At 43.9% G+C, this 121,896-nt stretch overlaps 4 protein-coding genes across 5 annotated transcripts in view; 2 read left to right on the top strand and 2 right to left on the bottom strand.

The window, feature by feature from the left end:
- Window positions 1-783: 783 nt before the first annotated feature.
- Window positions 784-7,338, top strand: psd12 (26S proteasome non-ATPase regulatory subunit 12). Of its 2 annotated transcripts, none has more exons than XM_014131115.2 (11): window positions 784-1,050; window positions 1,698-1,757; window positions 1,894-2,022; window positions 2,388-2,495; window positions 2,673-2,777; window positions 3,578-3,727; window positions 4,143-4,274; window positions 4,555-4,667; window positions 5,139-5,313; window positions 5,572-5,649; window positions 6,706-7,334. In XM_014131115.2, the coding sequence occupies exons 1-11, from the start codon at window positions 925-927 to the stop codon at window positions 6,913-6,915; spliced, it is 1,386 nt and encodes a 461-aa protein (XP_013986590.1). In that variant the 5' UTR covers window positions 784-924; the 3' UTR covers window positions 6,916-7,334.
- Window positions 7,339-8,137: 799 nt separating this feature from the next.
- LOC106564877 (probable helicase with zinc finger domain) lies at window positions 8,138-74,324 on the top strand. Its single transcript, XM_045691276.1, is given in 32 exon segments — window positions 8,138-8,234; window positions 14,038-14,217; window positions 14,220-14,279; window positions 14,922-14,958; window positions 18,143-18,267; window positions 19,295-19,351; window positions 19,538-19,586; window positions 19,879-19,954; window positions 20,351-20,549; window positions 21,034-21,141; window positions 21,793-22,099; window positions 23,177-23,444; window positions 26,748-27,084; window positions 29,432-29,562; window positions 33,442-33,621; window positions 34,624-34,725; window positions 35,875-36,053; window positions 40,091-40,209; window positions 45,417-45,562; window positions 46,273-46,420; window positions 47,456-47,639; window positions 48,658-48,886; window positions 52,219-52,492; window positions 57,028-57,079; window positions 57,891-58,078; window positions 59,966-60,188; window positions 60,321-60,403; window positions 61,128-61,629; window positions 65,880-66,099; window positions 66,265-66,859; window positions 69,010-69,319; window positions 69,879-74,324. Coding segments are annotated over 31 exon segments (6,015 nt in total). The 5' UTR covers window positions 8,138-8,234; window positions 14,038-14,055; the 3' UTR covers window positions 70,244-74,324.
- A 1,162-nt stretch (window positions 74,325-75,486) lies between these two features.
- On the bottom strand, window positions 75,487-101,258 carry LOC106564879 (voltage-dependent calcium channel gamma-1 subunit). Its single transcript, XM_014131363.2, has 4 exons — window positions 100,666-101,258; window positions 86,486-86,560; window positions 77,981-78,118; window positions 75,487-77,775 (listed from the first exon to the last, which is right to left on the bottom strand). The coding sequence occupies exons 1-4, from the start codon at window positions 100,898-100,900 to the stop codon at window positions 77,546-77,548; spliced, it is 678 nt and encodes a 225-aa protein (XP_013986838.1). The 5' UTR covers window positions 100,901-101,258; the 3' UTR covers window positions 75,487-77,545.
- A 19,015-nt stretch (window positions 101,259-120,273) lies between these two features.
- Window positions 120,274-121,896, bottom strand: part of LOC106564880 (voltage-dependent calcium channel gamma-4 subunit) — a 22,344-nt gene continuing 20,721 nt past the window's right edge. Inside the window, exon 4 of the mRNA XM_014131364.2 lies at window positions 120,274-121,507. Coding sequence (XP_013986839.1) covers window positions 120,972-121,507 — 536 coding nt within the window. The 3' untranslated portion in view covers window positions 120,274-120,971. The remainder of the gene's footprint in view (window positions 121,508-121,896) is intronic.

Raw genomic sequence — 121,896 nt, 5'->3', positions numbered from 1 at the left:
ATTATTTAGTGTGAATTATTCACAACATTGTGTCAATAGTGTGAAAGTGGGCAGTACTTTTCAGAATCATACCTCAATATGATAGGCTCCCTAAGGCAGGGTTCTCTCTATCCAGTTTGTTTAATAATAATAATAATTCATGACATTTGTAAAGCGCTTTTCATTATACAGAATAATCTCAAAGTGTATAGAGAGTTTTCCCTGGGCAGGCGGGGAAATATTCTCATTCCACCATGGGTGTAAGCCATTTGCAACAAAAACACATTCCTCACTATCTCTTCCTCAATGTTTTTAAAACAGGACTGTCTGTGTCGGAAATGGTACTTTATCACCAACAGTGCACAACTGTCTTGAAACTTTGATGGTTGAGTCAATGAGATGAGATTTGGAAGGATGGCCTTGAGACTACATCATCATCATCATCATCATCATCGTCAATTAGACCATTTCTAACACATTTGGGTTTACATTCACTTTACTTAAAATCCCTCCTTCACAGAGACAGGGGTCTTTTTGTTTGTGGTCCACTATTTTAATGCTTAAAAAAAGATACCAGAATAATCTAGAAAATAATTCTGGAAATTATAACGTTTCACTCTGAGCACAGTTTCCCCCCATCAACAAACTATTAATGGAAAAAAGATTAAACAATATTAGTGAGGGCAGATGAAAAGGTTAAGTTGAGAGAGAGAGACGCTGTGTGAATAACCAAGGCTTGACTGTCAAAACGCCTGACACAAATAACAATTATTTTTTATGGTCCTTCTCTGGGTCCTTCTGGCAGCCTAGGTGGCCTTTGCAGTTCATTGTGATTGGCCGGTTTTCCTTCACTTCCTGTAGTTTTGACACAACAGCAGCGGGCTAGCAGCAGTTAGCACTTAGCAGAAATTTCACTTGTCAATTCGCCGTAGTATTCAATTTAGGATGTCGGAAAACATGTCTGCAGAGGTGGAGCGATCAGAAAGATCAGATGGCAAGCTTGTGAAGATGGAGATTGACTACAGTTCAACTGTAGATACACGTCTACCGGAGTGTGCCAAAATGGCAAAAGTAAGTTGAGCATGAATGAGGCCAGCGCTGGCTGAGTCATGGTGCATCACGAATGTTAGCAAAATGGCTAGCTAACTTGTTCGCAAATAAAGTGTTTTCATAATAGGCAACATTACGACTGTATTATAACAACGTATCACAAATATTGAGTCGGTTTACTTGTAAGGTAAGTTATACATCTTGATTAGTTGTTTAGCTAGGTACGGTAATTGTTTTCGTCAGGTAGCTTCTCTAGCTACCTACAGACTACTAATACAGTAGCTCTTGGTGTTATGTTATGCTAACCAGCTGGTTGGTCGTTTCAGTCGGATTTTTGAATAATTTATCAACCAACTTCTAACGTAGGTACCACAGTTATTGATTTTCTTAGACCCCTTTACTTTAGTTAGAAATATACTAAAGTTACAGCTAGCTAGTGAAGTTTCCGTTTTAATCACGTGTCAAAGCTGACAGAAATGTGTTGTTGACATCTTTGGCGTTCTCAAATCAGAGTCCGATCATCAACGACGTTATGGGTGATACAGTTTTAATTTGTATTTTTGGACATCTGTCTCGTAATTTGATCATGTGTGGTCATTAAATTGATCATTGTAACAATTGTCTGTCATTTGTCCTGACTGTAAGATGTATCTCCTCTGCTCTTTTAGGAAGGTAGGCTGCAGGAGGCCGTTGAAAGCCTCTTGTCGCTGGAGAAGCAAACAAGAACGGTGAGCGTGAATTCATAAATGTATTTCTAATTAAACATCATACCCATTGAGATTAATCTCTATGATCATACTCCTCTGACTAATCACATAGCTATCTTTGTGAATAACATTGTCCTCTTTCTATCCATCCACACAGGCTTCTGACATGGTGTCAACCTCCAGAATCCTGGTGGCTGTTGTGCAGATGTGCTATGAAGCAAAGGACATGGACGCCCTGAATGAAAACATCATGCTGCTCTCTAAAAGGAGGAGTCAGCTCAAAGGGGTGAGACTTGGGGCTCCTTCTTTGAAGGGATACTAAGGGAAGGTAAAAAAAAAAGTGGCCTGGGTGTATTCATCAGTGCACGCAGTTGCAAAACGTCTTGTAACAGAAAACGTTTTGAAACGCATAAAACATTTCTTTTGGACAAATTTATGTAGGTCCCTCCCTGTTTTGTTCTGATTGCTAACGTTTGGTTTATCGTGAATACACCCCAGGTATGCACCAGTAGGTTAAGAAAGGTGCCTTACCATTAAAGCAATGTTTTCTTCATGTCCTTTTATGTGTTCCAAGACCAAAAGTAAAGTGTTGCCTGATGTTATCTCTTTTGATATATAACCTTCTCTTTTGCTTTGTTTCTCTCTTCTCAGGCTGTTGCTAAGATGGTGCAAGAATGTTACAAGTATGTAGATACCGTGACCGACCTGACCATTAAGCTGAGACTCATTGACACACTACGCACAGTGACCGCTGGCAAGGTACGTGGTGTCATGAACTTTCTCTGATTATCCTTACTTGGATCATCCTAAAATGACATTAAGATGATACCACCAATCATGCATATTCAGATGACGTAAAACAAAATATTTTACTTTTGTGGGTCCAAGTCATGTCTCCAATTTAAATGCGCTAACGACTTTGTTTCCCTCACTCAGATCTATGTGGAGATTGAGCGGGCTAGGCTGACCAAAACATTGGCAAACATCAAGGAGCAGCATGGCGAGGTCAAAGAGGCCGCAGCAATCCTCCAAGAGCTGCAGGTAAGGGGCTTTCGCTGATATTCCTTGGCAGTTTTCACAATTTCTTATAGACTAGAGGTAAGAAGTTTAAACCATCCATGTTTATTGAAGCTATTTGACTTACTGGACTGAATCTTCAGACACGAGCAGAACTCAAACTGGCGGCCAAATCTCCTTCACATCAAATAAAAGGACATTAAAAAAATTATCAACTTCATATTCATCTCCAGCACCACCCCAACATCAACATATGTGAATGTGGTGTGTTTCTATGTTTTGTAGTAAAAAAGAGAGAAGAAATGTTTCCAATGATATCTGTGTGCATTGTGTGATATTTTTATAATTTTTTTGACCAATTATGAGTAGGCATTGCCTACTAATTGGTGGATGATGTCATTGGAAACACTTATCTTCCCCTCTCTTTTTACTACAAAACATAGAAACGTGCCATTTTCACATATGTTGATGTTGGGGTGGTGCTGGAGATGAATATGAAGTTGAAAACGGTGAAATTTCCCTTTAATAATTTCAGTGAAAGTTGTCTTAGACACTATAATTAATCTAATATAAAATCTAGTGTCTGTAAAGTGTTGCGCACTCCATCAGTATGTCCTTATTGAAGGCAGAACCACTACAACAGTTGTTCACAAACCATTCTTCCGGTCCAGGCTGTGATGTAGCACAGCTGGGCTGTGTTCAGTAGGCACAAAATGGGAGTGGTATTATGAGAAACGTTTTGCTACGATGTGCCCTAATGAACGTGACCCAGGGCTAGAGTATAACATTCTGCCTCTGACAACATGCACTCTTTCACTCTACAGGTGGAGACATACGGCTCCATGGAGAAGAAAGAGAAGGTGGAGTTCATCCTGGAGCAAATGAGACTGTGCATCGCTGTCAAGGACTACATCCGCACCCAGATCATCAGCAAGAAGATCAACACCAAGTTCTTTACAGAGGATGGCACTGAGGTGAGAGAAGAGAGGAAAGCCAAATCATTTATTCAGGCTGGGTGTTATGATATGGCCTCCCTCCCAAATGGCACCCTATTCTCTATATAGTGCACTACTTTTGACAAGGACCCATAGGGGTCTGTGTAGGGAATAGGGTGCCATTTGAGACGCAACTATGGTTTTGTCTATAGGGGGGAGGTGGAACTACCTAAACGTTCAATGTTCCAATCAAAACGTTCACTTTTGTTTCCTATTTCGGAACAGTTTTCTACAGAAAACAATATTTATTTCCTGCAAAATATTGAAATCAGATTTTATTTTTGTCTGTTTGGAAAAAATGACTGTTTGTTTTGGCTGTCTACGTTGCTCCCGATGAAGAAACATACAAGCTGCAATATTATTAACCATTTCCGTCATTATTTTTCCTGAGGAGTCTAAGCTGAAGTATTACAATCTGATGATCCAAGTAGACCAGCACGAGGGATCCTACTTGTCGATCTGCAAACACTACCGTGCCATCTATGATACCCCCTGCATTCTGGAGGATAGCTCCAAATGGCAACAGGTAGGTACTGGTCTCAGAAGACTGTTTTAGGCATCAGGATGATAGTCTTTTGATATGATTTGATGCTTTTTTAAAGGCACAAGCTGTACATTTTGTGTCTGAGAAAAATATTGCTCTGGCAGCAGGACTTAGTTTGAGAGGGGTCTTAGTGAGTGTACTGCACACTGATTGGTGTAAATGGAACTAAGATTGGGTCTGCCTTCACAGGGGACTAAGACGTTACAGATTGCACCTTTTAAAATGCATAACAATACAACGTTAATGTTCTTTCCTGTTCCAGGCCCTGAAAAGTGTTGTTCTGTACGTGATACTGGCTCCCTACGACAACGAGCAGTCAGACCTGGTGCACAGAATCAACGAAGACAAGAAATTGGAAGAAATACCCAAATACAAGTAAGACATTCAATCACATTATATTCCGCTGCTTTCGTTTCTCTCCTCTCCTCAAATACCAAGAATGCAATCTAGCTTCAATGGTTCATTCCTTACAATCTTCAATGGTATAACACATTATTTCTCATCAGCAATGCCCAAATATTCCTCATCGGAACAATGTAACCTCGAGATGGTTCATTCGTGAAAATCTTAGCATTCAATACTGTTTCACAATATTCCTCATCACCCTAGCACATCATCCAATTCTGTAACACAGTAGTTAACTATATATTCACCAAGGTACCATATAACCTAGCCAATTCCCAGGGGTGAAACCTAGCTAAGCTACCAAAAGCAAATGCTTGATCTTTGTGGTACGGTGAAACCTAGGCTAAACTCTGGTGCCTCAACTTCATATCATTGTGAGGTGGCGCTATTGCTGTGCTATGGTTCATCTCATCCTGGTTTCCCTTTTACCTCTCCCTCAAGGGACCTCCTGAAGCAGTTCACCACCATGGAGCTAATGCGTTGGGCCTCCCTGGTGGAGGATTATGGGAAGGAGCTGAGGGAGGGCTCCCCCGACAGCCCGGCCACCGACGTATTCAACTGCTCAGAGGAGGGCGAGAAGAGGTGGAAGGACCTCAAGAATAGAGTGGTGGAGCACGTAAGTAGTTTATGGAACTGCTTTCGTGGAATATCTATAGATAGAATATCACAATTACTTTAGTGGGATAGTTTGTTTTAGCAAAGGGTCTCTGGTGGGATCACAATGCTGTCTTTCGTTGGAACATGGTTGCTGAATAATTATCTGGAAACGTCCCTTTCTCATCTAGAATACTTTCACGTAATTGGTATTTTTGATTCCAACTATGTTATGTTCCACCTTTGCTTATTTTTTTGTTTTTCTTAATCTCTCCTTTAGAATATAAGAATTATGGCCAAATATTACACAAGGATCACAATGAAGAGGATGGCTGGGCTCTTGGACCTCTCCATCGACGTAAGGACCACCCAATCTACTCTTTACATCTGTTACATTTTTGTCAGGGGATGGAATACTTACTGGTCCTCAACCCTAATGAATGCAGCCTTAAAGGGATGGTTTTCCCTCCAAAATAAGGTTGAAACTTCGGTGCAGCTCCATGTGATATGATGTGTCTCTGTTCACGTCAGGGGAACTGAACAGGAGTTAACGACTTCGGTGAAACTCCACACGATTGTTGCATTTCCGTTTTCGCGTGTTGCACTTGCATTCAATAGCATCTATGAATCACATGATTATGCACAGTGTTGACGTCAAGTTTTGTTAGTCGTATGTACGGGATACACCGTCCAACGAAATGCTTACACAAGGACATGGATGGTTCCTGATGTTGTGGGATTATCTCTGGTGTTTACAGAACAACTGGTGCTGTGAGATTAGGAAGTCAGAACCGGCTGAGACAAAGCAATTATAACAGTAGAGCAAAGGAATGTATGAAAACGTGTATTCTTATTTTAAATATATGTCGTTCTGTCCTTGTGCTGTATTTGTCTACTAATGTTATGTATTATGTCATGTTTTGTCTGGACCCCAGGAAGAGTAGCTGCTGCTTTAGCAGTAGCTAATGGGGAACCTAATCAAATATTAGGGATGTTCGTACCTTAAAGGTCAAATCAAAGGTAGACTTAGAGATATGACGTAATGTACAAAGTAAACAGCATAGTGGGTCAATTTCCGCAATAACTAAGAGCGTTTAAGTGCAAGGCTAAACTTCTCCGCTGTTTTGGCCCAGTTGCTGTAATGGTGTGAAGCGAACCCGTGCACATGCGCAGATACTGTGTGAGTGCGAAGTCTTGCAGCTCGCTCATTGCAATATATGCGGTGCTCCTCGTGGCAACGTAATTTTAGCCGAGTGGTCTACAGTTGAGCTCAATCCATATATTCCTAACTTGATTTTTAAGTGTGAAAAACATATATATTTTTGGAGTTATCTATAGATGTACTATAGTACCCTAAATGAAATATGTGATTAGTTTTTGAAGACACAGGTTCTAGCATCTCTATCTCTTGCAGGAGTCTGAGGAGTTCCTCTCCAACCTGGTGGTGAACAAGACCATCTACGCCAAGGTGGATAGGCTAGCTGGCATCATCAACTTCCAGAGGCCGAAGGACCCCAACGACCTGCTCAACGACTGGTCCCACAAACTGAACTCCCTCATGTCCCTGGTCAACAAAACCACACATCTCATCGCCAAAGAGGAGATGATACACAACCTGCAGTGATGAGGACCGAGTGCATTGTTTTCTTAAATAAAATGTTCTTCTGAATTTATATTGATGAATGAACCACTATTCCAATGTCAACTACCCCAATTTTTGGAATAACAAATACCACCCCACATCCCTTTTGTTTCTTACGGTCAGCGAAGTTTAAGCATTTACAATAAACAAGTCTTACGGCCATATGTTGTTACTATCTCTTGTCCCACTGATGTAATACAAATGACACAGTTTAGTGTGGTCTCCCAATTTTATCTACTACAATTTGGGCATGTACTTTGTTCTAGAACCTAGACCACAGAGGGGCATACACTGTTAATGTTTTCTCTCCTGTTCCAACTCTCTTTTTCATGTAACCGTCATAAGGGATTTAGTGTTAGAGCATTTGCGTGCAACTTGCTGTATTAAAACATTTGCTGTAAGTTCTTGATGTCTTTCTTTTGTGTCTACTTCGCAATGTAAACAAACTATTCTCACCTGGCATAATGGATATTCTTTTGAGTATTGTAACAGACATTTTTATTATTACAGAGTTGTCTATAACTGTTGTCAGATCAAGTTAAGAATACTTATTTAAAAGCTGTGAAATGCAAACCTGACAGATGCAGCTTTTTGTTGTTGGTTTGAAAGGTTCTGGATCCTCTGTAGCCATCTACTGATGACTAAATGTTACAGCACGCAAAGCTGACACTAAATCAAGACTTATTTAGTGAGTTTATGCAAGATGCTGAATGTTTCTACCTTACTGTGTAGTTATATCCACATGAAAATAGAAATACAGCAGTTATTCAAAAGTAAAGGCATTGAGATTGTATGTAGAAATAAAATGTAAATGTAGTAATGTACGATTAAACATTACCTTTCTATTGTTTTAATTATCCAAATCATCTATAAGTCAAAATATCTCTGAAAATTGTCTACATAGTGGACAAAATACACAACAGAATGTTTTGTTTATGCAATACTGTTATATAATTGACAGTGCTCAGCTAGGCGAACACTGGAAGCCGGTTTGTGCAATTATCTAGGGAAATATATGAAAACTGGTGTAATGACTTGCTATAAAGACTGCTATATGACTTGGTTAGAAGTTCACAATCGTCAAACCCCAACCTACACCAAAAAGACCCAAATCCCCTCAACCTTCAGATGAGCTACATCCCAATATCCTTTGCGATGGGCTGATAAGTGGATCCAAGATGGCGTAGAAAGTAAAGCTAGGTAAGTGTAGACTTCCCATTTTCAGTCCTTTCAGTTGTCTTTTTCAGAGGCAAGGACACCGACTTGACTCCCGTCTGTAACACATTCTGAGAGTAATGAAGGTATAACATTCATGCCGAGACCACAATATAATGTCAATTCACTTCTATACGTCTAAAAACCGAGCCAAAATTACAGGCCCGGGCAATATCGCTAACGATAGCGCGCTAGGTGTGAATCCATTCTGCATACGTTTTGGTCAGCTTGCTAGCCAGACAGTTAGCAAACTAGCTTGGTGCAAAACCAAAGCGATGGGCCCTATTTTGGCTGACGTGCAAACTGTGCATTTTCTCACTATGTACTCATGATGAATTCAACGTCAATCATTATGGAACTTTATGTTTATTCTAATGTTGTAAATGTTGTGCCAATGCAATGGTATTGGCTACCATCGCTCAGTGAGTCTTGAGTCTATCACAATTATTGCTAGCCCTCCTAGCTAGCAACATGTTTTGCCAATCTCATTAATTTGTTTTTAAAGTTAGAAGCAATACATTTCCATGGTTCAAATAACTCCGATATTTAATCATGTCGTTGCACACAAATATGTCGCAATCTGAAAGCTGAATGCCTTGATACAAGCTAATGTGAGCCAACTAGCTAGATCGCGCCACACGACTATTTCACCGTGGTCCCACCAAACATGATGCGAACGAACGCGAAGCCAGCCACAGCTAGCGGTGCGTCTACGGTGTTGTTTTAGCTAATTCCTATGATGGACAAGTAACAAGCTAACGTTAGTGGCTTGCCAACAGACATGGTACATCTATTATTAACTGACCCAGAATCTCAAAATAGACTGTTTTATATTTGTATTAGTCTATAGGAGTGCCCTTTTTTGGAGCGATCATGCCGAATAGGGCAATGTGTTTTGATCAAACTTGCCGTTAGGTAAGCATCAGCTAAACCATATATGTAGTAACTAGCTAGCTAACATAGCCTAAATATCCAAGGTGGTAGTAGACTTCCGCTGATGAGACGACTTTTACCTTGTATTAATGTCGCCCCTTCATCTTTGTTTATTTGAAATGAGGCGTTTCATTTTACAGTAAAAGTATCATTCATACCACTTTTGGCCATTCCTTACAAGCCACATGGTTGTCATTTTGCTCTTAAACTCCCATAACATGCTTATGTCATGTCTTGGGTTGTCACAATTTCTTGTATATTGACCAATCCATAATAGTAAACAAGTTAAAGATAATAGACTTAAGATGCCAAACAAAAAGTGTTGGCCCATATTTTGGTAATCATACACTGTATTTGTATTGTGTGTTCCAACGTGCTGTGAGAGATATTTCTACTACAGCAGTTGTAGCATTTCCTAACATGCTTTGAATGCTCTGGTAACCTGCCTCTGAACCTTGGCCTTATCTGAGGTATTCCTTAAAAGATACACAAATTCTGGGGGGTGGTCTTGGTGTGGGTTTAGGCTAGTACTATGGCATGACTAAAACATAGGCTAGGTTACTTAGTTAGGCTAGGTTACTTAGTTAGGCTAGGTTACTTAGTTAGGCTAGGTTACTTAGTTAGGCTAGGTTACTTAGTTAGGCTAGGTTACTTAGTTAGGCTAGGTTACTTAGTTAGGCTAGGTTACTTAGTTAGGCTAGGTTACTTAGTTAGGCTAGGTTACTCAGTTAGGCTAGGTTACTCAGTTAGGCTAGGTTACTCAGTTAGGCTAGGTTACTCAGTTAGGCTAGGTTACTCAGTTAGGCTAGGTTACTCAGTTAGGCTAGGTTACTCAGTTAGGCTAGGTTATACACATCTTGGTCATCGTGAGGGAATTGAAATGTGATTCACTCTGTGGAAACTCTACATAAGACACTGAGTGGGGTGTCTACCCACTTTGCCCAGAGTGGGTGAAAACGTGCTTCATTATGTTACAAAATACATTTTGCCAAGACACATCTGATTCTTCATGTTCTGAATTGTTCAGTTGGTCTTTCTCTAACATATCAATAACCTTTCTAAAAAGTCAGAAAATTCTATATCTATCTTGTCTCGTATGTCCTCCGGATTCAAGAAGAAAGATGACCAGTTCAACGGTGAGCCTGTCAGTTTGCCTTGATTCTCGCACAGCATCCAGCCTAGCTGACGCAATGCAATTCTTTTTTACCACTTTTTTCCACCCCTCTGGCCTCCACTGATTTTTAGTCACCCTAGGATACACGAGGGTTAAAACTCCAATAACATTTGAATGGATTAGAGACCGGAGGTTTGGACCATTTTAATAAAAAAAAATATATTTTACCCATTGGTCAAAATATGCGTTTTTGAGTGGACACCCTACACTGAGAGCTGACTCAGTCAATGATGGTCATTAACAAAGACTAGCCCCACTTCTGCTAAAGTAGAGGTGGTGTGTAATAGGCTACTGTCCTTAGATATAACTGCTGTGGCGTAGTGTGTTGTTTCACTATGAAAGAACCATATCGAACCCTGATAAGGAGAAATAGGGCATTTTGTTATAAGTTGCTCCTTGGGCCCGGAGGCCTTTTCTGTTTTTAGTCAAAGCAGAGGCTCTCAAACAGGGACGACCGCTCACCACAGACACTGCATGTCTGGTTTAATTTTAAGCCTCTCCATGTTCCTCCCAATGTCTGGCATTGCCTAACGTGCATGAAAACCGATTGTTGCCCATCAGCTGGTGGCCCTCTTCTCCCCTCCAGCTATTTGTCATTTCACTCTATTGCGGGAGGGTAGCGTGTGTTTCTGTTAGACACTGTATCCCTTGAATCCTTGGGCGCCATGGCCAGGCTCAGCTCTGTGCTGTGAATAACGCTATAGGACACCATACTCTCTGCAGAGGACAGACACCAACACAAGTTTTAACGGCCGCAAGTGTGTGGTGAACTCAACTGCCCTTATTGCCTGTAGTTGTGCATATAGGCCTATTAGGTTCAGAAATACTCCAGTGTCACCTGTAGACAGCATACAGTAATACCCAATGCCGCAGCTGCACACATTTCTTCTATTGATTAAGTGCCCTTGATGGGTCCGTCCTTTGCTAACCATTCAATTGTGGTTCGAGGCCGCCAATGGATAACTCAAGTGGTGTTGGCCGCGGGGCCTTTTTGTCGCCTATATGTTACTATGAAAAACAAGCTTGTGATATGACTTGCGCTTTTATTATTAAGTCAACAGTATTAAAATGCCTTGGTCAACAACTAAGCCTATATATAGACCTACTGCCACAGAGGAAATACTGCTCGGCCTCTCATCACATTTGTGATGACATCAAAAGAGGATGTGGGTCTTGCTTTAGGGAACCCCACAAAGGGCTTTTTCTCTGACCATATTCCAGGCTGTATCACAACCGTCCGTGATTGGGGGTCCCATAGGGCGGCGCACAATTTTCCCAGCTTCGTCCACGTTACTGTTTGGCTGGGGTAGGCCGTCATTGTAAATTAGAATCTGTTCTTAACTCACTTGCCTAGTTGAATAAAATAAAAAAGATCAGTTGCTTTTTAGCCGAGTACACTAGTTTTCAAATCTCTCCTCATGGACCCCCAGACGGGTCACCATTTTGTTGTAGCCCTGAACCAGTTCACCTGATTGACCTTTTCAAAGGCTTGATGATTAGTTGACAAGTTGAATCAGGTGTGCTAGCTGTGGGATATTTCAAATATTTGACTACTATATTTGAAAACCCTAAACTTTTAATCACTTACAAAATTGTTGCCACTATGACATTATGAGTACATGGCCTAGAATGCTGTAGCATTGTAAATAGTGCACACCACCTGTGCAATGCCGGGTGTACCCTAAACCCGCCACTTTAAAAATCCTAACATCGCTGCGCCTTTCCTGTAGCTTTTTGTCTTGCCAACGTGGTGGTGCGCACCCTAAACCATGTGGCACAGACGAGCCACACTGTACAAGATTCTTCAGTTGGTCGTAAGGATTCTCGGTACCACGCTGTTTTGCGAAAGACAATAATGTGCTTAGGTTGTAAACTTAGCTAGAACGAGCTGTGGCTCAAAGCAGCCTCAAACGTTTTCAGTCAGACATTCACCCTCGCCATACGGAGTTGAACTATATCTAGCCAACATTTTGAATTGAATATCATTGGTTGTGAACTTCAGAACTGTAACGATTTGACACTTTGGTTAAAGGCAAGTTTAAATGCGCACTGGTAGTCATCGCTCCTGCTAGAGAGTCTACACATTCTGGTTGATGCCAAACAACGTCATCTCACTGACTACTTCTCTGGCGACTTCTCATTGGCTATTGCTATTCAGCATTCTTTTATTTAACCATTATTTAACTAGGCAAGTCAGTTAAGAACAAATTCCTATTTACAATGACGGCCTAGGAACAGTGGGTTAACTGCCTTGTTCAGGGGCAGAATGACAGATTTTTACCTTGTCAGCTCGGGGATTCGATCTGGCAACCTTTCGGTTACTGGCCCAACGCTCTAACCACTAGGCTACCTGTCGCCCTAGCGTTGCACATCTCACATTACAAGAGCGTTGCAGATTTTGTCAAACATGTTTGAAAATGTTGGGATGTATGGGACTGCGGGTAGCCCTCAGATTGCATCTCTGACCTGCTCACATTACATTTTCATTTTAGTCATTTAGCAGATGCTCTTATCCAGAGCGACTTACAGTAGTGAATGCATACATTTCATACATTTTTTTTTCTCCGTACTGGTCCCCCGTGGGAATCGAACCCACAACCCTGACGTTGCAAACACCATGCTCTACCAACTGAGCCACACAGGACATTAAACGAGGGTCAGTGACCACCCCAAGAAGCCAGCGACATGGGGATTTTGTCTCTGATCTAAAGATTGTCATACCTTTATACCAATCTTGTGCCATCCCGGGATATTCGGTAATACCGGCACTGAACACACATTTTCAAACCCTCTGAGCCTCTGTAATCCGAAGGTTAGCAATACAAACAAGTACACTGCTAACATTTTATACAGTCTCTGACCTAAGCTATTTGCAAGACAGACATCCCAGCTCATCTTTTATACAAGTAACTAAAAAATGCTACTCAGTTTGCTGCACAAAACAAATATTAGAGGCTCTTGATCCAGAAGGGGATTCTCTGCTGTTACCAAGAGAAGCATGATTTAGGAAGAATCTAACCAGTAAATTAGCAAACCAAATGCAGAACTGCGGAGCATTTAGCACATTTAACTTAATAGTTATAAGATACCTAGCTGGCAAACATTTAGTTGTGAATTCCATACTGTAATTAGATCACCTGGCGCATGCTGCACGACAGATTGACTTACAAGGCTCTGGTGTCTCTCTTTGTGTGTTTGTAAACAAATACCATGTGACTGGGGACTACCTGTAAGCTTCATAATGAAAAATTGTGACGGGTGAAATGAAGAATGCGATCTTTATCTCCTAACTTATTCCACAAGTTGACTGCAGGTATTTACTTAAAAAGTAGCTACAAATATTCAAATGTATAAAAAAAAAAAAAAAAATTCTAAGAAATAGTTTTAACGGTATTGAAAAAACACTACTTGGCTATTTCCAAGTATGATGTACCGCCCAAACCTAGTGTACACCCAGCTTAGGAGCCAGTAGGACTAACTTAGGTTTGTAGTGCCACACATGACTACTTAATTTTAGGGCTATGAACCAACAGTTGGATTCCAAGATATTTCAACTAGTCAAAGCAAGTGTCTACAAATAGACCTACCAGTCCACTACCCCAAGTACCCAATCACAGAAATAGCATTGCCCCCCCATATCTCTCACTCCGGGGTGACGTTTCCACTAGGTACAGATCTAGAATCAGCAATTACCATTAGTGGGGAAAATGCTAAACTGACCCACGATTAGTGTCTAGGTGTGACTTAAATCCCCTTTTTCTCTCTCCTCCCTCTCTCTCCAGACATTCTGTCCCTGAGTCATGGCGGACAGGAGAGCGGAGAAGTCATGTGAAGAAGCCAGCGGATCATTAGCCAGGCGGGAGTACGAGGCGGCAGTGAGCCACTGCACAGATGCGCTGCTGGCCCTCGGCCCCCCCGGCCCCTCCCAGCCCTGGACCCCCCCGCATCCAACCCCCCCAACGACACGGTTACCCCCCTCCGCAGCCGCGCCCTGCTCTACAGGATAGCCGCCCTGCTACAGCTGGTGAGGCGTGAGACTGACCCAGGAGGCACACCTTTCGGCCCACACCCGTTCCCACTCCCTCAGTGGGCATATGGCCCCCTGACCTCTACCCACACAAAAATGGCACTTGTGCACACATCACACACAAGTTAACTGATACAAACGCACTCACGCCAGTTCTCTCACACGGAGAACTAAATTGTGGCCTGTTTTGCACAAGCAGTCATCTAAGTAAGGCAAGAAGAGCCATTAAGAAGTACTCTTTGCTCATATTCCTCCGCATTATGACTTAACCAACATGTTTGATAAGTGTGTTCAAGTCAAGTGTCATAAGCCCATCTTGACCTCGATTTTGTTTTCTGAGAACCAGATAAAACGACCAAGGTCCCGCCTCCTTTCATTTCTCTGCCGCAAACTGCACTGTGCTGTTATCTCCTTCTAGCACTAAAATTATACCCCACTACTTAAGCCTCACGATTATAGAGACTACTTAAGTACTATAATTATATTGCGAGTGACTCCGCTCTGAGTAGCGAAGATATCCATTCTGGGCACTTATCTAAGACTCAGTCAGGACCTCTGTCATATAAAACCCTCCTTCATGAGGACAGTCATTCTGCTGCTTTGACTTTGTCTGTTTACTTGTTTTCTTTCTACCTCCAGAAAAACTATGATCAAGCAGATGAAGACTGCAAACATGGTGAGTTGGTAGAGTACTTATCATAGTGAAGACATAACCCATTGTATTGAAGTCCCATCCCCAGGTTACACAGTCATATACCAACTATAGAGTTGGATAGAGGATGCACTTGCCATAAAACCTGTTTTTGCATGGGCAACGCCATGGCGGGCTTTCACCATTTTAAAACTCGTAGAAGATGATGACATTGACTACTTTAAAATTCGGGCTGGGAATTGCCAGGGACCTTACGAGATGATGTTATCACAATACTTGGGTGCATTTGCATGTATTTTCATTCTCTATATATTGGGATTTGAATACAATGATTTTATTGCGATTCGATGTTCCAAACATATTGCGACGCCTATGTCAGCTGCAGAGAGACGAGAGAGCATGAGAAAACGCGTTTTGATCCGTAAAGGAAATAAAAGTGCTAAAAACAAATTGGCTCCCTATTTAAAAAAAAAAAAAAAAAAAAAAAAAGAACAAGCTATGTAGGAAGAAATCCTGGAGTTTTGGTGCAGGTACAAAATGTTGTATTGAAATATTGTTAAAACAATAGGATATGTTGTCAAATAATAGCCCAATATGTACAGTTGAAGTCGGAAGTTTATATACACCTTAGCCAAATGCATTTAAACTCAGTTTTTCACAATTCCTGACATTTAATCCTAGTAATAATTCCCTGTCTTAGGTCATTTAGGATCACCACTTTATTTTAAGAATGTGAATGTCAGAATAATAGTAGAGAGAATGATTTATTTCAGCTTTTATTTCTTTCATGACATTCCCAGTGGGTCAGAAGTTTACATACACTCAATTAGTATTTGGTAGCATTGCCTTTAAATTGTTTAACTTGGGTCAAGCGTTTCGGGTAGCCTTCCACAAGCTTCCCACAGTAAGTTGGGTGAATTTTGTCCCATTCCTCCTGACAGAGCTGGTGTAACTGAGTCAGGTTTGTAGGCTTCCTTGCTCGCACACGCTTTTTCAGTTCTGCGCACACATTTTCTATAGGATTGAGGTCAGGGCTTTGTGATGGCCACTCCAATATCTTGACTTTGTTGTCCTCAAGCCATTTTGCCACAACTTTGGAAGTATGCTTGGGGTCATTGTCCATTTGGAAGACCCATTTGCGACCAAGCTTTAACTTCCTGACTGATGTCTTGAGATGTTGCTTCAATATATCCACATAGTTTTCCTGCCTCATGATGCCATCTGTTTTGTGAAGTGCACCAGTCCTTCCTGTAGCAAAGCACCCAGACAACATGACGCTTCCACCCCCATGCTTCACGGTTGGGATGGTGTTCTTTGGCTTGCAAGCCTCCCCCTTTTTCCTCCAAACATAACGATGGTCATTACGTCCAAACAGTTCAATTTTTCAGACCAGAGGACATTTCTCCAAAAAGTACCATCTCTGTCCCCATGTGCAGTTGCAAACCGTAGTCAGGCTTTTTTATGGCGGTTTTGGAGCAGTGGCTTCTTCCTTGCTGAGCAGCCTTTCGGGTTATGTCGATTTATAGGACTCGTTTTACTGTGGATATAGATATTTTTGTACCCGTTTCCTCCAGCATCTTCACAAGGTCCTTTGCTGTTGTTCTGGGATTGATTTGCACTTTTCACACTAAAGTACGTTCATCTCTAGGAGACAGAACGCGTCTCCTTCCTGAGCGGTAATGACAGCTGCTTGGTCCCATAGTGTTTATACTTGCGTACTATTGTTTGTACAGATGAACGTGGTACCTTCAGGCGTTTAGAAATTGCTCCCAAGGATGAACCAGACTTGTCGAGGTCTAGAATTGTTTTTCTGAGGTCTTGGCTGATTTAATTTGATTTTCCCATGATGTCAAGCAAAGAGGCACTGAGTTTGAAGGTAGGCCTTGAGTACATCCACAGGTACACCTCCAATTGACTCAAAATATGTAAATTAGCTTATCAGAAGCTTCTAAAGCCATGACATCATTTTCTGGAATTTTCCAAGCTGTTTAAAGGCACAGTCAAGTTAGTGGGTCAGAAGTTTACATACACTATCTGAGAACACTAATTGCCAATAAAAACAAAACGTAAGGTCTGTTGAGTAGTACTGTTATACTTATAGACTTGGATAGAGGGCATCTTTGCCGCAATGGCTCTGGGCAAATGCCATTCAGGGCTATATCCATTTTAAATAGTGTTTCTTTTGTTGTTGATAGTTACAGTTGAATTCGGGAAGTTTACATACACTTAGGTTGGAGTCAGCCACTCCACACATTTCTTGTTAAACTATAGTTTTGGCAAGTCGGTTAGGACATTTACTTCGTGCATGACACAAGTAATTTTTCCAACAATTGTTTACAGACAGATGCCCTCTATCCTACTCTATAAGTATAACAGTCCTATTCAACAGACCTTACATTTTGTTTTTATTGGTAATTAGTGTCATCTCAGATAGTTTCATTGCTATTAAAATCATTCCAGACATGATGATATGCTCAACAAATGTTACGGTTAGAAACGTGCCAGCGTTTTGGGTAAATGTCAGCGCTAAGGTTCAGGCTCAAGTTAGAGAACCTACAAGACAAGTGGCTAGCATAACATTTGCGTTCATAGTCGTGTTTTATTTAATTTAACGTTTATTTATCTAGGCAAGTCAGCTAAGAACAAATTCTTATTTACAATGACGGCCTACCAAAAGGCCTCCTGCGGGGACGGGGGCTGGGATTAAAAATACAAAAATAAATAAAATATAAATATAGGACAAAACGCACATCAAGACAAGACAACACTACGTAAAGAGAGACCTAAGACCACATAGCAAGGCAGCAACACAACATGGTAGCAGCACAAGACATGGTACAAACATTATTGGGCACAGACAACAGCACAAAGGACAAGAAGGTAGAGACAACAATACATCATGCAAAGCAGCCACAATTGTCAGTAAGAGTGTCCATGAGTGGGACTTCTCCATGCCATGCCTGCTTCAGTAGCTAGCTGTCCCCATGTGAAGACAAGCGGTTAGAATACCATTGGCGGTCATAGCCCTGTGTAGGAGGACTTTACCACACCATGCCTGCTTCAGTTCAGCGGTTATGCCCATGTCATGTGACTTGGGTGGAGAGAATGCAGTTTGACGTGATGGGTGTGAGCACACGTTCCATGCAATGTAGTGCGGTGCAATCATGCACAGTAACGTTCCTTGTCGTCCTGTGTGTGTTTATTACAGTTCTGGCCGAGGAGCTGGCCAAGGGAGACGGGTCGTTTCAGGCCAGCCTGCGCTGCATGCTGCTGGACGGCAGCCTGCACGAAGTGGCCGGCCTCCTCTCCAAGTCCCTGTTTGGGGAACCTCTGGTAAGACTGGCTCCCGGCCTTACTCCACTGTTAACTCTGCCTCTCCAACACCTCCACCATCTTTTTCACCCTCCTAGTTCTTCACCTCCTCTGTCTCCCTCTTATTTTGCCCCACTCCCTCTTCTCCTTTTCCACATCCCCCTCTTTCCCCTTCTGCCTTCTTTCTCCTTTTCCTCCTCCTCACCCCTCTTCTCCCTTCACCTCCTTTTTCCTCCTCCCTCCTATAACTGATCCATGGAGACAAACACAGCCATTTAGCTCTGGGAGCAGCTGGAACATTTTAGTTCCTTGGACTTTTCCAGGAAATGTTTTTTTTTTTTTTATGAAACAAGTTCTCTCAGCACAGAGGAGTTGTTCATGTTGACTGTTGAATCGATATGTTTTTAAGGGTTTGTTGCTATGTTATTCTCCAGCATCTTTGCATGAGGGCAAATGTCAGAAAAATAGAAAAATATTAGTGTTGCTTATCTCAATTGACTTAAAAAAAAAAAAAGTTATTGCTAAAATATGATTTACTTTTCAGATGAACTGACGGTTTAAATTTTGTGATTTTATTTTAACAGTGTGATTTCACATGCGTGTAGTTGAATGAGTGGACAGCATTCTGGTGTCGGCAAACAAGTTTTACTATCACACGGAGATTCAACCGTTAATTCAACTCCCAACAACAGATAACATTCAACTGTTAAACGCAAAGCCTGAACACTGGTGTCTTATCTGGCAACCAAAAAGCATAGATATGAAATCAGTTTATTGTTCTCAAGTTGGCTGCAACCAGGGAGAAACAACCATGCTACTGCATAAGGTATAAGAATCATAAGCAGCACTTTTATTTACCCAGCCTGTAAATAGATTTGGTTTTGGGGTAAACAAATGTGTTATTCAGAGAATTTATGGAAGGAAGAATATTTTGCATTGACCAGTGACTGTGCCAAGTCTCTTTAATTGATATAGTCTAAAAGCTTTTTGATATGCTTGCTGATATTGTATGTGTTGTAATGTATTTCCTGTATCTTCTCTTCCTTAGAACGGCATCGTCACAAAGGACTTAACTAGATTAAAAATGCTTCTCTCAGAAATTGAAGTAAGTGTTTTGTGTGAGGTGCTCTTGCCTTATGTTGGAGTTTGGGCTATGAGTATTGATTATATTTAAAAGTGAATGACACTGCAGATGTATCACCTGTTGCAGTCCCCAAGAGGTCAACTAATTGTTTGAGTAGACATGAAATGTTATTGTCTTATGAATACAATACTTTCTCTCCACCCTCAGGCCATTCGTAGCGAGATGGCCACAGAATATACAGACGACAACGAGGAAGGTGAGCAAGTCATCCTCACTCGAAAAAAAAGATTTGGATGCATTTATATATGTCAATGTTTGGATTTAACAACTTGTGCTCAACACAGTCAGGCTCAATGCTCCGATTTGCTTCAGAAAGGAAAACTCATTTAACGCCTAGGCGCAGAATATTGAAAGACGAAGCATTTAAAGTTGGATTTCATTTTCACTTTGACTCAAGTCTCAAAAGCTTGACTCCCAGTCCATATGTAGGTGGTTATTTACTGTGCGAGTGGGATGTTTTGTTGATGTAGTTATGTCTTTGTGGTCAGAAGTACGGGATGGATGGCAGTTTCGCCCCCCGCCTAGAGGAGTTACCAGCAGTGAGGAATACACGCTGTGTAAAAGGTAATGCTGTTGTGCGTTGCTGACTACGTTTTAACAGTGGCATAAGACCATAGTTCATATAATATATTACAAGACTAGTTTAACAAATAATTGGCATGTTGTATGCAATCATTTAGTCACATTTGTACTTTGAGTGGCCTTCAATTAAAGCCATTGTTATAGTCCTAGTATCATGTCCACCTCCTGCAAACATGGGCTTGCTTTACATGCAACTAAACAGTTATTAACACTGTTACCTAGCTAAGTAACTGACACAGGTTTTCAGTGTTGCTTCAGAGGGTGAGGCCCTTTGGCTTCAGGCCCTTGGGGGTTGGTTTCTCGGACACTATTGGAAATGAAAACCATGTAACAAGTTGACGCCACCTGGTTGAATGTCCTGTTGTCCTCCTCCTCCAGGTTCCTGGAGCAGGGCCTGTGTCGCTACGGTGCCCAGTGCACGTCGGCCCACTCCCAGGAGGAGCTGATGGAGTGGCAGAAGCGCTATGCCTCGCGCCTCATCCGCCTCAAGCAGCAGCAGGAGAGCAAGCATTTCACCGAGAACTACATGGAGGCGCTCATCGAGAAGTGGATGAACTCTCTCTCCCCTGAGAAAGTGGTGAGTTAACCCTAGTCTAGTCACTTATCTATGGCCCTGTTAGAATATTGTTAAAATACACCCTCCCTTACTGGAAGTAATCACTGATTTCACTAGTGGACGATAAGCTGAGAAGCTGGTCGTTTTGGGTCTTGTTCAAACACATTAAAACAAGCGCTTCCTTGAAGTAATCACTGATCTAACACACACTGACAGGTGGTCAGATCAGGGATTAGTCCTTCAAGGAAGGGAGGAAGTAAAGATGGTGTATTGGAACAGAGCCCCTGAGTCTGATACAGGTGGTAGATGCAGTGCTGTACTTTCAGCATATATTGATTTTTAGACCCGTTGACCCTTTCATCTGTCTACTTATCTCAAATAAACGGTCCATTATAAATGTACATTCTATTAAGCTGTTATGTCCTCATTTTAGACAGACTTTTTTTATTTTGTTAAACTCTCCTTAACTTGGCATGAATGGTGTTGTGTTCTGTTCCTGCCGTAGCTGAGTGACTATTTGGACGGCGTCAACGTGGAACACAGCTCCAACCTCTCCGTAACGGTCACCACCAAGAAATCAGCTCACTCCTGGACCTTCTCCCTGTTCTGCAAGGTAACAGGTGCTCTGTCTCACTCAATGTCAGCACCCCAAATACCACCCTATTCCTTATCCATGGCACACTATTCCCTATATAGTGCACTACTTTTGACCAGGACCCATAGGGTTTTTGGTCAAAAGCAGTTAACTATATAGGGAATAGAGTGCTGTTTGGGATCCAACCAATGGTTTCAAATCAAAAATATATTTAGAAAAACACCACACAAGTAGATTTTGATTTGAAATCGTCTGGCAGCGTCTGACTGTTATCCATAGGCCGTACACAGCCGTATCATTATAAGCAACTTTGATAAAGACTGCTCCCACACACAGACAGGCTCTACATGTTGATTTTGCCGGCGGTCTGGTCATGTCGACCTTTATCAAGACATTCTCATAACACAGAATAATTGTGCCGAGGTCGTGTGTGGGAGTAGTTTGTATCATTGACTGAAGTAGTATTTTTATTTTTTTTCATTCCCAGCACCACAACAGGAGACCATGTACTTGTGTGTCTGAACGTTCCCTCTCAAAGGCCAACGTTTTCATATACCCATTGATATGACTGACTGACAATGCTTCCAAAAAGCACCCAAATGAGTCGCAAATGATCTGCCTTTTATCTCCGATTGCCCACTCTCACACTTTCTTCCCCCTCCCCCCCAGCCTGTGAGGAAGCTGTACCGCATCGCCCTGCTCTACGACGCCCACCGACCCCACTTCTCCATCACGGGCGTGTCGGTTGGCGATGCCGGCGCCCAGCGGCTGCAGGCGGCGGCCGAGGGCTGCCAGGAGTGGACGGCGGGCGAGGAGGCGCTGGCGGCCGACAACGGCATGGACCACTGCGTCTACACGGTGGTGGTGGGCTTCAGCACCGAGATCTTCGGCACCTTCCGCCAGACCATCGTCTTCGACTTTGGCTCGGAGCCCGTGCTGATGCAGCGCATCATGGTGGACGCCGCCTCCATAGAAGGTTTTCGGTTATGACATACAACCTCAAAGAACATCCCACCCCCCCTCCCTCCCTCAGTCGTCCAAGTTTCTAACATCTAATAGAAAATTAAAACTAAAATTACTTTAAAAGAGCAGTTGGGTTTTATTGATAATGGGTTGCATTTGTGACATTTCTTATAAGGCCTCAAAGTGCTTAGCAATGTAATAGGAGGTTACTGAACTCACCTTATCCACCGCAGTGTTTAGCACCAACCTGAGGGATACGGCAGTCATATACAGTGCCTTCTGAAAGTATTCAGACCCCTTGACCTTTTCCACAGTTTGTTACGTTACAGCCTTGTTCTAAAATTGCTTAAACACATTTTTTACCTCATCAGTCTACACACAATACCCCATAATGACAAAGCAAAAACAGTTAAAAAAAAATTAAGTATTCAGTCCCTTTACTCCAGTACTTTGTTGAAGCACCTTTCGCAGCAATTACAGTCTTGAGTCTTCTTGGGTATGACACTACGGACTTTAGACTTATTTTACTCACTATTTCAGAAGTGCAAATGCAATGTCCAGTGTTCTTCTTATCCTTTGGTTATGTAAAAAAGAATCTGTGTACTGGCCAGTCCTCATAGCTTTAGTAGCAGGCCAATATTTCCCATGATTTGGGCCAGGTGGAATCTGCGTGGGCAGAATTTTCCTAAGCTCCTTTTCCTGAACTGGAAGAGGATTTGAAGTAAAAGTAATACTTGTACGAATCAAAACATTCATAACACTGTTAGCCATTATTATGTTTACAGACAAATGCAGGAAAGCTATTGTTAAGGTTTTATAGGATTGGAATAACAATATCAGGATTATATAGGTCTCTGAATAAGAAAACCTGCAGATTCTGTCTAGCCTTACCCAAAATCCCCTGTGACTTACAGTAGAATGTATATATGGCCCATGCGGGAATCAAACGTACAACCCTGGTCTTACCAACTGAGCCATCAGAACCACTCAAGTGCAGGCCAATATTTCCTTATAACCCTCATGATCAAGTGTCAATATTAATGTTGGAAGGTGTGGTTTTCACAACAAACCCTCCCATCTCCCTCCCCAGACCTGGAGCACCTAATGCAAGCCAGGCAGCAGCTCCTGATGACGGCCAAGCGCTGGGACCCGTCCTGCAAGACCATCGTGGAGTTCAGCCCCAATGAGACGGTGGACCTGGACCGCAGCCTGCTGGCCCGCTACCAGATCCCCCTGTCGGCCGACCAGCTCTTCACCCAGTCGGTGCTGGACAAGACCCTGACCCGGGACAACTACCAGGCCCGCCTGCACGACCTGCTCTACATCGAGGAGATCGCCCAGTACAAAGAAGTCAGCAAGTGAGTGAGAGCCTCTTAGTTGGTTGTTGTAGTTTCCAATCAGTCATATTCTGAAAACCTTCAACCACTGACAATGGGTTGTATTGCTAAAAATAAACTTTTTAAATAGCACTTCCATTGCTAGTGATAATTGTCTTTAATTGAAAGGAGTCTGTACTGATTTTTGAGTCTGTTTTCTCCGAAGGGTTGGTCCTTCAGTGGTCCTTTTGAGGTTTTGTCAGTCACACCTCTTGATACCTGCGAATATACATTTTAGTGTGTAGACAGTACGGAGCGACAGTCTGGATTGAGTTGAGGTCTGTGAGACTGGCCCACCACAAGGTGTCAGAGTCGGTCTTCCACAGTAAAAGGGGTTTTGTGTGTGTGTGTGCGTGTGCACTGCACACGTGGCCAGGCACACAGCTAAAGCCCTTTTTAATAATGCATATCTCCTCGGCATCCCCAGAGATTTCTCCAGAGCAGGAAATTTGTTTTAGAATAGAAGACATTTCTTGTGTATAAACTGCGGCGCCTCCCCAAACCCCCCCTGTAATTCGGCACCTGCTGCTCTCCTCAGTGGAAGGTGAGAAGGAGACCAGGTTATCACAGCAATCCAACCCTGATTTAAGACCGAATCAAAGGCCCCCAAGCCTTCGCTTAGTCAACCGAGTGGAAGTAACCAGGGTTGGCCTTCCACGCCCCCACTCCGTTACTGTTCCCACTCATCACTGTTATTGTCATTTGCCTGGGGCTGTGGAATGATGGATTCCTCTCAATCATCCAATTTAACATTGAGGGCCGGTTTCCCTGGTGTTTCCAGGGAAACCGGAACCGGAAACGATTAAGCTGAATCCTGGACAAGAAGCATGTTCTATGGAGATTCTCCAGTTTAAAGTGCTTTTATGTCCAGGACGGGGCTTAATCTGTGTCTTGGAAGTGTGGCTTCGTGTGGTGGGTGGTTCTTCAAGGTGAATCTGTTCATCAGAATAATCTGATCTAGGACCTGTGAATTTCTTGACTTTTTCCACATTTTCTTACGTTAGTCTTATTCTAAAATTGATTGAATTGTTTTTCCCCCCTCCTCAATCTACACACACTAGCCCTTAATGACAAAGCAAAAACATGTTCAGACATTTTTGCACATTTATTAAAAATACAACTGAAATATCACATTTTACATAAGTATTCAGACCCTTTACTCAGTACTTTGTTGAAGATCCTTTTGCAGAAATTACAGCCATGAGTCTTCCTGCATAAGACGTCACGTATTTGCACTTGACACACCTGTATTTGGGGAGTTTGTTCCATTCTTCTCTGCAGATCCTCTCAAGCTCTGTCAGGTTGGATGGGAAGTGTCGCTGCACAGCTATTTTCAGGTCTCTCCAGAGATGTTCGATCGGGTTCAAGTCCAGGCTCTGGCTGGGCCACTCAAGGACTTTCAGAGACTTGTCCTGGAGCCACTCCTGTGTTATCTTGGCTGTGTGCTTTTAGGGTCGTTGTCCTGTTGGAAGGTAAACCTTTACCCCAGTCTGAGGTCCTGAGCTCTCTGGAGCAAGGATCTCTCTGTACTTTACTCTGTTCATCTTTCCCTCGGTCCCAACTAGTCTCCCAGTCCCTGTTGCTGAAAAACATCCACGTGGCATGATGCTGCCACCATGCTTCACTGTATGGATGGTGCCAGGTTACCTTCGGATGTGACGCTTGGCATTCAGGCCAAAGAGTTGAATCTTGGTTTCATCAGACCGGAGAATCTTCTTTTCTCATGGTCTGAGAGTCCTTTAGGTGCCTTTTTGGTGAACACCAAGCAGGCTGTCATGTGCCTTTTACTGGGGAGAGGCTTCCGCCTGGCCACTCTACCATAAAGGCCTGATTGGTGGAGTGCTGGAGCGATGGTTGTCCATCTGGAGCTCTGTCAGAGTGACGATCGGGTTCTTGGTCACCTCCCTGACCAAGACCCTTCTCCCATGATTGCTCAGTTTGGCCGGTCAGACAGCTCTAGGAAGAGTCTTGGTGGTTCCAAACGTCTTCCATTTAAGAATGATGGAGGCCACTGTGTTCTTGGGGACCTTCAATGGTACCCTTCTCCAGATCTGTGCCTCAACACAATCCTGTCTTGGAGCTTTACAGACAATTCCTTCGACCTCATGGCTTGGTTTTTTGCTCTGACATGTGGGACATTATATGTAGACGGGTGTGTGTGCCTTTTCAAAATCATGTCCAATCAATTGATTTTACCACATTTGGACTCCAAGTTAAAGAAACTTCTCAAGGATGATCAATGTAAACAGGATGCACCTGAGCTCAATTTCGAGTCTCATAACAAAGGGTCTGAATACTTATGTAAATAAGGTATTTAAAAACAAAAGTCTAAACCTGTTTTCTCTTTCATTATGGGTTGTTGTGTGTAGATTGATGAGGGGGGAATATTAAATCCGTTTTAGAATAAGGCCGTAACCTAACAAAGTGGAAAAAGTCAAGGGGTCTGAATACTTTATGAATGAACTGTAATTGATAATACACAATATTAGGCTATATAATACAAATATGAATATTGTATCAATAATACTATAATATAGTCTAACGTCCCTGTCAAATACTCTCCCAGTATTGCTGTCTTGATAAGAGCTATTGATCTCTGAGAAAATAATTTTGGCTGTCCATGAACCACCCATGACTACATGGCCCAACTCGTGCCCTCTTTCTCCTGAAACCAATGATTATTCAACAATCAATCTGCAATGCTCTCCAAGGGCCCGAGCTTACCTAAGGGACACCTAAAGCTGAAACATATGGTCGAAGTCCGTTTTGCCACTCTGCTGAAATAGAAAGTGCTGAATTGGTAGATTTTCATGCCAAACAGAAGATCCTTCTACCCAACACAAACATGTTTCTACTACTAACAGCTGTCTATGTGAATGCCTTCGGACAAAAAGTTTGCCCTGTAAACCACATGGCAAAGTTAGTCCCTCTTTGGATCACAACAACCTCTGTTTGCATTTAAATGAATGTGAAAAGGTCAAATTTCTGGAAGTTAAGAAGTTACATTGATTCAACCTTATTCCAGTTAAACATGGTTCATATTTTCAACACCACGACTCCAGTCCCATTTCATTGCTATCTATCTTTGCTACCGTCCCACCCTCTCAAGTTCCAACTTCAAAGTTTCCTCAGCACTGGATAACAATGCTAATGTCCATTTCTGGCTAACTTCGCTTAGGCCTACGCTCCCCTTTCATCAGTCACATTAGTGTTTTCTAACAATGCTAATGCTCCCATTCCTAACCTCACTTCTGGCTAATGACGCTAACTCTCCTCTCCCACCAGGTTCAACATCAAAGTCAACCTCCAGCTGGTCACCAGCTTCATGCTGACGGGCATCTCGGGTGGCGCCAAGTACGCCCAGAACGGGCAGCTCTTCGCCCGCTTCAAGCTGACGGAGACGCTGTCGGAGGACACGCTGGCGGGCCGCCTTGTCATGACCAAGGTGAACTCTGTCTTGCTGCTGCCCCTGGCCCGCCAGGAGTGGTGCAGCCAGCCCCCGGGGGTCAAAGAGCGGGTCTACGAGGCCTGCATCGAAGAGAAGACCAAGGACTACATCTTCCTGCGGATATGCAAGGACTGCTGCGAGGAGCTGGGCTTGATACCTGACAGGGAACTGCAGGTACGGACCAAATACATTGTTGTAGAACACTGTGTGATTGACTTAGTAACAAGTTGCTACAGAAGAGTTGATTGGTTAGAATATATTTTATTTTTCAACTTAGATTTATAAAATGGCAGCTGGGTAGGTTATTGGCTGAACCGATCTAAAGTCCAGTATGGAGTCAGTGCCCATTTAGCCATGTTGCAATATGGGGAATTTTTCATGTGGTTTGTTCCCTGTTGTTCAATACAACACATAATCACACCCCGGGTGAGGTCTATGCTTTTGAGTCACAAGGACTTCTCCCTCGACATGGCGTCAGCCTCGAAAAACTTGTTCATGTCCCATGTCACCACGGACAGAGGAGATGGCATAGAAACTATTCTGAGTCAGGTGAATGGTTTAAACCTCTTAAAAGGCCCACCACCCCATCCTTTCAATATTTTCAATCTCCCATTCCATTGTGTCCTCTGCCATTTGAGAGTTGAGAAATCATTAATGAAAGCCTCACCTCTCCACCTCTCCAACGTCTGATGCTTTAGTGAAAGCAAACTCTCAGGGTGAAAGGTCCCCGTATCGATTACCACTTCACAAAGGTTAGCGCCGTCGACGGTAAGGCTGGCTCTCCAGGGAAAATTGCACTCTGACAGATCCAGATTACTTTGCCCAGTGGCGGCTGAAGGCTGATCTTTCTCGCCGGTGTGAATGATGGGCTGGCGGGGGAAAGCGAGGCCCGGGCATGAGCGATTATCCAAACAAGCCTGTTGCTGGGGAAATCTGTCCGTCGTGTTTTTGGAACGAGACGTTTGGTTGCCTTTCTATCTCTTCATTTTTGTCATTTATCTTCTTGCCATTTAGAATGTCTCTCTCTCCCCTCAATGTTTTTTTAAATTGGTTTTATTCATAATTTTTTTCTTCTTTTGGTTTCCTTTATCCCTCATTCTCCACACTTTACTGCTGCTTCTGTACCTGTTAGCAGCTCATCTCTGGCTACGTGATTAGGACAGGGCCTGTGGCGATGGGGGAATTAAAGCTAGCTATCTAGCCACCCTGTGGAAACCCATGCTATTATGAATTTAAATGGCAGTTTGTCGGGGAGAACGTGCCCCCTAGCCTCCCTAGTTATCAACGAAGACCCTTGATTGCCGAGCAGACTGGCCGCAGATAAGGAACAAACGTAGGGACCGAATCTAGACAATAAAACGTAATTCATCAATAAAAACAATTTATTTCACTTTGTTTAGCCGTTAGCGACGAGACGACGCTAATGAAAAATCTTCTGGTAGACTGAAAGGCTTTCCCAAAAACCTTCTCAGTTAAGTACAAAGCAGCCTATGCCTACCTGGAAGAATGATATCATGATTATTTGCATTAATCCAGTAGGTATGTGCAAATTCTACCATCACACAAAAACATCCCCAGCCTCTTTCTAGGTGCGCAGTGGAATTAAAGGGTAACTACACTAGGGCCGTATAAAATCCGCGATGCGGAGGACACGGACGGAATCACAGAATCTAGACATTAAAATGGAATTCAACAATATTCAAAGAAAATGATTGAACTTAGTAGGGAATCAACTAAATGTATTGAAAGTTAGTAAATTTGCACAAGTTTTATCATAAGACATGAACAGAATGCATCAGTGACTCGGGATGTAGCCGTTAGCGATGATGCTAATTAAAAGTATTCCGGTAGATGGAAAGCCTTTCCTAAAAACCTCCTCAATTAAATGTTAACTACACAAAGTAGCCTATGCTTACCTAACAAAATTATACCCAGTGGCTATTTATTTTGCAAACTCTACCGTCACATGTGCGCTACAAAAATCTATCTAAGCAACAGCTTCTTCCTAGGTGCACACTGAAATGAAAGGGTAATAAGTACATTAATCTACGTTTCTCAACGTTTTTCCAGACCTCAAAAGTGGTTTCCTGATATGGTTTGATTATTGTTGTGGACTTCAAACATCCAATTTAGTAGTTTTTCTATAAAAAAAGAGTGAAAACCTGAGGGGGGGGGGGGGGAACCCAGTGAAAAATAAGACATTTCATAGGACCTTTTATAAATGGCTGCTCGTCCATGAAAAGGAGCGAGGGAGACAGCTTTAAATTCGTAACAACCATTTTAGCATTGTGTTGATAGGTCATTGAGTAATATGTCACTTGTACAGTTGTTTACAGCCAATTGTTTCCAGCTGAGCCTCTTCTCGAAACTGGCTGTTTATTTAGCCTCAACACTTGGATTGAGTGACCTAAATAAGTGACCACACTGACTGCTTCTGACCTGAGGACGACTAACCAAGACCACCTCTGACCGTGACCACACTGTCCATGAGTACCCACTCCTGTGTTCCCCTCTTTCCCAGGTGGAGCTGCAGTTTCAGTTGAACCGCCTGCCCCTGTGTGAGATGCACTATGCTCTGGACCGCATCAAAGACAACGGCATCCTGTTCCCAGACACCAGCCTTACCCCCACCATCCCCTGGAGCCCCAACAGGTACGCACGCAACACACAATTCCTGTAGCCCCAACAGGTACACACACATACACAATTCCTGTTGCCCCAACAGGTACACACACAATTCCTGTTGCCCCAACAGGTACACACACAATTCCTGTTGCCCCAACAGGTACACACACAATTCCTGTTGCCCCAACAGGTACACACACAATTCCTGTTGCCCCAACAGGTACACACACAATTCCTGTAGCCCCAACAGCTACACACACAATTCCTGTAGCCCCAACAGCTACACACACAATTCCTGTAGCCCCAACAGGTACACACACACACGCACACACAATTCCTGTAGCCCCAACAGGTACACACACAATTCATGTAGCCCCAACAGGTACACACACACACACAATTCATGTAGCCCCAACAGGTACACACACACACACAATTCATGTAGCCCCAACACACACACAATTCATGTAGCCCCAACACACACACACACACACACACACACACACACACACACACACACACAATTCCTGTAGCCCCAACAGGTACACACACACACACAATTCCTGTAGCCCCAACAGGTACACACACACACACAATTCCTGCAGCCCCAACAGGTACACACACACACACAATTCCTGCAGCCCCAACAGGTACACACACAATTCCTGTAGCCCCAACAGGTACACACACACACAATTCCTGTAGCCCCAACAGGTACACACACACACACAATTCCTGCAGCCCCAACAGGTACACACACACACAATTCCTGCAGCCCCAACAGGTACACACACACACAATTCCTGCAGCCCCAACAGGTACACACACACACAATTCCTGCAGCCCCAACAGGTACACACACACACAATTCCTGTAGCCCCAACAGGTACACACACACACAATTCCTGTAGCCCCAACAGGTACACACACACACAATTCCTGTAGCCCCAACAGGTACACACACACACAATTCCTGTAGCCCCAACAGGTACACACACACACACACACAATTCCTGTAGCCCCAACAGGTACACACACACACACACAATTCCTGTAGCCCCAACAGGTACACACACACACACACAATTCCTGTAGCCCCAACAGGTACACACACACACACACACAATTCCTGTAGCCCCAACAGGTACACACACACACACACAATTCCTGTAGCCCCAACAGGTACACACACACACACACAATTCCTGTAGCCCCAACAGGTACACACACACACACACAATTCCTGTAGCCCCAACAGGTACACACACACACACACAATTCCTGTAGCCCCAACAGGTACACACACACACACACAATTCCTGTAGCCCCAACAGGTACACACACACACACACACAATTCCTGTAGCCCCAACAGGTACACACACACACACACACAATTCCTGTAGCCCCAACAGGTACACACACACACACACACAATTCCTGTAGCCCCAACAGGTACACACACACACACACACACAATTCCTGTAGCCCCAACAGGTACACACACACACACACACACAATTCCTGTAGCCCCAACAGGTACACACACACACACACACAATTCCTGTAGCCCCAACAGGTACACACACACACACACAATTCCTGTAGCCCCAACAGGTACACACACACACACACAATTCCTGTAGCCCCAACAGGTACACACACACACAATTCCTGTAGCCCCAACAGGTACACACACACACAATTCCTGTAGCCCCAACAGGTACACACACACACACACACAATTCCTGTAGCCCCAACAGGTACACACACACACACACACACACACAATTCCTGTAGCCCCAACAGGTACACACACACACACACACACACACAATTCCTGTAGCCCCAACAGGTACACACACACACACACACACACACACACACACACAATTCCTGTAGCCCCAACAGGTACACACACACACACACACACACACACACACACACACACACACACACACACACACACAATTCCTGTAGCCCCAACAGGTACACACACACACACAATTCCTGTAGCCCCAACAGGTACACACACACACACACACACACACACACACACACACACACACACACAATTCCTGTAGCCCCAACAGGTACACACACACACACACACACACACACAATTCCTGTAGCCCCAACAGGTACACACACACACAATTCCTGTAGCCCCAACAGGTACACACACACACACACACAATTCCTGTAGCCCCAACCGGTACTATCCAACCCACCCTAGACCAGGGGTATTCAAATCTGAGCCTGGAGGTCTGCCGTTTTTCTGTTGTACCTGATAATTAATTGCAACCATCTGGTGTCCCAGGTCTAAATCGGTCGTTGAGGGAAATAATGAAAATCAGAAGTGGAACTGGCTCCGTGTTCCAGATTTGAATTTGCCTGACATAGATCCTTCAACCCCTGTTCCATGGTGTGTAAACAGGTTCAGGACTGCCATTGCTAATCAGCAGCCGTCCAATTGGCCCCTTACTCACCCCCATTGATCCATGTGAGGTTTTGACAATTTGGCAGAGGATTTTTAAATATTACACTATAACCTACATACGTGTATGTGTAAAATGTTATTCTAGCTTGCTTACTCGTTTAGGTTAGATATAGAAATCTCCCTAAAACATGCATGGTAAATTAGCTTTTCGAATACCTTCACATCGAAATGAAGTTGAGAAAGGTGACCGAGACTAGCTGCCCTCACTGACTAGGCGGCCATTTTAAAAAGCTGTTAGTTTTCCCAGCTAAAGTCGGACAACTATTGGAGGGCCACAGAGTAATCTTTGACACGAACCCAAGAGTCAACAAAGTCAAGACTAATCTCATGCTTCCAAATAACTCATTTATCTGGTTTCCTGACTATGATTAACACTGTATAGGCTTTGATTAAAGACTTCATGCGCTAGAACTTTTGCTACTGAAAGATCAACAAGTCAGGTTCTTCTTCCTGCGTTATGTGTTTTGCAGTGGTGGCCACAATTTAAATGCATAAAGGGGAAACACTTACAATATTGACAATGGTTATTAGTACAATCACCACCTTAACTAGCTCCATATGGCAGTAACCAATTTGGATAAAGTCCCTAAATACTATGGGTCCATGTGTGCTTCACCTCATTAAGATAATGGTATGAGAATGAGTGGTGTTAAAAATGGGTTTGAAATAATATGGAAAGTGTTGCCTGTTAGAGTAAGTAGGTTTATATTGCTTGTTACTTGTTATGAAGGCCTAACAAAGCCCCTGCCTTGCCTGACTACATGGTGGCTATTGACTGCCATGTTGATTGGTCATGAATAAGCTAAATGGCCAGCGCCAATGCGCTTGTCTCCCGTGTCTGGGTTTCTCAGACCAGCTGTGCACCCTGTGTGTGTCCGTTTGTTTCACCACGCATACACAGTGCTTTTGATCAGCCAGCCAGCCGGCCATTCAGCCAGCCATTCCAAGACCTCAACCCTCCTCACCCCTCTTCCCTCAGACCTCATTACTCTGTGGGTGAGCCTTCCAGCTCAGTTTTAAACCCTGACCCGGCTCTCCGTTCATCCCCACTGATCCCTGAGTCCGTCCCTCTGCCCTACCTATTCACAGCCGCTTCACGGTGCTTCCAGCTGCCTTTTAGAATGGCTGGGCCTGTATACGATCGACCGGGCGGGCTGTTCAGCTCCACTGGGCCACTGCTTTCTAATGAGGACTGAGAGACTGTCCCACGGTTTATTACACTAAGAGGGTGTGTTAGTGTGCTTTGGCGGGGTTCGGTGTGTGTGTGTGGACCAATGTCCCCCTCCTTGTGTCAGGAACCCCATGAGCGATGCTGCTTGTTCTACCAGCCAGCTGACTTGGAGTCAGTGTGAATCTCATCTTCTTCCTCCCGTATCTCATCCCCTCTCTCTCTCTGTCACCCTGCAGGCAGTGGGACGAGCAGCTGGACCCGCGTCTCAACGCCAAGCAGAAGGAGGCCATCCTGGCCATCACCACGCCTCTAACCATCCCCCTGCCCCCTGTGCTCATCATCGGGCCCTACGGCACGGGCAAGACCTTCACCCTGGCACAGGCCGTCAAGCACATCCTCAAGCAGGACGACAGCAGGTGAGGCGGGCACCACACGCCAACTCCTCTACGGCCAGATGGGTCGCTCGCAAAGGGCATAAGTTACTGCTTATGCCCTTTGATAGTTAAGAAAACACTCAGGGTGTCATTGTCAAGTTGGGTGTATCTTCCAATCAGAATGTGTCACTGAAGGCAATTGGGGGGGATGTGTGTGGATTAAGGGAATGTCAGTCGATTGGGACTGAGGCAGCGATTGGTTGGTTGATTGAGTTTGGATGGTTAATCTCCATTCAAGTGAACCATGTGAACCATTACAACGGCCCGTTATCTCAGTTCCAACAGAATTCCATATTGTAATAGAACGCAAAATGCCCAGAAGACTCCCGCTCTTCCACTTTTTGCCCCTTCTCTTGTTAGTACGGCGACACGCTGACAGGAAATGTATATTGGCTAGTGTAAAAATAGGAAACGACAATGTTTCCTGTGTTTTTATTTAAAAAAATCATAGAATACATTGTGGCATTTGGCCTTGAACATAAGATATGTTTATTTTTATTTTATAAAGCCTTCATACATAATAAAAAAATATGTTCCCGAAAAATGTGTAGGAATACAATATTAATCTGAAACTTTCCAACTGACTATGTTAAATATTATATGGTGGGAATGAATTATGGATGTTTTAAAAGCCGATACAAGGAGGGTGATTGACCCTTATAGACAGTTGTTCATGATGATAACTTTCTGAGAAATAGGAACATGCGGTCAAGTGCACAACGCTCCTGCAACGCTGTTTAAGGGACATGTTAACATGTTCACTTCAAAATACATTTTCTAGAATTGTCTGTGTTGCCTCAAAGTAGAAACAGTAGGTGTTCTATCACTTCTATGCAGTGATTCTCCGACATACCTACTTGTCTTTCATTGTTATGGCCTGGAGTTTTTCCTTGGTCAGATCAGGTTGTCAACAAAATCTCCTGGCCATATTTATTTGGTAAAGATCTCTTAAGCGCTGACACATTTATCCCCTTTCTTTCGCAGGGTTCTCATTTGCACCCATTCCAACAGTGCAGCTGACCTGTACATAAAGGACTACCTTCATCCATATGTAGAAGCGGGCAACGCGCATGCAAGACCTCTCAGGTAAGGGCCTGTAGAAAAGCTTTACAAGGGGTTTGCAGCACCTCTTCAGAACACCGAGACCCTCATAAGACACAATACAATACTTGCTTTATTCCAAGATATTCATTCTTTTTTTGCTGTTACAGTACCCAACCTGCCGCCTGAAATCAATCCACACTTCTTGTGGACAGTGTGCTTTCAGGCATTCAGTTCTCCCTGCTGGCTGTAGCCTGAGGCATCGACAAACCCAAATCCACTCGTAGTTGTATCGACTGCATGGAATCGCAGTCAAAATCAATGATCAATCAATCAAATGTATTTATAAAGCAGATGTCAAAGTGCTATACAGAAACCCAGCCTAAAACCCCAAACAGCAAGCAATGCAGATGTAGAAGCACGGATGGATTGATCCATCCACGTCATTGAGGTTAGAGGTGCAGTGGAACGGAACAGCGGTTGCCTGATGGCAGTCAGCTCGGCAGACCTCGGATCTTTCTGAGGAGATGTGTCCTGGCCTCACAACACAGCAGCTGTGACATAAAGACTCCTACGTTCCTCCCTTTTTCACCTACACTCAATCTTCTTCCCTCAACTATTGCTTCAGTGACTTCTAATCACAGTAACTGTAATCCAGCCCCCCCCCCCAACAAAATCAAAACGTATCTCTGACTTCTAGCCAGACCCCATGTGGCAGTGAAGGCCCAGAGGGGGAAACAAATGACTTGTTACACTTGACTGATGGCCTGATACCAAGGGGTGTTTTGGGAATCCCACATCCCCTGTAATCACCATGCAATTGGGCTATCAGCCAATTTCTCCCGGGGCTTTGTGTGCTTCTCCAAGTGAGAAGGCCGTAAGTGTGTATGCTGAAGGCGATACACAGACAGTTCTTTACGCCCGCTAAACCCTGTCGAGGAATGAGACAAGATGCAACCAATGGAGTGATATGAAAATGTCAAGTATGAAACGTCAAGATGTTGCTAATTTGTGTCTCTACTTGTCAATTGCAAGTTCAGGAATTGAAATGTAAAATAAATAAATAATCCCAATCATATTAAAACCAGTAAATAGATACTTCTCAACGTAAATATCTGCTACTTTTGATTTTGTCAGCCCAGTCTGTCTGGAATTAACCATCCCGCTGTGTCCTCTTTCTCTGCCCCCCCCCAGGGTATACTTCAGGAACCGCTGGGTGAAGACTGTCCACCCGTTGGTGCAGCAGTACTGTCTGATCTCTAACACACAGTACACTTTCCAGATGCCCGAGAGAGAGGACATCCTCCGGCACCGCGTGGTGGTGGTCACCCTCAGCACCTCCCAGTACCTCTGCCAGCTGGACCTGGAGCCAGGTGAGTGGCTAACCGCTGACGTAGCATATACAGCAAACGTATCATACACTGGTGCGATAACTACTTGACACAAGGAGCTGTATAGCCAGGAACAAGTGAGCAATGCAACGGCAAACTGCCTGTTGAAACGGCTTAGGCTACAAGCACATTTTATGCGTTTACCAAGCATTTTTTTTAAGTCAACGGAATGACACAGGGCCTTAAAACGATCCAGACACCCACGTACCGTAGCTACATGACACATCTCAAATCCGCCCCAGCGCGTCTTTAGATCAGCCGCCACCCCTTCCCCGTAACGGCAGGAGGCGGTGGAGAGGGGAAAGAAGTCGTTTTAAGATGGAGTTAAAAAGACGATGAAAACAAACCAATTTGTCAGCGGCGAGCTAATAACCGTCTCTAATGTGTCAGCGGAGGGCTTTGTCTGTTTTTTAGGAACACCATCTGCCTGTATTGCATGCACTTCACTTTATTAGGCCCCCCCCCCCTCGCGTTTCATCTATCTCCCGCGCTCGCCGTTGATAAAAACCGCCAACAAATGAGGCAATTGGGAGCCCCTCCCACTACTTTGTGGTGATAACAAATCACCAATCCAGTACACATGTCGATCAGGTTGCGTTGGCTCTCATTTGTTTTTGTTTGGGCTTGTTATTCCCCTCTTCTTCTCTATGGGCCAGGCTTTTGGCAGCCAATGGTTTGTCTGTGTGTGTGAGATGACCGAGAGAACTAGATTTTTCTCCTAAATAGTCTACCTCCTAACACCACTGCACCCCCAGTGCTCTCCTTCCTCCCCAACCTCAGGCCAAATTCCACAGCCATCGTTAGACATATGATTATAGCGGGTATGAGGAAATGCAATTTGTCCCCTGGTTCTTAGACGGCCCCGTAAGGCATGTGCACAATTAAGTACAGCCCCCCCCCCCTTTCATGTCCGACTGCCCCTGCTCATCAACAGAACAGAACCTGCCTTCCTTCCCTCTTACGCCCAGACTCGGTACGTTACAGACCCTTACGAAATTATCATTGTACATCATTCCTGTCCATTATGCGCTGTTTTGCATATTTATGAGGGTGGCGCTGCAAGCAGCCGGGAGCAGTGGCGCTAGCTTCACCTTAGGCTGGGGTTAGATGGCTGGGGTTAGATGGCTGGGGTTAGATGGCTGGGGTTAGATGGCTGGGGTTAGATGGCTGTGGTTAGATGGCTGGGGTTAGATGGCTGGGGTTAGATGGCTGGGGTTAGAGTTGTTAATGACTCATATGACAATGGGAGGTGAATTTATGGTACTTTGGTGTCTTTGTAGACTCTTAACCTCTGTCCCACCTACGTAACAGCCACTGCCAGCCTGTGGCGCGATTTTCAAAACCTTAAAAATCCTATTACTTCAATTTCTCAAACATATGACTATTTTACAGCCATTTAAAGACAAGACTCTCGTTAATCTAACCACACTGTCCGATTTCAAAAAGGCTTTACAACGAAAGCAAAACATTAGATTATGTCAGCAGAGTACCAAGCCAGAAATAATCAGACACCCATTTTTCAAGCCAGCATATAATGTCACCAAAACCCAGAAGACAGCTAAATGCAGCACTCACCTTTGATGATCTTCATCAGATGACAACCCTAGGACATTATGTTATACAATACATGCATGTTTTGTTCAATCAAGTTCATATTTATATCAAAAACCAGCTTTTTACATTAGCATGTGACGTTCAGAACTAGCATACCCCCGCAAACTTCCGGGGAATTCGCTAACATTTTACTAAATTACTCACGATAAACGTTCACAAAAAGCATAACAATTATTTTAAGAATTATAGATACAGACCTCCTCTATGCACTCGATATGTCCGATTTTAAAATAGCTTTTTGGTGAAAGCACATTTTGCAATATTCTAAGTACATAGCCCAGGCATCGCAGGCTCGCTATTTAGACACCCGGCAAGTTTAGCACTCACCATAATCATATTTACTATTATAAAAGTTTGATTACCTTTTGTTGTCTTCGTCAGAATGCACACCCAGGACTGCTACTTCAATAACAAATGTTGGTTTGGTCCAAAATAATCCATCGTTATATCCGAATAGCGGCGTTTTGTTCGTGCGTTCCAGACACTATCTGAAATAGTAAAGAAGTGTCACGCGCATGGCGCAATTCGTGACAATAAAATTCTAAATATTCCATTATCGTACTTCGAAGCATGTCAACCGCTGTTTAAAATCAATTTTTACGACATTTTTCTCGTAGAAAAGCGATAATATTCCGACAGGGAATCTCCTTTTCGGCAAACAGAGGAAAAAATCACAAAGGCGGGGGCGGTCGGGTCACGCGCATAAGCCCAGAGTCCCTTGATCGGCCACTTGAGAAAGGCGATAATGTGTTTCAGCCTGGGGCTGGAATGACGACATTCTGTTTTTTCCCGGGCTCTGAGAGCCTATGGAAAACGTGGGAAGTGTCACGTTAGAGCAGAGATCCTTAGTAAAAGATAGAGATGGAAATGAAGTTCAAGAAATGGTCAGACAGGCCACTTCCTGTAAAGGAATCTCTCAGGTTTTGACCTGCCATTTGAGTTCTGTTATACTCACAGACACCATTCAAACAGTTTTAGAAAATGTAGGGTGTTTTCTATCCATATGTAATAAGTATATGCATATTCTAGTTACTGGGTAGGAGTGGTAACCAGATTAAATCGGGTATGTTTTTTATCCAGCCGTGTCAATACTGCCCCCTAGCCCTAACAGGTGACATACAGGGTGCCATACACAAACAACCCTACTACAATAGATGGAAAAATGGGCTTTATTTTTAATCTCTTGCTCAAGTGCAACTGCAGTTGCAACGCTCAACATGAATACAAACTTTGTCGTGCATTTTGCAAAATCATTTGTTGTAAAGATAAATATTATAAATATGGGCTTACACTATACAGAACGCGAATGCATTCCACGCCTGTCTGGGTTTTTTATTCTGAAGTATGCTAGTACCAAACGTTAAAGAAAAATCCATGAAATCCTCCAACGCCCTCAATTGATCCGTTTCTCCACCATCATACTGTACTATTCTTGTGGAAATGTTGCGGCGTTTGGACGCGGCTGTACAGTGGATGTTTCTTCCACCTCTCCCTGCCTGCTCTGCTCCGACAGTCCTCTACTATGCCGTTTCATCCTCATGTGCCAAGCAGCATTTGAGCCTTTTTTAAAATCAGGGTTACCGCTCGATACCTTTCAAACGTCTGCAATACCAGCTTTAGTGTGTGTATAGCGGCTACGCTACTGTCTGAAGTTGAGAAAGAGACGGAGAGCTGTGGCAGAAGACAGGCCCGCATTTATATTTTTCCTGTGTTTTTTTTTTTTTTTTTGCTGTCTGTGCAATCACAAAGCCAGACGGACAAGAAACCAAAAAAACAAACAGTCTGTACATAACCTTCTCCTCGTGGACTGAGAAATGTTGGAGTATTTTAAATCAGGGATACCACTGCTCAAACCCTTTCAAACGTCAGCAAAACCAGCATTGGTGTGTAGTGGCTACTGTTGAAGATGGATAGACAGAAGGGGTAGAAGATAAACAAACCTTTTTTGTTGGACCAATAAGCACATCTAAAGTAGGCCTACAAGTTTACAGAACGAATAGTACATGAGAGCGTTCGTCATAGTTTATTTGGGGTTATAAAATTAATGTTTGTCAACTTTAATATTTAAAGTGCAAAGCTCTCGTCACAACTAAGACCAACTCATTGGGAACGTTGGACCCCGATCCAAAAGGACCAAACTGCAAAACTATACATAGCAAATCTATACCACACGATATCGAAATCGATCATTATCCAATGAGGTTGTGATGTTACATGTGTCATTGGGTATTACCGATGGCATCCACCATAAGCACCGCCACAGACTAATGTCTTGAACTTGCTAGCCTGCAATGACCTGTGCACCGTTTGTTTCAAGGAGCGTAATGAATCCTCACCTCGCGGTAATTAATGGGTCATCTAACGGTGCTCTGACTGAAATGGTTTGTGTTCTTCTGTGTCTGCAGGGCTCTTCTCTCACATCCTATTGGACGAGGCGGCCCAGGCCATGGAGTGTGAGACCATCATGCCTTTCGCGCTGGCCAGCAAAAGCACCCGCATCGTGCTGGCTGGAGACCACATGCAGGTAAAACTGCGGTTTAGGATGATGTCATTGGTTTGAACAAACTCTGACCTTTTTGAAACAAAGTCTCAATGCAACTCCTTTTTTTAGGGTCAGGTCACAGAGTGGAAAAACTTGCAGGCCTTACCTGTATTCTCTCATGCAAATGACCTCCGAGTTCTGCAGGCCTTTGCCAAGCCAGCAAATAAAAACCAGTGTATCGCCCAAGTCCTTTACATTTCCGTGTGCTTTGGACTCCGTCGTTAGCCTGTGGCTAACTTCACGTTGGCCGCGAGTGAAACAGACGTAGGAAAGAAAGAACTTGGCCAAGGGAGCATGTTTACCATTCACAGTCCAGTCAGACGAGGTCAGCTAAACTCCCCCTGTCAGTCAAGCTTTGTGGAACACTCCAAAGTAGCCTCTTATTTCCGTTTCTTTTTGTGTTCTGGACATTGTTTATTGAGTGCGACAGGACTAAGAGTAGGCAGTAGATGAATAAACACGGCAGGAGTTTAACGTTACGATAACGGTTGTAATTATTGTTCTACTCATTCTTGCGCCCTCAGAAGGAACAACGCCTCAACATGCTCAATTCACTTCTCCTGCCTATCCTCCTGCCATTTTCTTTCTCTCTTGCTCTCTCTCTCTCGGTCCCACTCTGTCTGCCTCTCTCTCCCCCTCTATCTCTCCCTCTACATCTAAATCTGTTGCACATTGTCTGTGCGCTGCGTGTCTGTTGCCGAGGAGGATTTCTTTGCCCCTCCTCATCCTACTCTCTTCCATCTGTTATCACTGTTCATTATCGGATGTTTTTTTGTCTCTTGGCTGAACGAAGTAGGCTGAGAATAGTGAATGAAGGTGCACGGCTCCTATTGACTTCAGGTCTTCTATTCACTGTGTGGGCCTCTTTAAAAGCCTGGCTGAACATTTCCCCTGAGACTGAGAGGTTCAACCTTGAGCTAAATTACCACAAACACAAAACAATCTAGTTCAGCCAGTGTCAGATTAGAGGTAATTGCTATTGGGGGGTTTTGTGTGTTTTGTGTGTCTTAAGCGCATCTTAATCAAACCAAACTTTAATTGTCACACAATACAACAAGTGTAGACTTTACCGTGAAATGCTTACTTACAAGCCCGTAACCAACAGTGCCATTCAAAAAGAGTTAAGGAAATATTTACCAATAAACTGAAGTAAAAAGTAACACAATACAATAACGAGGCAATATACTGGGGGTACCGAGGTACAGGTTAGTTGAGGTAATTTGTACATGTAGGTAGGGGTGAAGTGACTATGCATAGATAATTAACAGTGAGTAGCAGCAGTGTTCAAAATAAATGGAGGGGGGGGTCAATGTAAGTAGTCCGGTGGCCATTTGATTAATTGTTTAGCAGTCTTATGACTTGGTGGTAGAAGCTGGTGGTAGAACCACTTTACAATAGTGCATCTAAATCTTTTAGGGGGGGGGGGGGGGGGTTTAGAAGGATTCATTTATCCTATCCTAGGTATTCCTTAAAGAGGTGGGGTTTCAGGTGTCTCCGGAAGGTGGTGATTGACTCCGCTGTCCTGGTGTCGTGAGGGAGCTTGTTCCACCATTGGGGTGCCAGAGCAGCGAACAGTTTTGTCTGGGCTGAGCGGGAACTGTGCTTCCTCAGAGGTAGGGAGGCGAGCAGGCCAGAGGTGGATGAACGCAGTGCCCTTGTTTGGGTGTAGGGCCTGATCAGAGCCTGAAGGTACGGAGGTGCTGTTCCCCTCACAGCTCCGTAGGCAGGCACCATGGTCTTGTAGTGGATGCGAGCTTCAACTGGAAGCCAGTGGAGAGAGCGGAGGAGCGGGGTGACATGAGAGAACTTGGGAAGGTTGAACACCAGACGGGCTGCGGCGTTCTGGATGAGTTGTAGGGGTTTAATGGCACAGGCAGGGAGCCCAGCCAACAGCGAGTTGCAGTAATCCAGACGGGAGATGACAAGTGCCTGGATTAGGACCTGCGCCGCTTCCTGTGTGAGGCAGGGTCGTACTCTGCGAATGTTGTAGAGCATGAACCTACAGGATCGGGTCACCGCCTTGATGTTAGTGGAGAACGACAGGGTGTTGTCCAGGGTCACGCCAAGGTTCTTAGCACTCTGGGAGGAGGACACAATGGAGTTGTCAACCGTGATGGCGAGATCATGGAACTGGCAGTCCTTCCCCGGGAGGAAGAGCAGCTCCGTCTTGCCGAGGTTCAGCTTGAGGTGGTGATCCGTCATCCACACTGATATGTCTGCCAGACATGCAGAGATGCGATTCGCCACCTGGTTATTAGAAGGGGGAAAGGAGAAGATTAATTGTGTGTCGTCTGCATAGCAATGATAGGAGAGACCATGTGAGGATATGACAGAGCCAAGTGACTTGGTGTATAGCGAGAATAGGAGAAGGCCTAGAACAGAGCCCTGGGGGACACCAGTGGTGAGAGCACGTGGTGCGGAGACAGATTCTCGCCACGCCACCTGGTAGGAGCGACCTGTCAGGTAGGACGCAATGCAAGCGTGAGCCGCGCCGGAGATGCCCAACTCGGAGAGGGTGGAGAGGAGGATCTGATGGTTCACACTATCAAAGGCAGCAGATAGGTCTAGAAGGATGAGAGGAGAGAGAGTTAGCTTTAGCAGTGCGGAGAGCCTCCGTGACACAAAGAAGAGCAGTCTCAGTTGAATGACCAGTCTTGAAACCTGACTGATTTGGATCAAGAAGGTCATTCTGAGAGAGATAGCAGGAGAGCTGGCCAAGGACGGCACGTTCAAGAGTTTTGGAGAGAACAGAAAGAAGGGATATTGGTCTGTAGTTGTTGACATCGGAAGGATCGAGTGTAGGTTTTTTCAGAAGGGGTGCATTCTCACACAGGTGTTATTATTGTCTAGGTGGGAAAGGGCAGTGTGGAGTGTGATTTGAGATTGCGCCATCTGTGGATCTGTTGGGGCGGTATGCGAATTGGAGTGGGTCTAGGGTGTCCGGAGGATGCTGTTGATGTGAGCCATGACCAGCCTTTCAAGGCACTTCATGGCTACCGACGTGAGCGCTACGGGGCTGTAATTTAGCCAGGTTACCTTCACCTCCTTGGGCAGAGTGACTATGGTGGTCTGCTTGAAACATGTTGGTATTACAGACTCGGTCAGGGAGAGGTTGAAAATGTCGGTGAAGACACTTGCCAGTTGGTCCGTGCATGCTTTGAGTACACGTCCTGGTAATCCGTCTGGCCCCGCGGCTTTGTGAATGTTGACCTGTTTAAAGGTCTTGCTCTAATCGGCTACCGAGAGTGTTATCACACAGTCGTCCAAAACAGCTGGTGTTCTCGTGCATGTTTCAGTGTTGCTTGCCTCGACGCGATCATAAAAGGCATTTAGCTTTTCTGGTAGGCTCGCGTTCCCTTTGTAGTCTGTAATAGTTTTCAAAGATGCTGCTGAGGATGTTTTCGAAGCTTTAACTATTTTATTTCTTACTGTTGCATTGTCGAAGGAACCTGCCAGTTAGCATTTAGTTGGACAGTGTATGCTAGAGGTCGACCGATTAATCGGAATGGCCGATTTCAAGTTTTCCTAACAATCGGTATCGGCGTTTTTGGACGCCAATTATGGACGATTTATTTTGCAATCCATGACGAGACTGCGTGGCAGGCCGACCACCTGTTACACGAGTGCACGCAGCACGGAGCCATGTTAAGTTGTTTGCATATAATCAATACAGTGCTTGAAGTTGTCACTTCTCTTGCGTTCAGTGTAAGCGGAGTCAGGGTAAGAGCAGCAGTTTGGGTTGCCTGGCTCATTGCGAAGTGTGAAGACCATTTCTTCCTAACAAAGACCGTAATTAATTTGCCAGAATTTTACATAATTATGCCATAACATTTGAAGGTTGTGCAATGTAACAGCAGTATTTTGACTTAGGGTTGCCACCCGTTCGATAAAATACGGAACGGTTCCGTATTTCATTGAAAGAATAAACGTTTTGTTTTGGAAATGATAGTTTCCGGAGTTGATCATATTAATGACCAAAGGCTCGTATTTCTGTGTTTTTTTATTATTATTATTATTATTATTATTATTATTATATGATTTGATAGAGCAGTCTGACTGAGCGGTGGTAGGCAGCAGCAGGCTCGTAAGCATTCATTCAAACCGCACTTTCCTCCGTTTGCCAGCAGCTTTTCGCAATGCTTGAAGCACAGCATTGTTTATGACTTCAAGCCTATCAACTCCCGAGATTAGGCTGGCAATATTAAAGTGCCTATAAGAACGTCAAAGGTATATGAAATTCAAATGGTGTATATAGAGAAATAGTCCTATAATAACTACAACCTAAAACTTCTTAACTGGGAATATTGAAGTCTCATGTTAAAAGGAACCACCAGCTTTCATATGTTCTCATGTTCTGAGCATGGAACTTAAACGTTAGCTTTTTTACATGGCACATAATGCACTTTTACTTCTCCAACACAGTTTTTTTGCATTATTTAAACCAAATTGAACATGTTTTATTATTTATTTGAGACTAAATTGATTTTATTGATGTATTATAAGTAAAAATAAGTGTTCATTGTTCATTCAGTATTGTTGTAATTGTCGTTATTACAAATAAATCGGCCGTTTTTTTTTTCGGTATCAACTTTTTTTGGGGTCCTCCAATAATCGCTATCGGCGTTGAAAAATCCTATCGGTCGATCTCTAGTGTATACCATGTGTACATATGACTAATCAAACTCAACTTGACAGATCACACTAATGGCAAAACATCTCAGCAGAAATGTAGCTACCGATGGTAGGATACCGGCCACTTTGGTTTTGGAGCCACAGGTCAAAACATTTTCGGTTGGGCGGGAACTTATTGATTTGGAGCATTGCGTTGTCTACACAGACTACGTGACATGAGCTGTCGGAAGAAATTGATTTGGCCTTTTTGAGTGCAGCAAGATGTCTGTTCCACAAGACTATGTACAGTGTCTGAAACCAAAAGTAGATGTCGAATGAATTTGGATCAAAACAAATATTGCCACTAAACATGTACAGCTCCAGTTTTATTGACTACAAATGCAGAAAAGACAACTCCAGTCAGGCTATATCACCACCAGCACATCCCTGTTGCATTGAAAAGAAACAAAATACAAATAAATTGGGTATGTTACTCAAGATTCATTTTACTCAATGCTTTTGGGTTGCCCTCACTTCTCTACCTCCATCCCTCTCTTTTCCCCGTTCCCTCTCTCCAGCTCAGTCCGTTTGTGTACAGCGAGTTTTCTCGAGAGCGGAACCTGCATGTGTCGCTGTTGGACCGGCTGTACGAGCACTACCCAGCCGAGTTCCCCTGCCGCATCCTGCTCTGTGAAAACTACCGCTCCCACGAAGCTATCATCAGGTAGGTGTGAACTTTATCACACCACCAGGAGGGGGTGGGAGGAGGGGAGGGAGGGGAAGGATGGGGAGGAGATGGAGAGAAAGAAGGGGGAGGGTGGTACAGTGAACGCATCATGAATAAACACGCTGCAATAGTGATGGTGGGAAATTGATAGTTAGAATATTTTGGATGATATTACATCGATACTTTGACTCTGAGTATCGATTTGTTGGATAAATAACATTTGACCCCGACTCCAGCAACATCGTTTACGAATGGGAGATTTTATGCAGTCAGGAGACAGAGTTGTCAGTCCCTCGGGGCTGTTGACAGACATAAAAGCCCAATGTGCACTCGGAGTCCCATGACCACGGTGTTAATTCTCAGATGGGGATGCTGAAAGTTTGAGGTGGTGGTTTATGAAAGAAGCTTACGCGATGGGTTTGAAGTGGTTTCTCCACTTTAAAGTGGTTTTGTTATTTTATATACTTGAGATGTTCAAATGCTTTTTACTCCCACACATTTACATTGGGAATGCACGTTCTTTACAAGAATCTCGATAGTCACTAGGAACGGCGAGGACCTTGTGGAATGGAAAACTAACCAAACAGATGGCACCTTTGTCGAAGAATAGCCACACAGCACGCAACCATATCCATATACAATGCACGCCCGTTCAACCATGCCTTTCTCCTGATGTTAAGTCTCCCTCCCTCCCTACCTACCTTCAGCTACACGTCAGAACTGTTCTACGACGGGAAGCTGATGGCCAGCGGGAAGCAGCCGTCTCACAAGGACTTCTACCCGCTGACCTTCTTCACGGCGCGCGGCGAGGACGTCCAGGAGAAGAACAGCACGGCCTACTACAACAACGCAGAGGTATAAACCGTTTTGTTCCCTGTACACCACTGACTTAGGACTGCAGTGATAGAATGAATTGGTTGATTGAATTAGCACGTTCATGGTGAATTGAAATGGTTAATCATTCAATGGAATTGAGTTGAACTGCACACGCAGACAAAACTCACCCCGTACAGTCAACATTACTGTAATATATTACTTCTGCCTCATATTATTTACTGCGCTTCACAACCAGACATGTATTTGGAAAATACCTGCCACTAAATGCTAATTCCTCACGAAGCCCAGCATTCAAAACCAGGCACTCCAGAGACTGAGTTTGAACTTGCTAAGTTGACCCCTGAACCCAGCTGACAGAAGCTGCCCAATTAAATTGGATCTAGTCCTATCACAGCGCTGTGCCAACCTGTCATAGACGCCACAGGAATTACCCTACCTCCCTTTGATGATACTGCACCTGTGTCAAACGGCTCGGGACATTAGCATAATGTCATTGGTTTAGGTTGCCTTGATTATGTGTGTGTCCTGTTTGTCTGCTGATGTGACGTCTGGATGTTCCTAGTTGTTTTTTTTCTCCTCTCGGCTGAAAAGACCCCTTGAGCAGCTGTCGTTTCTCCCGTCTCTTTAGTTGTGCTTTCTCTTTGAGGGTTTTAGGCCCTGGATAAGTACTTTGATAACTCGTAAATAATGGCAACAACTTGAGCTTGTAAAGATTAAATTGACACCAATGGAAGATGAAAAGGTTTTTGGCGGGAGGCAACAGAGCTAGGCAGGGCACCCTGCCTGCCAGGACAATTGTTTCTATCCAGCTCGAAGAACCATGAAAAAGTCAGTGGAGACTGGGGAGTAGGGTGAAGTTGCCCCTAGATGCTGATCTTGGGTCAGTTTAGCATTTCCCCCATTTTATGGTTAAGGCTAGTATTGGGAGAGGGGAAGCTGATCCTAGATCTGTACCTAGGGGAAACTTCACCCCGGAGAAATGTCGGTTTTTGGACATGATCTATGAGAAACACAGGCACTTGTAACCAGTCTCTCCCTCCTGTGTTACCCGAGGTGTTTGAGATCGTGGAGCGGGTGGAGGAGATGCGTAAGAAGTGGCCGGTGGCGTGGGGCAAGCTGGACGAGGGCAGCATCGGCGTGGTGTCGCCCTACGCCGACCAGGTATTCCGCATCCGCGCAGAGCTCCGAAAGAAGAGGATGCACGAGGTCAGCGTGGAGAGGGTGCTCAACGTCCAAGGTGAGAAGAATACTTTGTTGATCCATTTCCTTACAATTAGATCTGTGTTTATGACACTACATTCCACTGTAACCCATGGCACAGACGGCCATTTGGCACATATTTGCTGTCAAATAGAATAAAAATTTCAATACCGCAATCAGAATGGAATTGTAAAGATCAAATCCCATATTACTCATACACCGAAGCATTTACAGGACTTTCACTGTGGAACTTTCCCATTCTCCCATTTTAAAATATTTTTTTGGCATTCTAAGAGAGCCAGCGATTTTAAAGTATGACCCTTCCCGTTTCTACCCGACATCTCAGAGATTCTCAGTCTCTCAGTGACTGTGTGTGAGATGTGGCAGTTGGCAGCAGCACTTCACATCCTCTCTCATCTCCCAGCTAACAGCTCCTCTCGTCTCCGGGACGAGGCTAATGCTCCCACTGGCAACACACACTCTCTCTTTCTCACACACACACACACACACACACACACACACACACACACACACACGCTCGCAGCCATACGCTGCTGCTTCCAGCTCGTTAACTCTCTCATTAAGGAGAAGATGCAGCGATCAGGACGGATCTCACAACACACAGCTGTCTCTGTTTCTCAATGTGCTGTTGGTGTACAGTACACACACACACACACACACACACACACACTACCTGGAGTTTGAGAGGGTGTGATTAGTGTTATTTTTTTAATTTTTTGTATTGCAAACGCTTAAGCTTTATCATGAATAATCTCTGCCGTATTTAGATTGTATTTTGGGTCATGAATGATGTCAGCGCCTGGTCGAGGTACTTGGATCATATAATGAATTAGTAATTACGTTTCTATGAGATTAATATCCACGACAGCACGCTGAATATGACCAGTAGCGCTTAGTGACCTAATGAAAAAGCTTTGTGTGAATGCAATTTATTACTATTAACGTTTGCCATACTACACACTAGCTCCTCAGTGCTCAATGGCTGAAAACTAAGGTCTAAACTGGCCCTGTGTGTTCCCCCCCACTCTCTCCAGGTAAGCAGTTCCGGGTGCTCTTCTTGAGCACTGTGCGCACACGGCACACCTGCAAGCACAAACAGACGGCCATCAAGCGCAAGGAGCAGCTGGTGGAGGACTCGACGGAGGACCTGGACTACGGCTTCCTGTCCAACTACAAGCTGCTCAACACGGCTATCACTCGCGCCCAGTCCCTGGTGGCCGTGGTGGGAGACCCCATAGCGCTCTGTTCGGTGGGCCGCTGCAGGTACGAAAAACAGATCAGGAAGTGTTGTTGTCATGGGTTAGGGCCCTGTTTTGAATACTTAAATGAATCCTTCCTTGAAGAAATCCCTGCTTTGACATGGCTGGATTGGCCACAGCTATACGGTAGAACTGTTACTTACACTTATCAATTTGGGTTAGATCAGTGAATTACTCCAAGGGATGAAGGATGGGTGTGTTTTTATAGCATTCAAACAGGGCCTGGAGTTTTTCCTGGTCACGTCCTAGTCGTCGAAGTATTGCTCTTGACTGGGTTTGAAATCTTACTGTTTTCATGTTCCATTACATGTTCTGAAGGCTCACAGTAAGTGTGTGTGTGTGTGTGTGTGTGTGTGTGAGAGGAAGGGGCACAGTCAGTGTGCCAGCTGTGCAGGAAGAAGTAGCACTATGGGGTTATGTCTCCCTGCCAGGCAGGCTCGCTCTACCTCTGCTCCACACACTAATTCACACACCCTCCCCAAGCCCTCTCCAATGCACGCCCGTGGAGTGTCCACTTAGGATGACATAACGCCAGGCCCTGCCAGAGCCGTTGACATCAGCAATGTGCTGTGTTTCTGGGGTGTGTCTGTTTTGATAATGTTGTCATGTTGTAGGAGGGGTGTGTCAAGGGGGCACTACTGTGAAACCATATTTTAGGAATTTAGTTTTTCTCCAATGGAACTAAAATATGAGGGGGGGTGGTATTGAATTTGGTGCAGCTATTTGTGACCTAAGGAGTTCTCATCTCTGCCCTGAATGGAATTAAGCCAAAATCGACACTTTGCCTAGTCTGCGGCTGCGGCAGTTTAGAAAATGTCTCCCCCAGTTAAATCACTGGCGCTAACGAGGAAGAAGCTCTGTTTAGATGGACTGTCTTAATGCCTGGAGAGGGGGGGGAGACTGTCAGACTGTCACCTTTAAAAAGAACAGACCAGTGGGCTGGTCATGGCCCCATAGAGTAGGCTGCACAGTACATGCGCGCGTGATGTGCATACACACTCGCTCATACACGTTTACACTCAAGCACGCACATGACACACACATGGAGGGTGGGTAAGAGGAGGAGCATTAAAGCGAGGGGGAGAGATGATTGGTGTGTTGACTAATTTTCAATATGTCACAGACCCCCCCCCCCCCCACCCCCCCCATGTTGGTAAGAACACGGCACTGGACACACACACACCGCTCTGCTGTGCCTGTCAGATAAACCAGCGGGTAGCCACAAAGGTTAAGCAGTCTGACTACAGAGAGCGGCCATAGCAGTTCTATATACACATATACCCCTCCACAGTGAAATATGTCACCAGGCATGTTATGATCTCTCTTTATCTTTTTAGACGCTTCTATTATTGCTCACGTGATCCACATTGTCTTTCGTAAGTGACGTGTGGAATACAGTCGCGCTCTTGATAAATGCACATTGAATAAACAAACAAATTGGCAATGAACTTACCAATTCGGATTTGTTTTATGGTTTGTGTACAATTGATAGAATTGGCCATCTATTTGGTCTTGAAACTCGGAATGAACAGATTGTGAAGTAGTCTCCGTCCATGCTGCCCGTGTGGGCTTGATGTGGGTCATGGAAGCGATGCTAATCGGAGGAGATGGGATAGCGGTGGTCTCGTCTGGGGGGGAGGGGAGGGGGCTGATTGACGCCTGATTAACAAAAAATAGCCTTCACAAGTCACTGCAGATCAGTTATATAACTCACACACATCTACCTCCCATCCAGCCACAATAAGGAGAGAAGGTGCACATTGCCACTGGAGTCATAGCGTTGTGTTCCGTGCGACGAGCACTGTACCACACCAGCCATACTTGTGACGTGCTCTCAATTTGATACCAGCACAAAAGCCTTGCATTTGCTTTCAGAGTAAAGCTAGAGATTCGTAGAAATGTAAATTCAATACCATTTAATATTCTAGAATGATTTTTCAATTTACTCCCTTAATGGAGTTGAAATGGAACTGACCCTAAGTTGGGGAGTAGAGTGAATCTCGCAAGCTTGCGTCCATAGTGATGCTTTTTCATAGAGACGTTTACTCCTGATGCGGTCATTTTTTTTTTTTGTCACAAACTCTGACCCCTTCTTTGAATATTTCTCGTTGGGTTTGCGACGAGTATGCGGTGTCATTTGAAAGCACCTGTAGCTGTCGCATCCTGGTGATGTAAGGGGACAGTTGTGAATAGGAACCCATCTCATTTTGATGATGTAATTTCACGAAGGGGACAGTTGTGAATAGGGGACCGGTCTCTGTTCCTTAATGGTCTGACAGCTTATTTTCCCCTCAGTCACAGGTTCTGCAGTTAATATGCAAGTCTGTGAGTAATTTCCGGAAGCTTTTGTTCACCCGGACATTATGCAAGCTGTGTTGTTTCCTTACACACCCATACACACACACACTCATATACACATGCAAATCATAGACACACACACACACACACACACACACACACACACACACACACACACACACGGTTTACTCGTCAGAACTGAGCTGTTATGAACATGCCAACCCTACTAAAGACATTTCTTTTGAACTGACCAAGAACTTCATTTGCTTTGGTGTTGCTGCCTACAATAGGCCTTTTTAAATGGACCATGATTTATTCATTTATGCTACACTACATGATTTGGAGTCATATCTACCGTAGTGGGTGGTTTAATAATTGAATTCTGAAAGTAGGAGTCTTTCACATGAAGATTCTGTGCAAGATTTGACTTTTAATTTTATTTCAACTTTATTTTGACGTAGTCTTTTCCAGATGAGCCCCCGTATAGCACTCCCAATACACATTCAGCTACACATTCATGTACACATTAAAATACACCTTATTATACACAACAATACACAAAAAGCAAAACAGAATCATAAAAAAAACAGACATTCTTCAGTAAAAATGTCCCTTAACAACAGTCTGAAATACCCTAGAGGCACCAATTTCTCAAATTTGAAAGCGTATTGTAGATCGTTCCACATGTAAGGTGCAAGGAAATGTCAGGTTGATTTACCTAAAAGAGTCTCCAGAGTTAACCAACCCTGTGAACGGGTTTGATAACTTGTCATTTTAAATCTTAACAGTGATGTTAGGTAAGTCGGAAGTTTGTGGAGCAGGGCTTTGTAAGCAAAAAGAGCGTAATGATGTGATCAACGTGACTTCAATCTGAAGGGGTGATTGTGTGTGCGTGCGCACTATGCATTTCTTGAAATAGTAATGACTGTTAAGTTGGCGTGTGAACGAGTGTGCAACCGCTCATTCGAGAGTCAAGATAAAGTGCATGTATGTCCATGCCACTTTCATCACCCCCTCTCCTCTCCTCCCCTCTCACAGAAAGTTCTGGGAGAAGTTCATCTCCATCTGCCACGAGAACGCCAGCCTGCACGGCATCACCTTTGAGCAGATCAAGGCCCAGCTGGAGGCCCTTGAGCTCAAGAAGACCTACGTGCTCAACCCGCTGGCGCCCGAGTTCATCCCCCGCGCCCTCCGGCCCCAGCCGGCCCAGCACCCCCATCATCACCAACACCATCACCAACACCCACACCCCCAAGGACACACGGCCATCAAGCAGCCCCAGCAGCAGCAGCAGCAGCAGTCTCCCCCGAAGGTAAGTGTGTTAAGCCTGGGGGAGGGGTTGCAGAGCAGCTGGGCACTTGGGGCTATGGGTCTTGGGGCTATGGGTCTTGGGGCTATGGGTCTTGGTTGTGGAGATGTACTAGGATACTGAAGGCTGGAGGTACTGTGCATTGAGGTCTTGGTTGCACCGGTTTTCCTAATGTTTTGTACACTGAGTGTATATTAAGCGAACCGTGATGAGAGAGAGAGGGCTGTCACAATTACCTTATAACCGTGTAACCTACAGTTATGGATGAAGACTGTCATGGAAATAAACTAACCATAAAAATGGTATTTCTTTATTATAATTTTGTGTCAAACAAACATCTGATTGAATACAGGACTGACGGGCATTCGTGCATTTGAGTCCGTTTCTGCTGTAACATGGACTCTACAACATGATCAAACTTTGTTGCTCGTTGCTGATACAATCAAGGTGTTGTAGCAAACAAGTCCTGGTTTGCCTAGGCAATGCCCCCTTCCTGCAGCAGCACATGTGGAGGAGAAAATGTCAGTCTTAACAAAAATAGGATAGGACTGGCCACTTCAGAGCCTGGTTCCTCTCTAGGTTTCTTCCTACAGTAGGTTCCCTGCCTTTCTAGGGAGTTTTTCCCTAGCCACCGTGCCTCTACATCCGCATTGCTTGCTCTCTGGGGTTTTAGGCTCTGTTTCTGTGTAAGCGTTTTGTGACAACTGCTGTTGTAAAAGGGCTCTCATTTGATTTAGATAGTGTTTTGGGGGGGGGATGCAAGCATTTGGCTGACCAATTACCTTCATCTAAAATTCCATGACAGCCCTAATGAGGGGGATGCATGGCTCTGGCTATCCAGTGTCTGTCTTGGTGGTGGTAGTACAAGAGTACACTCACATAGTCAGTGGTTTTAGGGCTCAAGGAATGAATCTTATTTTCAATTAAATAAACTTCAGTTCAATACAAAGTAATTGTTTCCCTCGTGGGTCTTTTGGAAACCTTTTTTTTTTTGTGGTTGCAGCAGGAGTAGTTTCCTGTCAAGTAAGTCCTCTAGGTAGTTTTTATTATTCTCGCAAAACCATTTTTTAATTTTTGAAATTGTATTTTTTTTAATTAATTTTTATTTTGTCTCGGCATGTGAAAATGTTAACTGTTTTTCTGCTGTCCTCGCTACTGGCATAAAGGTGAACTAAATCACCACAGCTGCCAAGCCCCTCTATCACCCACTGGGTCTAATGAGGTGGATATCCACATCACACACACGTGCAGACAGTCGCGCGCACTTCCCCCGTGCGTGCTAACACACATAATAGCACACACTGGCTCGCATACTGGCTCACACACACACAAAGTGGGTTGGTTACAGGCTCTTACTCTTTTAAAAATACTACTCCATACAGAAAGGTCAGTAGTAAGGCTCGCTGTCTCCTGCCATGTAGGGCTGGGTGGTAAACAGTCGGTATTCATCCATGGACCGGTTTGGATTTTTACTTTACCTTCTATAACGCTATTTTTATGTCAGAAATCAAACTTTAAATTATTCAGTAATGACTCCAAAAAAATGATGGTAATCATCCGTTTTTTTCTCGCCAGTAACGGCTAACAGTTGAGAACTACTAGTTAACTTACAAGCACAACAATCAACAACTTTGAGTACAGCCCCCCAGAAATTGTCTGACTGCCACTAGTGGTGGAAGTAAGAATTGCAGTTGACACCGAGGATACAAAGTCAAATAGAATAACTATTCTCGTAAAGGATTTTTTGGGTGGTATTAAATAGAGGAAATTAATGCAGGAAATTAAGAAATATATAAATGCTTGAAGTGAAAAAATAACTATGCAAATGGAAACCATTGGTCGAGTACCAGAGTTGAAGTCTACCAAAGAGGATTTTGTATCTCTTATAAAAAGTCCTACAAGTAAGACCACTTCACTGTCAATTTAGTCCTATTATTTATTTTTGGTTGGTTTGGTTGAACGGTATAAAGCAATCGGAAAGAGTAAGCCTATTAGGGCGGCAGGTAGCCTAGTGGTTAGAGTGTTGGGCCAGTAACCAAAAGGTTGCTGGATCGAATCCCCGAGCTGACAAGGTAAAAATCTGTTGTTCTGCCCCTGAACAAGGTAGTTAACCCACGGTTCCTAGGCCGTCATTGTAAATAAGAAATTGTTCTTAACTGACTTGCAAAAATAATTTGTTCTTAACTGACTTGCCTAGTTAAATAAAAACATTTAAACCAGTAACTTTTTTTTCCTCACAAATATGGTATTTTGGCCATATTGCCCAGCCCTACATACATTCGTCTATACACAGTACACACACTCAAATGCCAACTTGCGCCTAGGCGCGCACACATACTCACATGTGACAAACACACACATCCTTACTGGGATTTTCACCTCTCGTCTGCTACAGTTGACACTCAAAGCATGTCTATATGTTTTCCATTCTGCCCTCACCAAAAAAGACCTGCTGCTATCTTATGTCAGTATGTTAAAAGGCCGCTGATTAAAGCATCTTCTAGAGACACTGCTGCAGAGAAACGTCTCCAGACCTTTTCCACAAAGTTTGTCATCTTGTGTGAGCAGACTGATAACCGTTTGTGTGTGTGTGTGTGTGTGTGTGTGTGTGTGTGTGTGTGTGTGTGTGTGTGTGTGTGTGTGTGTGTGAGAGCGCGTGAGCCCATCTTGATCAGGTTTTCATCCTCCAGGTGCATCTGACATTGCTGTCACTTTGTGTAGACTCGTTCCGAGCTCTCAATTTCACTGGTCCAATATGGCTGCTAAGCAGGAAATGCTGCTGCCATCACCCGGTGTCCCCTGGTCTGAAGGTGTCCTCCTCCAGCTCTGTCTCAATCTCCCTCTCTAGCTGTGTGGCACTGGTCATCTGGCCTGGCATAGACCTAGAAGAATCTATGCCAGGCAGATGCAATGGAGCTATTATTAGCCACTGTATTGCACCTGGGCAGGAGTGACATTGAGAATAGAGGTCGACGATTAAACGGCATGGCCGATTTCAAGTTTTCATAACAATCGGTAATCGGTCTTTTTGGACGCTGATTATGGCCGATTACATTGCAATCCACGAGGAGACTGCGTGGCAGGCTGTCCACCTGTTACGCGATTGCAGCATCAAAAGGACCTTGTGGCTGCAAGGAGCCAAGGTAAGTTGCTAGCTAGCGTTAAACTTCTCTTTTAAAAAAACAATCAATCTTCACATAATCACTAGTTAACGTGGTTGATGATATCACTAGGTTAACTAGCTTGTCCTGTGTTGACTTGCCTAGTTAAATAAAGGTTATATTTAATAGTAAAAGGCTCACACTTTTAATAGTTTAACAGAAGTACAAGAAGCATTCCCTGAGTGTCTAAACCAATAAAGGGAACCCAAACCAGCCATCTAACCTATCATGAGGCGCGCGCACCCCCCCCAAGGGAAACCACGTGTTATCAGTTAACACCACCACCTAGGGGGACATGCGTGCCTCATCTCAGCTACGCTAAGACACGCTAAAGTAGATTATTGTGTACATTCCTCCGTGCATCAGTAATGCAACAGGTTGCAATCCACCTAAAGTCAATTGGATCGAACTTCCATGTTGTTGGTCACATAACGATCAGTGTCAGACTTTGTTGTTGTTTGAAAATGGATACGGCCCAATGTTGTGAGGGCGTTAAAATGGAACCAGGGGGCACAGAACTGCCTCTCTTCTCTGTATGGCGAGAGAGAGGAGGAGAGATGGAGAGAGATAATTAAGACTTATTGATGCGTGCTTGTGTAAGTTGCTTTGGAAAAAAGTGTCTGCTAAATGGGGTATTGTGTTTGCTTGCTCACTCCAGTTAGTGGCAGTCCTCATTAGCAGAGAAACTGATGAAAAACGTGCGTAATGTATGCTAGCCTTTTAATACAGTAATAATGTAAGGAAGCGCTTCTGTATGCGACAATCATAACAGCTATAGAACACCCAGTTCCAGCTGAAGAGATTATTAAATGACACGCGAGTATAGGGTGGACATTTTTCTATGAGCATAGAATTGGTCAAATGATTTAAAGAAGGAAGCGAGGAGTCGGAAAATAGGAAACCTACGTCGTTTTGATATCTTAGGGCCAGTAGTATTTCTGCCCACATGACTTGACCGCATGAAAGCCTACTTTCGCTAAGAACTCAAATGCAGGATGTTTCAAATGTTTTGACCCATTGCTTATTCTTTCTATTAGCGTTTTCCCTAGTCTGGTCACGTTAGGTAAAACTCCTGGCCCTAGAATACTATAACTGCCTCCCTCATGAATCCACACAGTGGCTTTATATTCAAGAGCTGCAGTGAACACGTTATCCTCCAAGAGTGTTATTGCCATTTAGATTCAACAGTGTTGGCTATTTTAAAGTGTTTTTGGAAGCGTTAACCGTGTAGCCATCGTGACATATGTGGGCCACCTCGGACCGTACGGTTACCATCGCCTGCCCACCGCTTCATATAGGGAGCCTCGCACTCCTCCACTTCTCTCGCTCCAGCGCTTTCTAAGGATGCCTCCCTCTCTCTCTCTCATTCTCTTCCAGGGGAAAGGTCAACATGCGAACCACACGGAGCACTTCCCACCTGAAGGATTTGGTGAGTGTCGATCTTTCCTCTTCCTTCCATCATCTGAATGTTGACTTGTCTATTTGTATCCACTTTGGGATACTCTTTCTGGAGTCCACACGAATCCCAATACAAACCACTCGCACACAGACAGAAACGGTTACCACTGTTAGTGTAAGGGTAAACACTGCCAAGTCAAGAACATTATACTCTAGCTGTATGTAGTTTGAGGCTGAAGCACTGTCCAAGTCTTAAACTTCCATCTCTCCACAAACATACTCAAAATGTGTTTCCCAGGCGGGCAGGGGAGAGATGGATAGAAGGAGGCATATTGTGCCATCCCTTTAGACAGAGAGCTAGAGCGAAGAGGAGAACAGGGAAGCGCACCAAGAGTACCATCATAACTGTACATGTTATTATTACTATCATCTTTACTATCATCACAGTAATCACTGCCAGCATAATCATCATCATGCAACAGAACTGAGCTCTCCGTCATCATCCTGTTGCTGTGAAAAAGAATACAGTACAGTATTAAGTTGACATCTTAAGTACCAATTGTTTCAAAATACAGTAACTTATTATCTCATGGGGAAATTAGCTTGGTCTGCATAGGCGCAAATAACACAGACCAAAACAGTGATTTGGTCTAGATAATAAAATCCTTCAGGATTAGCAACAAGACTAGCCACTGCTGTAATGAATATCACTTACTAGCAAATCATTAGCAGATATAAACTTTTATATTTTATTCTACTATTCTCTTCTACTTCTAAGAGTTGCACATTATTAGCAGATATTAACTTTTATTTTCCTCTTTTCCTCCCCCAACCCTCTCCAGTTCAACCCAACACTGCGGTATTGATGGGCAACCCCATCCGGGCGTTCACGCCGCCCTTAGGGGGCACACCTGGCGGCATGGGCAAGTCCCCTAGTCCCGTGCAGAGGATAGACCCCCACACGGGTGCCAGCATCCTCTACGTGCCCGCCGTCTACGGAGGCAACATGGTCATGTCCATGCCACTGCCCGTAAGTATACTGCTACTGGGAATTGTAGTTGTTTATTGTTGAGGAAAGACTAAAAAATGTGTGAGTTTTGGTTTGAATTAATGCATTTTTGTAAGTGTATTACTTTGAGTCGGAGTTGGAAGGGGTTAACTGTGTGTGCAAGAGCATACAGCGTACCGTACACTCTTATGCATGCTAGCACACACACACTGACTTACACAAATCTTTCAGTTGGTGTTCGTTCTTGGTCTAAATGCACTGTTTATTTGAGTTTCAAAGAAAACAAGATTTTTTGGGGTTGTAACATGATGAATCAGTCGAGGAAAAAACATGGACTCCTTATGCAATACTGCATTTAATTCAGACTTGTCAGTTGGGCTGTGGTGTTATGCCGAGTTGTTAACGAAAACTCAGCAGCGCGTAACGATTGCTAATAGAATGCCAAAATCCCCATAAGCTTGATTGTAAAATGTTCATTTTGTGTTTGGGCCCTCTGTCTCCATCCGTCTCCTCCTCGTCTGAAAACAAGACAGAGAACAACATGTTCATTGAGAATAATGACTTCTGTTAGTCTGAACATTTTCAGCTCGGCCCGCGGGGTGAGATTTCACGCTCGTTATTCCTCGTTCAGTAATGGAAAGAAAGTCAACTCTCCATCTAACCCAACCTAGGCTGTTTATTTTCCCATTAAACCATAATGGCACAGGGCTGATAAAATTGTTTTTTAAAAACTCATTCTATCAGAAGGATGATTTGCCACGGCAAATAGCTAAGTGTCGACACACGGAGGGGAAGACTGTTTCAAATTATGTTCTCATTAGATACATGGCATCCTTTTTTCTGTTTCATCATTTTGGGAAGCAAAAGATTATTTGACTGTTTTCAGGGCCCTTTTCTTTATATTTGAGGAGGATTTTTTTGTCATACTTTTTGTTTTTGATGAAAATACATTTATATAGGAGTTGGTTTATCATATGCACCATGCAAACAATCGGAGAGCCTTCATTCCTTCGCATACCAATGCCTCTTTTTTTTGGCGGGGGGGGGGGTGGAAATATGGATGGATGTGCTTTGTTCAAAATGGCCTTTTTGAAAATGTTCATTGTATTTCTGCTCACTGTTGTCAATCAATTTACATCCACTGCAATAAAGGGATATGTTTCACTCACCAGCCGGTCTGACAGGTGGCAGAGACCAATCCAACATCAAACTGCTCTCCCTCACAGAACCAGATGAATATTTTAACACACTGTCTGTTTCCTCCGACCTACATCAGCCACTGTGCTTTTCACATAGACCGTCTGCGCGTGGGGGGGTGTGTTGTGGTATATAAACCGGTTTATAATAGCAATAAGGCACCTCCTGGGGGTTTGTGCTTTATGGCCAATATACCACGGCTAAGGGCTGTGTCCAGGCACTCTGCGTTGCGTCGTGCTTAAGAACAGACTTTAGCCGTGGTATATTGGCCATACACCACACATCCCCGGCCCTTATTGCTTAGATATCTAGCATAGTAGTTCAGCTCAACGCATCAAGGCAAGCTGCATTCACTCTTCAACACAGTATCTCCTGCATATGTATTTACTTGTCAGTTGTGAAAATCTTAACCTCTCTGGGACACACTAGTCAACAGCCAGTGAAATAGCAGGGCGGCAAATTCAAAACAACAGAAATCTCATTATTCAAATTTCTCAAACATACAACTATTATATCCCATTTTAAAGATACACTTCTCGTTAATCCAACCACAATGTCCGATTTCAAAGAGGCTTTACGGCGAAAGCATAACATTAGATTATGTTAGGACAGCGCCGAGACGACAAGACAAACCACACAGCCATTTTCCAAGCAAGGAGAGGCATATTGCGTGGATTGATTTATATTGACTCGTATTGATGTGATGTCCAGTCTGTCCCCATCCAGTTGCCGTGGCCCGGCTACCAGAACCGCTTTGCCATGGACCCACGCATCATGAGCCACCAGGCGGCCATGGCCTACAACCTGAACCTGCTGCAGGCCCAGAACCGGGGCTCGCCCATCCCCTACGGCGGAGTCACACACCCCTCCCCCTTGGGCATGGGCCAGCAGACCAGTCCCGACAAGGAGCTTCAGGCTGATTCCGTCAGAAACGGTGTGTAGCAAATAAGTTGAAGTGCTTTAATGTGGAAATTGGTAGAAACTGTGTGAAGTCGGTGTCTTAGCACAGTAACTCAAACACAGCACAGTAGCTGAAAAAGTGGCTGCATTTTTGAACCCCCCTCAGGTAAAATGGACGGGTGTGCAAAGTCCGAGCAGAGCCGGCTGCAGACACCAGAGAGGAAGACCTCGGAGATGAAGGACAAACAGGTACGTTGTTGACTCGCTCTGTAGTCACGCTGTGGGCTTAGTTGGTGCTTTATCACAATGAGAAAAATGACTTTTACTAGTCTCCATTAAAGCCTCTATTTAGCAATAATTGAAATAATACATTATTTCAAAAAGGAGTTTTGCTTTGCTCACATGTATTTATAGAAATAAGTATTGATAGAGCGGTTGGTTGTTTAGCAACAAAACCGACCTGTGTACAACTATGGGGCAAAACAGACTGGGTTGGCCTGATTGTTGACAACCTGTAAACTATATTTAGTCTCCAATGTTTATTGAAAACAAATACATTTGCACAATCAGCACTTGTTTTCTCTCAAGTCCATCGTTGCAATTGTTGGTTAGCGAGCTAGCGAATTTGAGCCATATTAGCATAAACGCGACATCAGTCAAAACACCACGTGGTATCAAGAACAAGATAAAACTGGCTGAACCGAGCCACCTGCGATTCCCCACCTGGCAGTTTCTTGTCATCGTTTCTATCCATCTGGCACCCAGAATCACAACAATACACAGACTTCTGCCCGAATGAAGCATCGATTTCTTGACGTTGTCAGCTAACCCATTTCTAGCTAATGAATTATTTAGAATTGATACATGTATAAATGAATACGTATATAAGTTAATATAGTTTAATTCATTCTGTAGAATTGCTAAATGAGCAATGTGATTGTAGCCCTGCTCACACTGTTTTCAACTGCTTCAGGGAGAGTGTGATCCGGGCGGTGGCCGGGGTCTGGACTCTCAGACGGACGGACTGGGCTTCCCCAATGCCATGCTCCACCGCAAGGACAACTCAAGCCAAAGACCCCTCAACTACCACCTGGCACCCCCCAACCCGGCCTTTGCCCCCCATCCTGTGGGCCGGGCCTTCCCCCCACAGTACCCCGCCGTGTCCAGGCTCCCCTTTAGGGTGCCGACCCAGCACCCAGGTGGGGGCCCGGCCATGGGCCAGCCTAACCAGCATCACTCGGCCCAGCTATCCCCAGCCTACGCTAGCGGCAGCCACAACCCCTCCTTCTTTGGTGGGGCCATGGCCTCCCACAGGGGTGTGCCGGAGACTGAGGAGGAGGGGCCGGAGGAGATGGGGAATTCCATCAGGTCCCAGATGGGCCACCAGGTGGGGCACCACCCAGCCCTGTCGCAGCCCAGCCGAGTTAACAGCTTCGGAGAGGAGAATCAGGAAGGAGGCCTGGGAGATGGGATGGGTGAGTTCTACCATAGAGTTCAAATTCTACGAGTGCTACTCTTTTTTTATTTATTTTTTTTATTTTTTTGCCCCCTCTAACCGGGAGGTTTATTCAAAGCAAGGGAACAATAACAACAAAATAGCAAACAAGAATCTGTAAATATTGAATATTCTTGTTGTGATACCGGTAGGTATACAGGTGTAAATGTATATCTGTGTGTTGCGTTACAGTCTGGGCTGTGGTTCAGGAGGGGCCAGTTTGGTCCACAGATGGTCCCAGAAGGCAGGCTGCAGGGTTGTGTGACGGGGCCGGTCCAGGTAGGTCCTGGTCTTGACCATTCTGGCCAGACTGTGGTCGGCAGATGTCTGCCTATGTGGGATGTCCTCCAGGATGAGGAAGTCCCTGTGCTCCACCAGCAGATGGAGAGTGGCCAATCTCAGCTCCATCGAGCACCAGTTACTGCGCAGGAAGTGGTGGCTGGCGTAGAGGCTCGTTGTGATGTTCTCCACGATGTCCTTCCCTAGCTGGAAGTCCCTGCTGTGCAGACAGAGACATAGGAAGGGAGGCCTCCTCTCTTCCAGGTTGAGCAGCAGCTGTTCCACCACCCAGCACTTGTCTTTTCTGCTGTACAACACAAAGGCATCATAGCGGTACCTGGGGTTGGGCCTCCGCAATCCTGCCTCCAGCCAGCCTCTGGCAATGTGGAAGAGGGCCAGCTGATGGAGCAGGACCACCAGCATGAAGAGGAGCAGGGCCAGGGAGGTGCAGAGGAACAGGACAAATCCCAGGTCCAGGGTACAGTTGTCCTCCAAGTTCTGGATATCGTTAGCATTTTTGCATGTCAGCTCCACTTCTCCGGCCTGAAATAAGATGTCCTGGACTTGTTTTTGTCTCTGTGCCCAGGTGATTAGCCAAGCATTGTCACAGCTGCAGTACAGGTGAGGATCTGTGAATAACGTGTACCTCAGGCTGATCAGGGGTTCTGCGACGCTTTCCATCACGGTGAACTCCTCAACGATTCGCACTGCCAGCTGCCTAAGGGAGTGCAGGTTTCTGCTCAGGTCCTCCTCTAGACTTAGGATTCCACAGTCGTTAAGGTTCAGGCTCTCCAGCCTGGTCAGGTTGTGGAACATAATGGCCAGCCCTGGCTGCAGGTAAAGGTCCAGTTCTTCCAGCTTCAGATACCTCAACTGCACAAGCCTGTTCAGGTCAGTCATGTCCGTAAACTTGGCATAGAGCTTCGACTGAAAGTCAAACTCCTGCAAGGAGGGGAAGTACTTAGCGGCGAAGTGAGACCCACACAGGAGGCGCTATGTCTTGGCCGCGAGGCTGACGACAGACTGGAAGAATGGCCTCCAGCAGTCTTGGAAGTACACGGTTGGGACACAGAGTCTAAGGGCCAAGCCTGGTTTTGGGGTCGCTGCCATTGATAATGGTCAGGTTGTAACACACTGAGAAAATTGTCATGTGCATCAACCCCTGAGGGAAGATTCACACTATTCTCTGACTCACTGGTTGGATGGAGAAAGTTTCCTGAATCTATATTCTTTAGGGAAGTAAGGTGGATTAATGCATGAGCTTCGACGTGAACAACTGGGTTATCTTCCAGTGTTATGGTCTCCAAGCTTCGCAGCCCGTAGAAAACATGCTTGATAATCTGTGAGATATTGTTACTTCTTAGGTCTAGGAACCTTAATTGACCATGTCCATTAAATGTTAAGTAGACAACAGTGGAGATTTGATTGATTGCTAAATCCAGCCGCTCCATATGTGTGAAACAACAGAACTGCTCTGAGATGTTTGGCATGTTGAGCCATTTCAGAAACAGTGTCTTCAGCCAAGTGACGGGTCCCTTTTGAGTGTCACGAAGAACACCAAGCTCAGCTTTGTCAAAAAGGGAAACTCATCTTGGTGACATTCTTCAGATAATGTATCAAGCTCAAGTTTATGCTGGCATGAAATCCAAAGCCAACAAGAATTATCATCTTTATACCCAAGCAGTTTTTGACTGTAGATGTGGTGTAGTTCCTGAATTTACAGTGATCTAATTCAGGTTGTGTGATTGAGAGTTTGAATACCGTCTCACAAACTGACTCGAAGGAAATGCTTTTCTCGTCAAAGGGAAAATAACCTAATCCGTTGATACCAGACTGCAGAAGCTGTTTCTGTACCTCATCGATAGCGGGCAAAGATCGAGATGAGATGTTTTCAAAGCATTTGAATGCTCCTTTTTCGAAACGACGTGCATTAGGGAATGTAAGAAACACATCTTGAAGACGATAGAAATAAGGAAGCTCAAGAACAGCTCCTTTTTGTTTCAGAGCAGTCCTGGTGTCTCAAAATGACTCTCGTCTGATGTAAAGTCCAGGCTCGTCAATGACTGGGACATATTGACCATCCTACAAAACAAATCAGCGAGCTCCTGTGTACAGGTGTTGACTCAGTTTCTTTAGAAGTGATGAATTGTTACACTTACTGCAGTACAGAAAGAGTTTCTTCACCCTGGACAGCCCCTTGGAAGGTCTCGGGAAGAATCGTGGGCGGACAGCCCTGTATGTAAAGGCTCTTGAGGTTGTCAAATCGAGACAGAGCGCCAGACAGCAGGACAGACCCTTCTCTTATCTCAAGACATAGGGCATGGTAGTTTGACAGAATGATGGAGAGGTTGAGGACACATGCATCCCAGCACGTGGCACTGAGGTTGCCATATGGACATTTAGGGTGAATGAACTCCCAATAGTCAAGTCTTCTCATAGAGAATGTGTTACTCAACCAACTCAGGAACCAACCATCCATGCTGCAAATAGTCCAAACTGAACACTGAGCAGCCTCATCTTTTTTGTGAAGTAGACACTGGTTCAATAAAATTTGGTGATGGTCACACTATAGTTTGTCCAAGGAAATAAATGTCTTGTCCAGAAACATTTCTTGTCATTCAGTGACAAATAAAGGCCTGCGTACAAAGAAGGAAGCGCCTTTTTCCAATGGGACGAGATGTTGGTGAGATGACTTGTCCAGTGGAATGAAGACCTGGAGTTATTTCACTGCTGTGTTGTAGCTGTGTGCATCTCCTGTTGATCTATTTACTGTATACATGTATAGCTTTTGCTGCATCTCTGCAATCTCTTCCTGGTCTGTATTTTATGGCTTGGCCCCGAGAAGCTGTGGGACCCAGATGAGGTCTCCTCTTCAATTTGCTTTTCTTCAGAATCCCTGAGAGGTGGTGGTAGTAGTACTGGTTGTGTGGTCTGTATCTTTGACATGCAACAGTCTGAGGTCACGTTAGACTAAACCGATAGTTCTGGGCACTTCGGTGAGTGCCTCCTGTTGTTGTGGATGGATCCAGTAATCAGTTTTGCCCCTCACTTTTTGTTTTAAAGTTGATGCTGGTATCACTTTCACATAATTACACAAAAGGTCAGGTAATTAGCTATAGGGAAACAACATTTTTGAACTTTGAATGGTTCAAGTAATGGTTAATCCAGAGAAAAATAGTGTTTGACTGAAATTCTTTATTTGAAATGGCTTTCTGAAAACTATTTTCCCTTCGAGTGGCTGGATTTCAGTACCGACCTTAGGCAAACTTCCAAGTTCTTTTTCACCCAGAAAGGATAACATTACACTGTCTACCTTACTCTTTCACAAAATATATAATCCGTTCTCTGAGGAAAGGGGGAAGTTTAATAAACTGTGTTTTTTTGTTAATAAAACCTAACACATTGTGACACTACAGCATTCATCTGGGTTTAATTATGCAGATGTGATTTTAATAATAAAACGCCTTTTATTGAAATGATTCTGTCTGAACATCTCTTGTAGTTCCAGTTTGCTCTCACACACCTTGGTTGGGCTGTGAGGTAGCGACCGTAGGCTATGGCTTGTTTTTAATTGAAGACTTTGACCGGGTCCAGAAACAACCCCTTGACACTACAACTTTGATATTTTCATATCTAAAGACACTCGGACATGCCTAGGTTTAAGCAATCTGGTGATGACTCCTAGTCTTCCAATGCTTCTACTACCTAGGCAAACACTTGAGAGAAAATACCACTCAAACTATCTTTTGGTATTTGTTGGTTCACTGTTGGTACACTCCCAAAATGTTTTGCATGTCAGCAATTACTCTTTCAATATATAGAACTTTCAAAATACAGCAAGTGTCACAGAATGTTTTTTGCATCATATGATGTGACAGTAAAATAATAATTTTTTTTTATACAGTATCAAACCATAATCTAACAATCGTGCTCCCTCTTTTCCTACAACAGACCCACTAACTCTGGAGGCCCTGAGCCAGCAGGCGCGGCTGGGCCAGTGGGGTGAGCCCGGGCCCTTCCTCCAGGGTGGTGTGGCCTTTCCTCTGCCCCAGCAGCTGGCCCATCTAGCCCAGCCCGGCCTAGCCCGCTTCCCCCCTCAGCTGCTGGCACGGGCCAACTGGAGAATGTGCGCCGGCATGGAGGACGAGGCTGGCGGACCGCCTTTCACCAGGTAACCTTCAGGGCCGTGAGAGGCTTTGTCTTGTTCTCTCCCTCACGCTCTTTCGATCTCGGGCTGTTTTTCCTCTCGCTCTACCGTTCACACCCTCTCTTTCTACTGACTTGATTGCCTTTGGATATTAATGGTATATATATATCCATCTTCTCTCCTCCGTAGGTTCCCAGGCCTCCTGCGAGAAATGCCACCCCAGGATCAGCCCGATCCCAGGGACCCGGTTGAGATGCAGCCCCCTCCCCAGTCCCGCCTGCTCCAGTACCGCCAGGTCCAGTCCCGCTCCCCAGGAGACCCCTCCTCCCCCTCGTCCGTAACCTCCAACCACACCGGCCCCTTCCCCCCTGGCCCCTATCCCGGCCGAGATCCCACCAGCCACGAGCTGGAGCTCCTCAATAACCCGGGTCTCCAGCAGCACCCGGGGAACCAGCTCTACAACCCCAACACCTACCCCCACCAGCTGGGCCACTCCACTACCCCGCCCCCGCAGGTCAAGTACCTCCTCCAGGAGGCCCAGTGGCCTCACGGCGGAGCTGGCGTGACCCAGAACCACATGCTGGCCCAGGGCCAGGGCTTCCCCTATGGGCTGCCCGTCATGGCCCACCCCAGTAGACAGGAGCAGGTCCACCTCATGCAGCTCCACCACCACCAGCAGCAGCACCAACAACAGCAGCAGCAGGGTCAAGGCCCAGGCCAGGAGCCCTACCACCCTCTCTCCCCCAGAACAACAGGTGCCACCGCCCTTCACAATGTAGAAGAGGTAAGGACCATGCTCCATCCGTGTGTGTGAAGAATAGAGTTGCTGTGACTATTATACTAGTGTGCCCCGTCTGTCACCGTTACTAGTATGCCCTGTCTGTCGCAGTTTTGTGCTACAGTATACTGTCTTTTCGCCTCACTTCCAATGCTACGTTTTAGCATGGACGGGTGCATGCAAGTATATTTCAAGATTTTAATACATAAATGTTTGTAAAAAATATATAATATTCTCACCATCACGTCACAGGAAATGGAAGCTGCGACTTTCTCACTCTGTAATTAGTTTTTCTGACCTAAAAATGACTGTGAGAAAAGGAGACATGTATCAGTTAATGTGCAGCATATTGCTCAGAAGCTCTCTGGGGGGGCCCTAAAGCTGGGAAAATAATTAACTTTGTCGGAGTAGAAAGTTAAAGCCTGGTGATTGAGGACAGGAGATGCTAGGGCATAGCATTAAGGATTTCTGTGGGTGAAGGTGTGGTCCAGGGTTTGGGCAACCCTTGTCCTGGAGAGCTACAGTGTGTGTGTGCGTGTGCGCATGGTTGTTCATTAGGCACCAAACGGGCAGGGACTACATGGACTTGTCCAACACTCATTTTTGTTTCCCAGTGCAAAATGTTTGAAAACGTTATCCGTTGTGGTCCCTAATGAACACGACTAAGACATTTGGTCCTACCCAGCTGGGTCAGACCACAGAGTGAATAAGCAGCCCTCTCCATCCTACGTATGTGTTATTGTCTAGCCTGTTCGATTAACGGGGCAGCCTAGTCGACCTTGTGGCATTTTCCTTATTAGATTTTAACAGGCAATTGGAAGACATTGCACTTTTCGGATGCCAATATCCGGTCTGAAAAGGATATTCGGCCACTGTGTATCCAGTTGAAGTGTTAGGACTCTCCAGTGTTTTCGCTGCATTCATTTAGCTGTGGCGTTGCGCCACGGCAAAATCATTGCCCCCGCTGCCCAAAAATATGTGTGTGTGTGTGTGTGTGTGTGTGTGTGTGTGTGTGTGTGAATATACCAAATTAACATAGTATTTTTACCAAACACATTTTTGATAATTTGTCCAGGTTCAACATCGTTCTAAAAGTTATTTAGCTCTTTGCGCCGCTGTGGCAGTCAAACCTGCCTGAGCAGCAAACGCAGTGCACCGTCCTCAAGACGGTCGCTAGTCAGACCTGGAGAGACGGCTCACCCCTCACCTAGTCAAGTCTCAACACTGCCCTAGTCAAGGCTCACCCCTCCTAAAAAATATGTTTTGGGGGAAAAACGGCTAACTTCTAGCAATTCTACACATGGGGAAGAGAAATGTGCAGTTTTATAGCTAATCAAAAAATATATTTTTCCCCCTTTTCTCCCCAATTTTGTGATATCCAATTACTATTTTGTCTCATCGCTGCAACTCCCCAACGGGCTTGGGAGAGGTGAATGTCGAGTCATGCGTCCTCCGAAACATGACCCGCCAAGCCGCGTTTCTCAACACCCGCACGCTTAACCCGGAATCACCGTTCAACTGATGATTGAAGTCAGCCTGCAGGCGCCCGGCCCGCCACAAGGAGTCGCTAGAGCGAGATGAGTCAAGTAAAGCCCCATCCCGTCCAAACTCTCCCCTAACCCGGACAACGCTGTGCCAATTGTGCGCTGCCCTATGGGACTCCCGGTCACGGCCGGTTGTGACACAGCCTGGGATAAACACCCCCCCCCCCAATGCGACCAACATTTCCAGAGAAGAAAGGGTCTCACAGGGTGATGAGTATAACACTGTCATTCTCCAAAGGCTCAGCTCACCACAGTCATCAACACCTTTGGATGGTGTTCTGGTCCGAGGGCCGTTCTGTTTTCATACCACTGTGCCAATTTTGGCACGGGTGTTTTTCTCAACTGCTCTGCGTAATGCTCAGCCTGTCCCCTCACGTGGCTCTTATCACGTCTTATTGGTTTTCCCATGAGTTTTCCAGGATTTTAATCATGATTCCCTGCATGTTCCCAGCTTACAGGAACTGTAATGGGCACTCTGGCAGAAGAGTGAATGTGTTGTGTAAGTGAAATGAGAACGTTGTGATTGACCTATATTGTCTTTTTTTCTCTCTCCTTCCTTGCCTCCCTTCTGTGTCCCACCTGTCTCTGTTATTTTCTTTCTCCCTCTCTCAGTATGAACCCAGGGGTCCCGGGCGGCCCCTCTACCAGCGGCGGATCTCCTCCAGCTACCCAGACGAGGGATCCCCCGCCAACGCCGCCGCCTTGGTCCAGCAGCAGCCACAGCCCTGCCCGTCAGACCCCCAGGAGCACCCCCACACACACCAACACCCTCACCCCCACCAACACACCCACCAACACCCCCACGCCCCCTACGGCTACCCCCCGCCCGAGCTGTGGCCCGGCAACGGGGGTGGCCCCGGCCCGTTCCAGAACATTCCATGCAATGGAGCCAGCACACTCATTCAACACCGGGACCTCCTAGGTATGTATCAGAAGCACCACAAATGACTTTTTAAACCGTTATCAAACTGTTATAGTAATTATTCAGTATTCTATTGACTATGTACCTGAACGAGGTACAGTGCAGATCAAGTGTAGCCTACTGCACTCATTGTACTTGGCAGTGATAACTCTAGCAGTGGCAGGTGAGAGCCAGTCGGGTGTTCACTTTCTGACGGTTGTCATTAGGGTTTGACCTAGTGAATATAATTTGAAGGCTGTTGGCTTGTTGGCCACTGTAAGGTTGATGAATCCTCATGCTGAAATGCCTGTCATGTGGCTGTCATTGTCAATGATTCCATCAATGCAAGCGTGACAAAAGCAAATGTGTCAGTTTCCTTCCTAAGTGACCATTTTGTTCTCCTGACATTGACAAGTAACCCACAATGTATTGTATATTTTGGAAGTTGAAAGTAATCTCTTCAGCCCTAATTTCTCCTCTTTCCCTTCTTCCTACTCTTTCCCCTTTTGCTCTGCTGCCTCTCGTCTTTCCCCTCCACCTCATCCTTCTTCCTCCCTTCCTCCTCCTCCCTCTCCAGTAGCTTCCAAGGCCCTGCGGCAGGCAGCAGAGGAGCAGATGAAGGCTGAAGCGGCAGCAGCAGTAGCTGCGGCCCAGCCTCCCGCCCACTCCCTCCAGCACCTCGGACAATTCCCCCCTCTCATGCCCAACAGCAAGCAACAGCCGCAGCAGCAGCAGGCCCCCCCAGAGCCTGGCCAAGGCCCCGGGGGCCCCCAAAACCCTGGAAAACCCCCCACCATGTCCTACGCCAGTGCCCTCCGCGCCCCACCCAAACCCAGAGCTCGTCCCGAACAGGTCAAAAAGCACAGCGACCCACTTTCCCTACTCCAAGAGCTGAGCATAGGAAGTTCAAATGGTAGCAATGGATACTATTCCTATTTTAAATGAGTTTCACCCCTGAGAAATACCCCCTAGAAAAATAGAAAGAAAAAAACGTAAAATATAAAGAAAGAAAAAAAAGATAATAATGGCAAAACTTTTGAGAAAAAGACACAAAAAAAAAACAGTACAAGTGCTTTTACAAATCGTTTCTATTCATCGTTTTTGTTTCCCGCTTTTTTGTTTTGTTTTAAACTTTTATTTGTAACAGTCAAATTTTTCTTCTGTTTCACATATCTGACATAAAAATAAATAAAAAAATATGTAAAACATAAGTATATATAATGGCTGCATTACCGGTATATATACATACACATTATGTATATATGAATATATGCTTATATTATGTACACTTATATATGTACGTAATGCAAAAAAAAAAAGTTGAAAAATAAACATAAAATGATTTTAAAAACAAAAAATTTGGTTGACCACTTGGCTGCCTGTCTGTTTTCCCTTGTTGAAGTTGGTTATGTTGGCCACGTTTATAATTTTTTTTGTCCGTTTTTTAAAATTTTGAGTGGACTTTCTATGTCTTGATTTTCATCATAGTTGTGTCAACAGCGAAAAAGCTCAGTGGTCAACTAATTTCATACAAAATATATGGAACATTGTATAGAAGTAGATACATTTTCCTCTAATCTGTACATATAAAGAAAATAAATGACTGAGTTGTATGCCACAGACATGTACCTAAATTCCTGTATCATGTTAGAATTTACATTAGACTTCATTTGGTTTGCTTTTAATCCTTAACCTTAGACATTCTCACCTGAAAATCATCTTCAGTGACAGATTAGTGGAGTAAATGGCATTTTTACATACATGCAAACACACACGATTCAGAATAAAACTATTACTTTATTATACATTTATACAAATGTGTTGGTTGCTCGTCGATTCCTTTTTTTTTCAACTGCCCTCTCGTTTAAAAGATAAAAATATAGGATAGATGTTGATTGATGATAAGCATGCAAAGCCACATCGAAGTGAGGTCCACTGTTGTCTGGTTCCAACTTGGAAAAACTAGTTTCAGGAAGAACCATGGTATGCTTCCTCTGCCGTTTCATCTGAGGCCAGTTAACCACTGTCTTTGAAGTAGGCGTATGGCGTGATGGGGTTCAATTCCAAAGTGTTACATGTCCAATCACATGTCGACCAAACATCTAATCAGTTAAGCAAAACTGCAGATAAAAAAAAAATTGTACGTGGAGAAACTTGAGACAAACTGCATAAATGAGTGGATGGGTAAACGTGAGTCATAACTAAGGCACGGCTGCTGAGGGAATCTGAAGGTATAGAGAGGGATGACGGCCAAGTTGGAAAGATTTTTATTCACGTTGAGTCTACGTCAGTTATCTCCTTGTTTTTCTTTGACCCACTTCAGAGCTTTACGGTCATTTAGAAAGGCTTGAGAAAGATCCTGTCACCAACTTTCCCCAACATTCTCTGGTATTTCTGAAATCCCGGTTTGAGGTTTTCTGGAATCAGCAAGGGAGTAAGCAACTAGGGAATCATCTGACTTGGAATTATTCAACCAGGATTTCTAAAAAACCTGGGAATTTGGGGAATTTTGCAACCCTAGACTATTTTTGCAACCCTAGACTTATGTAGGACTTCGGCCCGAAAGAATACCGGCTAGTTTAGACCAGTGCCATCAGTTACTTTTTGATTCTGTCTTATCATCTGAGTTGTACTGGTACTGCAATACCAGTCTTTTTCACCGATATTCCATGTACTCTGTCATCAGCGGACATCACTTTTAGCTACCAACCGCTTGCTCTGATTTGGTATTCTGTCTGTTTGCCCTGGCAATTTACCTGGAAATTTAGACAGAAAAAACCATTATGCTTTTATTTTGATGACTCAAAATGTTTCAATTGTTAACAAATAAATGCAATCAGTGTAGGTTATTTTAACCACAAAAGAAAAAAAATTGTTCAGGCGTTTGTCTGACTTTTTTCTGACATGCATTCCATTCAGTGATGTATTTTGTTTTTAGGGTGCCACACGTATCTTGTGAGTGAAATCTATTTGCATTTTTGTAAAATAATTTGCAAACAACCATCAAGCTGTCCAATCTTTATACATTTGTATGGTGTGCACACTCAAAAAATAAATTGCCTGTAGGATAAAATTATTATGACAATTATTGACGATTATTATCAAATGCAAATTTGTGACTGATTTTGATTGACTTGGTAGATTATTTTTTGTGTGTAATAGCCACTGTTGTCACGTTTACTGGAAACCATTTTCTCTCAACTTTTCATGATTCATTTGTGTTGCAGCCTTTTCTCCCCCATCAAATATATATTTTTAATTGGTTAATGGTTTGTTTCAGTATATTTTAATAAAATACCCTTGGAATCTAACTGGTACATTTTATGTAACTATTTAGTCATTTATTTTAATGTATGAGCCCGTCAATCACTAGTTTTTTTAAGAGTCAAACATGCTGTCAGCTATTCAGGAAGCAAATCTAGTTGGAATGAAAAACATCTCCTCTTAAACATAGTTGAAACGATCATTCAAAACATTTACGGGGACTTCAGTTTATTTGAATTTTCCAAGGTCCAGATTCAAGAGGTTGTGAATTTTAGATTCATCACAACAAAAAACATACTTGTAAATATGCATTTTCTAGGTATTTACAAACAAGGTTTAGGGAGTGCCTCAATTTTGTAGAAGCTGTTTAAAAGAAGAGGTATTTAATTATGCAAATTCACAAAATCAACTCATAAAAATGGACATGGACCGTGTTGGCAGTCACAGCATCTTATAGTAATATAACTTTTTAAATTAATTTTTATAAGATGGTGTCTGGCTGCTTTTACAAAGTTTTTTTTGTTGCAGGCATATAAAATGTTATTTTACTGTAGCATACTTATTTTTAAAATCAATGTTGCAGGAATTATTTGTCCTTGGTTCAATTTTTCCGCTAAATCCGTTTTAAAAGATATTTTAATTTCAGCGGTGCTTTGTGGTTCGACAATTATTTTTCATGTAAGTCTGTACATTCATTCTGTGCATGCCAAGATGACATGGCTTGTTTATATCCCCGGTTTTATCAAATAGGTTATTGATTTTGTGCAACAACAATAAAAATGTTTTTGTTCTCTCCCTACAAAGTAACATTTTGGTATATTATTTGATGTGTACAATGACTTGTGACATTATGAACAAAAAAGTATGATATTTTACTAACATGTCAATGAATTATGTAATGCTCATGTAAGAGTTGTTTTTCCTCCAAATTATTTAGCTGGGCAAAAGTTTCTCCCAGCCATACGGGGCACATATTATAAACTTTGAACGTCTTTACAACGATGTGGATATCAAATTTGAATCAGTTTTTCACAAATGAGTTGTTGGTTAATCTCTGAATTGTGCAAGACTTATTCCTCACAATTTCTGCAGTGTCTGATCTGTATTTGCGTAAAATCCAAACCATAAGAGATTGAGCTATTCTAAGTGTTTGTTCTTAATAATCTTGTCCAGGAGTAAGTAATAGTAGGTCTGTGCTTGTCTATACCACGCCTTTTTCAGGCCTTTTATTATTGCTTACTCACTATCAGTCATGACTCGTGACCTGACTGACTTTGCATCGAGACCGAAGCTTTTAATTTGTTTGTCGTCAACCAAGTTTGAATGTCAGTTAGCCTCCACCTAGACCCAGTCACATATCATTGCGTGTAAGTGGCTTACGAAGGTTCCTCACGTTGCTTTCGTAAAACAACCTTAACTTGAACGGATGTTTTTGTGGCGGGAGCAGCCTTTTGCCCAGCCAGTAGAGAGCACTGTGTTCAGCCTTTTGTAAAACCACATTTCCTGTTGTCACCCATCTTGTCTCCAGTCTCCTCTATATCTTCCCCTCCCACAGTAAATCAATGGCACGCCTGTTAACTGTTACCCCTCCACTGGATCCACACAGGTGGGCTACATAATGATGAATATTTCCCGTTCACTCTTTTCAATTCAATTGGTGGTGGTCATAATAAAGGATTTCGACTTTGTTTCAAAGGTTTTATTTACATTTTTTTTTTAATTTTTGAATGTGTTTCTCTATTAAAGTGTCTTATTGAATCAGTTACTCTTGTTGTTATTGCAGAGATATACTTCAATCGTTGGATTGGATGAGGTAGAGTTTTATTGCTCGGAGGGATTTCCCTGTGTGGAAAGGAAGTGCACACCATGTGGCTCTATATCCCAAAAGGAACCGAAGGGTTTCACAATTGACTTTACTCTCATTAAGTCGCTGGGTGTCTTGTTTGCCATGGAAGTTATGACTTGTCGTTATGTCACTCAGAAGTAATGTGTTCCCTGAGGAACACAACCCCAACACTGTATCCTTCTTAGGACCGGTTTATCCTTAGCAGTCTCGACAGGTGCATAGGCCCCCTACCCATAACTGCTGCTAGTGGTGTACAGTACCCCAAGAGTTTGCACTCAAGACCCAAGGCCAATAGACTTGCGTCTTGGGCATTTGATGCTACTATTGGCTTAGAATCAACCGAGGCAGCGCTGAAGGATTTTCCTCAATGTTTCTGTTTTTGATCCATTCTCCATCATGCGGTTGCTCTCTCTTTTCCCCCTTCTCTGTCACCAAACTAACTCCGGCTCTGAGTTTGGAATCTAAATTAACCCATCAAGGGAGTATAGACTGAAAAGATCCGACTCAAAAGCCTGGACTTTGTGATGTGGGGAAGGACAGGGAGGGTGCTCTTGCTCCTCTTTCATCACCCCCCTATACACACAGTGAGGGGACGCTTCCACAGACCATGCTGTCATTCCTGCCAGTGACCAGCGCAGGGTTCCCAGCAACAGTAACCATTTCACAAATCCCCTGTATGACCATGCTGCAAGGCTTTTTTTCTCAAAACAGGTTTGTGTTCATCGGGACACGCAAAGGAAAACATTTTGCAACAGAAAACAAAATTAGCATTTCTTATAAGGCAAGTCCAGGTAGTCCGTCCCGTTTCTTCTGTTTTGTGCCTAAATGAACACGACCCAGGTGTTTTGTCTGCAGGAGACAAGGATGAAAGAGAGCGGCAGGTAGCCTAGTGGTTAGAGCATTGAGCCAGTAACCGAAAGGTTGCTAGATCGAATCCCCGAGCTGACAAGGTAAAAATCTGTCGTTCTGCCCCTGAACAAGACAGTTAACCCACTGTTCCTAGGCCATCATTGTAAATAAGAATTTGTTCTTAACTGACTTGCCTAGATACATTTAAAAAAAGATGCAGGGAACTGGCTTTCATCAAAGCTAGATATCAGTGAATTTATTTTCATTAGAAATGCATGGTTTTATGGTTATCATAACATGTACACAGAACTAAAGACAAGCACTGTACTGTAATCCATCATTGCATACCAAAAGCTAGTTCTAACAGGCAAGGACAGATGACATGGCTAAGCAAGTTTTAATCTGCTACATTCATGAAGTCTTATGTAGCGTTTAAGTACAATAGTGCCAATACCTTTATCAACTGCCCTCATCTATTCAATCAAATGTCAAATGGGGAAAGCAATGGTCTTAGCTCAAGCTTGTTTTGAGACACTAGTAATGTACATTTCTGTATCAAAAAGAATCCTAGTTTAACACTTCCACTGAGTAAATACAAAAGCAGTATCATCCATAACAAAAAGAATGTACACCTAATTCCTGCCTGTCCATAGAAGCTAAAGATGAACGGTAACATGGGAGAGCAGTCCAGTTTAGTTTGGCTGAAAAGACTGGACATTAGGAAAATATATATATATTAAAGCCATATCCTGGATCTAGATGGTACATAATAAGGCTCTGAGTTTTTCCCTGACCATTTGAACTGAAAGACTCTGAAAGTGTTGGCTACTGAGTACCTTGCGAGTTCCAAGTTAACTGCATCAGACACTAACTAAAATCAGAAAATTATACCTTGATTAAAAATAGAGCACTTGGTTCCCCTAAATTGAATGGGATCAAATAGTCAAAGAAATTGGGCTGCCATGTGCTCAGCTCTAAAAAAAAAGTTGGGGGGTTTTTAGTGTTTCGTGTACACTTTCTAGAATTGAACCTTTTCCAACATGGCAACCCACACATTCAGTGGTTCAGAGACTGTTGGTGTTTAGTATTCCGCATGGTATGCACACTAACTAAACCCACCAGACAGCATTATTTGCTTCTCCAATTTACTGTCACACCCATGTATTATTCTTATAAAAGTAAGTCCATTTGAAAACTGAAAATATATATTTTTTCACTATAAATCTAACATGACCTAAATTCTAGAATTAAAACTGATCGTTTTGATAACACTAATTGTGATGTAAAGAAGTGTTATGTATGCTGTGAATATATATTTTTAAGGAGTTGTAATAATATTAAATACTTAATCATGAAGTAATAATTTGGCATCTGATTCTAACAATGTCCTGGTTTATCTTAATCTGCCTGAATACATTTGACATAAATTCAATGCAAGTGCTTGATGCACTGAAAATAACAGGAGAACCCTCTCAGTTATAAATTGATTGACTTATGTACAGAATTATCATACAAAACACACAGTAAAGAAAAGGTGAATGCATAGGTCAAATGTCAATCCATTACTATTTATACCATTAAATAACATGTAAAAATGTAGAATTAACCAGGTTTCCATCCAACCATTTCATGCTGATGAATGACACTTGAAAAAAGTCACGACTGGGCTGATGGAAACAGGAAATACCTCTACAATTTTATAAAACAGACAATTTGCTCTTTGGACATGGTGGGATGTTTGTGTATAAAATGAATTATGTGAGAAATGGAGGTGGAAATGCCTTTATTTGCTAATATTTATATGATAACCATCATATCGAAGTTAACTTGGGAGTCGCTATGATGCTGTATGTTGTGTGGTCCTCCCACTATGACTCGGGAAAGCATGCAGTTTATTAGGCTACAGAAGAAATAAATTATGATGAGATTCACACGGTGGTGAAAGTGCCATTTAACCAAAATTGTATCGCTCTTATCCATAATAATCTTCAAATGTAGGTAGCCTACCCACACTGTATCTGCGAGCTGTTGGCTAGAGTGCACGTGCCAAGACCAGATCAGCACATTTGCTATATAACGCAACTGTTTTTTGTCGTCATTAGAGTTGAAAATGCGATGGAAACCCATTTAACTTGTATTTTTCATTCGGTACATTGGACTGCTCCCAAGCACTGTGTGAAAGAACCCTCTGGTTCCACTATAGAACGACACAAAGTTGATTGTGATCGTATTGCTTTTAAAGAAAGTGTCACTCTCTTCCTCTCTCCCTCCTCTCATCCCTCTGTCTATTACTCCACTTCGTGTTCAGCGTCCATGCAGGACTCCCAGGGGTTTTGGGGCATGCGGGGCATGGAGAGCAGGAGGAGGCCGATGCCACTGAGGAAGAGGAGGCAGAAGCCAGCGCAGGCACAGGCAAAGGACCAGGCGTAGGAGTACTCTATCCAGATGGTGTCCTCGCTCTCGATCATCCGCTTTACCGACTGACGCATCACTTCCACTGAGATGATGGCGCACAGGCCTGCGATTGGGGCGGAGAGGGAGAGGAGGATGGGTTAACGGCGATTACCTCCAATCACAGGTAAGCAGGTGAATCAGATATTATTTGTTTTTAATTTGCTATACTACATTATGATTTTAGTACTGTATCTGTTCCCTTAACCCATTGATAACAGTACAACCAAAATATTACAAAGGTCATGTGTTATCTGCTTGTCTGGTCTTACCTGCAAAAGCGAAGAACATTCCGGCAGGTTTGAGGATGTAGTCATTCCCCTTCTTGAAGGAGCACAGGAGACACAAGGTGCCCAGGATCATAAAGGCCAGGCTGAAGATGGCGATGGCCGCTGCTGAGATATTGTACTCTGAAAAGAGAGCAAATAGAGGTCACTTCAAGATGTCCCCTGACCTACGAAAATAATATATATATATATATATAGTATGCCATTTAGCAGACGAAGCGACTTAGTCATGCATGCATACATTTTACATATGGGTGGTCCTGGGAATAAAACCCACTACCCTGGCATTACAAGCACCATGCTCTACTAACCGAGTTACAAAGTACATAAATACACAACATAGGAGGTTAAAGTTGCTCCTAACCACTGATACAGGGTCAGACATTTTTCCCATCCAACTAATGGTTTAGGTTAGGATTGAGGGAAGGGTAATCTGATCCTAGATCTGTGGTTAAGGGCAACTTCTATCTTAAGCAATTGTACAACCTGTAAACTTCTATAGTTCTACTTTCCTCCCTCCTATAACACCAACATATCTCTCTAAACTGGATCTGCATGAATTAACTTTCAATACTCTAGTTTGTTTTCATTTTACGTTACAGTACACTAAAAGGTAAGCAAAAGTCATTATGGTGGGTTGTGGAGATTAATTTATTTGAATGTGTATATAAATCAGCCATAAGCCGATAGGAGGCTTACCAAGAAATATTGTTTTATTCCAGAGCAACATGAGTCCATATGCCTCCAGCTGAATTATATAAATGATATTTCATTACATTGCAGCGCTGGGCATAACTGGATGTGCAAACGCTAATGTGGATTTTTTAATTAGGCTTTAATTTATGCCTGAGAAAATAGTTGACGGGGCCTAACTAAATTGTTACATGTGCAGACCAATTTAGTTTGTCACCTCATTGTACAGTACATGAGGTTGTGTACAGTCACAGAAAGGACAATTAAAGATTTTTTTAAATGATCAGCTCTCTCTGAACAGGAGTGTGAAGCATGATAAGGAAGACGGAATTTCACTTGGTTGGTGGAATCTGCCATCAGTCAAACTACCTAAATCAATCAAGCTAACTAACAGAATGAAATAACTAGGTTACATTTGAAATTACATTGCGCTTTAAGTCAAAATTGTTGTGTGAAATGAGAGCCATGTTACCCAGTGGAAAAAGTTCCTCTTGCAGTAAGGCAGCCATCTTTATTCAACCAAAGGAGGGAAATACACTTGGCATTACTGTAAGTTGTTTACTGGCTTGTTATTCCAAACTGCTTAACCAGCCATTCCCGTTATGTTGGTGTTGTGATGTGGATGGAGGAGCTAGGCTTTGATCTTCCGCCTGCTCTCCTAGAATCGGTGCCCAGGGGAGCGCCTCGCCCCGGGGGCTCCCCTTCATCTCATGCTGGGGGAGGATGGTGGCTCTCACCCCTTGAGTAGTTCTGGAATCATGCTACATCCTGCTGGAGTGCTAGCTCTCTTCCCCTTGAAAACCCAAAGAGAGGGGTGAGTGGTTTCAGAGTAGGTTGGATCAGTGGTTTAATGTCTGAAGGGGCTAAAATATCTATTTTGCGCTCTATTGGTGCTTTAGTGATTGTTATCCCAATGGCACTTTCAGTTTAGCTCTGTGGATGCTGCTCAGCTGGATCTGCCTGTGGCTAGTTGTACTGATAGCACTGGATCGTAGCTCTATGGCCATGTTCCATATAAATGGTAACCATTGGTTTGTTGAGGAGTGAAGAATACCAAATGGGCATTTGGAGTGGGCCAGTGCTACATTTCAAGTAAGGGCTATTTCTGTCTCTGGGGCTAGCCATTAGCATTTGCATGAGATGTGTGTGTAAATATATTCTGAGTTTACACAGCTATTAGTGTCATAGCTTTTATTGCAGGACTTTGATTGTGATAAATTACCTCCACATTCAACCTATTGTGTGTATTAAATATTAATATTGGAATGTACAGCCTTACCTCGAGTGTGCACCCATGAAATGGGGTATCAGCCTACTCAGTCACACCCATAGATTACAATTCCATAGAGTTTACACAAATATTAGCGTCATAATATTATTGCAGGACTTTACAGTCCATTATGAATGTTCAATACACACAATAGATTGACTGGGGAGGTGATTTCTCACAAAGTCCTGCAATAAGATCTATGATGCTAATATCTGTGTAGAATCTTTGGAATTATAATCTGTGGTTGTTACTCACTAGGCCAATACCCCATTTCATTTCATGGGTGCACACTTCATAGGCAAGGCTGTACGTTGCAATATGAATTCCCAATACACACAATAGACTGACTGGGAAGGTGATTTCTCAGAGTCAACGTCCAGCAATAAGAGAGAGCCCACTGCTCATCCCACAATACACTGCATCCTTCTCCCTCTGAAATGCTGCACCTCTCCCGACCTGCTGCAGCCACACTCTGCTTGTTCCTTTAAACAGATGTAGGTGTATTTTGTCATAAACCGTGTTTTAGACATGTACTCATGTAATTCAACAAACGCCATGTTGTTAGTCCTCAAACCATGTTTTTGCAGGACTTTAAAGAGTGACTTCCTTTAAATAGCAACAAATCCCTTTTAAAAATGGCCTATGTGGCATCGGTATGAGTCATAAACAGTTATTTTAGTGTCAAAATTGACTACAAAATGTAAATAGGATCATTTTAGTCAAAGTCTGGTCTAAAACGGAGTTTGGAACATCCGTGCGTCCAAACACCTTAGTTAGATGTAAAATTGCACAACTAAAACATCCTCTGCAAAAACGTCAAAATGAATTACGGATTTCTTGAGTTCTTAGATTCATTCTGGGAATTTTGAGGAAGTGAAATAGGCTTCCTATTGTCTCATGATGGACAAACATTAACCAAATGCAGATTCGGTCAGGAAACACACCACCAAGACTGAAATCGAATTTTTCTAATGATCAACAGAAAAACACACGTGCCAATCGGTGTGTTCAGTGGCTCTTTAACTGTGTGAAATCACCACACTATTCAGCCTATTGTATGTATTGAACATTCATATAGCTTTACCAATAGTGTGTGCACCCATGAAATGGTGCATCAGCCTACTCACTGACACCCACATATTACAATTCGGAAGAGTTTACACAAATATTAGCATCATAGCTCTTATTGCAGGACTCCCCAGTGACCCATGCAAACAAAAAAGGAGACGTTAGGACGTCTTTCGGAACATCAAAAGGTTTTGTCATGGTCGTATCTCCTGATCTATGCGAACTGTTTTTACGTTTCTTTACAGAAAAGGTTGAAAATATTACATCACAGATTGGCAGTAGCCAGTTTCACACCAGCAATGCTCGTTCAGAAGCACAAGAGGCAATTACTCTGAGACAGTCTACTGCTTCTTATTGCTCATTTGAGCAAATATCCATTACATCTCTCCTTATATGTACTCATATACACAATGTCCTGATAAACCACAATATGAACGTATATCCTTATAAACCATATGTCCTTACAAGCCTGTGAATTTACAGGTATATTATTTCAATATGATCCGACGAACAAATCTGAAGTAAGATGTATCTTCTACATATAAAAAAAATGTGATGTGTTCGTTTCATTGACAGGACCATGAGAAAGGTGGGTCCCCATAAACCATGTTATAAACTGACTGACATCATAAACTATAAAAACGTGTGTGTGCATAAATATATTCTGATTTACACACTACTGATTGGGTCTGACAAGGCCCTGCATGTGCTTAGCAGTCCTGTCATATGTGAGAGTACATACGTTGAATGGGCCAAACGTGCACAGTACTGGCAGGGTCACAGAGGGGGCTAGTGGAGAGATGGGGGAAGGAAAATGTCCAAGTGAGAAGGGAATGGGAATTGAGCAGGATTAGCTCTGACACATGGAGTTCCATTGATGCTACCTGCCAGATCGTATACCCAGCTAACACATAACATTCTGAGAACCATATGTTTTTTTTTATGGGAGTTTCAGTACTTCAGCATAACGTTTTCCATAAAACGTTCTTTCCATAAAAACCACAAGAAAACATTAGTAACGTTGTCACGATACCAGTATCACGATACTAGGAAGTAAGGAAGAAAAGGAAACAAATTATGAAGCAGACTAAATTTCTTGAGGGAAACCTTCCTAATGTTGGATACAAGAAGTCTTATGTTGTCACCCAGAGTCACATTTGCTTATTTTCCAAGCTATAGCACACAATATTTAGCAAAAGTAGGATTTAAAGGACCATAGAGTTGAGTCTGCTTCGTGTTTTCTTTTTTTACCATGGAAAATCTGGTATTGTAGTATCGCGATACTTGTATCGTGACACTAGTTCAAAGAACGTTCTAAGAATGTTTTTAAAAAAAACATACATTCTGTTCTCAGCATCAACAAAACTCTCTCTATCCTCGAACGTGCTAAGTGTGTTCAAGTGTGTTGTCCATTTCCACTAACTGGCCACACCTGATGTTAATGAGTGCTTGTTTCATTTGAAATGGGGTCTGTTTGAATAGACTAAAATGAACAGCTTTGTAAACAGCTGAGTAAAAAACAAACAAACATGGCATGCTAGCTCCGTCCTGGTGAAGCACTGGACTAATTCCATGGATAGAGAACAGAAGATCATAGGTTTGAATCTCACTGACGCTGTGCATTAATTAAAAAAAATATGTTTTTGCATGATTAATGCCCAAGCAAGTTTTCCATGTTCTTGAAACATTCAGGGAAAGTTTTAAGGAAGTTATTCAAAAAACTCCAAATAACCTATAATTTCTGTTCTCAGAACGTAAATAAAAACTTTCAGGGAACCATATTAAAACGTTCCCAGAACCTCCCTGCAACCTAAACTAACATTCCCAGAACAGGTTAAATTATCATTCCATTTTCAGAATTAAAAAACAAAAAATCATTTCTACCGGTCAGGAACATATGGCTTCGTTCGCAGAACCAATGGGGAATCAAAAATGTATGTTTCCACAATTTCCTAGGAACCAAATGTGCTAGCTGGCTATCCATTCAGTTGACTTGGCCTCGTCCCTTGGTATGCTGGGAAACTCCATATACTTCAATGTTTCTGCTTGTGTTGAAACCAAGGCTGATGGACAAATGCTAACAAAGACCAAGGGTCCCATTCAATCCGTAGTGCTGAAGAGATGTCCTACAGTGCGTTAGGAAAGTAAAGGCAATCTTCCCACGTCAGCGGAGACTGCATTGACAGTTAGGACTCCATAAGTCGGCTCAATCGGAAATTACCTTTAAATTTCGATTGCACTGTAGCGCTGAACTTTGGCGATGCGGATTGAATCCAGCCCCAAGGCACCATTGGTTATTTGTGCAAAGCTTAGAATGAAGGGGTATGTCTGGCTCTTTGTGCTTTGGTCTTTGTTAGCATTTGTCCATAAAACTTAGGAGACAATGGGCAGCCCTGCCTTGCGTCTAGCATGGAGTTGAGATATATCCAATTTGGCTTGTACTATTCACCACCCATATCCCAGGTTGCTTATTTGTTTTTATGACTCTCCCTTTGAATCTTCTCTTATGAAACATTTGTCAAAAGGACATCAAAGAATACACATATTTTGTTATTGAAGAGTATAAACCAATATACAGGTAACTGCCAAAATAAAGGAAACACTTGTGTAAATGAAGTATATTAAAAGCAAGTGCTACCACACAGGTGTGGATCCTGAGTTAATTAAGAAATTAAAACATTCCACCATGCTTAGGGTTCATGTTTAAAATTACCAGTTGCCAATTATTTTGGCTACTATGGCTAGAAGAGAACTCAGTGACTTTGAAAGAGGGTTCTCAAAGGACCATAAGGGGCTTGAAGGGTGTGTGTGTGTGTGTACATGTTTTACTATACTTGAGTACCGAAAGTCCTCACAAGAATAGTAAACTAACTAAAATTCTGAGAAGTGATGACATTTTGCCGGTCCTTACTTGTAAAAAGGCTATTTTAGGCTCAGGGTTTAGGGTTCGAATTAGGGTTAGGTTTAGGTTTAAGGTTAATTTAGGGGCTAGGGAAAATAGGATTTTGAATGGGAATCAATTGTTGGTCTCCAAAAAGTCCTCATAAGTATAGTAAGACATAACTGTGTGTGTGTGTGTGTGTGTGTGTGTGTGTGTGTGTGTGTGTGTGTGTGTGTGTGTGTGTGTGTGTGTGTGTGTGTGTGTGTGTGTGCGTGTGCGTAAATCTATTCTGATTTACACCCTACTGATTGGGTCTGACAAGGCCCTGCATGTGCTTGGCGCCCTTATGTGCATCACATGGACGTCCTGTCATATGTGAGAGTACATGTCTCTAATGGGCCAAGCATGTGCACAGTACTGGCAGGGTCACCAAGGGAGCTAGAGGGGAGATGGGACAAGGAAAATATCCAGGAGAGAAGGGAATGGGCAGTGACAGGGATTAGCTCTGTCACATGGAGTTCCATTGACGCTACCTGCCGGAGCTTATATCCACTCTGTTGACTTGGTTTCCTGGGAAAACTCTATATACTTAAATATTTCTGCTTGTGTTGAAATTAATTCAAGGCTGATGGACACATTCTAAGAATGACCAAATCACCATTGGTTATGTGTGCAAAGCTTAGAATGAAGCAGTATGTCTGGTTCTTTGTGCGTTTGTTTTTATTAGCATTTGTCCATGAAACTTAGACAACGGGCAGAACTGCCTTGCGCCTACCATGGACTGTTTGAGTTGAGATGTGTCCAATTTGGCTTGTATTATTCACCCCCCATGTTTCATGACCCGAGTTGCCTATTTTCTGTATGACTGTTCCCTTTGAATCTTCTCTTATGACACATTCTGTCAGAAGGACATCAAAGAATACACTACATGATACACTACATGACCAAAAGTATGTGGACACCTGCTCATCTCGTTTCAAAATCATGGGCATTAATATGGAGTTGGTCCCCCCTTTCCTGCTATAAGAACAGCCACTGTTCTGGAAAAGGCTTTCCATTAGCCGGCGTTCCAATTCATCCCAAAGGTGTTCGATGGGGTTCTGTATGACCTTGCTTTGTGCACAGGGGGCATTGTCATGCTGAAACAGGAAAGGGCCTTCCCTAAACTGTTGCCACAAAGCTGGAAGCACAGAATCGTCTAGAATGTCATTGTATGCTGTAGCGTTAAGATATCCCTTCACTGGAACTAAGGGGCCTAGCCCAAACCATGAAAAACAGCCCCAGACCATTATTCCTCCTCCACCAAACTTTACAGTTGGCACTATGCAGTGGGGCAGGTAGCGTTCTCCTGGCATCCGGCAAACCCAGATTCGTCCATCGGACTGCCAGATGGTGAAGCGTGATTCATCACTCCAGAGACAGGTTTCCACTGCTCCAGAGTCCAATGGCGGCGAGCTTTACACCACTCCAGCTGACGCTTGGCTTTGCGTATGGTGATCTCAGGCTTGTGTGTGGCTGCTCGGCCATGGAAACCCATTTCATGAAGCTCCCGATGAACAGTTCTTGTGTTAACGTTGCTTCCAGAGGCAGTTTGGAACTCGGTAGTGAGTGTTGCAACCGAGGAGAGATGATTTTTACACGCCACGCACTTCAGCACTCGGCGGTCTCGTTCTGTGAGCTTTTGTGGCCTACCACTTTGAGGCTGAGCCGTTATTGCTTCTAGACATTTCCACTTCACTATAACAGCACTTATAGTTGACCGGGGCAGCTCTAGCAGGGCAGAAATTTTAAGAACTGACTTGTTGGAAAGGTAGCATCCTATGACGGTGCCTCGCTGAAGGTCACTGAGCTCTTCAGTACGGGCCATTCTACTGCCAATGTTTGTCTATGGAGATTGAATGGCTGTGTGCTTGATTTTATACACCTGTCAGCAACAAGGTGTGGTTGAAATAGACTATTCCACTCATTTGAAGGGGTGTCCACATACTTTTGTATATATAGTGTATAAACCAAGTGTACAAAACATTAGGAACACCTGCTCTTTCCATGATGTAGACTGAACAGGGGAATCCAGGTGAAAGCTATGATATCTTATCACCTGTTAAATCCACTCCAATCAGTGTAGACGAAGGGGAGGAGACCGGTTAAAGGATTTTTAAGCCTTGAGACAAGTGTGTATGTGTGCCATTTCAACGGGGTATGGTAGTAGGTGACAGGCACAGTGATTTTAGTGTATCAAGAACTGCAATGCTGCTGGGTTTTTCACACTCAAAAGCGTCCCATGTGTATCAAGAATGGTCCATCACCCAAAGGACATTCAGGCAACTTGACACAACTGTTGGAAGCATTGGAGTCACCATGGGCCAGCATCCCTGTGGAACGCTTTCGATACCTTGTAGAGTCCATGCCCAACGAATTGAGGCTGTTCTGAGGGCGAAAGGGGGTGCAAAGAAATAGTAGGAAGGTGTTCCTAATATTTTGTACACTCAGTGTACATTCAATTTACAAAACAGAATCATGGTGTGTTTGTTAGGCCATTATTAACTTGTGTATGGACGAGGCACAAAAGAAACCTTACCTTTCTGGGTTTTGACTTCAAAAATCTCAGACTCGTCCCCTGGAGTGAAGTGTTTGAAGTAAGTGCAGTTCTCCGCTGTGGGAGACATGAAAACACAGTCAGCTGGAGGTTCAGATCGTAGCACTTCAGGCAATGTGCAGTTTCTCATAAATACGCGGAACATCACAGAAGTTACTAAACAATCGTGAAAATAGCTATATTTACTTCATAATAGATGCACAACACTTCGGAAATACAGTAGCATAATAGACCAATGTGTTTACCGAGAACGGTTTCACGAGTCTTCCACAAATATAAAAACGCTAACTTCATTAAAAAAAAGATTAAAGAATTTTGATTATTTTTACCTGGACTATCTTTAAACAACTTTTATATGTTACCGATTAATAAGCATTCTGTAGTTGCGATGTAACAGTTGTTAATCAACACGGATCAACATTTAGGCGCGCAACGTTCCTCTTATTGTGTGCGCTGAGTTTACATAAAAACCCTTCTCTATCTGCACCATGTTGATTGACAGACAGTGTCTGATTTTTTTGTTAGTGTAGGTTATGTTGGGCATCCATAAGCGGCGCATCCAATAGGAAGTACATTTAATTGAACTTGCCAAAATGATGTAATTACTCCTGTATATACAAAACTAAATACAGTCCTTCAGAACACTACACCAGAGAGCATGATTTAGCCACAGAGGATGATTTGCTTCTTTTTTTTTTTTAATAGTTGTGGATTGTTTTAAATCACAAGGCCAGGGCATAACCTACAGTTGAGAAGCGCGCAATTTGGGCAGGCTGCGCAGCATATCAAATAATTGATTGTTGATTTGCGGCTGTCAGTGAAGTTAGGCTATCAGAATTCTCAAATTCTCAGCGAACAGCAGCCTATTTTATTGGCACTCTATAGCGGAGACCATCGGCCATATCCCCGGTGAGTGCGCATATTCAGTGTCTTATTCATTGGGCCCCTGCTCATGTAGGGAAAATAATTTCCTCCTCCAGGCTAGTTGAGTCATAGCCTGTGTCTCCCCATTTCATAGGCCTCGATTAGATGGTTGCAGTCAAGACGTTTTTATTGATCTGAGTTTGTCAGAGTAGCCTGTCATTTTTGTGGTATTAGAGATTCTGCTAGTCTCCAGTTATGGAGACGAAAGTGTCGTAGAACTGCATGAAATATGTTTATAAAAGGTCAATTTTCTTCTGATTTTTTTAGGATCCTCATTAAAATTAACATCTAGCTGGGGCCGGGCTCTGGACGTGTGCAGAGAAAGGAAAAGAAAAGCAGAACGGTATTTTTTTGGCGAACAGTAAGTTAGTTATATTATTAGCCTAGTTTATGACTATCCAATCTACTCATCATATTACGAATAGAAGGCTATTTTACGTCAGTCTGGAAATAGACAGATGCATGCAATTCTTTATCATTTTTAGCTTCCCCTAACTTGAAACAGCCGATAGGGGCATCCCATTCACTTTGCTAGGCCCAATGTGCTAACCCCTGGGGATCAGTGCTAAGCACAAGTAAAAGCTGATCCACAGAATACGATCACAGCGATTGCAGAGGGCTAGGAGTATCGCCCTACGCTTTGATGCTAAGCCAGAACGTCAAAACATCCATTCGCCAGGGAAACTATATTTGTAAACGGCGGCGGCGGACCGCTGTGTGTCTCGTCTCTCAGACGTTAGGGGAATCTTCAGAGTCGCTCAACTCTGTTCTGTCACCGGAGAGGCCTGCTCTGCATCAGATACGTGGCATCTAATGTGCTGGGCCAACTACAGGGACCACGGGGTAGTAAGTGACAGGCTTTCATGTAGAATTATGTGAGCTAAGCATGTTATCACATCGTCTCCAGCGTTCCTCATATCCACACATACACATGGGCTGGAGATAATTCCCCCCTCCCAGGACACCCAGGAAAATAGAGTTTGTGGTGGGTGGGGTTGCCAGTTTGGATGCATTACTCAGAGAAGGCTAATAAAGAAAGATACACAAAAGTATGTGCAAGTTCAATTACCTGGATTTGGCGCCCATACATGGCACCAGCAAAGCACTCTTTATTGAGTAGAACCCAGCAGACCAAATTTGGAACATGTTTTAATGACTTAATTTTCTCGGTGTAAACTGGTTTTCTGGTTGAGAAGACATCATATAAATCAGACTACAACCAACTGGTCTGTGTTACAACCAGGTAAAGATGTATTTTTCAGGACAGGATGAAAACCTAAAGTTAAATATGTCACATTTTGGTTGTTATCTAGTCAAATCACCAGATTTCCACCAGATAAAGATGTATTTTTCTGGTTACTTAAAAGCTGTAAACAAAATATTCTTATACAACTAGTATACAACCTGACAATGATGTCATAAAAACTTAATTGCAACCAGTATTGCCCGCTGGCAAAAACCTTGGTTTTGGTAAGGTAAAGGACCATGGAAAGGGATCTAAATGTTTTAATGTTTTGACTCTCACACATAGAGGATGTTTTTGTGAATGAGGACAGAGACTGGCCATCAAGGGAAAACACAGAGGTGGTTACTTAGCAACTGGCTTGTCAGCTCTTTTTATTGAGTAAGGCGGGCAGGGGAATGAAAAGGAGGCAGAATTCCATGTTTTGGTTTGGAGAGAGGGAATTAGTTTATAGAAGAGTCAGAGTACATTCAGTCCTTAAAAGGTAAATTGCTGAGTCACCTCAGCTCAACCCCAGCCATTTTAAGTCGTTCACCCCTTATACAAAAGCCTCGGCTCTAGCTTCGGTAGTATCTCTCCGCACCACAAATTCCTTTGTTAATAACCATAATGGACCAGAAGTGATTCTTGTCATCATGCTGAAGACCAAGTGCCCTTTCATTGGGCTGAGAGGAGAGATAGCCCACGCTGCATTATGAGACACTTGAAAAGGCATTGGGGCTGTGTCGTTGTCTTTCTGTGTTTGTTAATTGAAACACTAAATCCAGGGATTATGCCAATTATGCGGATGCGTTGCTCGCCTCATTAGTTTTTGATGTCCTCATTACGCACTCCCATCCTTACCTTTAGAGACACACACACACACACACACACACACACACACACACACACACACACACACACACACACACACACAATATGAAAGCAGTCCATCAGGTTGGCACAAATACACACACAATCTATGAACGCAGGCAGGCAAGCACATATGCACGCTCGCTTGGACACACACACGGTCTGTGCCGTTGTGCTCTCTAATGGCATTGGAGGACACTCAAAAAGTCTCTAATGACGGTAGAAAAGACTCTGGCTTTCCAGGAACTGGCTTACAAACCCAGGTCTCTATAAGGACTTGTAAGGCTCCCCCATGTCCATCCACATCCATGAATATAGCTCCACACTACTAGACAATCTGGACCCTTTCTTTCTAAAATGATATGCCGAAATTGTTGCAACCCCTATTACTAGCCTGTTCAACCTCTCTTTCGTGTCGTCTGAGATTCCAAAAGATTGGAAAGCAGCTGCTGTCATCCCCCTCTTCAAAGGAGGGGATACTCTTGACCAAAACTGCTACAGACCTAAATCTATCCTACCCTGCCTTTCTAAGGTCTTCGAAAGCCAAGTCAACAAACAGATTACCGACCATTTCGAATCCCACCGCACCTTCTCTGATATGCATTTTACATTTTAGACATTTTAGTCATTTAGCAGACGCTCTTATCCAGAGCGACTTACAAATTGGTGCATTCACCTTATAATATCCAGTGGAACAACCACTTTACAATAGTGCATCTAAATCTTTTAAGGGGGGGTTAGAAGGATTACTTTATCCTATCCCAGGTATTCCTTGAAGAGGTGGGGTTTCAGGTGTCTCCGGAAGGTGGTGATTGACTCCGCTGTCCTGGCGTCGTGAGGGAGCTTGTTCCACCATTGGGGTGCCAGAGCAGCGAACAGTTTTGACTGGGCTGAGCGGGAACTGTGCTTCCTCAGAGGTAGGGAGGCGAGCAGGCCAGAGGTGGATGAACGCAGTGCCCTTGTTTGGGTGTAGGGCCTGATCAGAGCCTGAAGGTACGGAGGTGCCGTTCCCCTCACAGCTCCGTAGGCAAGCACCATGGTCTTGTAGCGGATGCGAGCTTCGACTGGAAGCCAGTGGAGAGAGCGGAGGAGCGGGGTGACGTGAGAGAACTTGGGAAGGTTGAACACCAGACGGGCTGCGGCGTTCTGGATGAGTTGTAGGGGTTTAATGGCACAGGCAGGGAGCCCAGCCAACAGCGAGTTGCAATAATCCAGACGGGAGATGACAAGTGCCTGGATTAGGACCTGCGCCGCTTCCTGTGTGAGGCAGGGTCATACTCTGCGAATGTTGTAGAGCATGAACCTACAGGATCGGGTCACCGCCTTGATGTTGGTGGAGAACGACAGGGTGTTGTCCAGGGTCACGCCAAGGCTCTTAGCACTCTGGGAGGAGGACACAAGGGAGTTGTCAACCGTGATGGCGAGATCATGGAACGGGCAGTCCTTCCCCGGGAGGAAGAGCAGCTCCGTCTTGCCGAGGTTCAGCTTGAGGTGGTGATCCGTCATCCACACTGATATGTCTGCCAGACATGCAGAGATGCGATTCGCCACCTGGTTGTCAGAAGGGGGAAAGGAGAAGATTAATTGTGTGTCATCTGCATAGCAATGATATGAGAGACCATGTGAGGATATGACAGAGCCAAGTGACTTTGTGTATAGCGAGAATAGGAGTGGGCCAAGAACAGAGCCCTGGGGGACACCAGTGGTGAGAGCACGTGGTGCGGAGACAGATTCTCGCCACGCCACCTGGTAGGAGCGACCTGTCAGGTAGGACGCAATCCAAGCGTGCGCGGTGCCGGAGATGCCCAGCTCGGAGAGGGTGGAGAGGAGGATCTGATGGTTCACGGTATCAAAGGCAGCAGATAGGTCTAGAAGGATGAGAGCAGAGGAGAGAGAGTTAGCTTTAGCAGTGCGGAGAGCCTCCGTGACACAGAGAAGAGCAGTCTCAGTTGAATGCCCAGTCTTGAAACCTGACTGATTAGGATCAAGAAGGTCATTCTGAGAGAGATAGCAAGAGAGCTGGCCAAGGACGGCGCGTTCAAGAGTTTTGGAGAGAAAGGAAAGAAGGGATACTGGTCTGTAGTTGTTGACATCGGAGGGATCGAGTGTAGGTTTTTTTCAGAAGGGGTGCAACTCTCGCTCTCTTGAAGACGGAAGGGACGTAGCCAGCGGTCAAGGATGTGTTGATGAGCGAGGTGAGGTAGGGGAGAAGGTCTCCGGAAATGGTCTGGAGAAGAGAGGAGGGGATAGGGTCAAGTGGGCAGGTTGTTGGGCGGCCGGCCGTCACAAGACGCGAGATTTCATCTGGAGAGAGAGGGGAGAAAGAGGTCAAAGCACAGGGTAGGGCAGTGTGAGCAGGACCAGCAGTGTCGTTTGACTTAGCAAACGAGGATCGGATGTCGTCAACCTTCTTTTCAAAATGGTTGACGAAGTCATCCGCAGAGAGGGAGGAGGGGGGGAGGGGGAGGAGGATTCAGGAGGGAGGAGAAGGTAGCAAAGAGCTTCCTAGGGTTAGAGGCAGATGCTTGGAGTTTAGAGTGGTAGAAAGTGGCTTTAGCAGCAGAGACAGAAGAGGAAAATGTAGAGAGGAGGGAGTGAAAGGATGCCAGGTCCGCAGGGGAGGCGAGTTTTCCTCCATTTCCGCTCGGCTGCCCGGAGCCCTGTTCTGTGAGCTCGCAGTGAGTCGTCGAGCCACGGAGCAGGAGGGGAGGACCGAGCCGGCCTGGAGGATAGGGGACAGAGGAAATCAAAGGATGCAGAGAGGGAGGAGAGGAGGGTTGAGGAGGCAGAATCAGGAGATAGGTTGGAGAAGGTTTGAGCAGAGGGAAGAGATGATAGGATGGAAGAGGAGAGAGTAGCGGGAGAGAGAGAGCGAAGGTTGGGACGGCGCAATACCATCCGAGTAGGGGGAGAGTGAGAAGTGTTGGATGAGAGCGAGAGGGAAAAGGATACAAGGTAGTGGTCGGAGACTTGGAGGGGAGTTGCAATGAGATTAGTGGAAGAACAGCATCTAGTAAAGATGAGGTCAAGCATATTGCCTGCCTTGTGAGTAGGGGGGGAAGGTGAGAGGGTGAGGTCGAAAGAGGAGAGGAGTGGAAAGAAGGAGGCAGAGAGGAATGAGTCGAAGGTAGACGTGGGGAGGTTAAAGTCACCCAGAACTGTGAGAGGTGAGCCATCCTCAGGAAATGAACTTATCAAGGCGTCAAGCTCATTGATGAACTCTCCAAGGGAACCTGGAGGGCGATAAATGATAAGGATGTTAAGCTTGAAAGGGCTGGTAACTGTGACAGCATGGAATTCAAATGAGGAGATAGACAGATGGGTCAGGGGAGAAAGAGAGAATGTCCACTTGGGAGAGATGAGGATTCCAGTGCCACCACCCCGCTGGCTCGATGCTCTAGGGGTATGCGAGAACACGTAGTCAGACGAGGAGAGAGCAGTAGGAGTAGCAGTGTTATCTGTGGTAATCCATGTTTCCGTCAGCGCCAGGAAGTCTAGGGACTGGAGGGTAGCATAGGCTGAGATGAACTCAGCCTTGTTGGCCGCAGACCGGCAGTTCCAGAGGCTGCCGGAGACCTGGAACTCCACATGGGTCGTGCGCGCTGGGACCACCAGGTTAGAGTGGCAGCGGCCACGCGGTGTGGAGCGTTTGTATGGCCTGTGCAGACGAGAGAGAACAGGGATAGACAGACACATAGTAGACAAGCTACAGAAGAGGCTACGCTAATGCAAATGAGATTGGAGTGACAAGTGGACTACACGTCTCGAATGTTCAGGAAGTTAAGCTTACGTTGCAAAAATGTTATTGACTAAAATGATACAGTACTGCTGGCTGGTGGAGTAGGCTAGCTAGCAGTGGCTGCGTTGTTGACTTTGAACGTGTAGCTGGCTAGGTAACCTCGGTAGTTTCAGTACTACACCTTGTCATGATACAAAGCAACTTTGTAGCTAGCTAGCTAACATAACACTAGTCAAGACGTTCCTTGTAGTGTATTTAGTTTCAACAATGCTGCTCGTCGGTAATAGTTGGCTGGGTTAGGAAAAATGGCGTCGCGGGGGACGGAAATAGCTGGCTAGCTAACCTCGATGGCTGGCTAGCTAACAATTATCAAGTTATGACAAAGACAACTAAGTAGCTAGCTAGGTAACACTGCACTAGTCAAATCGTTCCGTTGTAAAGTATTAGTATCTACAGCGCTGCTAGTCGGTAACGGTTGGCTAGCTGGCAGTGGGTTAATGATAACTAGGTGTGTTGAGTAAGTCTGGCGCCGCGTCGCGGCTGGCTAGCACACCTCGATAATACTCAAACTCAAACTACACAATTATCTTAGATACAGAGACAGCAAAGACAACTATCAAAGACAACTATGCAATCTGGTTTCAGAGCTGGTCATGGGTGCACCTCAGCCACGCTCAAGGTCCTAAAAGATATCGTAACCACCATCGATAAGAAACAATACTGTGCTGCCGCATTCATTGACCTGGCCAAGGCTTTCGACTCTGTCAATCACCACATCCTCATCGGCAGACTCAATAGCCTTGGTTTCTCAAATGATTGCCTCGCCTGGTTCACCAACTACTTCTCTGATAGAGTTCAATGTGTCAAATCGGATGGCCTGTTGTCCGGGCCTCTGGTAGTCTCTATGGGGGTGCCACAGGGTTCAATTCTTGGGCCAACTCTTTTCTCTGTATACATCAATGATGTCGCTCTTGCTGCTGGTGAGTCTCTGATCCACCTCTACGCAGACGACACCATTCTGTATACTTCTGGCCCTTCTTTGGACACTGTGTTAACAACCCTCCAGACGGGCTTCAATGCCATACAACTCTCCTTCTGGGGCCTCCAACTGCTCTTAAATACAAGTAAAACAAAATGCATGCTCTTCAACCGATCGCTGCCCACACCTGCCCGCTCGTCCAGCATCACTACTCTGGACGGTTCTGACTTAGAATATGTGGACAACTACAAATACCTAGGTGTCTGGTTAGACTGTAAGCTCTCCTTCCAGACTCACATCAAACATCTCCAATCCAAAGTTAAATCTAGAATTGGCTTCCTATTTCGCAACAAAGCATCCTTCACTCATGCTGCCAAACATACCCTCGTAAAACTGACCATCCTACCGATCCTCAACTTCGGCGATGTCATTTACAAAATAGCCTCCAAACCCCTACTCAATAAACTGGATGCAGTCTATCACAGTGCCATCCGTTTTGTCACCAAAGCCCCATATACTACCCACCACTGTGACCTGTACGCTCTTGTTGGCTGGCCCTCGCTTCATACTCGTCGCCAAACCCACTGGCTCCAGGTCATCTACGAGACCCTGCTAGGTAAAGTCCCCCCTTATCTCAGCTCACTGGTCACCATAGCAGCACCCACCTGTAGCACGCACTCCAGCAGGGGCGAAAATCTGATATCAACTTTGGGGGGGACAATTACATGACATTTTCTCAAGAGCAATTCCTGAGGGGGACACCAAAAGTAGTGCTGTAACACATAGCCTACATTGTAATATGGTAAATGTATATTGAGGAACCAAAGAAATAAGGTGTTTGCCGTACTCCTAACTACCGGTACCCAAAACTACACAACTATTCACAACAGCAATACCATTGCCTTTAACAAATCTTAGTTCAGTCACCAGTTTAAGTTGAGAGTGGGGGTATCCATGGCATTTTCCAATTATGTTCCTATTTTACAAGTAAAAAAATGGAGAACCTTTCATAATGTTGTCAAACAAAGACTCAACAAACTTACCTGAGACTCCCTGTCTCTGCCAGTCTGTCCCTGCATATCTGTCCCCAACTCTGCTGTCTGTGTGCAATCTGTTGCCTGCTCTGCCTAATGACATCATTGTGAAACATTTCCATTAGAATTTCATTTCTTTCTTATGAACATTTTATCAACTAGTCTTTGAGACATTAGGCCACTAGGGTTCTTACTTTGCGTTTTGGTGTACTGAAAAATACTCTGATGTCCGTCTTTTATTTTTCTGCCATTTTTCTACCTGGCTGGCTGGCTACACACACACACACAGTGTGTAGGTTATTTACAGTAGGAGATGGGCTTCTATCATCTTATCTTTTATCATTCCATTTGGGCTTCGATCTAAAAGGTAGCTAGCAAATGTGAAACGGATTAAAATGACAAGAGTTGACAGCTGTATGAGTTCACCATTTACACAACATATGCTGCAACCTTTTGTAATTTTAATAGTTTGTTTCATATTGGCTGGCTTCCAACAATAGCTGTATTTGCAAAGCTAGCGAGCACCAATTCAGTTTCAGTGGTGTTTGCTATAATCTTTGCTACCTGGGTTAAATCAGTTTATCGCTAACCTTATCACAGGGACTTTGAAGCACTAACTTACGTCATCTGCATGCTGATCTCGGAATAAATTGACCATAGCAAAGATTCCATCTTTGACGAGGCCACATAAATGGAATAGGTACTAACTAGCATAATAGTTAATATTTGCGCGCTAGCTGTGCATATTCAGCTAGTGTGTGTGCGCGATTGATTGGATTAACCTCACGTCAGTTATGTTCATTGAGTGCCTTTCAGACAGTGGCTACGACCCCTCTGTTACCTTGCCAGTGGATCAAACCATTGTGAGGAAAAGGGTGGGGGGGTCGCAATCTTTTGAAACTTAAAAACGCGCTGTTAAGTGTCTATAATCAGCACAATTGCTTTCATTGCGTATTATTAATATTATTTAAATTACATAGTTATGTTTCAGTGATATATTGGGGGGGACAAATCATATTTTTCCCAGGATGGGGGGGTCGTGTCCCCCCCGTCCCCCCGCGATTTCCGCCCCTGCACTCCAGCAGGTATATCTCTCTGGTCACCCCCAAAGCCAATTCCTCCTTTGGCTGTCTCTCCTTCAAGTTCTCTGCTGCCAATGACTGGAACGAACTACAAAAATCTCTGAAACTGGAAACACTTATCTCCCTCACTAGCTTTAAGCACCAGCTGTCAGAGCAGCTCACAGATCACTGCACCTGTACATTTACATTTACGTCATTTAGCAGACGCTCTTATCCAGAGCGACTTACAAATTGGTGCATTCACCTTTTGATATCCAGTGGAACAACCACTTTACAATAGTACATCTATATCTTTTTGGGGGGGGAGGGTAAGAAAGATTACTTAATCCCATCTATAATTTAGCCCAAACAACTACCTTTTCCCCTACTGTATTTATTTATTTATTTTTCTCCTTTGCACTCCATTATTTCTATTTCTACTTTGCACTTTCTTCCACTACAAATCCACCATTCCAGTGTTTTACTTGCTATATTGTATTTACTTTGCCACCATGGCCTTTTTTGCCTTTACCTCCCTTATCTCACCTAATTTGCTCACATTGTATATAGACTTATTTTTCTACTGTATTATTGACTGTATATTTGTTTTACTCCATGTGTAACTCTCTGTTGTTGTATGTGTCAAACTGCTTTGCTTTACCTTGGCCAGGTCGCAATTGTAAATGAGAACTTGTTTTCAACTTGCCTACCTGGTTAAATAAAGGTGAAATAAATAAAATAAATAAAAAGATGCCATGGCTCTCTTTGTGTTGTATTAATTCCACACTGGAACCTTATCACTTGGCACATGTCCAGACAATGCTCTGCCTATCAGTGAGTGGATTTGTAATGCCAGCGTTGTCCCACCATGTAACATCCCAGTGACACCCAAGGCCTCTCCACACCAACAGGGTATATATATTTCGAATGGAATGGAGGAGTCCAAACCGCACGCTAACTAGGAGCCATTTCGTCGACGTCAACATCTCAAGGAGACGATAAGTAATAGCACCCGATGGAACTCAACAGCGTATCAGTTAGATGACTTGCTCAAAACAGAAACTCTACGCGCTACTAAACAATCCTACACCTGTCTTTAAGAAGGTGAGGAGATCAGAATGAGCCTCGACTCTTGTTGTACTGAGGCGCTTCACAGTGAGTTTGTCTGCCTGTCTATTAACAGCCATTTCATCAACATAAGGTGCTGTGTTAGGCATTTCTCTGAGCCCGTGTTTTCATTCTCTTTGCCTGTTGCATAGGCTACAGCTAGCATGTGTTGTGTTGTAGACGAAAATGACCCACCCAGAAAAATCCCCCCAGACCACTCTAGCATGTATCCGATGGTGCCAGCTAGGATGAATACGAGACACAAGTTGAAATACAAACATTTCAGCTCACGCCTAAAATCGAAACAAGGAAATATAACCCAACATTAGATAGTCTACCCATTGAGATCGTTCCGTACAGAAAGGCAAACCATAAAGACCAACATGCAACACTGGGAACAAGTTATCATGGTCACTTCTACAGCCCGGGTTGCCCCTCCCAGGACTGGTATGTGGTTGAAGTTCCCGGTTGCCTACATGCCAGGGCTTTGACTAGCCCACCCCAGGACCCGTGTAGCCCACCCCCAGGGGACGGGAAATCATTTTGGACGGTGGGTAGCAGGGCAGCACCAGGGAGGGGGTTAGGGGTTAGGGGTTGAAGGGCTATGCCTGGCTTGTGCAGGTGGCCTTGTCACTCAGTAGGGCTCTGAAGGTGTGCACACACTTGACTCCCTCACGGCTCTTACCCCGGGACAGCTGGGTATTTACACAGCCTATATTTATCCTCCATTGGCCGGCTGCATAGTGCTGCGCACAACAGAAAATCCGACTGATATCTTTGTTTCTGTAACAGTTGCTATATTGGCTTCGGCTGAACATCTCGCCACATCCCTAACCTAGATCGTATGTTTGCTGTTCTGGATAGTATTCATATGAAGTAAATTATATCAATATCCTGTTTCACAGTAATTCTTATTTTCTAACCATCTGTTATGATTATTTAGGAAGGCAAACAAGATGAGAAACAAGTGGGAAGCAACCTATATGTACATATATACAGAGATCTCAATTTCTCCTCACAGAATTTGATCTTTGTAGACTACCAGCTAATATATATATATATATATATATATATATATATATATATATATATATATATATACACACACACATTTTTTATTCCAACTCGGATGGCAAAACCCATGGAGGGTCACAGTTTCATCATCCTAGAGACGACAGAGTGGTTGGTATTTCACTCATTAAAATGTGGGGCTATAACAAATATTGCTATTCATTTGCAAATAGAGCTAGCGATACCAAATTAAACCCTGGTGTCTGGCTTTGTACATACCAGAAAGGTTATATTCATCTTGGCGCCTATCCACTGCATTCCTTCTCACACGCAATGCCATTACTCACTGCGTGTATGGCATTAGCAATGTAGTAAAATTTTGTTGTTGGCAACAAGGGAGTTTTAGCAACATGATATTCAATGAGTTTTTCCCATAAAGACTATTTGAAAATAAGTTTATGCTTTTTCTTTTGTGATCAGAGTTAAGGAGTGTGAGTTGTCTGTAGTTTCGCCAATGAGTTATCATTCAAAAATGTAAAAGCCAGCCCTACGTGGAGAGATGCCAAGAGCATCTCACCCACACTGACCACCAAATGTATCCATGATAGGCCTACGTCTGATGGTACATAAGACCATGTATCTAATAAGACATTGCAAGTTTGGGTATCTCTAAATAGCCTGCCCAACACTGTTCCTTACATTACCACTATCTGACTGTGCTGTTGGTTCGGGAATGCCCCAAGCTTAACATTCTAAATCCCTTGATTCTTTATAGCAAGGAGGGGTCAGCCAAGAATGTTTACAAAATGAGCCTCAACCAGGCATTTCCATCTGTTCATGAACGTGCCTGCACCAGTCGATATATGAAAATCCCAGAAGCCCATAGCTGAGCTAACTATGGAGGGGGCACATTTGCTTCAGTGAATCTATCCAAGATTGTTGTAAAGGTGTGTATGTTCGGGGCATTGGGACCTTTGGTGATTGAAACTTTCAAATGGAGGAGCAGTCAGAAAGACCTCAAGAAACGCAGGGCACAATGTATTATAAGTTATCAGAAAGTGTGTTTCCTTCATTCTGCTTTGTATCAGACCATTACTAAAGCTATGTGTTGTATTGCTTTTACAAGCTCCAATCAATTAGTCCCCTTCCTGTCTATGCGTTTATTTCCTCACTCAATGTGATATTGACTCACAACATTTAGTGTGAGTCATCACAAGTTAGCGTAGCGGGATCAAAGCATTAGTTGTCATTCAAAGGTCGGATAAAGCCGGGATTCAAGCCGATCGACCCTTTTTGGCTACGCACCATTTAAAGGCAATGTTACCACAGTCGCGGAGATCGCATTCAAAGTAAACGCTGCAGATGTCGGCTAAATTGGAAATTACCTTTTAAAATGTCAACGGCGCTACAAAATGGATCATCCGTGGTTCAGATTGAATCCTGCCCTGGGTCCTGTTTTGATTGGAGTAAATGACAACTGCTGTCATTATAGAGTGTATTTTAAGGCATTGGAGCTAGACTTGTAAGAGCTGGCACTCAGGGGATACTGCAGCTTCAACAGTTCCTAGTTGCTAAGAGCTGGGGGAGAGAGACACCTCGTCATTTAATTACTGTGGGGAAGTAGCTGGATTGGGACTTTAAAGGTCAAGATTAGTCTGAAAGTGTTGTGGTCAGTCTGAAATTGCTTGACTTAGCTGAGTTTATCTTATTGTTGTGCTATTTATTGTAGCATAGGCTAATCCTCGCACCTCTTGTTCCCCGGCTTCTGAAGCCCCAATATCTCAATTCAATAATTGTCTGACAAGCAGTTTTCCACACCAGGAAGGCTTGTGGTTAAGAGGAACATTAGCTGGCCACATTGCAAAGATGACTGGTGCTTGATGACAATGGTTAAGTGTTGAACCATGCCCTTAACAAGAGTTAACTGACCCCCCTTCCACCAAACCCAATCTCTCAGGCCTATTACAATAATACAAATACTGTTTTTTATACAGTGTGATAGCACATATTTCTTGATCAGCAGTTAGTGTGTATCCGCTTTAACAATAGTTAGACACAAAGAATGTTTTAAAGTGGCGAATTTGGTCGGTGTTACATTAGGTAACATTAGGTAGCCTCAGACATTGAACAGAGAGGTTCAGGGTTAGGATGGACACAGACGGTGCAGATTGTCAGGTCCAAGCTATAAGCCGCCTCCGTGTATTTGTCTTACCTCCAGGTAAGCTGATGGGGCCGCAACCCTTTCCATTGTAGTCCGCCTCACTGACGTAGATGGCCTTCTTACACAGCCTCCAGAGGCCAAAGTGGGCCGCTTCACACGTCGCGTTCACCTGCTCCACCCGCGGGCTCAGCACGGCCCAATGGTCCGTCACCACCGCCGTAAACATGGACGCCATACCCACCAGGATCACAAAGAACGTGATCTTCACCTTCGTTCGTTTGTGCATGGTGTAGTTTGTACGCGGAAACACTGACAAGAAGATGTCCAAAGAAGAAGAAATGCGTAGCACCGAGGTCCTCACTTGGATCAGACTCGAAGGGGACGTCAGACTTGTGGGGACGTCAGACTTCTGGAGGCTTCGATGGTGGATTTTCGCGGGCTTCACTGCTTAACAGCCACACAGCCTTCCACAAATGTCTCTCTCTTCCCCAGCTTACACCCTATCACTCGTTGTCTCTCTCTCCCTGTTGGATTTGTGCCTCTAGTTTGAGGGAAAGGGGTCAGTTTTGCTGTGCCATAGTTTTCCCGTCCCTCTCCCTTCTCTGACTGTGTCGACTGAGGGGGGCCCATGTGCCTCAGACTACAGCTGTTAAGGTGGATCAGGAAAGTTGATGACCAAACTGACTGCCATGGTGGGGTATGGGAGTGGCGGGGGGTGGGGGAGGTGGCAGGGGGGCTTCGGGGGTGGGGGGTGGGGGTGGAGGGAGCCTGCTGCTATAAATGTGTGCAGTGATTCAAGATGTCAGGCTGTCTTTATCGGGTTACATCCGAGTGGGTGGGAATGTGTAAATGCCATGATAAGGGACTTAGTCACGTAAATGATTTTTATCTCCCCGATACTTACCGTAATATATTCAACACACTTTATTTGGCAAACATCTCAGTGAACTATATATATGTGCTGTGACAGAGTAAGGCTAGGGCCTGCCATTTTCACCAGTTCATTTACAACTGCATTGGTGTACTGACCTCTCATGTCCATGCTATGGCAATTAGTGGATGCTGTTTTAAAAGGATTTGTGTTGTTACTATCCTCAAACTGCTTGGTCCGAGTTTCTATGTATCTGTAAACTATTTATAAGGGCTAAATGTGTTTGTAAACAGCAGCTGTCTCGCTGTAGGCCTGAGAGTGGCTTTGACGTCCCCTCAAGGAACCAGACTCAGAGGTATTACCATTACTGCCGTTACTGACTCTGTGCCAAACTCACGCACATATCAGATTGACAATACATGGTAGTGAGCTTCACCAATGTCCCAAAAATGAATAATACTTGAAAGTCTTATCTTACTTTTACTCACTACATTCGTACAGAAAAGATGTAGGGGAGAGCAAGGTATGTTGTCACACTTTTCACGCTGTCTAACGTTTACTGGGCACAATACATCACAATGGTATAAATGTCATACTTAATGAAAGCTGGAAGGCTTGGGCACATATTTTGTATTCATTATAGCTTCATATGTTATTTCAGTACGGAGTTGTAGACCGTTAGATAGAGAGTGTGCACTTGTGACAATTTGCCCCATCAGCGGGTAAATTGTCACACTACGTCGGGTAAGTTGTCACATTGGATAATCAACAAATAAGAATGCAACTAATTCATTGTGAATATTGATTTTAATTTGAAATTCAAAACTAAATTCAACTTCATTAAAGAACTAAAAATAAAAACAATCATGCCTAGAGAATCTGGCAAATCATGCCTTTCAATCAAAACAATAATGCTGGCAGAGCACACATTAATTAAGTGTCACGACCACTTTACTTTGAAATTGAACGTTCTCTGGCGTGCACATAGATCCACAGTAATTGTTGGAATCGGAATAGAATGTAACTTGCTTAAATGTTTAAAGTCTTAACAAAACAGACGTGGTGTTTAAACACACTAATGCATTGTTTTGTAACAGCCTATACGACGTACATCCGTATCTGACTAATCAGACTCATCTTCAGAGTCACAGTTCTGGCACACAAAAATTGCCTGGCCTGAGGTGCAAAAAGCCAGCCTGAATGTTCAAGGGGGTTGCAGCCAGAGGATAGGCGATTCCCACAATCCCAGGAATGTCATAAATTGACATTGTCTTCCCGGGATTGTTCCTCATCCAGCCATCACACGCGGTGTTGATGTGCTTCTTTAGCGGCCTGTAGACAGACCTGTTTAAGGGTTGAAGCCGATGAGAGCAATGGGGTGGGAATGACTGCATAATTATGCCATTTTCTTAGGCATGATTGAGTCCATCAATGGACAGAGGAGACTCGTGGTTTGGTCCAAAAGGAGTAAACAGGGCTTCTCCTTTGAGCACTTCGTATGCTCGACAAAATGTTTCAGGAAGTCAACAAATGGCACATCTTTCATCCACCCAGAGGGATTTGCCCCTATGGAGGTATACTATTCCCTGCGGCTGAGACAGCACAGGCCAGTGTGACGAGGGTTCCCCTTTCAGCGGAGGTCAGTGACCCTACTTGTTTGAATCCACGTCTGCCCACCACTTTGTCAGGTTTATGTACAGGGGTCACCCCAGTTTCATCGACATTCTATATGTCTCCTGGTCCAAATTGATATCTCTGTAGCACTTCTGCTACATTGTCGAAGAAAGCATTAACATTTTCTCTGTTGAAGCTACTTGCCCTGGCATGGCTAGTTGCCTCTGGTTTTCTCAGCGACAGCGCTGGGTGCTGCTTTAAGAAGCCTGTAAACCACTCCGAGCTGGCCTTTTCTTTTTCTGCCCACATTGGGGCGAACTTCAGCTGGTGTGCCACAGCAAACTGGTAGGCAAGTCTTCTGACCTCACTTGGCGACAGACCAAAACAAATGTCAGCTGACCTAGTAATATACTGAACAAGCTGCATCTCCAAATCAGCTGAAAAAACCTGCCGTGGCTTTGAATAGCCAACCACTGTTGTTGGCATGGCTGTCTGACTTTCAACTACCTCTCTGGTAACCTTTTGACGATACCGAGTTAGAGTATGGTCATTTATGTCAAAATCCTTAGCTGTACTCCTGATTGATTTGTTCTGCAACTTCACCTGCCTCACTGCCTTTAACATTATGCTAAGTGGTGTACTGTACCTTCTCTGTCTTTCTTTTATAATTTCTAACCATCTTTCTTTCCTTGCCCTCTTTCTTTCCTTCCTTCCTTCCTTCCTTCCTTCCTTCCTTCCTTCCTTCCTTCCTTCCTTCCTTCCTTCCTTCCTTCCTTCCTTCCTTCCTTCCTTCCTTCCTTCCTTCCTTCCTTCCTTCCTTCCTTCAAAAACACATTTCCTCATTGTAATTACATATCCATTACAGGCGTATTACGCCCACCTCCCTGTCTACTTTCCTTGTTGCCACAATGCAATTTATAACACCACACTAAATTCATGACACTGCATGAAGTAGTGTGTGTGTCTCATACAGTAGGCATGTAGTGTGTTAGTAGACACACACACGCCAGAGCCTGTCTTGTGTAGTCCAGGGATATGTCTGCTGCTCTAAACTATACGTATATATACTAATCCTGTCATGTCCTGACCAGTGAAAAGGGTAATTTGCCATAGTAGAATGGTCAGGGCGTGGCAGGGGGGTTGTTTTGTGTGTTTTGGTTTTTTTTGTTTCTAGGCGAATTTGTTCTAGTTTTCTATTTCTATGTTTCATTTTCCATGTTTGGCCAAGTATGGTTTCCAATCAGAGGCAGGTGTCTTTCGTTGTCTCTGATTGGAGGCCATACTTAGGCAGCCTGTTTTCCTTTGGGTTTTGTGGGTGGTTACTTTCCGTTTAGTTGTTGTACCTGACGGAACTGTTGAGCGTTTGTTATTTTGTTGTTTGAAGTGCATTCATTAAAATCTAAAGATGAGCACTATTCACGCTGCGCCTTGGTCCCTTCAATATGACGCATGTGACAAATCCATTTACAGTAACATTTAATACTATTATCAGAGCTGATTACACAATATCACAATGTTTTTTGAGCATGTCCTATGTGTCTATGTATACTGGGGCAAGTTGTCACATGTGAAAACTTGCCCCAAGACCATTGAGACAACTTGCCCCAAACTGACATATGTGCTAATGTTGGCTAAAGCTCAAGGTTAACTCAACATAGGACTGCAGCTAAAGTATCCAAAAGGCATGTTATTGTCTCCTCTACTCAGTGCAAAATTGTAATCTTGAACATTCATACCTAAAAAAAACAGTTGTATTGCATAAAATGTAGTGCCATTGTTTTACTTTTGAAGGGGAAAAATAAGAAACTTGTGCTCACCTCAGATTAGAGTGACCTTGACCACATGTGAACAGGAAGTTGAACATGTAGTCACACAAAGTAGCTATTTGGTTTTTGAGATAGCTCTAGTGTTGGAGGTATGAACAGTGTGACAATTTACCCGTGTGACAACTTACCTCGCTCTCCCCTACTTTTTACTCCCATACATTTTCCCTGAAACAAAAAGTACTTGTTTAATTTCAAATGCTCAGGTAGGAAAGCAATATGGTCCAATTCACGTACCTATCAATATAACACGTCATCGCTACTGCCTCTGATTTGGCGGACTCAATAAACACAAATACTGCGTTTGCAAATGATGCTGGAGTGTGTGCCCCTGTCTGTCCGTTGCTGTGTCTGCGGACGAGTAAAAGTGACTGGAGCTGGGCCAACAATTTCCAGAAAAATCATCCCGACATAGTAAGTGAGAATTAGTGCAATTCCATCATTTAACACATAACACGTGATAAATGTGCCCAAGAAACACTACACATTTCCCTTGTCAAACAAGCCCGTAATTAAGCCGAATGCGAAGTAGGCAGCACAAGTTAAAACCGCATACAACAACACCGCTGACAAAACAACCTGACCATCCGAGTTCAACAGTAAACAAACATAATTAAATACACATCATAGGAGGCGTGTGAGTTTCATGTTTGGGGTAGCAGCTCAACCCGAACTAGAATACATTTATTTAATCTAATCTAGGCCTGCGAAAAGGGGAGACACATTGTACAACATGACATCCATCTAGACAGGAGGAGGAAAGTATCGTCCTAAACTTTCCTGTGGCACTGACTCACCCAATGAAGACAGTGAATATGCGCACTCAACAGGGATCTCTCCGACACTCCGCTATTGCCAAGAGATTAGTCCTGGTGTAGCCTACTAATGGGAATAAACTACAATACGTTTTACAGTTAAATCTTTTGAAAAAAATCACTCAGAAAATGTGACTTGTGCTTACCCTGCCATTGCATTTTGAAATATTGCAATAGCCTAGGGCTAGGGGTGTTTTCGATGCTTTTCACTGATAAGGAGCTATTTCATATTTGCCGGGCGTGCACTGACCAAATTGCAGGCTTCCCTGTAGCCTAGGCTGTGCGCTTATGATTTACCATATGATTGTGATATAACCAAAGCCAAGTTAACAAACAGATCACCGACCATTTCGAATCCCACCGTACCTTCTCCGCTATGCAATCTGGTTTCCGAGCTGGTCATGGGTGCACCTCAGCCACGTTCAAGGTCCTAAACGATATCATAACCACCATCGATAAAAGACAATACTGTGCAGCCGTATTCATCGACCTGGCCAAGGCTTTCGACTCTGTCAATCACCACATTCTTATCGGCAGATTCAACAGCCTTGGTTTCTCAAATGACTGCCTCGCCTGGTTCACCAACTACTTCTCAGAGAGTTCAGTGTGTCAAATCCGAGGGCCTGTTGTCCGGACCTCTGGCAGTCTCTATGGGGGTGTCACAGGGTTAAATTCTCGGGCCGACTCTTTTCTCTGTATAGATCAATGATGTCGCGCTTGCTGCTGGTGATTCTCTGATCCACTTCTACGCAGACGATACCATTCTGTATACTTCTGGCCCTTCTTTGGACACTGTGTTAACTAACCTCCAGATGAGCTTCAATGCCATACAACTCTCCTTCCGTGGCCTCCAACTGCTCTTAAATGCAAGTAAAACTAAATGCATGCTCTTCAACCGATCGCTGCCCGCACCTGCCCGGCTGTCTAGCATCACTACTGTTAGGGTTGAACTGGCTATTTGTTTGCATAACCTTTATAATATACCAGGGAAACTATTGCTACAATATTAAGTATATAAACTACGGATAAGTAAACTGCTGAAGACAAGAACTACACCCGGCAACAGGAAGTGCGTCACGAGGCTGGGACCAGCCTGCATGCCAACGATAGGATGAGTAAGTTTAAACCACGCGATGAGTAAGTTGAGTAAGTTTAGGATGAGTAAGTTTAAACCACTCATTGCTGACAGGCCAGCAATGAGCGGGAACTATCTCTGTCAGAGTATATAAGGGAGAACAAAGGATGTGTCGTTCTCTTCTCTGTCTGCCCTGCGTGGTGTTACAGTGAGACCGTATATACGAACAACATATTTACCATTCAAGTGTTTGCAATAATTAAAGAACAAAGAAATTATGAGATACTCTTTGCTAAATAATTTGTTCTAATACCAGATTCGAATTGACGTGACCCGACACTACCCTGGACGGTTCTGACTTAGAATATGTGGACAACTACAAATACCTAGGTGTCTGGTTAGACTGTAAACTGTGATGTCATTTACAAAATAGCCTCCAACACTCTACTCAGCAAATTGGATGCAGTCTATCACAGTGCCATCCGTTTTGTCACCAAAGCCCCATATACTACCCACCACTGCTACCTGTATGCTCTCGTTGGCTGGCCCTTGCTTCATATTAGTCGCGGTCCTGCTGCTGGGTCGTTGCCCTCCTACGGCCTCCTCCACGTCTCCTGATGTACTGGCCTGTCTCCTGGTAGCGCCTCCATGCTCTGGACACTACGCTGGCAGACACAGCAAACCTTCTTGCCACAGCTCGCATTGATGTGCCATCCTGGATGAGCTGCACTACCTGAGCCACTTGTGTGGGTTGTAGACTCCGTCTCATGCTACCACTAGAGGGAAAGCACCGCCAGCATTCAAAAGTGATCAAAACATCAGCCAGGAAGCATAGGAACTGAGGAGTGGTCTGTGGTCACCACCTGCAGAACCACTCCTTTATTGGGGGTGTCTTGCTAATTGCATATAATTGCCACCTGTTGTCTATTCCATTTGCACAACAGCATGTGAAATTTATTGTCAATCAGTGTTGCTTCCTAAGTGGACAGTTTGATTTCACAGAAGTGCGATTGACTTGGAGTTACATTGTGTTGTTTAAGTGTTCCCTTTATTTTTTTGAGCAGTGTATATATATAACACATACACACACACACACACACACACACACACACACACACACACACACACACACACACACACACACACACACACACACACACACACACACACACACACACACACACACACACACACACACACACACACACACACGATGATATGCTTAATATAAGGAATTTGAAGTTATTTTACTTTTCAAGTATGACAATTTAGTACTTTTTCCACGACAGTACTTAAGTACATTTAAAACCAGATCGTTTTAGGCTTTTACTTAAGTAGTATTTTACTAGGTGACATCTTTACTTGGTCATTTTCCATTAAGGCCTCTTTATTCAGGTATTTGAGTACTTTTTTCCACCATTACCCATGATAATTTTCTGCAGTTTAAGTTTTGATTTATAATATGAGGCTTTTCCTTTTATTTAGCTTATTCACATTTGTTGATGTTTTCCAATCGAATAATGTTGTACTTTGAATTACACGTTACACATTAAATGTTTTTCATTGTTAATTTATCAGTGTAATGTGAACAAGTAAAGTGCGAAATGCTACTGGTGCACAGTTAATTTTACTTCTAAAGTGCTGCTCCCACCACAAGTGCTTTGTAAGTAGCCTGTTGTAACATTGGCTGAGAAGATGCCTTGGTCAATCAAGTTAACCTTTACATGGCTAATTACAATAGCCAATGTGGTTAAGGAGTAGAAGTCTATTTGTAAAAGTTTACTTGAAAAATATAAATAGACTTTATTTGTAAAGAAAGTACAGGAATTGTAATTCAAAAACAATTTCATTGATAATGCTAGTATACAGGGCGGCAGCGTAGTCTAGTGGTTAGAGTGTTGAACTAGTAACCGAAAGGTTGCAAGATCGAATCCCCGAGCTGACGAGGTACAAATCTGTCGTTCTGCCCCTGAACAAGGCAGTTAATGCACTGTTTCCAGGCAGTCATTGAAAATAATAATTTTTTCCTAACTGACTTGCCTAGTTAAATAAAGGTAAAATACTAAATAATACGATGATGTTTGGTCATTTACAGTGAATTCTAATTTTAGGACACTTCTAATTTATTAGAAGTAATTTTTCCAACAATTGTTTAGAGACAGATTATTTCACTTATAATTCAATGTATCACAACTCCAGTGGGTCAGAAGTTTACATACTAAGTTGACTGTGCCTTTAAATAGCTTGGAAAATTCCAGAAAATTATGTCATGACTTAAGAAGCTTCTGGTAGGCTAATTGACATCATTTGAGTCAATTGGAGGTGTACCTGTGGATGTATTTCAAGGCCTACCTTAAAACTCAGTGCCTCTTTGCTTGACATCATGGGAAAAATCAAAAGAAATCAGCCAAGATCTCAGAAAAACAATTCTAGACCTCCAGAAGTCTGGTTCATCCTTGGGAGCAATTTCCAAACGCCTGAAGGTACCATGTTCATCTGTACAAACAATAGTACGCAAGTATAAACACCATGGGACCACGCAGCCGTCATACCGCTCTGGAAGGAGACGCGTTCTGTCTCCTAGAGATTAATGTACTTTGGTGAGAAAAGTGCAAATCAATCCCAGAACAACATCAAAGGACCTTGTGAAGATGCTGGAGGAAACGGGTACAAAAGTATCTATATCCACAATAAAACAAGTCCTATATCGACATAACCTGAAAGGCTGCTCAGCAAGGAAGAAGCCACTGCTCCAAAACCGCCATAAAAAAAGGCAGACCAAAGATCCTACGTTTTGGAGAAATGTCCTCTGGTCTGATGATGCAAAAACAGAACTGTTTGGCCATAATGACCATTGTTATGTTTGGAGGAAAAAGGGGGAGGCTTGCAAGCCGAAGAACACCATCCCAACCGTGAAGCACGGGGGTAGCAGCATCATGTTGTGGGGGTGCTTTGCTGCAGGAGGGACTGGTGCACTTCACAAAATAGATGGCATCATGAGAACGGAAAATTATGTGGATATATTGAAGAAACTTCAAGACATCAGTCAGGAAGTTAAAGCTTGGTCCCAAATGGGTCTTCCAAATGGACAATGACCCCAAGCATACTTCCAAAGTTGTGGCAAAATGGTTTAAGGACAACAAAGTCATGGTATTGGAGTGGACATCACAAAGCCCTGACCTCAATCCCATAGAAAATGTGCGGACAGAACTGAAAAAGCGTGTTTGAGCAAGGAGGCCACTAAACCTGACTCAGTTACACCAGCTCTGTCAGGAGGAATGGGCCAAAATTCACCCAACTTATTGTGGGAAGCTTGTGGAAGGCTACCCGAAACGTTTCACCCAAGTTAAACAATTTAAAGGCAATGCTATCAAGTACTAATTGAGTGTATGTAAACTTCTGACCCACTGGGAATGTGATGAAATAAAATATGAAATAAATAATTCTCTATTATTCTGACATTTCACATTCTTAAAGTAAAGTGGTGATCCTAACTGACCTAAGACAGTGAATTTTTACTAGGATTAAATATCAGGAATTGTGAAAAACTGAGTTCAAATGTATTTGGCTAAGGTGTATGTAAACTTCCGACTTCAACTGTAAATGCTAACAAAATTATTAAATGTATATTTATAAAAAAATATTTATTACATTTTAAATATACTTTAGTGTCTTTATCACAGATACTTAAATATATTAATGAAGTATGATTTAAGTATATTTAAATATGTATTTTTCTGCTTGGGTTGTGATGATGGAGTCTTGCTAACACCTAGAAAGGACACCAGTCAGTCATTCCCACCCTGCCGCTGTCTTACTGACAGTTGTGGCTGCTTTGCGTGATGTACTGTTGTCTCTACCTTCTTGCCCTTTGTGCTGTTGTCTGTGCCCAATCATGTTTGTAGGCTTGTTTTGTGCTGCTGCCATGTTGTGTTGCCATGTGTTGTTGCCTTGCTATGTTGTCGTCTTAGGTCTCTCTTTATGTAGTGTTGTCTCTTGTCGTGATGTGTGTTTTGTCATATTTAATTTTTTATATTTAATCCCAGGCCCCTGTCCCCGCAGGAGGCCTTTTACCTTTTGGTAGGCCGTCATTGTAAATAAGAATTTGTTCTTAACTGACTTGCCTAGTAAAAGGTTAAATAATACAAATAAAGGTTAAATAAAATAATAAAAAATACGTTTTAACAGCAACAGTTCAGATTTGTTTACGATGTTTCTGTGGCTGAAATAGACTAATCCACTAATTTGAAGGCATGTTCACATACTTTTGGCCATGTAGTCTATTTAAATTCACTGAATGCATTTATAGCACATTGTTTGTTGAAGACTTCATGTTAGTTATTTTTCCTAAAGCACAAAAAGCATTGTTATGATTGAAAACAATTGTTATATTCAACACACTGAAACCAGACACATACTACAGTATGAAGTATTGCCTCCAACAATATTTTTGGGGCTTGTTCTCCTAGTCTCTGAAACTGAGCCTTTTATTATACTACCTACAAATCTCCACTTTTAGTTGTTTTTCATTGTTCTTAAAATAAAAGTATAATACTTTTTGGAATTGAGGGAGAAGGAAAAGGAGAGATTTCATTTTAGCACAGCAAACTTCATTGTATGTTAATTTCTAAACCAAAACACAAAAGAGAGGGCAAGGAAGCGTTCAACCACACTTTCAGATCTGGTATCAATTACAGTAGAACAGTGTCTGATATTTCACTTTCTGAAACAATACAGTCCTCAAACATAATCAGATGAATAAAAAAAAAATCTACCCTCACACATGGATGTATTCTACAGTGATTAGGAACAGAACGCTAGGGGATTGAACTCCCACCATGAGAAATGTGGCCATTTTGAAAATGAGGATTCAAGCTTTTAATTAAGAAGGAAAAATGTAGTGGGATGGCAGTGTTTGATCTGTTTGAGTATTCAGACAATATTTTGGAACTATAAATGTGGATGAGCACAACTCTTTGGTGCTCTCAACTCAATAAAATCATGTTTCAGACAGAGAAAATGACTTTTTTGTTCAGACACTTGGAATCATATACAATACATATTTTAGAGGGATGGCTGACAGAGATTTCAGTGGATTGATGTTGTGTGTGCCTGCCCTAAGAATGAGCCTTAAATACAAAAAGCCTGGCAGATGATAGAGCTACTCTCATTCATTCTGTATCTCATTTACACGCATGTGCAAACACACACACACACACACACACACACACACACACACACACACACACACACACACACACACACACACACACACACACACACACACACACACACACACACACACACACACACACACACACACACACACTTGGTGTAAATGGTTTACCAAGGCAGCATCACCACATACACCGCTCCCGAGTGGCGCAACGGTCTAAGGCACTGCATCTCAGTGCAAGAGGTGTCACTATACACCCTGGTTCGAATCCAGGCTGTATCACATCCAGCCGGGAATGAGAGTCCCATAGGCTGGCGCACAATTGGCACCAGCGTCGTCCGGGGTAGGCCGTCATTGTAAATAAGAATTTGTTCTTAACTGACTTGCCTAGTTAAATAAAGGTTAAATGAAAAAAATTACTTTCATGTGCCCCAATAGAGTTTTCAGAGATTAGCCAAAATAAGGCCTGTAGACTAATATTATCTTCCCGGAATAACATTACATTAAAGTAGCACTGGCTGTTACCAAGACGATGGCAGACATCAATACCTACATTGAGAGAGGAAAAACATCAAGAGGATGGATACTCTTTTCTCCCTGTTCACCAACGACTACTGCCTGTTCACCCACGACTACTGCCTGTTCTCCCACGACTACTGCCTGTTCACCAACGACTACTGCCTGTTCACCCACGACTACTGCCTGTTCTCCCACGACTACTGCCTGTTCTCCCACGACTACTGCCTGTTCACCCACGACTACTGCCTGTTCTCCCACGACTACTGCCTGTTCTCCCACGACTACTGCCTGTTCACCCACGACTACTGCCTGTTCTCCCACGACTACTGCCTGTTCACCCACGACTACTGCCTGTTCTCCCACGACTACTGCCTGTTCTCCCACGACTACTGCCTGTTCACCCACGACTACTGCCTGTTCACCCACGACTACTGCCTGTTCACCCACGACTACTGCCTGTTCTCCCACGACTACTGCCTGTTCTCCCACGACTACTGCCTGTTCACCCACGACTACTGCCTGTTCACCCACGACTACTGCCTGTTCTCCCACGACTACTGCCTGTTCTCCCACGACTACTGCCTGTTCACCCACGACTACTGCCTGTTCTCCCACGACTACTGCCTGTTCTCCCACGACTACTGCCTGTTCACCCACGACTACTGCCTGTTCTCCCACGACTGCTGCCTGTTCTCCCACGACTACTGCCTGTTCACCCACGACTACTGCCTGTTCTCCCACGACTACTGCCTGTTCACCCACGACTACTGCCTGTTCACCCACGACTACTGCCTGTTCACCCACGACTACTGCCTGTTCACCCACGACTACTGCCTGTTCTCCCACGACTACTGCCTGTTCACCCACGACTACTGCCTGTTCACCCACGACTACTGCCTGTTCTCCCACGACTACTGCCTGTTCTCCCACGACTACTGCCTGTTCACCCACGACTACTGCCTGTTCTCCCACGACTACTGCCTGTTCACCCACGACTACTGCCTGTTCACCCACGACTACTGCCTGTTCACCCACGACTACTGCCTGTTCTCCCACGACTACTGCCTGTTCTCCCACGACTACTGCCTGTTCACCCACGACTACTGCCTGTTCACCCACGACTACTGCCTGTTCACCCACGACTACTGCCTGTTCTCCCACGACTACTGCCTGTTCACCCACGACTACTGCCTGTTCACCCACGACTACTGCCTGTTCTCCCACGACTACTGCCTGTTCACCCACGACTACTGCCTGTTCTCCCACGACTGCGCGGCCAAATATGACTCCCAACACCATCAAGTTTGCTGATGGCACAACGGTGGTAGGCCTAATCACCAACGGCGATAAGAGTCTTGGCACCGCCCTTGACCGCAAAAGCGCTAAAGAAGGTGGTATGGACGGCCCAGTACATCACTGGGGCCGAACTCCCTGCCATCCAGGACCTCTATATCAGGCTGTCGGAGGAAGGTCTGAAAGATTGCCACTGACTTCAGCCACCCAAGCCATAGACTGCCGGATGGTAGCAGAGTGAACAAACGGTACCGGAGCATTGGTTCTCGGACCAACAAGCTCTGAGACAGCGCCTACTCCCAATCCAGAAGACTGCTAAATAGTTAATTAAAATGGTTACCCATTCTATCTGCACTGACGCTATGCACACTCACAAGACTACACAGTATATACACTATACTCACACACTACACTGACACAAAACCACTCACATACACTACATACGCACACATACTTTTGTCTATGGAGATTGCGTGGCTTTGTACTCGATTTTATACACCTGTCTGCAACGGGTGTGGCTGAAATAGTCGAATCCACAAATTTGAAGGGGTGTCCACATACTTTTGTGTGTATATACAGCGCATTCAGACTCCTTGACTTTTTCCACATTTTGTTACGTTACAGCCTTATTCTAAAATTGATTAAATTGTTTTTTTCCTCATCAATCTACAAAAAATAAATATGACACAAATATTCAGACCTTTACTCAGTACTTTGTTGAAGCACCTTTGGCAGTGATTACAGCCGAGTCTTCTTGGGTATGACGCTACAAGCTTGGCACAGCTATTTTCAGGTCTCCCCAGAGACGTTAGATCGGGTTCAAGTCCGGGCTCTTGCTGGGCCACTCAAGGACATTGAGACTGCGTTGTCTTGGCTGTGTGCTTAGTCATTGTCAGGTTGGAAGATGAACCTCTGGAGCAGCTTTCATCAAGGATCTCTGTTCTTTGCTCCGTTCATCTTTCCCTCGATCCTGACTAGTCTCCCAGCCCCTGCCGCTAAAAAACATCCCCACAGCATTATGCTGGCACCACCATGCTTCCCCGTAGGGATGGTGCCAGGTTTCCTCCAGACGTGACGCTTGGCATTCAGGCCAAAGAGTTGAACCTTGGTTTCATCAGAGCAGAGAACTCCAAGCGAGCGGTCATGTGACTTTTACTGAGGAGGCGCTTCCGTCTGGCCACTCTACCATAAAGGCCTGATTTGGTGGAGGGCTGCAGAGATGGTTGTCCTTCTGGAAGGTTCTTCCATCTCCACAGAGGAACTCTGGAGCTCTGTCAGAGTGACCATTGGGTTCTTGGTCACCTCCCTGACCAAGGCCCTTCTCCCCCAATTGCTCAGTTTGGCTGAGCGGCCAGCTCTAGGAAGAGTCTTGGTGGTCACAAAGTTCTTCCATTTAAGAATGGGGGCCGCTGTGTTCTTGGGGACCTTCAATGCTGCATACGTTTTTTTGGTACCCTTCCACCGATCTGTGCCTCGACACAATCCTGTCTCGGAGCTCCACGGACAAATCCTTTGACCTCATGGCTTGGGTTTTGCTCTAACATGCACTGTCAACTGTGGGACCTTATATAGAAAGGTGTGTGCCTTTCCAATCATGTCCAATCAATTGAATTTACCACAGGTGAATTCCAATCAAGTTGTAGAAACATCAAGGATAATCAATGAAAACATGCACCTGAGCTCAATTTCGAGTCTTATACTATAGCAAAAGGGTCTGAGTATGTATGTAAATAAGGTATTTGTTTTCGATTTTTCATAAATTTGCAAATATATCTAAAAACCTGTTTTCGCTTTGTCCATATTGGGTATTGTGTGTAGATTGGTGAGAAAATAAATATTTAAATAATTTTAGAATAAGGCTGTAACGTAACAAAATGTGTAAAAAGTCAATGTGTCTGATTACTTTCCGAATGCACTGTATAGTGTATCTACCTCAAATACCTCGTACCCCTGCACAGTGATATGATACTGGTACTCCCTGTATATAGCTTAATTATTGTGTCTTATTCCTTTTGTGTTACTATTTTTATTTGTATTATTTTATATATTTATTATTTGTTCTTATATATTTTTTTTACTCTACATCGTTGGGAAGGGCTCTCTTCTTGAAGCATACCAAAATCATTAGCGGGAAGCTGTTAAGAAATAAAATAAAAATATACAGTGCAAAGCATGTTATGGTGATAGCCATGGACCAAGGTTAAAGTAAAGAAGTTAAAGTAAATAATGATTGAAAGTTCATGATAAAAAAATCTAATGAAGCTGTCTATCAATGTGACGTTCAAATGAAAAACTTACATGGGAAAGGTTAATTAAATGTGTTCCAAAGAGGACTGCCATTCACTGTTTTGTCGGTCATCTTATCCTCAATTGCTATGAGACAGACCCAGACCAATCGTTCAACATAGTGCAGAGGTACTGTCACACAGTAGCTAGCTAACTAACAGCCAAGTCATTGGCCAAGTGGAACACAAAATCCTGTCATTTCTGTCTCTAGTAGAGGGGGAAGAAAATCAATGGTGCACACTGGAGAACAAGCTTAGTTTTTATCATGGATGAAACTATCGGTGGTGAGGGGAGAGAATTGTTCAAATTCATGGCTGATGAACAGAACAGGATGTATGTTCAGTGGATCATTATTGCATAACAAAGGCATCATAATCTGTCTCCACAAGTCATGAGTGACAACTAGCAAAGGAAGCAGCAGAACCATGCAACCAACCCTGATGATTTAAACACGCATAGTCACCTGAAACGACGGAGTCACAAATAATCACCTAATGAAATAAATCAAAATGGCCACTAAAAATAAACACCAGAAGAACAACCGTGACAACGACGAGACAGCCTATAGGGAGGAAGTCAGAGACCTGGCCGGGTGGTTCCAGAATAACAACCTATCCCTCAACGTAACCAAGACTAAGAGATTATTGTGGACTACAGGAAAAAGAGGACCGAGGACGCCCCCATTCTCATCGACGGGGCTGTAGTGGAGCAGGTTGAGAGCTTCAAGTTCTTTGGTGTCCACATCACCAACAAACTACCATGGTCCAAACACACCAAGACAGTCGTGAAGAGGGCACGACAAAGCCTATTCCCCCTCAGGAAATTAAAAAGATTTGGCATGGGTCCTGAGATCCTCAAAAGGTTCTACAGCTGCAACATCGAGAGCATCCTGACTGGTTGCATCACTTCCTGGTATGGCAACTGCTCGGCCTCTGACCGCAAGGCACTACAGAGGGTAGTGCTTACGGCCCAGTACAACACTGGGGCTAAACTGCCTGCCATCCAGGACCTCTACACCAGGTGGTGTCAGAGGAAGGCCCTAAAAATTGTCAAAGAGCCCAGCCACCCCAGTCATAGACTGTTCTCTCTACTACCGCATGGCAAGCGGTACCGGTGTGCCAAGTCTAGGACAAAAAGGCTTCAACAGTTTTTACCCCCAAACCATAAGACTCCTGAACAGGTGGTACCCAATGGTTACCCGGACTATTTGCATTGTGTGCCCCCCCCCAACCCCTCTTTTTACGATGCTGCTACTCTCTGTTTATCATATATGCATAGTCACTTTAACTATACATTCATGTACATACTACCTCAAATTGGGCCGACCAACCAGTGCTCCCGCACATTGGCTAACCGGGCTATCTGCATTGTGTCCCACCCACCACCCGCCAACCCCTCTTTTACGCTACTGCTACTCTCTGTTCATCATATATGCATAGTCACTTTAACCATATCTACATGTACATACTACCTCAATCAGCCTGACTAACTGGTGTCTGTATGTAGCCTTGCTACTTTTATAGCCTCGCTACTGTATATAGCCTGTCTTTTTACTGTTGTTTTATTTCTTTACCTACCTATTGTTCACCTAATACCTTTTTTGCACTATTGGTTAGAGCCTGTAAGTAAGCATTTCACTGTAAGGTCTACACCTGTTGTATTCAGCGCACGTGGCAAATAAACTTTGATTTGAATCTAACACAAGAATCCAATGAAGGCTGAACTCTAAATGAACTCCGGTGATGTAATAGGCGTATTACCCAACTCCCTTCTTAAGTCTCCAGTTGGGGAAGAGAGGAGAGATATTGGAGTCTGTTATTAGACTCATGCTTGAAGTGACTTGATGTTGATTCCCTTCATTCGCACCCTGTGGATGCTCGTAACGTCTTAATGCCTTTCGTGCTGCCACAGAATGGAGCATTACAGGGCTATCAAGCCTGCCTCATTAGCTCAATGTGAGGGGGAACTGAACACCATGAACAATGGGGCGTAAAGGAAGTTGACTCTGAATAGGGGCCTTTTTAAGCCTTGTTCACACTGCAAGCCTTAATGATCAAATCTATTTTGTTTTCAAATCCATTTTGGAATATTGACTGTCCAAACAGCAAGTTACCAAATCAGATGTGTGTGTTCAGACAGAAGTAATTTGCTTACATGGCTATGCTAGTTGTCATGGTAACAATGGGTGTGTGCGCAGTAGTGTAGGCTGATTGGCGGTGGTGCTCCTACTTCCAATCACTCAGAAGTTGTGTAGCAAGTTAAAGTGACAACAATGCCAGCCGTGGATGTTTCCCAGTTGCTTTGAATGTTCAAAATCATAGTGTAAGAATATGATCCAACTTTCAAAACGAGTCCTTTTTAGCTAGCCACAGCAGTCAACTAGCTAGCTAGCGGTTTAGCTCTCTAGCACATTCACTCATTTGTTTGTAAACAATTAACTAGCTAGTTGGCTACCACATGTTCTTGTCAAACTGTCAACAGAGTAGCTAGCAAGAAGCAAGATATTCCAAATAACAGTCTAAAACCCACTTGAGGGCAAATAAATCAGATTTGACCGTTCAGACAAGTCGCATGGCCAGGAATCAGATTTCTATCTGACTTCCAACCCCCTACAGAGGTGGTTAGAAATGTGGCTTGAACTATCCAATTCCATGTGCTTTTGGGCTGTTCAGAAAATAACATATTCAAGTAGGGTATGCAAGTTTGGGGGGGATTTGAGTCACTTCAAACTGCCAATGTGAACAAGGCTTTAGTTTCCCAACACATAAGGGAATTACATTTTCTCAAGATGCTGACCCAAGGTAAGTTTAGCATTTTATCCCCTCATGTTTAAGGTTACGATTTTGGTAAGCTGATGCTAGATCTGTGCCTATGGGCAACTTCTACATGGAACTTGCCATACACACAGTCCTCCACAGAAGTACATGATTAAAAGGTAGATTCAGAAACAACAAGACATAGCCTACAGTGTGCTCTCACCTCTATTTGTGGACACTGATGACAGTCTTTATGGCATTAGATAAGATATAACAATAAATGCTTTTATGTAATATACCTAATACTTCATAAGGGTGTAAATGAGTTAATACCAACACAGCTTCCCTGAGCAAAAATCTAAAATAAACTAAACACTCAATAAAGACAATGTACATTTGATTGAAATAAATCTACTATTTATATTGATTGGAATGTTATTCATGAAAAGGAGTTCAGTATTTCCATACATCCCCTTACTTATTTTCAATCTACTAAAGGGTTAGTATTTGGATATTTACTAATAGTAAGAGTATGGCAGTGGGTCAGATAATAGTACAAACATACGTAGCATACAGGTACACCAGTTCCCTCCAATACAAAAGACCACAGAGGATAGATAGATGAGTATCACATGACAGTTGGAGAGAAGGATTAGAGTTACAAAATTCCAGTAAGTTTACCAAAATTCCCAGGTTTTAGAAGAACATTTGCTATCTAGAACCGAAAAGGGTTCTTCAGCTGTCCCCATATAGGAATCCTTTGAATAACCCTTTTTAGTTCCAGGTAGAACCTTTTTGGGTTTAATGTATACTGAACAAAAATATACACGCAACAATTTACAATTTTACTGAGTTACAGTTCATATAAGGAAATCAGCTAATTGAAATAAATTCATTAGACCCTAATCTATGGATTTTACATCACTGGGGCACAGGCATGGGTTGGCCTGGGAGGGAATAGGCCCAACCACTGGGGAGCCAGGCCCAGCCAATTAGAATTAGTTTTACCCCACAAAAAGGCTTTATTACAGACAGAAATACTCCTCAATTTCATCAGCTGTCCAGATGGCTGGTCTCAGATGATCCCACAGGTGAAGAAGCCGGATGTGGAGGTCCTGGGCTGACATGGTTAGACGTGGTCTGCAGTTATGAGGCTAGTTGGACGTACTGCCAAATTCTCTAAAACGTTGGTAGAGAAATTAACATTACATTCTCTGGCAACAGCTCTGGGGGACATTCCTGCAGTCCGCATGCCAATTGCACACTTCTTCAAAACTTGAGACATCTGTGGCATTGTGTTGTTTGACAAAACTGCACATTTTAGGAGTGGCCTTTTATTGTGTCCAGCACAAGGTGCACCTGTGTAATGATCATGCTGTTTAATCAGGTTCTTGATATGCCACACCTGTCAGGTGGATGGATTATCTTGGCGAAGGAGAAATGTTCACTAACTGGGATGTAAACAAATTTGTGCACAACATTTTAGAGAAATAAGCTTTTTGTGCACTTGGAACATTTCTGGGATCTTTTATGTTCATATTTTTATTCAGTTTGGAACCCTGTCCAAAAGAGTTCTACCCGGAACCAAATAAGGGTTCTACCTGGAACCAAAAAAGGGTTCTCCTACAGCCAAAACAACTATTTTGGAACCCTTTTTCTAAGTGTAATCAGAATTTTTAAAGTGTGTTGAAAGTGTATAGCACCAGTTACAATGGCAAAATCCCTCAAGTGAGTTTTATCACTTGACAACATCAAAACAACAAGATATGACTACCATTTGCTGAGGGGTATGCAAAACACTATCATGTATCACAAAAGCATTGCTACTAAAGGTCTGGGTTTCTGTAGTCTTTTTGTAAATGGACTTATATTAGCTTTACCAAAGGTTTTCGTAATAAACCTTGGGTAATGTTCCATTTCTCCTCCACATCCAAACGAAGACAGACAGCAAGTTGTTATACCAAAGAAAAGAGCACACTCCATCATATGAACTATGACCTTTCAACATGGAAGATGGTCTAGGTATTGTAGTTGCAACTATGATCCTGGGTCTTGTGCTGTCCAGCTGTTTCCTTTACAGTTTTGTGAAGTCTCCTGTATCCAACAAGTTCAGAGATGCATTCAAACTCTCACACGGGAGTCGTTCTCCTGTTCACACCCTCCTTCAGATCTTTCTGGAAGCAGTTGTGGACCTGCAGGAAGCCTGAGTCACGCTCTGGACTACAGTACCCAGCTATCCCACTTTTCATAGTGTCCCTGCTGAGGGCGTACATTGAGATCCCACCCATGGGCATCCCAAAGCTTGCTCCACTTCCTACGCCTGCTCCCCCTCCCATCTTCACCCCGACGGGTGAGGTCTCTCGGGATGGGTCGGTGGAGCGGGAACTGGAACGTCTCCGCCGGTAACTGTAACTAGGGATACGGGAGTAGGGCGAGGTGGTTTTGATGAACTCACGCCTCGCCCGGCACCGCGTCTCCTTGTTCTTCTCGATGTAGATGTTGACAGCGAGAACGCCGACGGACTCGGCCACAATGAAGGACAGAGCTCCGAAGTAGAAGGACCAGCCGTATCCATAGCTGCCCTTATTGTTCTCGTCCTTCTTGTCGCTGGGGTCACCGGCATTACTGGAGATGTAGACGATGATGCCGATGATGTTGCTTAGACCTGAGGAGATACATAGAGAAAGATGTAGAAATGAGAGGTGCTACGGCCTCCCGGGTGGCGCAGTGGTCTAAGGCACTGCACCGCAGTGCTAGCTGCGCCACCAGAGATTCTGGGCTCAAGCCCAGGCTCTGTCGCAGCCGGTTGCGACCGGGAGGCCCATGGGGCAGTGCACAATTGGCCCAGCGTCGTCCGGGTTAGGGAGCATTTGGCCGGCAGGGATATCCTTGTCTCATCGCGCACTAGCAACTCCTGTGGCGGGCCGGGCCGGGCGCAGTGCACGCTGACCAGGTCGCCAGGTGTATGGTTTTCCTCCGACACATTGGTGCGGCTGGCTTCTGGGCTGGATGTGCGCTGTGTCAAGAAGCAGTGCGGCTTGGTTGGGTTGTGTT

Source organism: Salmo salar, chromosome ssa12, assembly GCF_905237065.1.
Source record: "Salmo salar chromosome ssa12, Ssal_v3.1, whole genome shotgun sequence".
NCBI lineage: Eukaryota > Metazoa > Chordata > Actinopteri > Salmoniformes > Salmonidae > Salmo > Salmo salar.
Note: the sequence above shows the minus strand (reverse complement) of the source record. Positions and strands in the feature narration are given on the sequence as shown.

Bases quoted from the DNA above. Each gene is read 5' to 3' on its own strand.
- psd12 (XM_014131115.2), top strand. From the start codon at position 925: ATGTCGGAAAACATGTCTGCAGAGGTGGAGCGATCAGAAAGATCAGAT. The intron at 2,023-2,387 runs GTGAGACTTGGG...CTCTCTTCTCAG, and splicing joins GGAGGAGTCAGCTCAAAGGG to GCTGTTGCTAAGATGGTGCA. The intron at 4,668-5,138 runs GTAAGACATTCA...CTCTCCCTCAAG, and splicing joins GAAGAAATACCCAAATACAA to GGACCTCCTGAAGCAGTTCA.
- LOC106564879 (XM_014131363.2), bottom strand. From the start codon at position 100,900: ATGCACAAACGAACGAAGGTGAAGATCACGTTCTTTGTGATCCTGGTG. The intron at 86,561-100,665 runs GTAAGACAAATA...TGTCTCCCACAG, and splicing joins CCCCATCAGCTTACCTGGAG to CGGAGAACTGCACTTACTTC. The intron at 77,776-77,980 runs GTAAGACCAGAC...CCCCAATCGCAG, and splicing joins AATGTTCTTCGCTTTTGCAG to GCCTGTGCGCCATCATCTCA.